The 112,403-nt window shown below is 55.1% G+C and overlaps 5 protein-coding genes across 6 annotated transcripts; 3 read left to right on the top strand and 2 right to left on the bottom strand.

The window, feature by feature from the left end:
* Positions 1–205: 205 nt before the first annotated feature.
* On the top strand, positions 206–13,204 carry UBE2L6 (ubiquitin conjugating enzyme E2 L6). Its single transcript, XM_062196123.1, has 4 exons — positions 206–308; positions 4,472–4,567; positions 10,103–10,289; positions 12,076–13,204. The coding sequence occupies exons 1-4, from the start codon at positions 282–284 to the stop codon at positions 12,225–12,227; spliced, it is 462 nt and encodes a 153-aa protein (XP_062052107.1). The 5' UTR covers positions 206–281; the 3' UTR covers positions 12,228–13,204.
* A 2,077-nt stretch (positions 13,205–15,281) lies between these two features.
* SMTNL1 (smoothelin like 1) lies at positions 15,282–21,993 on the bottom strand. The gene is made up of 7 exons (XM_062197893.1): positions 21,301–21,993; positions 20,962–21,082; positions 20,807–20,849; positions 19,643–19,801; positions 19,366–19,480; positions 19,093–19,244; positions 15,282–15,426 (listed from the first exon to the last, which is right to left on the bottom strand). Exons 1-7 carry the CDS (start codon positions 21,991–21,993, stop codon positions 15,282–15,284), a joined length of 1,428 nt encoding a protein of 475 aa, XP_062053877.1.
* Positions 21,994–34,164: 12,171 nt separating this feature from the next.
* Positions 34,165–37,572, top strand: TIMM10 (translocase of inner mitochondrial membrane 10). Of its 2 annotated transcripts, none has more exons than XM_062196124.1 (3): positions 34,165–34,244; positions 34,731–34,838; positions 37,120–37,572. In XM_062196124.1, the coding sequence occupies exons 2-3, from the start codon at positions 34,768–34,770 to the stop codon at positions 37,319–37,321; spliced, it is 273 nt and encodes a 90-aa protein (XP_062052108.1). In that variant the 5' UTR covers positions 34,165–34,244; positions 34,731–34,767; the 3' UTR covers positions 37,322–37,572. The 2 variants fall into 2 exon arrangements, with proteins under 2 accessions (XP_062052108.1, XP_062052109.1); XM_062196125.1 differs by having other exon boundaries at positions 34,240–34,309.
* Positions 37,573–52,726: 15,154 nt separating this feature from the next.
* On the top strand, positions 52,727–78,868 carry SLC43A1 (solute carrier family 43 member 1). The gene is given in 16 exon segments (XM_062196127.1): positions 52,727–52,909; positions 65,445–65,634; positions 65,721–65,776; positions 65,931–66,007; positions 68,547–68,639; positions 70,404–70,537; positions 71,375–71,553; positions 72,597–72,743; positions 72,824–72,859; positions 73,084–73,222; positions 75,269–75,410; positions 75,583–75,656; positions 77,101–77,120; positions 77,123–77,223; positions 78,170–78,244; positions 78,246–78,868. Coding segments are annotated over 16 exon segments (1,677 nt in total). The 5' UTR covers positions 52,727–52,755; the 3' UTR covers positions 78,306–78,868.
* Positions 78,869–85,020: 6,152 nt separating this feature from the next.
* On the bottom strand, positions 85,021–98,753 carry RTN4RL2 (reticulon 4 receptor like 2). The gene is made up of 3 exons (XM_062197894.1): positions 98,425–98,753; positions 92,664–93,145; positions 85,021–86,297 (listed from the first exon to the last, which is right to left on the bottom strand). Exons 1-3 carry the CDS (start codon positions 98,453–98,455, stop codon positions 85,548–85,550), a joined length of 1,263 nt encoding a protein of 420 aa, XP_062053878.1. The 5' UTR covers positions 98,456–98,753; the 3' UTR covers positions 85,021–85,547.
* Between the last annotated feature and the right edge of the window lie 13,650 nt (positions 98,754–112,403).

Raw genomic sequence — 112,403 nt, forward strand, 5'->3', positions numbered from 1 at the left:
GTGCAGGGGGCTGATAAGAAACGGGGGCGCCCACGGCCCGGCCGCCGGCTGGCCCCAGCCCCGCGCCCCGCAGCCCCCCGCGCCGGCGGCCGGCCCCGCCTCCCGGTCTGCGCGGAGCAGGTGCGAGGCGGGTCCACACCGCACGCCGCGGCGCGGGTGGCGCGCGGCGGGGCGGGGCGGGGCTCCCGGGGGCGGGTCCCGGAGCGGGGCGTGCCGTGCCGTGCCGGGGCTAGGTGCTCGGTGCGGCTGCAGTCAGCCGGTGGCCAGCCCTCGGTCCCGAGATGACGGCCAGCAAGCGAGTGGCGAAGGTAACCGCGGGCGGGAGGCCTGGTTCCTGGGGCGCCCGGAGCGCACCTGTTCGCTGGTGTGCGTCCCAGGCCCGGCTGGCCGGCTCGCTCTCTTCCCCGAGGAGGGGTGGGCCTGCGGCAGGGGCAGAGCCGGAGGGGTGTCGCCAGCTCCGGGAGCTGTGCAGGGGCCTCGCAGACTGGTTTCAGTTTCGTTTCTCCTGCCCGCAGCCCGAGAGAACAGCTGAGCGAGTCTCAGGTGTGGGCGAGGCTCCTTGGCTGGTGCTGGGCGTTGTGTTAGCGGCGGGTGGGGGGGTGGGGGGATGGGGTGGGTTCAGAACAGGCCAGGGTGCATCCTACAGTCTGATACCGGGTACCCCGGATACTGAAGGAGACCTTCGGACTACTTTTTTTTTTTTTTATTTAATGAATATAAATTTCCAAAGTACAGTTTATGGATTACAAAGGCTCCCCCCCCATAACTCCCCCCCAACTGCAACCCTCCGCTTTCCCACTCGCTCTCCCCTTCCATTCACATCAAGATTCAATTTCAATTCTCTTACCCAAGTCATGTCATTAAATCCGCATGTGCACAAGAGAGGAATACTATTTTCATCAGCGTTTAAATGCGGGTGTCTGCTGGGAGTAGAGATTAACGCGTGTTCGATTGACTCTCTTGGTGTGGTCGCTTTCCCTGTTTGTTCCATAGGCCAATGATCCTGGAATCTGAGAGCTTGAGCCTTTACAGGTTATGTGAAGAAGCTTTTCAAACACTCTCGGGACAAATCTTATTTTGTGTTTATGGGAGAATGTGAATCATCTTTGAAGCCACTTAAAACCAACGGCTCCAAGTTGGAGACGGATGAGAAAGGTGTTTCCTGGGACACCATTTGGCATTGCAAATCGGTGATCCTGTTCCTCTAATGGACCCCTTTAGGCTTGTGATATAAACTGTTTTCCTGCTTCTTGGAATATGGTTCGTACGTGTATGCTCGCTTTAGTAACACTGACGAGGTGGGCCAGTTCTTCCCACTGATGCACATGGCCCAATGTGAGCTCATCCAGGAGGCTTGAAAGGCTACTGGTTTAGTCTTGTGAATTTTAGCAGTTCTGTGTCATTACGTAACAGAACCGACAACTGTACAACTTCTTTTAAGATTTATTTATTTGTTTGAGAGGCAGAGTTACAGAGAGAGGGAGAGAGAGGTCATCCACCTGCTGGCTCATTCCCCAAATGGCTGCCTTATCCCAGCAGCCGAAGCCAGAAGCCGAGAGCCAGGAGCTTCATCTGGGCCTCCCATTGTGGGTGGCAGGTGGCCCAAGCCCAAGCACTTGGGCCATTTCTGCTGCTTTTCCAAGTGCATTAGCAGGGAGCTGCATCAGAAGTGGAGCAAGGGCTGGCTCTGTGGCATAGCAGGTTATGCCACCTGTGGTGCCCACATCCCATCTGGCTGCTGGTTGGAGTCTTGACTGCTCCACTTCCGATCCAGCTCCCTGCTAATGCACCTGGGAGAGCAGCGGAAGTTAGCCCAAGTGCTTGGGCTTGGGCCGCATGCCACCCATGTGGGAGACCCAGATAAAGTTCCTGGCTCCTGGCTTCAGTCTGGCCCAATCCTGGCCGTGCCAGCCATTTGGGGAGTGAACCAGCAGATGGAAGACTTCTGTCTCTCTGCCTCTGCCTCTCTCTGTCTGTAACTCTGCCTTTCAAATAAATAAATAAATCTTAAAAAAAAAAAAAAAAAGCTAAGCTGCCAGGACTTGAACCAGCGTCCATATGGGATGCAGGTGTCACAGGCAGCGGCTTAAACCACCAGACCGCAGCTCCAGGCCATGCACGACTTCTTAGGCTGTAGTTTCAGTCTCTGCTAGTTCATATTGCATTATTTTGGACAGTCTTTTGTTAAGCATGGTGCTTGTACTGGTTAAATAAAATGTTAACATGAAAAAAGAAGGGTGGGAGTGGGGCACAAAGTTCTCTGTATATTCTCTGGAAGAAAAAAAAAAATACAGAGGCAAACCTGGAGGGCTTGCTGGAGTTGGTGGCTTGCATGAATTCATTCTACAGATGTTCAGTGCCTACCATGGACTGGACCTGGGCTAGCAGGTGCGGGGCAGAGATGAACAAAAATTCTACCCTTGCTGAGCTTTCGTTTCTACCAGGGACACAATATGAAGTGAGATGTGGGAGGAGGCTGAGGTGGGGGGCAGTTTCCCCCAGGAGGTGGGAAATTCCGGAGTGTTTGGAGACTGGGGGTGCAGCCAGGACTGGAGATACATGAGGGAGGAAAAGCAGTGTTGGTGAGTGGAGCTGGCACCCTTCCAGGCTCTCAGTCTCCCAGAAATGCTCTTGCAGTCTGCGGGGTGGTGTGGGCAGGCGCCGGGCGGGTCAAGGGGGGTACCTGCTACCTTCAGCATCCAAGAAGGAAATGAGCGCCCACTGGGCCACGCACAGTAGGCTCAGCCCACAAGGACTGGCAGCAAAATAGGCAGAGAGCCTTCCAGCCAGACAGGAGAGACAGTATTGATTGCACGGGCACCATGAAGTGTGAAATGGTTTATAACACTTATTTCATCCACTTCTCACAGCACTCTGTGAGGTAAGTAATATATCCCCACTTTACAGATGGGGAAATAGAGCCCAGAGAGGACACCTTGGCTGTCCAGAGTTATTCAGCAGGGAATGATGGGTTGGGATTTGAGCCAAGGCCCGAGGTTCCAACCACAGGCTCTTAATGGCCTCTCTACTTTCATTTTCTGTTCCTGTAAGTCAGTTGATTTCCTAGCAGGACTTACGAAAGAGCTGTGTGTCCTAGCTTGTGTTTCTACATCCTCCAGCTTCGGGAAGGGCTTGGCACAACTCACCCAAAGCCCTGGGTAAAGGCTGAGTGTTCCCACTTAGAGTCAAGTCAGCAGAGTGTCCCTCCCGTCTCTTCTCTGTTCGACTGTGGACTGTCTTCTTCTTCTGTTTGAAAAGGTTTATTTGTTTATTTGAAAGGTGGAGTTACAGAGGCAGAGAGAGAGAGAGAGAGAGAGAGAGAAGAGGAGAGGAGAGGGGAGGGGAGGGGAGGGGAGGGGAGGGGAGAGGAGAGGAGAGCAAAGGGGAAGAGAGGAGAAGTCCTCATCTGCTGGTTCATTCCCCAAATGGCTGCAACAGCTGGAGCTGGGCCAATCCAAAGCCAGGATCCTGGAGCTTCTTCCAGATCTCCCACATGGGTGCAGGGGCCCAAGCACTTGGGCCATCTTCCACATTTTTCCCAAGTGCATTATCGGGGAGCTGGATCGAACACAGAGCAGCCAGGACTTGAACCGGCAGCCATATGGGATGCCAGTATTGCAGACGGTGGCTTAATCCACTGCGCCACAGCGTCAGCCCCTATTCTTTTTTTCCAAAGATAGATTTTTAATTTATTGGAAAGGCAGAGTTAGAGGGAGAAACAGAGAAAGGGAGAGAGGAGAGAGTGACCTTCCATCTGCTGGTTCACTCCCCCAAATGACACAATGGCTGGGCTGGGGCTGGGTCAGGCCAATGCTAGGAACCTGGAACTTTGTCCAGATCTCCCATGTGGGTAGTAGGGGTCCAAGTGCTTGGACCAGCTTCGACTGCTTTCCCAGGCACATTAGCAGGGAGCTGAATGGGAAGTGGAGCAGCCGGGACTCGAACCGGCGCCCATATGGGATGCAGCTTAATCCTCTGTGTCACAGCAATGCCCCCCTCCAAGCAGGGCAGAGAGATCGTTCCATCCACTGGTTCATGCCCCCAAATGCCCACAACAGCCAGGGCTGGCCCAGGCTGAAGCCCGAAGCCAAGGACTCCCTTTGACTCTCCTTTGTGGGTGGCAGGGAACCAAGCACTTGGGCCACCCACCACTGCTGAACCAGGTGCATTAGCAGGAAGCTTGATTGAAGGCAGAGCAGCTGGGACTTGAACTGGCGTTCTGTCTGATCCAGGATGCAGGTGCCCCAGCCGCGGCCTAAACCTGCTGTGCTGCAGGGCCCCTGCCCCTTGCAAACCTACCTTTAACTTCACTTTCCACAAGCCTTTTGGGGCCCCGAGTGCTCAGTCGCTAGGTCTCTGAATTTGCTGGTGTCTGACTGGGATCGCTTGCTGGTGGCAGGTGGTCGACGCGGTGGGAGGGTGCAGAGTGGGGAGCACTGGGCCGACTGTCCCCTTGCTGTGTCCCCTGCAGGAGCTGGAGGATCTTCAGCAGGAGCCTCCCCCGTACCTGAAGAACCTGCTCAGTGATGATGCCAATGTCCTGGAGTGGCACGCGCTCCTCCTGCCCGTGAGTGTCTGCGGGGAGCGTGGTCTTGGACTGGGGATGACTTAGGCCAAGGGCATGGGCAGGAAGAATTAGGGTGAGGCAAAGTCTGCCCCTGCCATAGGATCTTTTTTTTTTTAAGATTTATTTTTTATTTGAAAGGCAGAGCTACAAAGAGGCAGAAGCAGAGGCACAGGCACAGGCAGGGGAGAGAGAGAGAGAGAGAGAGAGAGAGAGAGACAGAGAGAGGTCTTCCATCTGCTGGTTCACTCCCCAAATGGCCGCAATGGCCGGAGCTGCACTGATCCGAAGCTAGGAGCCAGGAGCTTCTTCCAGGTCTCCCTTGAGGGTGCAGGGGCCCAAGGACTTGGGCCATCTTCTACTGCTTTCCCAGGCTGTAGCAGAGAGTTGGATTGGAAGTGGGACTCAAACTGGCGTCCACATGGGATGCCGGCACTGCAGGTGGTGGCTTTATCCGCTACGCCATGGTGCCAGCTGCTGTAGGCTCTTTTGCTGGAGAGTATTTACTGCTGGGGAGGGTTTCTTTCTGGACTGATTGCCTCTGAGGTCCGGGCAGACTGAGGAAGATGTAAAAGACTCCTTCTTCCAACCAGTAGCCACCAATCCCACCACAGAAGCTGTCTCCAAGAGCAGTGACTCCGCCTCCTAGGCTTCCTTGTCCTCAGCTCGTCAGGGGCCTGAGAAGACTCTGCCTCTCTCAACTTCTGGGTTCCCACAGTAGCTAGAATTTGCTCCCCGAATTCCTACATGTGTTTTGTTTTAAGATTGATTTAATGAATTGAAAGGCAATTAAAGGGAGAAAGGGAGAGAGAGAGAGAGAGACGGACAGAGAAAGTCGTCCATACCTCTGGTTTACCCCCCAAATGATCGCAGCTGGGTGGGGGTGGGGCAGGCTGAAGCCAGGAGCCAGGAACTCCAGTTCTCCCACCTGAGTGGCAGAGACCCCATCACTTAGCCATCTTCTGCTATTTTCCCACACCCTTAGCAGGGAACTGGATTGGAAGTGAAGCAGCCGGGACTCGAACCAGCACTCTGATGTGGGATGCCAGCATCACAGGCTGTGGCTTAACCCACTGCACTACAATGCCAGCCTCTAAAGTGTGTGTGTGTGTGTGTTTTAAAGATCTTCTTTCAGAAAATTGTGGTTATGTGTGATAACACAGGTAGTTATCTTCTTGATAAAATCTTCTTTTGAGGCCAGCGCCGTGGCTTAACAGGCTAATCCTCCGCCTTGCGGCGCCGGCACACCGGGTTCTAGTCCCGGTTGGGGCGCCGGATTCTGTCCCGGTTGCCCCTCTTCCAGGCCAGCTCTCTGCTATGGCCAGGGAGTGCAGTGAAGGATGGTCCAAGTGCTTGGGCCCTGCACCCGCATGGGAGACCAGGAGAAGCACCTGGCTCCTAGCTTCGGATCAGCACGATGCACCGCCGCAGTGCGCTGGCCGCAGCGGCCATTGGAGGGTGAACCAACGGCAAAAAGGAAGACTTTTCTCTCTCTCTCTCACTATCCACTCTGCCTGTCCAAAAAAAAAAAAAAAAAAAATCTTTTGAAAGCAGTATTACAAAGAACTCAGCAGAGTAAGACATCTATGTATGATTATCTGATTATTAGTAACTAAAGATTCTTTCTTGAGAATTTTATCTGTACAGCTTTAGTTACTTGGAAATAAAAATTAAGACGTGAGGTTTTTGTTATCAGAGCTCGTTGGCATATCGAGGGAACAATTCATCGCATTACTAGGGTTTGGACTTCTCACTGACAGTGCAGTGGTCTGGGTTATCTCTTTCAAGCACAGAAAGTGGAAGGAGGCTCGAGTAAGGTCAGCCTTGGAACCTCCGTCAGGCCCTTGGGCTGCTGCTGGGCTGAAGCACTTCACTTACATCCATTCACTTGGAGGAGGGCACCTGTTCTAGGCTGTAGGTGCCAGGTGAAGAAGACGCTAGAAGTTCCAAGAACTGATTAGATCTGCAAAGATGCCAGCGTTGTGAAGAGGAGAGGGTGGAGCAGGTCAGGAGGAAGCAGGTGATTGGATAACCTAGGAAGGGCCCCACTGGGCCGAGTGCTGTGAAATCAGACCTCAGTGGTTGGTAAGACCGAGGAAGGTAGGTGTGCCCAGGAGCTGGCCAGAGACCTCCCAGCCCTGCAGAAGTCTTGACTAGGCATGCTGGTCAGGAAGAATTCCAGAGCTAGAGGACCAAAGCTTGGTGCAGAATGGGCAGCTGAGTGGGCCTGAAGGAGCTGGTGTAGCCCTGGTTGGCAGGGAGAAGAGAACCTGGAAAGTGTTCGGGGATAAACGGACATGTTGTCCCTTAAGGCTCCACCTCAATTATGTGTTTGTTGAGGTGGCCCCACTTGTCACATCTTGCTCCTGGAACATGGCAGCCGGTTGAGCCTTTCAGAGCCGTTAGTAGGAGCTAGGGTTCCTCGAGGGTCCTCTGTGTGAAGTGCATGTGACGTGAGGTCAGCCACCCAATGAGGAAGGCTGTCTTCCTCTGACAGGTGGGGATGTGCAGACCCAGGAGGTGAAGGAACCTGTGCACGGGGTCACAGGTCAGAGGCAGGTCTGGAAGGCAGCTGACTCCAGGCTTCTCTCAGCCTGACTGTGAGAAGTGAATGATCTCCAGTTTCCTTTTTAAATAGAAAATGCTTTATTTAACCCAGAACTTGGAAGGCAGTGGGACTTGATCAGCTGATCAGAAGTGCACTGTAAAATCCTCTGGCCCAACTTCTTCATTTTACAAATGAAGAAACGGAGCCCTAGAGAAGATCAGCGGGGCCAGCGCTGTGGCATAGCGGGTAAAGCCACTGCCTGCAGTGCCGGCCTCCCATATGGGTGCCAGTTCGAGTCCCAGCTGCTCTACTTCTAATCCAGCTCCCTGCCACAGCCTGGGAAAGCAGTAGAAGATGGCCCAAGTCCTTGGGCCCCTGCACCCGCGTGGGAAAAGATCAGTCCTACAGCAAACTTCAGTCAGAGCTGGAACAGGTCCCCGTGGCTCCATGACTGCTGTCTCAGCCTCTATTAAGGCCTGGGAAGTCCACCAGGAAGCCCCCGTGGACAGCTGCACAGATCCCACTTCCTCCTGACTCCTTCCTGCTCTGAGGCCTCAGCCCTTGGCCTCGTCCCTCCCTCAGGTCCCAGCTCCTTGCTGTTACTCTCAAGAGCTTAAGGCTGGCGCCGCGGCTCAATAGGCTAATCCTCCGCCTTGCGGCGCCGGCACACCGGGTTCTAGTCCCGGTTGGGGCGCCAGATTCTGTCCCGGTTGTGCCTCTTCCAGGCCAGCTCTCTGCTGTGGCCCGGGAGTGCAGTGGGATGGCCCAAGTGCTTGGGCCCTGCACCCGCATGGGAGACCAGGAGAGGCACCTGGCTCCTGGCTTCGGATCAGCATGGTGTGCTGGCCGCAGCACGTCGGCCGCAGTGGCCATTGGAGGGTGAACCAACGGCAAAAGGAAGACCTTTCTCTCTCTGTCTCTCTCTCACTGTCCACCCTGCCTATAAAAAAAAAAAAATTAAAAAAGAGCTAAGAGCTGAAGAGTTTTCTTTATCTGTCCCATAGTTGTTGCATGTCTTATCTCAACATCACCCCAAACATTGACTCTGTGCTTACTATGTATGTCACTGTGGCAGTCTTTGCTCTGTCTTACCTTTCTTTTCCTAAGATTTATTTATTTATTGGAAAGACAGAGCATCACCGGGGTAGGGAGAGACACAGAGAAATACATTCTGTCTGCTGGTTCACTCCCTCAAATGGCCACAACAGCCAGATCTGGGCCAGGCTCAAGCCAGAAGCGAGGATCTCAGTCCGAGTCTCCTAATTGGTCAGCAGGAACCCAAACACTTGAGCCATCACCTGCCGCCTCCCAGGGTTCCAGATAGCAGGCAGCAGAGCCGGGACTCAGACCTAGGCACTCTGATGTGGGATACGTCCCAAGCGCTTCTTAACCACTGTGCCAATCTCCTTTCTCCATTTTTATTTTATTTTAAGATTTATTTATTTATTTGAAAGTCATAGTTACACAGAGAGAGAGAAAGAGAGAGCGAGCGAGCGCGGTCTTCCATTTGCTGGTTCATTCCCCAATTGGCCGCAAAGGCCAGAGCTGTGCCAGTCTGAAGCCAGGAGCCAGGAGCTTTTTCTGGGTCTCCCATGTGGGTGCAGAGGCCCAAGGACTTGGGCCATCTTCCACTGCTTTCCCTGGCCATAGCAGAGAGCTGGATCGGAAGTGGAGCAGCCGGGATTGAACCAGCGCCCATGCAGGATGCTAGTGCTTCAGGCGAGGGTGTTAACCCACTGCGCCACAGCACCGGCCCCTCCATTTTTATTTTAATCGTGGTAAAATGCACCTGACATAAGTTACTGTCTTAACTAGTTATTTCTGAGCACATGGTTCGGTGGCATTAAGTCCATTTGCCTTGTTGTGCAGCTGTAACCACAGTCCGTCTCTAGAACTTGCTGCCCTTGTGCTGACCTTGCACCTGTTCCACAGTAATTCCCCACCGCTCCCTCCCCCCAGCACCTGCAGCTGCTTTCCTGCTTCGTGTCTCTGTGCAGCTGACTGTTCTGCGTTCCTCACATAAGTAGCATTGTACGGTGGCTTTCGCTTTTTGTCTAGCTCATTTCTCTTGGTGTCACGTTTTCATCCATGTAGCATTGGTCAGAATTCCATTCCTTTTGAAGGCCAAGTAGTATTCCGTTGTACGTACATGCCATTTCCTGTTGATTTGCCCACCAGCGGACATTTGTCGGCTTGCGAATTTGGCTGCTGTGAATGATGTTGCTATGAACATCAATATCTGTTCAGCTCCCTCCTTGGTAGTTCTTTTGGGTATATGCCCAGAAATGACATTACTGGATCATATGATGATGCTACACTATTTACTTATATTTTTATTTTTTTTTTATTTATTTATTTTTTTTTATTTTTTTGACAGGCAGAGTGGACAGTGAGAGACAGAGACAGAGAGAAAGGTCTTCCTTTTGCCGTTGGTTCACCCTCCAATGGCCGCCGCGGTAGCGCGCTGCGGCCGGCGCACCGCGCTGATCCGATGGCAGGAGCCAGGTGTTTATCCTGGTCTCCCATGGGGTGCAGGGCCCAAGGGCTTGGGCCATCCTCCACTGCACTCCCTGGCCACAGCAGAGAGCTGGCCTGGAAGAGGGGCAACCGGGACAGGATCGGTGCCCCGACCGGGACTAGAACCCGGTGTGCCGGCGCCGCTAGGCGGAGGATTAGCCTATTGAGCCGCGGCGCCGGCCCTATTTACTTATATTTTTAGGGACTGCTGTACCGTTTTCCACTGTAGCTGTTCCTAAGCCTCTGAGTTCTTAGGATTTTCAGAATTTTCTCCTATTTCCTCACTCACTCCCATGGAGGCAGTTCTCCTGAACTCGCTAACAGCGGTCAGGAAGAGGCCGTTCCATCTTCTTCCTTAATTCACAGACGGATTTTAAAGCTGAGATAGCCCTCAGAGGCCATCTAGTCAGACATTGGAGACAATGAGGAAGCTGAGGCCTGGGGCTGAAGCTTGACCCCTTCTGTCTGTACAGGACCAGCCTCCCTACCATCTCAAGGCCTTCAATCTGCGCATCAACTTCCCCAAGGAGTATCCACTCAAGCCTCCTGCGGTGACGTTCACCACCAAGATCTACCACCCCAATGTGGATGAAAACGGGCAAGTCTGCCTGCCCATCATCAGCAAAGAGAACTGGAAGCCTTACACCAAGGCCTACCAAGGTGGGGCTGGGCCTTGCCCCCGAGGGCGACACTGATACTGGGTGGAGGATGCTAGTGGACTTATTTTGAGTTAGACAAGCCTAAAAGAGAGCAGATAAAATGTGAGTCTCAGTGGAACCTACCGTTAGAGAGAAGGGGTGCCTCCTGAGATGCTGGATGCACCGACCTGCTCCAGGGCAGGTGTGACAGAGGAACTTGACCTTGGTCATGGGAAAGAGAGGCAGCGTGAATGCAGGGGGCAGGGCTTGGGATTAAGAAGGCCTGCTGCCCCATCTGTGGACTTTGGGCAAGACTCTGTTCCTTTGTGGGACTCAGTGCCCTACGTGATAGTTGACAGTGGAGGGGATTGTCCTAACTGTGACAGTACTCATCCCTTAACTAAGCACTGTCAGTGCCCTGTGCGAAGAGCACGGTGTGTGGGCCTGCCCACATCCCCCATCACCCCCAGGAGGTAGTGCTGTCATCAGCCCCATGTAATGGAGCCAGAGGCACACGAGTGGGGAAGCCGCTGCCTAAGGTCCTGTGGCTTGCAGACGGCAGAGCTTGGCTGACTCTAGAACAGTGTGTCCAGCTGAACGTGGTGCGGCCATGGTAACTTTCCACAGCCCCACTGTCTGGTACCATCATCCCGGGCCTCATGTGGCTGTGCAACCGAGAAACAGAATTCTTCATGATGTTTTTTTGTTGTTGTTTTTGTTTATTTGTTTATTTTAAGAAAGCTGTGGCCCATATAGGGGCAAGATTTTTTTTTAAAGGTTTATTTATTTTTATTTTAAAGTCAGAGTTACACAGAGTGAGGAGAGGCAGAGAGAGAGAGAGAGAGAGAGAGAGAGAGAGGTCTTCCATCCGATGGTTCACTCCCCAGTTGTCCGCAATTGCTGGAGCTGTGCCAGTCTGAAGCCAGGAGCCAGGAACTTCTTCCAGGACTCCTTTGCAGGTGCAGGGGCTCAAAGACTTGGGCCATCTTCTATTGTTTTCCCAGGTCATAGCAGAGAGCTGGATTGGAAGTGGAGCAGCCAGGTCTTGAACTGGTACCCATTTGGGATGCCAGCGCTTTAGGCCAGGGTGTTAACCTGCTGAGCCACAGCTCCTGCCCTGTTCATGTTGTTTAATTTTAGTTAATTTAGAAAACTATATGGAGCTCCACATTGAACAATGGAGCTCCAGAACCCATGGGTTCCCTCTGGGTGCTGTCGTGTGTCTGGTCCAGCTCAGGAATTCTTAACCTGAGAAACAAGACCCTTGGCGTGGTGGTGGTGGGGCTGGGATGTGGGAGAGGTCCTAGGATGAGCTTCAGGGCTCTCTGGTGATGCACTGTTCACTCAGAGCTGTGTTTATGTGTATACACATATGTACCTGGGCTTCCACCTGCACGGGGCTCCCAAAGGCATCTGGAAAAGATTAAGTACCATAGCAATAGGTTTTCTATCTTCAGCCTTAGAACCCTTTTTCCCAAATAAATTTATTTGGAATCCCAGAATAATAACAGAAAACCAGGGTGGGTCTTGTCAAAATGGGGCTGAGACCCCGAAATCTCTCTTATCTCAGTGACCCCAGAATGTACAACTTTTCTGAAGCCATAGGACATAGCTGTTTGTAGAACAGGGATCTTACCAGGCAAAGCTGTGGGCATTGTCCACCAGGAAGGAGAGGCAGTCTACGAGATGGACTGTCCTTGGGAGTCCCCCTGAGCAATGAGTGGGGGGGTCCGGGGAGTGGGCAGCCATTGCCTCCATCCAGGGTTTTTCCCTCTGCCCTGATGTCCTGCTCTGGCCTCTCTCCATAGTCTTGGAGGCCCTCTACAAGCTGGTGAATAGACCGGATCTGGCGGAGCCCGTGCGGGTGGAGCTGGCCGACCTGCTGACCCAGAACCCGGAGCTGTTCCAGAGGAAGGCAGAAGAGTTCACCCTCCAGTTCGGAGTGGACCGGCCCTCCTAATTTGAGTTTCTACCCCGTCTGCGTGGGGTCCTCTGCATGGTGGGCCAATATACCTCACGGACTGGGGCTGGAGCTCCTGGATGAACCATTCCCCACTCAGTTTTTCCTTCTTAGGTTGCTAACCGTGAGTTTGTGTATGTGTGTGTGTGGCAGGAGGGAGGCTGTGGATGTGTGTGTGGTGTGAGGACTCGCTGCCCCCAGGTTCACCTGGCCACAGGTGTGCCCTGCCCACTCCCTGTGCCTTCCCCACAGCCAAGGGGGTTTAGGTTTGCAGAGTGAACAGGTTAAATCTCCAGGGAGAGAGAGACAGGTCACATTCCAGGTCAGCCTGCTGGAAACCAGGATCCCTCCAGGGCCCCAGGAGTATGGATGGGAAGCAGGACTCGTGGAGGGCGTTGTATTTCCTATTTCATGGAGTGGTTGAAACCAGCCAAGCTACTGAGCGCCATGCACTGATTTGGGTGCTAAACCATTCATTTTCCATTTTCCACTGTTGAATCCTAAAACGAGGAGTCTGACCTCCATCCGGGGAGTCTGACTGTGTATTTTGAGACTTCCTGCTATCCCCCCAGGTGGCCAGTTCCTGGGGACGGTGAGGCTGTGTCCAGCACCCGGTCCAGCAGAATCCACCGAGCCCAGTGCCTGCCTGGCCAGTGATGTCACAGATGGGGCAGGCAGTTGGCCTAGTGATCAAGACCTTGGTTGAGATGGCCATGTCCCATACTGGAGCGCCTGGGCTTGAGTCCCAGCTCTGCTCTCGACTCCAGCTTCCTGCTCGTGGGCACTGTGGGAGGCAGTGGGGGAAGGCTCTAGTGATTGGATCTCTGCCACCCTCCTGGGGGACCTGGATTGAGTTCCCAGTTCCTGATTCCCCACCCTTCACCCCCGTCCAGTGTCGGAGATTGAACCAGTGGATGGGGGCGCCCTCTCTCTCTCTAACAAAATTTAAACTTTAAATAGAAATGTTTTCTATGTCACAGGTAAATTCTGGAATTGTGTCTTCAGTGAGGGCTGGGGTGGTTTCATCCAGACCAGAGAGGGGGCTGCTCCGGCTGCTGCCCCACAAACCCATCACCCTGCTTCCCACACACCAGCCCCCAGCAGAGGTTCTTCGGAGCCCAGGGGTCGGGGGGTGGCCGTGTGGCACCGCGATTGAGTCACTGCTGGGCACGTCTGTGTTCAAGTCCCAGCTGTTCTGCTTCTGATCCACTCAGCTTCCTGAATTGCTGGCATTTGGGAAGCGAACCACCGGCTGGAACATCGCCCTCCATCTGTCTCACGGTGTCTTGCTGTCTCTGCCTTTCACATGACACGAAAGTAAATAAGTTTTGTGAAAAGGTTCCCAGGGGTATCCACCGTTTTAGAGATGAGGCAGCCAAGGCACGGAACAGCACTTTGGTGGATCCCTTGGGTCCGTATTGCCAGGTAGGGCGGACTCCACACCTCCTACAGCCATGCCATCCTGGCTGGGGTTTTTGCTGTTTTGTTGTTGTTGTTGTTGTTTGTTTGTTTGTTTTTTGTTTGTTTTTTTATTTTTTTTTTTATTTTTGACAGGCAGAGTGGACAGTGAGAGAGAGACAGAGAGAAAGGTCTTCCTTCTGCCGTTGGTTCACCCTCCAATGGCCGCCGCGGTAGCGCGCTGCGGCCGGCGCACCGCGCCGATCCGATGGCAGGAGCCAGGTGCCTCTCCTGGTCTCCCATGGGGTGCAGGGCCCAAGGACTTGGGCCATCCTCCACTGCACTCCCTGGCCACAGCAGAGAGCTGGCCTGGAAGAGGGGCAACCGGGACAGGATCGGTGCCCCGACCGGGACTAGAACCCGGTGTGCCGGCGCCGCAAGGCGGAGGATTAGCCTAGTGAGCCGCGGCGCCGGCCTGTTTTTTGTTTTGTTTGTCATGAGCTGCTTTCATCAGCACTCACACCGCAAATGGCTGATGAAGCCGGACTGGTTTGGCAGGCTTGGGGTTGCCCAGGGATGCCTCCTCATGGGACCACAGACACAGGCTGAACGTGCAGCTGGAGTTGGAGGGGTTAATTCAGCCCGAAGGAGGAACTTGCTGGTTGCCAAGGTTGAGAGCTCCTGGGAAGCTGCAGGCTTTTCAGAGACAGATGCTGGGTGTCAAGCCGAGGGAGTTGCCAGTTCAGGTTTGGTGAGGTTTCTAGAGACATCTTCTATTGCAGCTCCTGCCCTGGAGTTCCCTCATCTGGGAAGAAGTGTAGAGAGAGGGGAAGAGAATGGGGAAAAGTGCCACCAATGGCTCAAAAGTGGGGGATTTAAAAAATAAATATTTTTATCTGAGAGGCAGAGTTAGAGAGGGAGAGACAGACCTTCTATCTATTGGTTCACTCTCCAAATGACTGAAACTGGCCAGGGCTGTTCCAGATTGAAGCCAGGAGCCCGGAGCTGCTTCGAGATCCCCCACATGGGTGCAGGGGCCCAAGCACTTGGGCTGTCTTCTGCTTTCCCAGGTGCATTAGCAAGGAGCTGGATGGAAGTGGAGCAGCTGAGACTTGAACCGGCGCCCTTATGGGATTCCGGCATTGCAGGTGGTGGCTTAACCTGTTACACCAGCCCCCGAGTTTGTCTTTTAATTTTGGCTTCCACTTGCTGAAGGTCTATGTGGCAGGCACCTGGCAAACTGGTCTGGCAGTTTCATGATCTCATTGAACCCTCACAGCACCACCATGAGGTCACAACTCCCATTATCCCCTTTCAGACCGTACATGGGGACCACGGTCACATAGCTGGTTGGTACTGGTGGGACTTGGGCTACTGTCCTTTCCCAAACACCTGGCACAGTTGTTGAGATCATATCAGGTGCTGCCAGGGTGTAGTGTCCCAGCGTGCAGAGGCTCATGGGTCGGGTAGGGAGCGAGCAACGAGGGGCCAGCCAGGATTTTACAAAAGTATTTTTAATGCAGTTAAGACCCCTGCCAGCTGCCCTTGTCTGGGTCTGAGCCCTGGCTCTGCTGCCCGCGTGGAGCAGAAGCGAGCTCCAGGCCTCAGCCAGTCAGCTGGGCACCCTGCCCGCCTCTGCCCACAGGGCCCGTCGGCTTATTTCTTCTTGGTCTTCACCAGCCCTTTCTGCACGAGGCTGCGGTACAGCTCCTGAATGTAGGTGTAGACGCACTTGGAGTCGGGCACTGCCAGCCGTACCATGTCATCCACCTCCAGCAGCTGGGCACAGTCGGCCAGTTTCCTGGGGGTGGTGAAGAACCACAGGTCAGAGGTGTGGGGTGGAGGCAGCCACGCCATTGCATCGGGTATGGTGGGGCTGGGAGATCAGCTAAGCCAACTGTTGCATCGTACAGACGGGATTACTCCAAAGGCTCAACCCCAGCGGGGTCTGATTCCAAAGCATCCATTCTCACCGTGCAGGGGCCCTCACACCTCACAAGGAGTGGGACCCTCTGGTTTCTGCTCCTACATTAACCCCTTCTTGTGCAAGCACGAGGAGTGTATCTTTCCTCTGGGGCCAGGGAGCCCCAGTGAGGCCAAGCCCCCAGGAAGCATTTAAAGGACAGAAACGGAATCCCAGCCGGAGTGCTGGCTTGCAGCTGCAGCACCTCCAAGGGCCTCGTTCCTTCAGTCTCCGTGTATTTATTAAGAGCCTACTATGGGCCAGGCTCTCTTCTAGGCTCTGGGAACTCAGCAGTGAACAAAACCAGAAGCTTCCCTACTCCCATGGCCCTGCCATTCTCGTGGCAGGAGACAGCCAGCCATCAAACACCTGAAGTAGATAGGACGTAGATGGTGGGGGGCAGCCGAGAGAGACAAGGCAGGAAAGGCAGGCAGGTGTGTACCTACATTAGGATCCAGTATTTTAAAAAAGGCTGCCCAGGAGAAGGTCTCTTAGAGGGAGAATTCATGTGTGCATCCAGGGGAAAGGATTCCAGGCAGAGGACAACAGCATGTGCCAAGGCCCTGTGGCAGGAATGTTGGAGGAGCTCCCCAAAACTCAGCAGCAAGTCCTGTCCTAACTGCCCAGCTTCCCTTTGGGGCTGTGGGATGCTCCTGGCTTTGCTAAGGCTGAACACTGCTGGGGCCTCACTGCCACATGCCAGGCGCTTTATCAGGTTTCCCCTGGCATGAGCTCATGGACTCCTCTTTATCTCCAACCAGCAGGAGAGAAACTGCGGTGGTTTGCCCAAGGTCAAAGTGAGTGCCCCAGCGGGGCCGCAGCCCAGGCCTGCCGATGCCTCTGGCATTCTTGTTCTGCAGCTGGCCTGAGCAGTCCCAGCCTGACAAAGCCAGGGTGCTGGCCACAGAAGCCAGGGCCCCAGCGGGAAATCCTCTGAGACAGCTGGGCTGAAATCCAAGCGGGGCTGGCCTGGGAGCTGGGGGAGGGGTGCAGACGGGAGGATTTCGAAGAACTCCCTGGAACAATGTAGTGATCTGAGCCCTCTGGGTGCAGGCTGGGGAGTTGTCCTCCCTACATGGGAGAGGCAAAACCTTCGTTCCCATGGAGACCAGGGAATGGGGCAAAACTTTAGGGGATAAGGCTTCCAGAGGGCTTAAGTCAACTGCCAATGGTCACCAAGTTAGGAAGGAGTCAGGAGTCAAACCCAAGTCAAACCCAAGTGCCTTCGTGCAGCCTGTCATGCTCCTTGCCTCCTTCCTTCCTGTGGCCCTGCCTGGCTTGGAATCAGAGGCCAGGTAGCCACAGCAGGAGAGTGAGCCATGCCCTGCCGGCCAGGGAAATGCTGTGGGGCTGGGGCAGAGCTGCAAGCCTTTCTCGTGTCTGTTTAGAGCTCTTAGTTCAGATGAGGAGTTTCCCTCTAGAGCCCTGTCCACTACAGCTCCTTTGTGCAAACCCAGGGAGTCAGCGTCCACCGTGCAGAACTGTTGCGAGCATGGCGTGAGATGATCTGAGGAAAGCCCTGGCTCTGAACCACTGGATTCCTGTGGCTGGGCATCCTTGTGACAGGTGATTCTGAGCCCACAGCTCCCCACCCCCGGCCAGGACACCCACCCATCCCTTAGCATGATGACATGACACTGGAGGAGACTTTGTGGACCATCGAGTCGGGTGGCTTTTAAATGGCACCCCTGGTGTCCGAGGGCCCAGTGGACGTGCCCCCGGACCATCTTGGGAAGGAGAGGTTGGGCCTCAAGCTCCTCCAACTAAAAAGCACTCCCTTTCATCTGTTGGGTGAGTTGGACATTCATCTAATGTTTTGTCTGAGGATATCTGCTGAGACAAAACAAAACGATGCAAAGCACAGATCAATATTAATCCTCTCATTTTGCCAATGGGGATGTGCACACCTCCCTAAGGGTTGGTGGCCAGGCCTGGACTAGACAGGAGGACCCAGTGTCCCCGTCGACGCAGTCTTCGCCTAGGGGCTTTAGAAGTGCCCTCAGCTGTCCACTGCAGATCCTCAGAGCAGCTCTGTCTGTATAGACAGGTGGATCTGAAGCCTCCCGTCAGGGTCCTCCCTGATGCTGGAGAGAACAGCTGCTCTGGGCCAAACACCTTGAGGGGAGAGACAGAGGCCGTGGGCCAAGGCTGGCTTCACTGCTTTGGTTGTGGGAGCACCTCCCCCAGGCCGCCATCCTGGCAGCCTCATAGTTGCCGGAGTCTCCTCCCTGTGCCACACACCCCTTGCCAAAATCCATTCTTTCTCCAGCACCCACCGTCCCTGACACTGGGCTGTATGAGCTTCTGCAAGAGCTCCCCCTGCAGGCTTCAAAGTGAATAACAATGACCGCTATCCACCACCATAACCGCAGCTAAGGTTTTGTGAAGTGCTTACAGTGCATCAGATACTGTGAAAGGAACTTTGCTAAATTCCCACAATAACTCTGCAAAAGAGGATGTGTCATACCCATTTTAGGGGTCAAAATACAGAGGCTCAGGAGCCTGGCCAAGATCACACAGCCGACACGCCTCTCCCTGATCCCTTGCCCTGCCCGATTTTCCTCCCTTGTTGCCTTCCAGCATTATTCAATTCATGCATCTCCATAGTTGCAGGTCCCACGCCTGTGGATTTAGCCAATCTTTTAGAATACATGTAGGAAAAAAAGTTGTATCTGTACAGAACACGGGCAGACAGCCTCTCCCCCACCCCCACCATTGTTCCCTGAACAATTCAGTATAGAAACTACTTACATAGCATTTACATTGTATTAGGGATTGTGGGTAATCTAGAGATGAACTGAAGCACGCAGGATGCAAATACGGTGCTGTGCTATGTAAGGGCCGTGGGCATCTGCAGATTCTGGTCTCTTGATGGGGGAGGGGGTGGACAAGGTGGGGCGATTACAATTGCACCTGTGTGTCTCTGTGGTCTGTTGCTCTCTGCAGAACCTAAGTCACAGGCCAGCAGGGACTTTTGTTTCTTTTTTTTTTAATTTTTGACAGGCAGAGTGGACAGTGAGAGAGAGACAGAGAGAAAGGTCTTCCTTTTTGCCGTTGGTTCACCCTCCAGTGGCCACCACGGCCAGCGCACTGCGGCCGGTGCACCATGCTGATCTGAAGGCAGGAGCCAGGTGCTTCTCCTGGTCTCCCATGGGGTGCAGGGCCCAAGGACTTGGGCCATCCTCCACTGCACTCCCTGGCCACAGCAGAGAGCTGGCCTGGAAGAGGGGCAACCGGGACAGAATCCGGCGCCCCGACCGGGACTAGAACCCGGTGTGCTGGCGCCGCAAGGCGGAGGATTAGCCTATTGAGCCACGGCGCCGGCCGGACTTTTGTTTCTTAAATACACACACACACACACATACCCTTCTGCCGTACATCCAGGGCCTGAAACAGAACCTGGCGCTCAGAACAATACCTGTTGGCATTTCTCACGTGGGACCCAGTGAAAATGCAGCCCTGGCCTTTGGAAGCCCCCCCTGCCACCCTGCGGCCAAGGCTTACTCTGCTGTGGAGAAGGCCAGGGTGAAGTTGTGCCGCCGCTTGGTGGGGTCCAGCTCCGCGTAGTCGAAGGCGTCGGGGAAGAACTTGTGGATGAGGGCACAGAAGGCCATGCCACTGCTCCAGCTGGACGAGAAGTTCTGGATGTCCACGTGCTGCGGGCAGAGGAGGCCGCACTGGACCGGGGCCAGAGGGCCTGCACCTTGCCCCTTCCTACCCTCCCACCTCTTGGGGTGTGCCCTGGGGAAGAGACCCGTGGCCCGCCCGTGGCCCCACCTCATAGTTTCTTGTCATGGCCCGGCACCACTCCAACAGCATGTTCTTGACCCCACCAATGGCTGCCCCAGCTGCCTTAGTGTTCCGGAAAAGAGCAGTGGGGCCCGAGGCTGCCCTGTAGGGAGGGGTGGACAGGCCAGCTCAGAGAGGTGGGAGGAGCCCCCAGATGTCAGCCCTCCCGCCCTGGCCTGAGCCCTCTGCACTGACCTCAGGCCTCCCCTGCAGCCCTCCCAGGCACGGTTCCCAGGGACAGCCCAGCTCCTCGCCTCCATCCTACCCGCCAAACTTGTCCACGATGGCTTTGCGGTTCTGTGCGCGGGGGCCCCGGGGCCGGGCAGGGGCTGACACCCTGCGTTCTGGTGCCTTCTCCTTCTTCTTCTCCTCCGAGGGAGGGGGCTCCGTGGGACTCTGGGGCATGTCGCTGGGGGAAGATTCACTGTGTGCAGAGATCCAGAGCGGGGCTAGGACCACTGCTACAGGACACAGGGAGGAAGCTGGGGGTTTGGAGGGGGGTCACTGCAATCTAAGGGGCACATGGGGTTGTGGCACCTGCGGTCAGCACACATTTACTCTGTGCCCAGCACTGGGAGGGGGGTCGAGAAGGAGTAAGCGGGCTCAGTCTAACTACGGGGAGCGTCTGGTCCATTGAGGCTATGGGGCAGAACTGGGACTTGCCTGAGGTCTGATCTGAGTTGGATCCTGGCTTTGCCTCTTATTTGCTGTGTGGTCTTGAGACTGTCTCATCACTTCCCTGTGCCTCATCTCCCTCATCTGAACAATGGGGGCAAGAACGCATAGACAGCTGCTGCTAAGGCCTTCGTATGAAGGTGAAGGCAAGGCAGCCAGCCGTAACTGCCACACGGCTGCGTGACGGCTCAGTGAGTATTCTAGGCTAATGTTCTCCAAGAAATGGACCAGGAGGTGGGGTCAGCTTGATATAAAGGAAGTGTCCGCTTCTAAAACTGTGTAGTGGCTGGCGAGCATGGAGCTGGCATTGTATCCAGCACCTGCCATGCAGTGCCATCTTGCTATATGGTGCTCTACACCTGTGAGGTCACTTAGGCCTCCCAATGAGCCTGTGAGGCCGATTTGCTTCTTAGGCCATTGGAGTAGAGGGTAAGCGACATGGCCAAGGTCACACAGCTGGTGAGTGGCAGAGCCATTGTCCAGACTCGGGCTTTCTGATCATGGGCTCGTGGACAAAGCAGACACCATGGGAACATGCTGAGCTGTGAGACAGGGAGGTCCTGTGAAAAAGCGACTTCAGCTGAGGGGGCAGGGGAACCCTTGACTTCCGGGGCTCTGCCCTGGGGCAGGATGCTGAACGCCAAGAATCCTGGGGTGCGGTGAAATTGGGAGCTGGGGGAGGCCCAGGCCTGGGCCTCAGTAGACTCTGCAGGGAGCGGGAGGTAGGAGTCGGAGCCCCGGAGTTTGACTTTACCTGGCTGAAGGGCTGGTCTCGCCGGATGCTGGACCCACCCCATCTGGAGGAAAGGAACAGGAGGGAGGGAAGCTGGAGTTATCCACGGTGTGCTCCTGGTGCCCTCCCTCAGGGTGGCCCCTGCCGCGTCCTGTGGGCCCTGGGCTCCTACTCACCTGGACTGAGGCCCTCCGTGGGGCTCTCAGGCCACTCCTCGGGAGAGCCGGGAACCACGCCTGCCCCTTCCTCTGGCTCTTTCTCTGTGTCCTGCTGCTGCCCTGCAGCGGGGCTGCCTGGCTCCTGGAAGGAACATAATCCATATCGGCTTGCACCTGCCCATAGCTCTGTGAGGATGCCAGAAAGTTCTGGAAGGCAGCCCGGGGCCACAGCGCTGCCCCCATGATCCCAGTCAGGAGACCCACCCTGTCTTTGACATCAGTGGGAGGAAGACTCGACTTTCCCAACGGGATCAAGCAGGGAGAGTTTATGTCCCAGGGAGCGGGAGACCCTGGGACTTGGCGGTGGGGGAGGGGGAGGCTGCCTCCCTCACTCACCTCCTCCTCCTTAGTGTCATGTTCGGCCTGCTCACACTCAGCCTCAGCCTTGTCTTGGGCAACAGCTGCCTCCTGGGGTTCCGGCGTGGCCTCTGTGTCAGCAGCCCTCTCCTTGGCTTCTGCCTGGGGCTCCTGCACCTTGTCGTTCTCCTGAGCGGCTGCTGCGGCCTCCTTCTCCCCTTCAGCCTCCTGGGACTCAGGCTGGACCTTGTCCTTCACAGATCCCGCCTTGGCTTCTTTCTCCTCAGCCTGCTGCTTCTCGGAGGCCAGGGAGGCCTCCTCCTTGTCCTCAGCCTCCTTGGGTTCGGATCCGATCTCTTCCTTGCTGTCAGTCATCCCCTGAGAAGCTGCCGTGTCCTCTTCCTTCCCTCCGTTCGCCGTCGTAGGTTCAGCCTTGGCCGCTTCTTTCTCTCCAGACTCACTCTGGGATTCCACCTTGACCTCATCTGAACCGCTGGCTTCTCCCTGGAGCTCCGCAGACACGCCATCTTCCTGCTTTCCTGCCGTCTTCGGAGGCCTCTCTCCGGCGGTCTCCCCAGCTGTATGCTCAGTGGCCCCCTCTGCAGAGGCACCACCTCCGGGTGTCCCAGTGCCCTCTGCTGTCGGGGCGACAGGTGGCCCATCCTCAGGGGGCTTCTCATCTTTCTGCTCCATCTCTGGAAAGCAGCGACCAGCAGGTCAGGTGGTGTCCCATCCCGGCTCAAGATGAAGACCCTGCCCTCAGAGAGCTCTGGCCCAGGGCCCCAGAGGTCCAGTCCTGGGTCCCCACTACTCAGACATGGATGGGACCCAAGCATCCACTTCCCCATGGCAAAATGAAGGACAGAGTTCTGCTTCCCAGAAGCTGGGGTGGTTAGTCCGTGTTGATTTGATATTGGCTGGTGTTCACCTGACAATAGGCTATAGATTTGGCTTTTAAAAAAACAGGTTTATTTTATTTATTTGAAAGGCAGAGTGATGGGGGAAGCAGGGGAGATGGACAGAGATAGATCTTCCATCCACTAGTCACTTTCCAAATGCCCAGGCACCTGGAACTCCATCCGGGTCCCCCACATGTTTGGTAGGGGCCCATACACTGGGGCCATCCTGTGCTGCTTATCCAGGCAACTAGACAGGAAGCAGAGTGGCTGGGACTTGAACCAGCGCTCTGTCCGATGTGGGATGCCAGCATGGCAGGTGGCAACCTAACCCACTGTGCCACAGCACCAGCCCCAAACTTTGGCTTTAAAGAACATTGAATCAGTGATTTTTACCTCTTTTTAGCCCATAATGAGGCAGTCACAATTTGAAAGCAGTGTCCTAGAACATCTGTCAGCAATCGTGGCTCACCCTCCTGAGCCTAAAGCAGGCAGGACTATCTGCATAATTTGGATAGCGCCGCTTCGCCTGCATTATATTTATTTTTACAGGTACTTTCTATTTCTGGCAAATGAGATTGAGGTTCCGTCCCCAATAGTGACATCGACTGTCTTTAAAATTACATTTATTGGATTTAGAAATGAGTGAATTTGAAGGCAGGCAATCAGGAAATTAGAATTCAGGTGGCGCAGATGTAGCGAAACCACAGAGGCAGTATAAAGATGCCTGTGACGTGGGAACCCCTGGGCCAACTGTCTGCCAGCCTGTGCTTCTTGGAAAAGGTGAGACTGGGTGAGGAAGAGGCCTCCTTGGTGAAGAATAGAAAGGTACCATCCAGCTGCTGTTGGAGCTGGCTGTGGGCGGGATGACGCCACCTTGACCTTTGGCAGTTTCCTAAGTCCCATATATGCTGCAGGACCTATAAAACCCAGTGGGGGGGGGGGACAGGGCCAGCTCCCTCATTCTCTGCCCTTCTTGGGGCTGGGGGGCCATTTACAAAGCAAACAACCCCCAAATAAGGCTCAGAGCATGACTCAGGCAGTCAGAGAGGTGGACAGTCCTGTCACTGGCTAAAAATACCTCCTGCCTTTGGCAGTACTGTCCGTCTTGGCGATAGTACCCAGGGCACCTGGGTAATTAGGACAGAGGAGGGGAGGCAGGAAGATAGGCAGACGCACTGAGGACTTGCCGCCCCCAGACCAGAGTCCTGGGGTCCCCGGGTTTAGTGCCCGCCCCACCCCGACCGTTTCCTAGCAAGGCAAGCAGTTTAGGATTTGTAAAGATGCTCAGAGTGTCCTGGGCTCCCAGCCCTCCTGCCACAGCTGCTTCAGGGTTCAGCAGCTCCAGCAGAGGGCAGATGCCCCGGGAGATGGGATGCACATCAGCAGGGAGCCAGGGGGGCATGGAGCTGACCTTGACCCCAGCAGCCTGCCGTCACCCACCACGAGACAGGAGCAAGTCCTCCCGCCTCGCTGAGCCTCAGTTTCCCCTCCCCATGACAGGGATCCTCTACAGCAGGTTGTCCAGACTCTGCTCTGCGGAAAACCGGGGTCTCCCATGGCTTCCATCAGAACTCTTCTGGGGTGGGAGGAAGAGGTGTTCGCAAGAGGCCAAGGATGTTCCCCACGCAGCCTACCCTGTACCCTCTGAGAGATTCCACTCTCGCTGCCACTCGGATTCCAGACACAGCTTCTATCTGAGCTTCTATTTGCTTAAACTCTGTTCAGCTTGCTTTCCCCCAAACCTACTGGCCGTGGATATCTTCCCCCCTCTTTCGCTTCTTTTTCTTTCTGTTCCTCCCCCCAGGAGGATCTGCTGCCCCCTTGAGCCACAGAGAAAGAACAAGGCGGAAGAGAGCAGGACCACGATGGCTCGGAATGACCCACACAAGTCCCCCTTCCTGCCTTTGGAGCAATGGTGAAAATCAGACTCTGGGATCTTCAGGGGCTGGGACCCCAGTTCCCCGCCGTGGGACTGGGTGACCTGGATCTCTGGAGGTAAAAATGGGAAGCACTGGGTAGGGATGGAGGAGGCCAAGGAAGCCCAGGCACAGAGTGTCTGCAGGGAGTAGGGAGTGCACAGCCGTTCATCTAGTGTAGCTTGGCTGAGCCCTGCGTCCCAGGAAGGTCCTGACCTGGCCTCGAGGGCACGTATTGGTGAGACAAGGCAGAGAGGACAGAGTGCCAGGAAGATGATAGCAGGCTCTTTTTATACCCCGAGGGTGGCAGACTCCAGCTGAGACATAGCTGAGTTCTCCAATCATCTTCCCCTTTGCACGCCACACACACAGGTGGTGGAAGGAAACAGCAGGTGTTTAGACACACACACACACACACCTCGACCATCCTGCGTGTTCATCACCTTGGTTTGCCATCCTCAAGGTTTGTCACAAATAGAGGAGTAAAGAAGCTGGGACGGCTGAGAAGCCAGGATCACACCCCCGCCCCGGCATTCACAGCTCCACAGCTCTCCCCAGCTCCCACTGCCGTGCGTGCCCTATCTTACCTCCACAGCTCCTCACAACGGCCTCTCTCTCTCAGAAGAGGTGTTACTGGCCTCGTTTTCCAGATTAGGGGGTTGAGGTCTCTTGACTAAAGTCGTGGGACAATTAAATGGCCAAACCACACCTAGAACCTGGGTTTCCAGACTCCCAATCCAGAGCCCACACCAAAAGCACTGCTCCCAGCAGCCCAGTGTCCCTTCAAGGGCCCCAGCCCAGAGTGGGGGACAGCCCACCCGAGGAGAAGGGCAGCCAGGTGGCCGAGGTGTTCCTCTCTCTTCTAATGCACAGTAGGCATTCAACCCCCTGCGTCCCCAGGCAGCTCCCGTATCACCCCTGCTTGTGTCCAGAGCAGCACAGCAGACAGCTCCCCTGTCTCTCTTCCTGTTCCTCTTGGCACACAGGGAGGGGGAAAAATCTGGGTGCCCCAGCTCCACATTCTAAGCCTTGGTGGTTCTGAGAATGTCTCTACCACTGGCTGCCACCCAGGCTGTTTTCTGAGGGGCGGTCCTGAGGCTTCCACCTCTCCCACCTGGGTCAGGGACCTCCACTCTCAATTTGAGTCCACTTCTTTGAGAGTCTGTCTCCCAACTCCAATGGACTGGCAAGACCCCAAGGTCCCCTCATGCGAAGTCCTCATGGGTGGCCACCTGCAGGCCACTCTGTGGGTGATCACAAATGCTCACTCCTGAAGGCTGACTCCCGACTCCTGGTGTCTAAAGATATTCAGAGGTGGGGAAGAGTTAGAGAGGAGCCCAGGGTCCCCCTAACTGTAGGAGCTCAGGGGAGCTCAGGCTCCTGGGCTGGCAGAAGCGGGGTGGCGGGGGCGGGGATATGCTTAGAAAGGGGCCCAGGGCATCTCCTACCTGCGGGGCCTCTGCCTGGGAGCTTGGGAGCTGTCCCTTCCTCAAGAGGAGCCTTCTCACTCGCGGGCTGCCTTTAAGCCCCAGTGGCCTCTAGCCCCCGGCTCTTGTGTCCGCCTCCCCCTCCTTTCCTCTCCCCCTTCCACCCGACCCCACCCCCACTCTAAGAGGCTGGGGCCGCCTGAAGAGCATTGTTTACCGCCCTGTTGGTACAACACTTTCCCCTGGACCGGGAGGCTGGCTCGGGTTTCCCGTGAAGATCTGACAGGTGGCACCTTTCAATCACCGCGAGTCCCTCCCACCCTGACCCTGGCGGCATCTGTCCCTGTGGTCATCTTCCTTCCCGGTGTGCTCTCCTGGCCCTGGGGACCCTGGCAACCAGCTGCAGGGCCCACGTGGAGCCTGGTCCCCGGCTTCTGGCCTCTGTGCCCGTCCTGAGCCCGAGCCTGGCCTCCAGGGTTGCCCGGCCCCTCCCCCTGCCGCACCAGCCTTCACCGGGCTCCTTTTACTCTTCCTCAGACAAAGCAGCTGCTTACCGGGCAGGGGCAGGCGGGCGAGGAGGGGCTGACCGCTGCAGCTGCCCCAGGGGTGTCTCAGGGCTCCCACTGGACTGGGAGACTGGAGAGGGAGGGGGGAGGATGGGGTGAGCTGAGCCATCGCTGGCCTTAAAAGTGCAGGAAACGCAAAGCTCCCGAGCTCTATTTGGACCTGAAATGACGGGCGCGCGAAAACAAATCGTTACCCCCCTCTCTGTGCCCTGCCACCTAAGCAGGGCACCAGTGTTGAGAGTGAGGGAGTGGGCAGGGCGATACCCCTGCTGCGTAGGAAGCTCGGGATGCCCCAGCCTCCTTCCCCAGCAACCCCCTGGCCGCCCCCACTACCACCACACAGCCATGCAGGCTTCCGTCCTGGGTCTGACAGAAACCAGACCCTTTCCAGACTCAGCTCCAAATTCGTCCCCTCAGAGAGGTTTCCAGAGCTTCCAACACCCCCCAGAAACAGCCCGTCCTCTTCCCAGTACTGACTGCCATCTCAAACGACCTTAATCGTGTCCTCCTTTCCCGTCCCTCTCACCGGACTCCAAGCTCCGCAGGGACTTCCTCCACCATGCTCACAGCTGGATGCCCAGGACCTAGCAAACCCCCTGGTTCATAGTAGCTGCTCAGTGAGTCTGGCCGGGATGAACTAATTACTCAATGACGATAAATATGAAATAGGGAATTGGGGGTCTGTGCTTGGCAGCAGCTGAGAGAGATCCTTGTGTGCAAGCAGGTTTGGATATCAGTGGTCAAGTGCACCAATATTGATGCTGCCTCGTCTCGTGTCTCCTTCTCCTGTCGGGAGCATGTTTGCCCAAAAACGGTGAATTCTTTCACATGTATTTCTGGCTTGGTGTCTTTTAAAAGTTTTTTTTTTTGAATTATGTATATTTATTTATATATTTATTTATTTGAGAATCAGAGACAGAGAGAGAATCTTCGATCCACTGGTTCAGTCCCCAAATGCCTGCAATGGCCAGGGTCAGGCCAGGCTGAATTTGGGAGCTAGGAATTCAATTCAAGTTTCCCGTGTTGCTGGCTGGTACCCAACTACTTGAGCCATCACCAGCTGCCTCCTAGGGTGTGTATTAGTAGGAGGCTGGAATGCGAAGCAGAGGTAGGACTGGAACCCCCACATTGTGAGCTGCTATGCAGGCATTCCAAGAGGCAACTTAACTGCTGTTGCAGGCACTGGGCAGTGAACCAGTGGATTTCTTTCTCTTTCTCTCTCTCTCTCCCCCTCCCCCAGAAGTAAATAAGCAAATAAGTAAAAACTAGAAAGTGACACTGCAGTGGAGACCCAAAGAGAGAGGGGAGTGTGTGGCTGCCACGGGGAGAGCACTGTGGGCAGAGGCAGGGCAGCTGAGAGGTGGGAATGTGCTTGGCCCACGTGATGAGTAGAGTGTGGCTGGGGTAGAAGAGTTGGAGATAAAAGGCATGGCAGGTGGGGAGAGATCATTTAGGGCCTTGCAGGTCACTGTGACGACTTTGGCTCTTGCTCTCTGATTGGGAGCCGTTGCGATGTTTCAGGTTTTCTTTTTTTTCTTATTTAATTTTTTTTGACAGGCAGAGTTAGACAGAGAGACAGAGAGAAAGGTCTTCCTTTTTTCCGTTGGTTCACCCCTCAAATGGCTGCTACGATCCGAAGCCGGGAGCCAGTTGCCTCGTCCTGGTCTCCCATGTGGGTGCAGGGCCCAAGCACTTGGGCCATCCTCCACTGCACTCCAGGGCCACAGCAGAGAGCTGGACTGGAAGAGGAGCAACCGGGACAGAATCCGGCACCCCAACTGGGACCAGAACCCGGGGTGCCGGTGCTGCAGGCGGAGGATTAGCAAAGTGAGCCGCGGCACCGGCCTATGTTTCAGGTTTTCAAGGGACATCACTTAACTTCAGTTTTGACAACATCGCTGGCTGCTGCTTTGAGAACAGACTGAGGGGAAGCATGAACAGAAGTGGGGAGACCTGGCAGGGGACTAACACATATGGGATGCTGCCATCGCAGGCAGTGGCTTTACCCACTGTGCCACTACGCCAGCCCCTGAAATTTTTTTATTTTTTAATAAAATTATATAAAGGAGGGGCTGGTACTGTGGCATAGCACCGCTTCCTGCAGTACCAGCATCCCATATGGATGCCAGTTCGAGTCCCGGCTGCTCCACTTCTGATCCAGCTCTCTGCTATGGCCTGGGAAAGCAGAAGATGGCCCAAGTCCTTGGGCCCCTGACCCATGTGGGAGATCCAGAGGGAGCTCCTGGTTCCTGGCTTTGGATCGGCGCAGCTCCGGCCATTGCAGCCATCTGGGGAGTTAGCCAGCAGATGGAAGACCTCTCTCCCTCTCTTTCCCTCTGCCTCTCTGTAAATCTGCCTTTCAAATAAATAAACAAATAATTTTTTTAAAAAGTCTACAAAGGAAAAGAAAAAGAATGATTTGCTTTTATTGAGCATCAATCATGGACTGGGCCCTTTTCTTCTTCTTCTTCGTCTTCTTTTTTTTTTTTTTTTTTTTTTTTTTTTGACAGGCAGAGTGGATAGTGAGAGAGAAATAGAGAGAAAGGTCTTCCTTTTTGCCATTGGTTCACCCTCCAATGGCTGCTGCAGCCGGCACATCGAGCTGATCCGAAGCCAGGAGCCAGGCACTTCTCCTGGTCTTCCATGGACTTGGGCCATCCTCCACTGCATTCCTGGGCCATAGCAGAGAGCTGGCCTGGAAGAGGGGCAACCGGGATAGAATCCGGCGCCCCAACCGGGACTAGAACCCGGTGTGCCAGTGCCTCAAGGCGGAGGATTAGCCTGTTAAGCCGCGGCGCCGGCCGGACCCTTTTCTTACATTATGGTTTTTATTTGTTTTATGTAGTGATTTTGGAAACTTTTTATTTTGAAATAATTATAGGTCTACAGGAAGTCACATATGTAGTACAGAGATATGCTGTATACCCTCCACCCAGCTTCCACTGAAAGTTAAATCTTACCTAACTATATACAATGTCAAAGTCAGGAAATTGGGCAGGGTCATTGGCATAGCAGTTAGGGCACTGCTTATGATGCCCACTTCCCACATCAGAGTGCCTGGGCTGGAGTGCTGGTTGGGTTGCGATTCCAGCTTCCTGCTAATACACACCTGGGGGGCCGGTGCCGTGGCTCGTTAATCCTCCGCTTGCGGCGCTGGCATCCCATATGGGCACCAGGTTCTAGTCCTGGTTGCTCCTTTTCCAGTCCAGCTCTCTGCTGTGGCCCGAGAAGTCAGTGGAGGATGGTCCAAGTGCTTGGGCCCCTGCACCTGCATGGGAGACCAGGAGGAAGTACTTGGCTCCTGGCTTCAGATCGGCCCAGCGTGCCAGCCGTAGCGGCCATTTGGGGGTTGAACCAATGGAAGGAAGACCTTTCTCTCTGTCTCTCTCTCTCACTATCTAACTCTATCTGTCAAATAAATAAATAAAATTTTAAAAAGTACACACCTGGAAGGCAGCAGGTGATGGCTCTAGTGTTTGGGTCCCTGCTTGCCATGTGGGAGACCTGGACTGAGTTCCTGGCTCCTGGCTTCAGCCTGGTGTAGCCCTGCCATTGCAGGCATCTGGGGAGTGAACCAGCAGTGTGGTGAGTGAGCCAGCAGATAGGAGCTCTTTGTCTGAATCAGTATCTCTGCTTTTCTTTTTTTTTTTTAATTTTCTTTTTTCCTTTTTTTTTTTTTTTTTTATTTTTGACAGGCAGAGTGGACAGTGAGAGAGAGACAGAGAGAAAGGTCCTCCTTTTGCCGTTGGTTCACCCTCCAATGGCCGCCGCGGTAGGCGCGCTGCGGCCGGCACACCGCGCTGATCCGATGGCAGGAGCCAGGTGCTTCTCCTGGTCTCCCATGGGGTGCAGGGCCCAAGGACTTGGGCCATCCTCCACTGCACTCCCTGGCCACAGCAGAGAGCTGGCCTGGAAGAGGGGCAACCGGGACAGGATCGGTGCCCTGACCGGGACTAGAACCTGGTGTGCCGGCGCCGCAAGGCGGAGGATTAGCCTAGTGAGCTGCGGCGCCGGCTAGTATCTCTGCTTTTCAAGTTAAAAAAAAAAAAGTCAGGAAATTGACATTGGTAAATATGCGTGTACAGTTCCACCATGTCTTAGCCCACGTGTAGACTGTTGGTTACCACCACAATCAGGATACAGAACCACTCTGGGGGCCGGTGCTGTGGTACAGCGGGTTAACGCCCTGGCCTGAAGTGCTGGCATCCATATGGGCACCGATCTGAGACCTGGCTGCTCCACTTACCATCCAGCTCTCTGCTATGGCCTGGGAAAGCAGTAGAAGATGGCCCAAGTCATTGGGCCCCTGCATCTGTATGGGAGACCCGGAAGAAGCTCCTGGCTCCTAGCTTCGGATCAGCGCAGCTCTGGCTATTGTGGCCAATTGGGGAGTGAACCATTGGATGGAAGACCTCTCTCTCTCTCTCTCTCTCCCTCTCCCTCTCCTCTCTCTATGTAACTCTGACTTTCAAATAAAAAATAAATCTTAAAACAAAACAAAACAGAACAGAACCACTCTGTCACCATGAAGAATTTCCTTGTGCTACCTTTTACAGGTGTATAGCCTTCCCTGCTCCAGCCTAACACTGGACCGCCACTAGTATCACCTTCATCTCTATAATTTTATCATTTTGAGAATCCTATGATTAAGCCGCTGCCTGCAATGCCTGTATTCCATATGGGTACTGGTTTGAGTCCTGGCTGCTGTACTTCTGATGCAGCTCCCTGTTCACGTGCCTGGGAAAGCAGCAGCAGATGATCCAAGCACTTGGGCCTCTGCTACCCATGTGGGAGATGTGGATGGAGTTCCAGGCTCCAGGCTTCTGCCTGGCCCAGTCCCAGCCACAGCCATTAGAGCCATCTGGGTAGTGAATCAGCAGATGGAAGATCTCTCTCTCTCCCTCTCTCTGTGTGTGTGTGTGTGTAACTGTCTCCCAAATAATTTTTTAAGTCAAAAAATAGTGATTAACTTAAGAGAGAGTACTGCCGGCACTGTGGCTCAACAGGCTAATCCTCCGCCTTGCGGCGCCGGCACACCGGGTTCTAGTCCCGGTTGGGGCGCCAGATTCTATCCTGGTTGCCCCTCTTCCAGGCCAGCTCTCTGCTATGGCCCGGGAAGGCAGTGGAGGATGGCCCAAGTCCTTGGGCCCTGCACCCGCATGGGAGACCAGGAGAAGCACCTGGCTCCTGGCTTCGGATCAGCGCAATGCGCCGGCCGCAGCAGCCATTAGATGGTGAACCAACGGCAAAAAGGAAGACCTTTTTCTCTGTCTCTCTCACTGTCCACTCTGCCTGTCAAAAAAAAAAAAAAAAAAAAAAAAGAGAGAGTACTGAGTGGAGAAAAACATGAGACAATTTTTTTTCAAGTGGGGGGAGTATTTTCTATCCTGATCTGAGTGGTGGTTATGTGAATATATAATATATATAATCAAATTCAGTTTTAAGATTTGTGATTTGTGAATTTTACACACTATGTGTGACAGTGTTTGGGAGTATTCTTTCTCTATGCATGATTTGCCCTCTTTTTTTTTTTTTTTTGACAGGCAGAGTGGATAGCGAGAGAGAGACAGAGAAAAAGGTCTTCCTTTTTGCCATTGGTTCACCCTCCAATGGCCGCTGTGGCTGGCGCATCTCGCTGATCCAAAGCCAGGAGCCAGGTGCCTCTCCTGGTCTCCAATGCGGGTGCAGGGCCCAAGGACTTGGGCCATCCTCCACTGCACTCCCGGGCCATAGCAGAGAGCTGGCCTGGAAGAGGGGCAACCGGGATAGAATCCTGCGCCCTGACCAGGACTAGAACCTGGTGTGCCGGCGCCGCAAGGCAGAGGATTAGCCTGTTAAGCCACGGCACTGGCCGATTTGCACTCTTGTGATTGCTCTGGGCAGGGGGTAAGCCCTCACACCCCTTCTACACCAAATAAATTCAAACCTCTCAGACTGGAATGGGATTACCTGGCTGCATATGCTCTGCTATGCCTCGGTCTTAAAAAAAAATCGGGACCCATGGGGCTGGGACTGTGGTATAATGGGTGAAACCGCCACCTGCAGTGCTGGCATCCCATATGGGTGCCGGTTCAAGTCCTGGTTGCTACGCTTTAGATCCAGCTCCCTGCTAATGTGTTTGGAAAAGCAGGAGAGGATGGCCCAAATCCTTGGGCTCCTCAACTCACGTAGGAGACCTGAATGAAGCTCCTGGCTTTGGCCTGGTCTGGCCCTTGCTATTGCAGCCATTTGGGGACTGAACCAGAAGGTAAAAGATTTTTCTTTCTCTGCCTCTTTCTCTGTAACTCTGCTTTCAAATAAATAAGTAAATCGTCTTTTAAAAAAATCAGGACCTAATGTTTACTAATGTTACCTAATGTTTACGAGTCTTTTATTGTCTTGGACAATACCAAAATACACTAGTACAATGATCACATATAAAATAGTCAGTTCACCTTCCCCAACACACTGTGCCCTGTTTGTTATTATTTATTTATTTATTTGAAAGACAGAGTTACAAAGAGAAGGACAGACAGAGGGGTAATTCTCCATCTGTTGGTTTACTCCCCAAATGGCTGCAAGGAAGATAAGAGCTGGGAGTTTCTTCCGGTCTCCCACGTGGGTAGCAGGGGCCCAAAGACTCAGGCCATCTTTGGCTGCTTTCCCAGGCAGGGAGCTGGATGGGAAGCAGAGCAGGTGGGACACAAGAACTGAAACTGTATGTGGTGGCTTAACCTGGTGCACCACAGTGCTGGCCCCATGCATCACTAATTTACATCTTGTAAGTTTAGTTTACCAGGAAATTGTGTGGAAAATCAGAGAATTAAGTGTTACAAGGTGGAGGGCTGGTACTATGGCTACCATAGCAGGTTAAGCCTCTGCCTGCAGTGTTGGCATCCCATACGGGAGCCAGTTGGAGTCCCGGCTCTTCCACTTCCGATCCAGCTCCCTGCTAGTGCACCCGGGAAAGCAGTGGAGGGTGGCCCAATACTTGGGCCCCTGAACCCACGTGGAAGACCTGGAAGAAGTTCCTGGCTCCTGGCTCCCAGCTCCTGCCTGGCCCAGGCCTGGCTGTTGGTACCTTTGGGAAGTGAACCAGTAGATGGAAGATCTTTCTCTCTCCCCTCTTCTACCTCTGCCTTTCAAATCAATCAATCAATCTGGGAAAAAAAGTTACAAGCGTTCTTCAAAGAAATCACGAGAAACTGAATTTAGTTTATTTTGGTGCAAAAATTTTTTGAAACTGAGCCATACAAGGGGTGTCCAAAAAGTTCGTAAGAAATGTGTATTATAGGAAAATTATGCACAGATTTCATTTTTTTTTCAACAGAATAAACTTATATTTTAATTGCATTTTCCACGAACCTTTTTAAGTACCTTGTATGTTTGGGGGGTGGGGGAGGGGGTATGCGGTGCACATCAGGGAGCACAGTAAGTTCTGACAGAGGTCACCGGTTCGCGCTGTCTCCTAGACCACTCGCACTGTTAGCTCCGCGGTAGCCGAAATTGTTCCTATTCGTCTCTTCACGGCTCGGGGCGTCTCGTAGATGTCGACTAAGACGTTCAGCTTTCCACGAGCAAGGACTGAAATTTGCAGCCCCACGGGCGGCTTCACGACCTACACACAACGTCCATGAAGCACTGGTTCTCAAAGTTAAAAGTTCTACCCATGCCTGGGTCCTACTACTAGAAACTCTGACTTAATTGGCATTAGGTGAAGCCCGGGCGTCGGGAGGTTTTTTTTTTTTTTTCTCCCAGGTGGTTTTAATGTGCGACGAAAACTGAGAACCGCCATTTGGGGGCGTTCTTCCTTCCGCACGCAAGATCTGGGCTCAGGCGTCTGACGGGTGAAGTTCACCGACCTCGGTCCTCACGCCCTTCCAACCCCAAATAAACCTCACCGAGACAACCGGAAGGACTAGACCCGGGCTCTCCACGGGCTGCAAGCGCTCTGCACCCCACCCGAGCCTCTATGGTACTTTGACGTCCTCTCTAGCATTTGAAAGGCGCTTTCCTGCCCGGCCGGCCCGTTGCTCCCTCTCTATGGTAGCCGATTTCCCGGCACCCCTTGTTGGGATTTTCTTCCGGGTCGAAGAGGCGGGACTTCACTCCCGGAAGTGGCCCACGTGCTTCCGCTTTAGTTCCCCGGAGCACTAGGTAAGTGTCTAGTATTTGCCCAAAGTTGGGGATGCCGTGTACTTTGTGACTCGCCCCAGGCCGTGGTGAGTGAGCCGGGATCTCTGACTTCTGGGTGACCCTGATGTCGCCATTTCAGAGGTGCAGGCTTTGGGGCGTGTCCTGGGCAGGTCGGTTCCGCGTTTGATCGAGTTCCCAGGGTCTCGGAGGGTCAGGCCCGCGGTTTCTTGTTCTGCCCATCTCTTGATCTTTTCCTGGACCGAGGTGACCTGGAAGGACTGGAACGTCAGGTGTCTGGGGTTCAGTTTCCAGGCCCGCCACTGGCGCCCTGTGTAACCTTGGGGTAGACCGTGTTTCCTTTTAGACCTGTGTCCACATCCATGAGACGGCACGGTCAAACGCACTGCCGTTGTGATGTTCTGTGGTTCCTTCGCGCTCCCCAGGCGCTGGGGTGGGAGGCTGAGTGGGAGGGGTGGGTGCTGACGGTGCTGTCTGTCCCTGGACCAGGAGGCCGGAGCAGAGCCTCTTCACGGGCTGCGCTGAGATGGATCCGCTCAGGGCTCAACAGCTGGCTGCGGAACTGGAGGTGGAGATGATGGCTGACATGTACAACAGGTGAGGTGATCTCTAACAAACGCTTTCCTCGGCGCAGTGCAGCCCAAAGCCCCTGCTCATCCTCCCGACGTGGACCCCTTGGCTGATGCTAATGCTGACCTGTTACCAGAACAGTTGGGCATTTATTTACTTGAAAGGCAGAGAGAGGAATAGGTCTCCCATCTACTCCCCAGGTGCGTGCAGCAGGCCAAAGCCCAGAGCCAGGAACTCAATCCAGGCCGCCCGTGTAGATGGCAGGGACTCAACTCCTTAAGCCAGCACCTGCCGCCTCCCAAGGTGTAAGTTAGCAGGAGGCTGGAATCTAGAGAGACCTGGGACTCCACGCAGGCGTGCCGGTATGGGATGTGGGTGTCTTAACCGCTGTGCCAGACATCTCCCCGCTTCGTTGTTTTTTTTTTTTTTTTTTTTTTTTTTTTAAGTAACGTTGACCTTTTTAAAAATTTTAGTTCTTGAGGCCGGCGCTGTGGCGTAGTGGCTAAAGCTGCCACCTGCAGTGCCGGCATCCCATATGAGCGCCGGTTCTAGTCCCAGCTGCTTCACTTCAATCCAGCTCTCTGCTATGACGTGGGAAAGCAGTGAAAGATGGCCCAAGTCCTTGGGCCCCTGCGCCTGCATGGGAGACACAGAAGATACTCCTGGCTCAGCACAGCTCCGTCTGTTGTGGCCATTTGGGGAGTGAACTAGCGGATGGAAGACTTCGCTCTCTCTGCCTCTCTGTAACTCTTCCTTTCAAATAAATAAATAAATCTTTAAAAAGAAAATTTTAGTCCTTTGAGTGGAAGACAGAGAGCTCCTGTCTATCACTGCCCCAGATGCCCTCCACGGGAGCTGGGCTGGAATGAAGTCAGTACCCAGGAAAAATCTGGGCTTCCCACGTGGGTACCAGGGACCTGCCTCCCTGAGCCATCACCTGCTGCCTCCCAGGTGCAGGTTAGCAGGAGGCTGGAATGGAAGCAGAGCCAGGACTTGACCTAGGGACTGCAGCGTGGGATATGGGGCATTGGTACCCCGAGCAGTGGTGTCTTCACTGCTGCGCCCATTGCCCGTTGCCAGCAGTCGAGCATTTAGGTCAGGGTGGAAACGGTCATGAAGGAGCCCAGCAGGAAGAGAGGCTGCCATCCGGGTTCTGATTAAGTTCCCCTGAGCTTTTGCCTTGTGACATATATAACCAGTTTCTACATTTTCTCAAAAAGTTGTATTTATTTGTAAGGCAAAGTTCCAGAGAGAGAGACTAAAAGAGGGGTCTTCCATCTGCTGCCTCATTCCCCAAATGGGCACAATGGCCAACACTAGGCCTGGGAAGCAGCAGATGATAGCTGAAGTACTCCCACGTGGTTGGCAGACCCAGGTGGAGTTTCTGGCTCCTGGCTTCAGCCTGGCTCAGCACTGGCTGTTGTGGCCATAAATGGAGTGAACCAGCAGATGGAAGCTGTCTTTCTCTGAGTGTCTGTCTGTTTCTTTCTCTTTCTCTGTCACTCCATCTTTTCAAATAAAAAGATGGACAGAATAATAATATCTACCTCATAGATTTTATAAGTGTTAAATATGAAAGCCTTTAGCATCAGGCCCAAAACAGTCAAATGTCTGCTATTTCTACCAGCTTAAACTCTCCTGATTGGTTGATTTCTGTCGGAGGCTAGATTGCAAATGATTTCTATTTGAGATGGAGAGAGAGGGAATTGTCATCTACTGGTCACTCCCCGAATGCTGCAGCCCCAGGCTGGAGCTGGGAGCTCAGTGCAGACCTCCCATGTGGGTGGCTGTCACTGCTGAGCCATCACTGCTGCCCCCTGGGGTCTGTATTGGCAAGAAGTTGGAGTCAGGGGACACAGGCACCCTGACCTGCATCTAAACTTGGGGCACAATATTTGCTCCTAGAATGGTTGTGAAATCAAACTACCTGGGTTCATATTCTAGCTCATTGTAATCCTTAGCAAGTGACTGGGCCTCTCTGGCCTCAATTTCCTCATCTGTAAAATGGGGATAATTGTGCCTGCCTGATAGGAGTATTATAAAAATTGCATAACAGGACCCAGGTAAGGCACCAGTGTGGTGCCGGCACATAGCCACTCCTCAACAAATGATTTCTACTTAATTAGTCGTAGGCGTGGGCTCAGACAAGGTTCCTGCTTACGAGGAGCTTCCGACGGTTGAGGGGCAAGCTGAGGATTTGTGTTGTTTTCATGGGGAAAGTGCAGTCAGTGTAGTGGGGATGGAGTGATGGAGCTTCCTTGGGAGTCACAGGATGCTGCTGATCAGCCCCGCCCCTCCCTCCCTCCAGAATGACCAGCGCCTGCCACCGGAAATGCGTGCCTCCCCACTACAAGGAAGCGGAGCTGTCCAAGGGCGAGTCTGTGTGCCTGGACCGATGTGTCTCCAAGTACCTGGACATCCACGAGCGAATGGGCAAGAAGCTGACGGAGCTGTCCATGCAGGACGAGGAGCTCATGAAGAGGGTACAGCAGAGCTCAGGGCCTGCATAAGGCCCCGGCGGCACACACCCAGGGTGCACCCTGCCCCTGCCCCTGCATCGCAAAAAAGTGCTCCCTCCTGGGTGTCTCTGTGAAGACCACTGGGCCTGTGCCCTCTGGAGAGTGTCCAGGGGCCCGGGGTGTGGCAGAGCTCTCTCCTGGCTGAAGAAGGAGTATCTGTCACACTGGGATGTGACTGTGATCGCGTGTGTATATGTATATGTGTGTGTGTATGTATATATATAAACAAGGTGTCAACACTACTCTGTGTGGAGCCGTGTGCTTGGCATTCAGGAACAAAGTAAAGAGACGCGGCCTTCTGCCAGCAGAGGGAGTCTCGTGTAGTTCTTAATAGGAGTCCAGACTGGTAAGACAGCCTGGGTATGCCCTGGCTCAGCCGCTCGCTGCGTGACCCCCAGACAGACATGTCACTTACCTGTCCTTGGCGCTCTCATCTGCAGCATGGGGATCACCATAGGCCTGTTGGGAAGACTGAGTGAGCTAATGTATGTGAAACAAGGGGTGTGCCACAGTGACTGGGATGTAGGAAGGGCCCTGTACCTTTTCTTTCATGTCTGTTTTCATCTACTTGAAAGGCAGAGCAGTAGAGACAGATCCTCCATCTACTGGTTTATTCCTCAAATGCCTACAACAGCTGGGCTGGGCCAGGCTGAAACCAGGAACCTGGAACTCCATCTGGGCCTCCCATGTGGGTGGCATCTGCCCGAGCACTTGAGCCTCGTATGCTGCCTCCCACGGTGCACCAGTGGGAAGCTGGATGGGAAGCAGAGTAGCTGGGACTTGACCCAGCACTCCTATACAGGATGCAGGTGTCCCAAGCAGCCCAACTCATCACTGCACCATAATCCCCACCCCACCCCTCCTTAAATGTCTGTTTATTGTCATCTATTTGAAAGGTAAAATGGAGAGAGAAGGACAAATACTTGAAAAGGAAGTTGAGAGGCTGGTGTTGTATGCAGTGAGTTAAGCTACCACCTGCAACACCAGAATCCCTATGAGTGCTGGTTGGAGTCCTAGTTGCTCCACTTCCCATCCAGCTCCCTGCTAATGCACCCGGGAAAGCAGTGGGGCTGATTGGGCCCCTGCCACCCACGTGGGAGACCCAGGAGTCCCAGACTCCTGCTTCTTGGTCCTGCCCCAACAGTTGTGGCCATTTGGGGAGTGAGCCAATGGATGGAAGATCTCTGTGTCTCCCTCCCTCTTTTTTTTATCACTTTGCCTTTTAAAGATGTATTTATTTAAGAGGTAGAGTTACAGACAGAGAGGGAGAGACAGGCCTTCCATCCTCTGGTTCACTCCCCAAATGGCCACAGCAGTCAGAGCTGGGCCAAACCAGAGCCAGGAGCTCCTTCCAGGTCTCCACGTGGGTGCAGGCGCCCAAGCGCTTGGGTCATCTTCCACTGCTTTCTCAGGTGCATTAGCAGGGAGCTGTACAGGAAGTAGAACAGCCGGGACTCGAACTGGCACTCATATGGGGTGCTGGCGCTGCAGGTGGAGGCTTACTATGCCACAGCACTGGCCCCTCACTTTGCCTTTTAAATCTTAAAAAAAAAAATTTTTTTTTTGAAAGAGCAGTGGAGGCAAGCAGGCATTTCCACAAATGATTTAGGGGAGAGGATGAAAAGTAGGTGGGATTTAGGGAGCAGATAGCCAGTGTTGTGGTTCTAACCGGCAGTATCAGGATGTATCTCACCAGCTTCGTGATATGTGATCCAGGAGGGGACTAGTGATGACCACTGCCACTCTCTTCCTGAGTCAGACTTTGCTCACTCCATACACCGTCCAAACTGAGCCATTGATTCCAGCCAAAGGTCAGGCTGGAAGTGGGGGCTGGGAGCAGTGGTTGCCTGCTGTAGTCACACAAGTGGAGCAGTGACATAGAGGCCAGGGTGACTGTCCTGTTTGCTGTTGTACTGAGGGGGCCACATCCTGTGGGATCCATGTCCTCAGAGAACTACACAGCTTTCAGAATGTGTGAGGTGGGATTTTGGTTGACCCCAATGCCACTGTGTGATGGCAGTACCTCCAAAGCCGGCCTCTGGGGTGGAGGGGCCCGGGGTATAGCAACGTCATGGGAGGCAGAGTAAAGGAGACATAAAGACAGTTTGGGGCTTACAAGTAAAGTTCAAGTAAGGCTTCGTGAATCTTTCATCTTTTTTTTTTCTTTAAGATTTATTTGAAAGGCAGTTACAGAGAGATCATCTGCTGGTTCACTTCCCAAGTGACTGCAACAGGCAGGGCGGGCCAGGTTGGAGCCTGGAACCTGGAACTCCATCTGGGCCTTCCACATGGGTGGCAAGGGCACAAGGACTTGGGCCATCTTCTGCTGCCTTCCCAGGCACATTAGCAGGGAGCTGGAACACGGAGCAGAGCAGCCGGGACTCGAACGTGTGCTTACGTGGGGTGCAAGCTTGACCTGCTGCACCACAAAACCAGCCCCTGGGCTTGAGTTTCCACTGAGATTCCCTTGATCTTGAGTGGGGCCTGCTCTGTGCTTCAGTTACCCCGTCCATAAAATGGCTGAAGAACCCACATACCTCCTTGGGTAGTTGTGAAAATTAAATGTGTTAATAACTAAAGCACATAGGGAAGTGCATAGCATACACAAGGTGTGTTGGTTCTTTTCATTGTTAAGTTTTGTGTGAGGTGGAAACATTGGGAGGACCCTGGAACACTTCAAGATCGTGGTGCACCACCTTGAACATGGAGACTGCGAAGACTCCTCTCTAGGTACTGAAGTATGAATTTGGGTCAACAGGTGGCGCTGTCTGCCCACTAGTCTGTGCTGCGTCAGCCAATTCCACAAAAGTTTATCCCTGGCATTCAGCTTGATACTGCACCTGCCCTCGGGTTTAGCAGGGGCTATCAGGAACTCTCCGATAACCAGGTCATCTGGAAGGGGTGGTAGCAGAGGGGGAGGAGGTTCCACAGCAGTGCCTGCCACGGCTGTGAAAGTGGAAGTGTGGAGCCCTCAGGCCACTGGAGGAGGTGCAGGTGACGTGAAGCTTGTGGTGGGCAGGTGCGCTCCACGGGTGAGCCGTGCAAAAGGGCTTGGGTTATCTCCTGAGGACATGAGACTTGAAGGATTTACGGTGACAATGACAGAGCTGCACGCTACCACCAGCCAGGTACATAGCGGTAGATGGTGGCAGGTGATAGATTAGGTGGAGCCGTGGCAAGGAGGCAGTGAGGAGAGAGGGGTGATGTGAGCAAGAACAGCTCAGGTTCATTGGATTGCTGCAGTGCGCTAAGCTCTGCTAATAGCCCCAAGCGTATTAGTTCAGTTAATCCTTCCAGCAACTCTGTGAGACAGGTGTGATTGTCTTCTCAGATGCAGAAGCTGAGGCTCTCAAAAGTTAGTGACCTGCCTAAGAGCACAGGGCAACCAAGGGGCAGAGCCGGGATTCCAGGAGGCACGGACCCCAGCGGCACCCTAACCACTGTGCTAGGCTCCAGGGCCACGGCCCTGGTGAGACACGCGTTAGCACGTTCATGCTTCACTCACCACTATTATATATTCCATTAAATATCATTTTATTCCACAGTTGGTTTTACAAGTGTCCTCCACGCTTCCTTGCATGAAATGCATCATCACTCATTGGCCAAGAGCTTCGAGATTTGCCAGGATGAATTAGCTGGGTCCCTGGCCTCAGTGAGCAGGCCAGGTAGGGGTGGGGAGCGGAAGAGGGCAGGAGAAGTGGACACACAAGCAGAGATGAATCAGGCTGTCCTCAGAGGTGTTTGTGCTCGATTTCAGGTTTTCCTTTTTTGTAGTCTATTTATTTGAAAGGCAGAGAGGGAGAGATCTTGCATCCACTGGTTCACTCCCCAAATGGCCACCACAGCTGGGACTAGGCCAAGCCAAAGCCAGGAAAGCCAGGAGCTCTGGATCTCCTACCTGGATAGCAGGGACCCAAGTATTTGGGCCATCAGCTGCTGCCTCCTGGATGCGAATCCGCAGGGAACTAGCTCAGAAGTGAAGTAGCTGGGCCTTGAACCCAGGCACCCCAAGTGGCAGCTTAACCCGCCGTGCCACAACACCTGCCGCTAATTATCGATTGTAAAAATCAGGAAGTGTTTCATAAAAATCTAGGCCGTGGATTCTTTGGGAAATTGAGACGCTCTGTTGGCATCAGCCTCCTTGGCAGCATTTGCTGATGGTGGGCAGAGGTTTGTCACCCGCCAAGCCTCCCACCACTGACGTATTCCCTCCTTGTCATCGTCTCCTTGACCTGCGAGCATTTGGTGTGGGCCTTCTGCCCCAGCTGTTCAGATGAACTGGTCATTGTGTAAGGAAACAGGTCAATGTCCTGGGGTAGGTGGCCTCTAAGCTCACTAGGGGTGGGCGCCACTTCCAAGACTAAGTTACAGAAGACAGCACTGTCCATCTTGCTGGTTCCTCTTCTCACGCCCTCCTGACTTAGCCCTCTTTCTTGGCGCTCTCTCACTCTTCTCTCTGCCTCACCCTGATGAAGCAGTGTCCCATGGTGTGAGCTGACCTACGAACAGGCCGTGCAGTAAGGAACCGAGGGGCAGCCTCCAGCCTCCAGCCAGCAGCCTCCAGCCAGCAGGAAAGCGCATCACCCAGCGTGAAAGTGAGCCTGGAAGCAGATCCAGACGCCTGCAGCCCCCGAAGAGGACCCAGCTGAGCTGGGCCCGGCCTCCTGACCCAGAGGAACTGAGATAATAAATATTGTGTTAAGACACTATGTGGGGCCGGCGCCGCGGCTCAATAGGCTAATCCTCCGCCTTGCGGCGGCACCCCGGATTCTAGTCCCAGTCGGGGCGCCGGATTCTGTCCTGGTTGCCCCTCTTCCAGGCCAGCTCTCTGCTGTGGCCTGGGAGTGCAGTGGAGGATGGCCCAAGTGCTTGGGCCCTGCACCCCATGGGAGACCAGGAGAAGCACCTGGCTCCTGCCTTCGGATCAGCGCGGTGCGCCAGCCGCGGCGGCCATTGGAGGGTGAACCAATGGCAAAGGAAGACCTTTCTCTCTCTTTCTCTCTCTCTCTCACTGTCCACTCTGCCTGTCAAAAAAAAAAAAAAAAAGACACTATGTGTTGGGGGCCATCACTGTGGTGCAGCAGGTTAATGCCCTGGCCTGGGGTGCCAGCATCCCATATGGGTGCCAGTTCAAGACCCAGCTGCTCCACTTCCCATCCAGCTCTCCGCTATGGCCTGGGAAAGCAGTAGAAGATGGCCCAAGTCCTTGGGCCCCTGCTCCCGCGTGGAAGACCTGGAAGAAGCTCCTGGCTCCTTGCTTCGGATCAGCGTAGCTCCAGCCATTGCAGCCAACTGGGGAGTGAACCAGCAGATAGATGACGTCTCTCTCTCTCTCTGTGTAACTCTGACTTTCAAATAAATAAATCTTTAAAAAAAAAAAAGACTATGTGTTGGGGGTAATTTGTTACCTAATGTGTACAACTATGGCAGTCATCTGGGACTGCGTGATCATTCTTTTACCTACACCTATCATGTGCCAGGCACGGTTCTAGGCAACCGGGATCCATCAGTGAACAAAAGAATCACCCTTGCTTTCTTGGAACTTATTTTCTTGGGGCCATGGTTTTGCACGGTAGAAGTCTGTGTCGGCAACACTAAGGGAAAGCCACATCCATAAGTATCTGCGGCTTCTTTTTTTTTTTTTAATATGTATATTTTAAAGATTTAGTTTTATTTATTTGAAAGGTAGGGTTATGGTGGGGCAGGGGGAGACAGAGATCTTCCATCCACCAATTCACTCCTCAAATGGCCACATCAGCCAGTTGGGCCAGGCTGAAGTCAGGAGCCTGGAACTCCATCCGGGTCTCCCACATGGGTGGCAGGAAAACAAGCACTTCCATCTTCTGCTGCTCTCCGGAGTGCATCAGCAGGGAGCTGGATCAGAAGTGGAGCGGCTGTAACTTGAACCAGCGCTCCTAGGGGATGCTGGCATTGCTGGCAATGGCCCAACCAGCTACACTACAACACCAGCCCTCCTGTGGAAGGAAACATTTATTTATTTAAAAGGCAGAGTTACAGAGAGGGAGAGGCAGAGGCAGAGGCAGAGAGAGAGAAGTCTTCTTCTTTTTTTTTTTTTTGACAGGCAGAGTGGACAGTGAGAGAGTGAGAGAGACAGAGAGAAAGGTCTTCCTTTACTGTTGGTTCACCCTCCAATGGCCGCCGCAGCCAGCGCGCTGCGGCCGGCGCACTGCACTAATCCAAAGCCAGGAGCCAGGTGCTTCTCCTGGTCTCAAATGCAGGTGCAGGGCCCAAGCACTTGGGCCATCCTCCACTGCACTCCTGGGCCACAGCAGAGAGCTGGCCTGGAAGAGGGGCAACCAGGACAGAATCCGGTGCCCCAACCGGGACTAGAACCTGCAGGCGGAGGATTAGCCTCGTGAGCTGCGGCGCCGGCAGAGAGAGAGAAATTTTATACACTGGTTCACTCCCCAAATGGCTGCAACCGATCTGGTTGGAGCTGGGCCGATCCAAAGTTAGGAGCCAGGAGCTTCTGGGTCTTCCACGTGGGTCCAAGGGCCCGAGGACTTAGGCCATCCTGCGTTCCCAAGCCATTAACAGGGAGATGGATTGGAACTGGAGCAGCCAGGATTGAAGCAGTGTCTATGAGATGCTGGCACCACAGGCGAAGGCTTAGCCCACCACACCACAGCCGGCCCCGGGACACATGCTTAACCTCTCCCAGGTCTTGGACTTTGAAAATCTGACAAGCGCCCTGGGCTATCTCTGCAACGACATGGAATTTCTGCATGCAGTTCTAGATCTTCCTCAGAGCAGTTGTGGGCCGGCCCAAGGGGAGTCCTGTGGCAAGCTTTGTTTTAGGTGATGGGGCAAAGGGGAACAGGATAGAAAACCTAGCGGGAACGACAGGTGAAACCAGATGCTTTCACCATTGCGGTAAATGTTACAAAGGATGTTCAAAGGACCATGGGGCCGCGCGAAGGAATGTTGCCTCCCCAGTCGGGATGCTCGGGGAAGGCTGCGTTCCAGAAAGTGGTAGAGGAGATTCAGCGGAGGAGTAGGAATCTGCCAGGCACTTGGTGGGGTGGGTGATGGGCTCCGGGTTGGGTGTGGGAGGACAGTGGTGAAGAAGGTAGGCAGAGAGTCCAGGGGAGGGAAGATGGGTTTATCAGAGGCAGCATCGGATGCAGGGCTATCTGGAGTCGGGTACGTTATTAAAGGCAGCGACTAGCAAGGCAAGATCGGAAGGATTAATTAGCTAGGCCAGGCCAGGGAATGTTCCAGGCCCAAGAAGAACTTGCGGTGGGAGAGCCCGGAGTACTGCGGGGTGCGAAGAGGGCACCATGGTGAATGCATGGAAGGCAGCGAAGCCAGAAGGAAGCAGGTGGTGGGGGGCTGTGCTGCAGCCTGTGCGTGTCCCCAAGGGTGACAGGACCCCCTTTCAAGGGAAGTGGCCTGGTGACTGCATCATGGTGGTGTCATGGACAGGGGTACAACTGGGACAGCCCAGGGGCTCAGGCTGGAGCTGGTGCTGAGCTGGGCTTGGGGGCAGCAGTGGCCAGGAAGAGCCAGCTGTGAAGATTTCCGAAAGCTGGCCGGCTGGATGGTGAGTGAGGCGGAGTCCGGCTTTGCAGCTTAGGCGACCGGGCGGAAGCCGACTCAGACAACAGCGGAGCAAAGGAGGGAGGGAGGGAGGGAGAAGGTCAGTTTTGGTCACTTGAGGTGATTGGGCCCTCTGGGTGGTCTTCAAAGAGCCGGAGGAATCGTCCGGCCCTGCCTGTGCCACGGCTGCAGCCTGGCGCCCCAGCGCCCCTCATTCTTTGTGTGTCAGCCACATTGGCTCTTGTCTGCTCCCGCAGGGCCCGAGGCATTGTCCTACAGCGGAATCTTTCATGTGCTCTGTCTTCCTCTTGGGTGTTGATAAACCCTGCCGATTCAGATCTCAGAGCCAGCATCCTCCCTCAGGATTCCTGCCTGATCCTGGGTCTGCACCAGGCCCCTGCGCAGTTACATGCTCTCCTAGCACACACACTTCTCCTCCGCGGTGCTTCCTGGAGACGAAATTGCACTCAACACATCGGTATTTGACTCATTGATGTCTCTCTCCCACCAACTTGGGTTCTGTGGATAGGGGGTCTGCATATTACTCACCAATGAATCCCTACTGCCTGGCACACGCGACGGTTGTTTATTATCACTATTAGATGTTTTATTTATTTATTTGAAAGAGCAATTGAGAGAGAGAGAGACAGAGAGAGAGAGAGAGATTTTCCATCTGTTGGTTCATTCCCTAAATGGCCACAATGGCCAGGGCTGGGTCAGACTGAAGCCAGGAGGCAGAATAGAAACTCCATTGGGGTTTCCTGCATGGGTGGCAGGGACCCAACCACTTGGGGCATCTTCTACTGCTTTCCCAGGAAGCTGGGGGCCAGGCACTGTGGTGTAGTGAGCTAAGCCTCTGCCTGCGGTGCCGGCATCCCATATGGGTGCTGATTTGTGGCCCAGCTGCTCCTCTTCCGATCCTCTTGTCAGATTTTCAGACAAGTCCATCTCCCTACTAATGGCCTGAGAAAGCAGTAGAAGATGGCCCAAGTCCTTGGGCCCCTGCACCCACATGGGAGACCTGAAAAAAGCTCCTGGCTTTGGATGGGCCCAGCTCTAGCCGTTGAGGCCACTTGGGGAGTGAGCCAGTGGATGGAAGACTCTCTCTGTCTCTGTCTCTCCTCTCTTTCTGTAACTCTACCTCTCAAATAGATAATAAATAAATCTTTAACAGGTGGTGGTTGGGGGGCTGGATCAGAAGTGGAGCAGCCGGGACTGGAACTGCTCCTCTGACACAGGCATGCTGTGACCCAAGCAGCAGCTTCACCAGCTACACCATGACAATGGCCCTGAGAGGTTTTTTTTTTTTTAAAGATATAATTCACATATTATCAAATCCACTCTCTTAAAGGGTACAGTTGAGTCCATTCACAAAGTTGTGCAATCATCACCAGCATCTACTTACATAACCCCTGCACTCCCCAAGAGGAAATCCCATACCCCTTAGCCGTCAGCCCTTATTTCCTGCCTCCCTTCCCCCCGTGCTCCGGGAGCCGCTGATCCACTTTCTCTCTGGGCACTTTATACAACACAAGCCTTCTGTGTCTGGCTTCTTTCACTTAGCATGTTTTCAAGAGTCACCGGTGTTGCAGTACGCACCAGTAGTATTTGTGCCCAAATAAGATTACATTGTCTGGGCGTAGCATATTTTGTTTCTCCATTAATCAGCTGATGGGCAATTCTGTTGGTTGCTCCTTTTGGCTCTGAGGGACAACGCAGCTGTGCACAAGCACGTACAATGGTGTGGACAGGTGTTCTCAGTTCTCTTGGGTATACACTGAGGAGCAGAATTACCCAGCTACAATAGTAACTCAGTGCTTTTTTACTGTTAGAGGAACTGCCAAATTGTTTTCCAATGGCTGCAACATTTTATGTACCCTCTTCATGCAAGTATTCAGAATAAATATTCGTTAAACTGAAATAATGATTTCTTACTCAATGAATTCAATCAGATACGATTGTTTCAGTCCTCAACAGAGGAAAAGACTGAAGCTTAGGAGATTAAGCGACTTGGGCAAAATCACACAAGTGATTAGTTACAGAGCCAGGATTTGTACCCAGCCTGAACCAATGCTCTTGTCCACTAAGCCGTGAAGTAGACTCTGCTCAGGCGCTCACAGGAGATCCAACGTGATAAGGCTGTTAACTAGGGGTAATGGCAGGAGGACAGCCCCTAGGAAGAGATTATTTCTGAAGGCAGGGGAAGAAGGAGATTGACAAATCTTGTGTGGTATTTTTTTTTTTTTTTTTTTTTTTTTTTTTTTAGATTCACATATTTGAAAGGTAGAGCAGGGGAGAGAGAATGAGAGAGATCTTTCTTCTGTTGGTTCACTTCCCTAAAGGAAGCGACAGCCAGACCTGGGCCAGACCAAAGCCAAGAGCCAGGAGCACCATCTGGGTCTCCCACGGGGTGGCAGGGGCCCGAGCATTTGGGCCGTCTTCCACTGCATTAGCAGGACACTGGATTAGAAGTGGAACAGCCAGGATTCCAACTGGCACTCCCATGTGGATGTGGGCATTGCAAATAGCGTCCCAATCCACTGCACACATCACACCAGCTCCTGATGAATCTTACTGATTCTCACATGAAAGTGTGTTTTAGCCTGGCTCCTGGCTTTGGATCGGCACAGTTCTGGCTGTAGGGGCCAATGGAAGGAAGACCTTTTCTCTGTCTCTCTCTCTCACTGTCTACAACTCTACTTGTCAAATAAATAAAAGAAAAAAAAAAAGAAAGTGTGTTTTAGGTCTTTCATCTTACTTTCTCTACTTTTAAAAAGCTGGTCACCATTTGGTTTATATTTAATTTTTTGAAAGGCACAGAGATTGATGGAGAGGGAGACAGAGAGGATGAGAGGGATCTCCCGTCTGCTAGCTCATCCACCAGATGCCACAACAGTCAGGGCTGGGCCAGGCTGAATCCAAGAGAACTCAGTTCTGGTCTCACACATGGGTAGCAGAGACCCAGCTGCTTCAGGCATCACCTGCTGCCTCTCAGGGAGCTGAAATGAAGAGCAGAGCTGGGACTTGAACTCTAATATTCTGATATAGGATGAGGGTGACCCAAGGGGCTTCTGAGCCACTGCACCAAACATCCCACCCATTATTTTGTATGTGAACTACTACATGGCCTTCTTCTTTTCTTTTTAAAGATTTATTTATTTATTTGAAAGTCAGAGTTACACAGAGAGAGAAGGAGATCCAGAGAGAGAGAGAGAGGGGTCTTCCATTGCTGGTTCACTCCCCAGTTGGCCATAATGGCCGGAGTTATGCTGATTTGAAGCCAGGAGCCAGGAGCTTCTTCCTGGTCTCCCTCACGGGTGCAGGGGCCCAAGGGCTTGGGCCATCTTCTACTGCTTTCCCAGGCCACAGCAGAAAGCTAGATCAGAAGTAGAGCAGCTGGGACACGAACTGGCGCCCATATAGGATGCCACCACTGCAGGCAGAGGCTTAACCTGCTACGCCACAGCACCAGCCCCCTGCGTGGCCTTCTAACTACTTTAAATTTTCTCTTCTTTCCCACATATTCTCCACTCATTAAACACAAACCCAGCCATATCAATCCCAGTAGAAACAAAGCCAGGGGTAGGTATCTCACCTAGGCGTTGTGATGCCCAAGTCCCATATGAGTATTTGGGTTCAGCTCCCAGCTCTGGCTCCTGACTCCAGCTTCCTGCTAATGTGGACCCCGGGAAGCAGCAGTGATGGCTCAAGCAACTGGGTTCCTGCCCTTCACGTGACAAACCTGTACTGAGTTCTGGGACCCCAGTGTCCAGCAGCTTAGCTGTTCTGGGCATTTGAGGACTGAACAAGCAGATGGGAGACCTTTATCTCTGTTTCAGAGAGAGAGAGAGAGAGAGAGAGAGAACACTGCGCTGTGGTGCAGCGGGTTAACGCCCTGGCCTGAAGCGCTGGCATCCCATATGGGCACCAGTTCAAGACCCGGCTACTCCACTTCCAATCCAGCTCTCTGCTATGGCCTGGGAAAGCAGTCGAAGATGGCCCAAGCCCTTGGGCCCCTGCACCCGCGTGGAAGACCCGGAAGAAGCTCCTGGCTCCTGATCGACGCAGCTCCGGCCGTTGTGGCCAATTGGGGAGTGAACCATCGGATGGAAGACCTCTCTCTCTCTCTCTGCCTCTCCTCTCTCTGTGTAACTCTTTCAAATAAATAAATAAATCTTTAAAAAAAAATCCCCTGAGTTAGGGGATTTGCCAACAATTAAAGAGAGAGAGAGAGAGAGAGAGAGAGAGAGAGAGAATCTTCCATCTGCTGGTTCATTCCCAGATGGCCATAACAGCCAGGACTGGGCTAGGCCAAAGCCAGGAGCCCAGAGCTTCTTCCAGGTCTCCCATGTGGGTGGCAGAGGCCCAAACACTTGGGCCATCTTCTGCTGCTTTTTCCCAGGCCATTAGCAGAGAGCTGGATCAGAAGTGGAGCAGCAAGAACTCGAACTGGTGCCCATATGGGATGCCAGCCTTGAAGGTGGCAGCTTGACCTGCTATGCCACAATGCTGTCCTCTCTGAAGGGATTTCTACTTCATCTTGTATGTGTGTGTGGTGCAGGGATAGAGCCAAGGAAGGAAACCCACAGTTCTAGATTAGTGTGGAGGCCTCAAAGGTCAGCACAGTGTTTGTTGGGACAATGTGGGCCAGGTCCGTAATCCAGCCTAGGAGATCAGAGACAGCACCCGGAGAGAGGTAGAATTTGAGCAACCTTGTGATGGATGAGTACACTAGAAACGAAGAAGGGGAGCTGTTATTCCCACCGAAGGAACCGCAGGTGCAAAGGCAAGGGTGGAGGCAAAGCAGCTGGCTTGCTTTCACTGCACCTGTGCTTGCTGAGTGCCTTTGGGCATCATGCGCTGGGGATGCAGCCGCCCAGGGCTTGCCTGGCTTCCTAGAGCTTGACAGTTGGAAAGGGACAATGTTGCAAACAGGGAAGTGCAGGTTGAGATGAAGGGAGGGCAAGTGCCCCAGCCAGGGAGGCCCATGCAATGCGGAGTGTCAGGGAGAGAGCCCATGTTCACCTTAGCGTTGTCATAGAGCGCACTGATAGCGTTTTATCACGTTCCCAAGGGGATCCAGGGCGCTTCCGAGTTAGAACTTTTATTCTAGGGCCCCTCACCTTGAGCTAAGGAGTTTGACCTTGATCTGAACGTCCTGGGAGCCACCACTGAAGTGAAACCACCAAAGCCTGACGTGAGCTTTGGCGGAGGGAACGCCTTGTGCCTTTTTCCACGGCTAAGCTTCTGCTCTCGCTATGCCCCTGGCCTGGAGGAATGGAAGGGAGAGATCTTAAAGCCAGACAGCCCCGACTCTCCATCCTGCCTCCAACCACCAGGCTCCAAGTCTCCAGGTCCCTCCCTCTGTTCCAGCTGGGAGGTTAAAATGAGACCATGATGTCTTTGAAGATTTAACAACAATTTTTCTGGCGGGGAGGGAGTGCCCAGCATATAGTAGCAGCTCAGCAAATGTCAGTTTCTCCCTTGGCCTGGTGGCTTAGCTGCTCAGAAGTCTCCCCCTTGCCAAAGGCTTTCTTGGAGCCTTCTGCACAGCGGTGCCTGTTCCCAAGGAGCATTGTGGGGATCACCTAACACATGGTATGAAATTCGCATCTGGGGCCGGTGCTGTGGCATAGCCGGTAAAGCCACTGCCTGCAGTGCTGGCATCCCATATGGGCACTGGCTCGAGTCTCGGCTGCTCCACTTCCGATCCAGCTCTCTGCTATGGCTTGGGGAAGCAGTAGAAGATGGCCCTAGTCCTTGGGCCCCTGCACCCGCGTGGCAGATCCGGAAGAAGCTCCTGGCTTTGGATCGGCGCATCTCCTGCCGTTGATCACCAGGTCTTTGGAAATAGTAACAACAGCTGACATTTACTATGTGCACACAACACAATTCCTAACTCCTCTGGCAAGTGGGTCAATTCTAATTCACAGGAGCTCAGAGCAGTCAAGTAAGTTGTCCAAGGCAAGCCAGGGTGGTCAGTTTCAGAGTGGAGACTCAGACCTGAATCGGAGTAACCGCAAGACGTCCGTGCCATTCTGCCTCTCTCGGAAAACACGACTCCCCACAGCACGGTTCAAAACCCCACCCAAGCCCGACCCGCGTCGCGCTCGGTCTGCTCCAGCCGAGTCCTTTGTTTGGACGAAAGACGCAGAGGGCGCTGCCTGACGCTCGTATGGGGTACCCAGGGTGGAAAAGTAGGCGCTGGGGGCGGCGAGGACCTGGGGGCTGGCGGCAGAGTCACGTGAGCGTGAAAGTCGACCTCGGGGGAGGGGAAGAGAAGGGAGCCCCCGCCCCCGCCTCTGGGCGCAGCTCGGGACGCGAGTAAATACCGCGATCCGCTCGGCAGATCGCTCCGTCCATGCCCGGCTTCGCGGACCCGTGGCGCCCGGCGGGTTCCCGGCTCCCGCCTTCTTCCGAGAGCGCGGGCGAGGCGAGACCAGCAGGCTGTCTGGCTGGAGTTCCGAGGCCGCTGGGACCCGGTACGCAGAGAAGACCCCAACGCGGGTGCACTTCAGGGCTGGGCCAGCGGGACCCCGGATCCTGAGCTTGCGGCCGCGCGGCAAAGGCGCTGCGCTGCGCCAGACGTCTGCGGGTGTAGGAGGCGCGTTTGCCCCGATTGGAGGTGAGCGGCGGGTGCGGTGGGGGACCGCGCGTCCGCGGAGAGCCATCTGGGCCAGCTGCCACCCACCCTCGCAGGCTTCCCAGGAAATGTCTGTTGCCGGAGCCTCTGGGTGCTGTAGCACATCCTGCGCGCTCTCCAAGCGCGCCCCTCCGACCCTTCCTCTGGGCCCCCCTCCTTTGCTGCGCTTCCTCGGTTTCCAGCCACACTTGTCAGAGTTCTAACGGACCTCCGGGAGCGCCCGAGGCCAAAACCCCATTTCACAGATGAGGACCAAGGCTCCCGGAAAGAAGTGACTCGGGCCAGTCTGCCCCGGCTCTGGTTCTTTCTGCCCGGGTCTCACCTCCCGTCCCCACGCCGCCCGCGTGCCGTCTCCTCCCGCGGTGGCTGCAGCGGCCGCGGCGGGGGGAGCGCGCCTCCTTTCCTCCCTCTGGTAAACACACCCCGCCCGCCAGCCAGCCGATCGCTGCCACGGCCCGTATAAAGTCAGCCGTCGCCGGACTTCCTGCTGGAGCCCGAGTCCCCTCCTCGGGCTAGGAGGCGCGCGGCGTGGTGCCTGGCGCCCCGCTGAGCGAGCCCAGGGCGCAAGAGGACCCGCCCGCCTGCCCTGGGTCTGCCTCCACGTGGCAGCTGTTGGCTTGGCTGGAGAGGCTGTAGGGACCCGACTCGCCTGGTGTGCAAAGTGGGACGGCTCGCTCTCACCCGGCCCCGGAGGGTGTGGACTTGGAGGGGTAACAGGAAGGAGAGGGTCTTAGGGTAGCCTCAGGCTTCCTCTTCCTCCTCTTCCTTGCTTCCAGGGGGTCCTTCCTGGCGCAAGAGGCCGGCCGGACATGGGCCAGTGGTGGCTTCAGAGCGCGCTCTGCCCCCTTGCTGACCTGTGGGGACTTGGAGAAGCGCGGGTTTCGCTCCCGGCACCCCGCCCTCCAGGAGCCGGGCTCAGCCGTGGCCTGGGTGGGAGAGGCCGGCAGCGCGCCAGGAAGCTGCTGCGCGCAGACAAGACCTTCCTTGTCTTTGATAGTGGCCGGGCGGGAGCCCAGCGCCGCGTGCGCCCCTGGCACTGCCAGTGCGCGCAGAGCCAGCCCGCCGGCGCTGGCTGGCCAGGGCTCTCTGGGGCCTCCATGAAGGCCCCCGCGCGGCTTGGCGCGAGGGGGTCTCAGGAGCCACCATGATGCAGGACCCCTCCCAGGGGCCGCTGGGGGACCCTTCGCTCAGCCTTCTGTTTCTATGCAGACTCTCGGCCAGCATGGCCCCCACGCTGGAGCAGGCGTACCGCAGGCGCTGGTGGATGGCCTGCACCGCGGTCCTGGAGAACCTCTTCTTCTCCGCGGTGCTGCTGGGCTGGGGCTCCCTGCTGATCATTCTCAAGAACGAGGGCTTCTATTCTAGCCTGTGCCAAGGTATGCCCGAGAAGGGGGCAGGTGGGTTGGAGAACAGGTGGGAGGTGGAAGGGACAGGTGGCCGGGAAGCAGGGTTGCTGGAAGCACTGGGCAGCCTCTCTTCCTGACTTCTTCGGAATTCATGGGGGGAAGAGGGGGCATCCTCCCCACTCCACCTCCTTTGTCTAATCCAGTGGTCACCGAATGCCAGGTATCCTACTGGGCATTCCGGTGCAGGGACCAGTCAGGCTCCCGGGGTCCAGAGCGGTCCAGAGCGGTCCAGAGCGGGATGTAGCTGAGTTGGCTATTGTTAGGTTAAATAAGACAGAGCAGAGCTGCCAGCGGTGGGAAGTGTGTGTGAAAGGCCTGCCCGCTCCTTTGTGAGTCCTGAGGTTTCCAAGTCACCTATTTGCTCAAAGTTAAGAAGCCGACTTCCTCTAGGTCTGGCAGTGTGCAGGCCTTTGTTTCTCACTTCAGCCACCTTCGCCTTGTGGTGGGAGTGGCCCAGAAAGGAGTGCAATTCCTGACACTCCTGGGGAGCCACAGCTCAGCCACGGGCTATATGCAGCTGCCCCTGGGCAGGGACGAGCCCAGCTGCGGGCATCCGGGGGCTGGATGGGTATCTATCTCCCTTTTCCTGGAAGTTGAGTGCTGTGCTGACAGCTGGGCCCCAAGAGCTGGAGGGTGTGGAGTTCGGCTCTCCTCTTCCCCCTCTTCCTCCTCTTCCTCTCCCCTACCTCCCCCTCCTCCCTCCCCCCCCCCCCCGACCCCCAATCTCCCTGTTATGGAGCAAGCTTGGAAGGAACTCCCGTTTGGATCTGAGTCCCAGTTATCCCCGCTTCTCTCAGCTCAGTGACATCAATGCGTTCCTTAAACGTGGTGCTGCAGTGTGCTGCTCTGTAGAATGGGGCTAACAACAGTGTGTGTCCCATGGGCATCCCAAGGGTCTCTCCACAACTCCCCTGCCCCACAGCACCTGCTGTGGCTGTGGGAAAGAACCGGATTCCTTGGGGGTGGAGGTGGGGAGGTCTTGATCTTTCTGGGTGCACTGAGCAGTGGCCACTCCCACCTGGGGTGCTGCCCCACCCCTGCCAGGCTTATCTGTAAGGAAGCAGCAGGTGGTGTGGAGGGATGGCAACTTGCCCATGCCTCCTGGGGTCCAATTAGAGGGTAATGGGGGCCCTGAGGAGGTAGAGTTGGCAGCTGGCCTAGGACTGCAGGGTGGGTGTGGAGGAGGAGGCTGGAGATGAGAGGAAATGAGAGAAGAAGGGGAGGACTGTTAGGGTCAGGTCCCCTCCTGAGCTACTGGGGATGGCCTGCCCTTTGCTGCCCAGTGGCCCTGATGCCTGGCCCTGCCCACCCAGTAGCTGCTTCTTGCCTTTTCCACCTGTTGGTGAAAAATTGTCTCTCATTTATTTGAAAGGCAGAGAGAAAGAGAGATCTTTCATCTGCCGGTTCACTCCCCAAATGCCCTTAACAGCCAGGGCTGGGCCAGGCTGAAGCTAGGAGCCCAGAACTCCATTCAGGTCTCCCACGTGGGTGGCAGGGGCCCAAGGACTTGAGCCATCATCTGCTGCCTCCCAGGGTGCACAGTGGCAGAAGCAGAGGTGGGACTCAATCCCATGCACTCTGATATGGAATGCAGGTGCACCAAGCCGCTACTTAGCCTGTTGTACCACAACACTTGCTCCCAGGAGCACTAGGTCATGTCTCTCTCCTTCTCAGAAATATAAATAAAAATAAATATTTAGAACATTTCCATCAGCCTCAAAACTCCTGCTCCCCTTCTGAGAGTCTATACCTCCACTTGTGCTTTTTTAAAATATGAGAAATGGCTATATCAAGATACAACCCTGACACCTTACAAGTCACTCATTTGAAGCATGTAGTGGTTTTTAGCATATTCAGAGTTGTGCAACCATCATTGCAATCAATTTTAGAACATTTTCTTTATCCCCCAAAGCAACCACACATTGCATTAGCAGCTTCTACAGCCCTGATGTCTTCCTCCATCCTCATCTACTTTCTGTCATAGGGCTTTGCCCATGATGAAAGTTAAAAATTAGATTTACCTGTTCTTAACACTTCGTATAGAGTTTTATGTGCCTTCTTTTATGACTGTCTTCTGTTACTTAGCGAAGTGCTTTCATGGTTCACCTGTGTAGCATGTGTCAACACTTTAAAAATTCTTTTGTAAAGATTTATTTTATTTTATTTTATATTTATTTGAAAGGCAGAGTTACAGAGAGCAGAAGAGACACACACACACACAGAGAGAGAGAGAGAGAGAGAGAGAGAGAGAGAGAGAGAGGTCTTCCATCTGCTGGTTCACTCCCCAAATGCCCACAATGGCCAGGGCTGGGCAGGCCAAAGCCAGGAGCCGGGAGCTTGTTCTGGGTCTACCAAGCTGGTGCAGGAGCCCAAGCACTTGGTCCATCTTCTGCTTTCCCAGGTGCATCAGCTGGGAACTGGATCAGAAGAAGCCAGGTCTTGCCGGCGCCATTGCTTAACAGGCTAATCCTCCGCCTTGCGGCGCCAATACACCAGGTTCTAGTCCCGGTTGGGGCGCCAGATTCTATCCCGGTTGCCCCTCTTCCAGGCCAGCTCTCTGCTATGGCCCAGGAGTGCAGTAGAGGATGGCCCAAGTGCTTGGGCCCTGCACCCGCATGGGAGACCTGGAGGAAGCACCTGGCTCCTGGCTTCGGATCAGCGAGATGTGCCTGCCGGCCACGGCGGCCATTGGAGGGTGAACCAGCGGCAAAAAGGAAGACCTTTCTCTCTGTCTCTCTCTAACTATCCACTCTGCCTGTCAAAAAATAAATAAATAAAACTTAAAAAAAAAAAAAAAGAAGCCAGGTCTTAAATAGGCGTCCATATGGGATGCCGGCATCACAGGTGGAGGGTTAACCTGCTACACTACAACATTGCCCCCCCGCTTTAAATTTTTAACGATTTGTTTATTTGAGGGGCTGGCCTTGTGGTAGAGCTGTTAAAGCCACTGCTAAAGCTGCCACTGCTTTCAATGCTAACATCCCATATGGGTACCAGTTGGTGTCCCGGCTGCTCCACTTCCAATGCAGCTCCCTGTTAATGAACCTGGAAAAGCGGCAGAAGATGGCTCAAGTGCTTGGACCTCTGCCACTCATGTGGGAGAGCTGGCGCTGGCTTCTTTTGTCCATTTTTAAATTACATTGTCTTTTATTATTGAGTTGTAAGGGTTCTTTCTGTTCTAGATACAAATCCCTTATCAGATGCCTGCTGTGCAAGGTTTTTCTCCCACTGTGAGTTGTCTTTTTACTTCTTCATGCTGTTCTTTGCTGCACAACAATTGACAAAGCCCAATTTATCTTTTTTTTTTTTTTTGCTTTTGTCATGGCATTTGGTATCATATTTACATCATTGCTTAAACTAAGGTCACAAATATTTGCACTTTATTATCCCTGATCCATTTTGAGCTACTTTGTGCATATGGTGTGAGGTGTCCACTTGGAGTTTTGAGTTACCCAGAAGTGGGCGTGTATGGATCTGGCCATTTGGGATCACTAAAGTAGCCAAAGTAGACACCTTCTCAGAGTGTAACCATGCACTTTTTTCTTTTATTTTCTTTAAAAAATATTTTATTTATTTTAAAGGCAAAGTGACAGAGAAAGAAGTCTTCCCTCTGCTGGTCTTTCCATTTGCAAAGGCTGGGGTTGGGTCAGGCTGAAACCAGGAGCTACGTCTTCCATGTGGGTGGCAGGGTCCAAGTCCTTGGGCCATCTTCTGCTGCTTTCCCAGGCTCATCAGCAGGGAGCTGGATTGGAAGCAGAGCAGCTGGGACTTGAACCAGCACCGATTTAGGATGCTGGCATCACAGGTAGCTTAACTCACTGCGCTACAATGCCGGCCCCAGTCATGCACTCCTAGGAGAGAGGGTATAGCACGCCTCTTTCACCTTTTTTCCATTCAGGGTCTCCAGCCGAGCTTCTGAGACTGTCCAGTTGACTGTGGATATGGCTCCCAGTCCGTCACAGTCAGCCCACCTGATCAAGAGCGCCTGTGTTTTGCTTCTTGGAGCTTCATTCATGGTGGTGTTGTACCTAAGCGAGGGTAAACAAAGGCGCACCACACATTGATAAAATTTCATGGTCCTTTATTGCTGGCGGTGGAGAGTGGGCTCATGCCCTAAAGAACTCTCGACCCTGAGGTCCAAAGCAACAGGGTTTATAAAGGCAAAAACCACAAAATCAGGAGGGGAATACATGGTTGCTAGGATCAGGGGGAATACATGGTTACTGGGATCAAGCTGACCTAAAACCTATGCGAAACTAGTATCAATTATAATCTTGACAATACCAGTTACAATCTTAACAATTTTAATTATAATCTTGACATTAATCCAGGTATTGGTTTTAATCATATGTAGGACATAGACAAATTACATTTTTATCATTAACCCAGGTGCAGCCTATCCACTTCCAAGCTTGAGCGATCATGCTAGGGGGTCTCTATGCTCTGCCAGGTGTGATGTAGTGGACTGCTATTGTGCAAGTGTTTTAGATCACAGTTTCAGACCAGAGTCTCACAGTGTGTGTGTGGGGGGGCACCTTCCCAGAATGGAGTGTCAGGTTCTCCAAAATGGAGTCCCTACTGTCACGGTGTTACGACAGTGGGTCTCAGCGTCCTTCTACAGTGTTCCAAGAACAGGGGCTCTGAGCAAGGATCTGAGTCCTTGTCCCGGTGGACAGAGGCAGGCAGCATGGCTTCCAGCTCTGCTAAGGGCTGGCTGGCTGCAGTCGGGTACTTTGCTTTCTTAAAATTTCTGTGGTCCCTTATGTAAATGGCTCGTCATCCCGGCCTCATAGGGCTGTTGTGAAAATGGGATGAGAGCAAGCCCGGTCTCAGACTGCACACGGAGTGGGCTTCTTTCTATGTTCAGGACCCTGCTTTGCTGATGTTGCTGTGTGACCTTAGGTAAGTCACGTACCCCTTCTGGGCTCCCTGTTCCTAAGTCTGTGAAACACAGTGGCCCATTAGCCTTCCTGCCGTAGAGCAATGATGTCAGGATCAAATGATGTCATTTTACCAATATTTAAAGAGCTCAACCAATGTGGAGCTCATTGTTGAGTTAATTGTGTCAGTTTTTTTTTTTTTAAGATTTATTTATTTATTTGAGAGGTAGAGTTACAGACAGAGAGAGGAAGAGACAGAGAGAAAAGTGGTCCATCCGCTGGTCCATTCCCCAAATGGCTGCAATGGCTGGAGCTGAGCTGATCCAAAGCACAGAGCCAGGAGCTTCTTTCAAGTCTTCCACGTGGGTGCAGGGGCCCAAGCACTTGGGTTATATTCCATTGCTTTCCCAGGCCATAGCAGAGAGCTGGATGGAAAGAGGAGCAGCCGGGACTGGAACCAGTGCCCATATGGGAAGCCGGCACTGCAGGCGTAAGCTTAGTCTACTATGCCAGAGCGCTGGTCCCAAGTGTCAGCTTTTTAGGATTTCTTTGCCTCACCTCTGTCTTCTCAATGCTTTCTGTTATCTTTCTTGCCATGTGCTGGTACTCTGGGGTGGATGTCTGACCCCTCTATTGGGGTGGTACAGCTAAAGGGGGCTCTGTTACTCAGAATTTATACGGGGGCTGTTCAATTCGTCACACGCTACTGCTTATCCAGGATATGTGCAAAAAAATAAAACAACCCTGAATTTCCTAAGTCCTGAATTTCCTAAGTGTATACTGTTTGCCAGTTAGGTCTTTTGTCCCCACTACTAATCTGTCATATAATTATTGTTAACTCCACCTTACAGAAGAGACACTTGAAGCTCAGAGATGCTAAGTACTTGCCCAGTGTCAGTTTAAAAAATTAGGAGCTCAGGGCCGGTGCCGTGGCGTAGCGAGTAAAGCCGCTGCCTGCAGTGCCGGCATCCCATATGGGCGCTGGCTTGGGTCCCGGCTGCTCCACCTCCCTGCTAATGTGCCTGGGAAAGCAGCAGGAGATGGCCCAAGCGCTTGGGCCCCTGCACCCACGTCGAGACATGGAAGACACTCCTGGCTTCCGGTCGGCCCAGCTCTGGCCGTTGCAGCCATTTGGGCAGTGAAACTGCGGATGGAAGACCTCTCCCTCTCTGTCTCTCTGCCTCTCTGTAACTCTGCCTTTCAAATAAGTAAATAAATCTTTTTTAAAAAATTCAGAGCTGAGGAGCAGACACCTGATGCAGCAGTTGAGATGCTGTTTGGGATGCCCACAATCCCATAACACAGTGCTTGGTGTGAATCCTGGCTCCTTAGCTTCGCATGTGGCTTCTTGGTAATGTGCATCCAGAAGGCTCTGGGTGATGGCTCTAGAACTTGGGTCTCTACCACCCATGGGGGAGACCTGGATTGAGTTCCTGGCTCTCAGCTTCAGCCTGACCCAGCTCTAGTAGTGCGGGTGTTTGAGAAGCAGAGGGAGCAAGGTCTCTCTCTGTCTTGCTGCCTTTCAAGTAAAATGAAAATGTTGAAAAGCCAGCTGCTGGCTTGGGGAAAAAAAGAGCTGAGTGAGCACTGAACTGGGTGTGAACAACCCTCCTGGAAGAAGCTTTCTGCTGGGCCTCCTGGGGTCGGTGTGTCTTCTCCTCGCCTCCCCAGCTTGGGGTTCTTGGAGGGAAGTCCGGTCATAGGCAAGATACAGCCAGAGCTTGATCCTCAGGTGTTCTCAGGAGTGTTGACTGCAAGAAAGGGACGCCTGGGGGTTAGGAAGGAAGCACTGACCAGGGGTGCGAGGCAGATGGGATGCTTTTCTGAGTGCTGTGTGTGTGCGGTGGTCCTCAAAGCAGCTTTTCTGGTGATTTGAGACTGCTGTGCCCATTTCACAGGTAGGATAACAGAGCCCACTTTCAGCAAGTGGGCATCCTAGTGGACCAGGGATTTGAGGGAGTGAATGCTTAGCCATGATCCCATTTTTCATTATTTCCAAGATCATTTGCTGTTGACTCTCATGGTTTTACCATTTCTGTGTGCCATAGATGCTATTATTTGATACTATTATTATTATAATTATTATTCCTTCCTTGCATCATTAAATTTTTTTTTTTAACTTGAAAGGCTGAGAGACAGAGCAAGACATACAGAGACATCTCCCATCAGCAATTCACTTCCTAAATGCTCACAACAGCTTGGCCTGGGTTAGGCTAGGCTGAAGCCAGGAGCCCGGAAGTCAACCTAGGTGGGTGGCAGGGACCCAACTGCCTGGGCCGTCACTGCTGCCTCCCAGGGTCTGCATTAGCAGAAAAGTGGAATCAGAAGCAGAGCTGGACCCCAGGTACTCCTATAGGAGGTGGGTGTCTTTTTTTTTTTTAAGATTTACTCATTTATTTGAAAGTCAGAGTTACACAGAGAGAGGAAGAGACAGACAGAGAGAGAGAAAGAGCTTCCATCCACTGGTTCACTCCCCAGATGGCCATAATGGCCAAAGCCAGGAACCAGGAGCTTCCTCCAGATCTCACACTCTGGAGCCCACATGCTGGTGTTGCAGGCGGTGGCTTTACCTGCTGTGCCATGATGCCAGTCCCAGGATGTGGGTGCCTTAAGCAGCATCTAACTGCTGCACCAAATGCTCACTCACTGAATACTTTGTCTCTGTCCCATCTCTCTCTCTCTCTCTCTTTTTTTAAAGATTTATTTATTTATTTATTTGAAAAGCAGTGTTACAGAGGTAGAGAGATATTCTATCTGCTGGTTCACTCCCCAGATGGCTGCAATGGCCAGAGCTGAGCAGGCCTGAAGCCAGGAGCTTCTTCCGGATCTCCTGCATGGGTGCAGGGGCCCAAGGACTTGGGCCATCTTCTACTGTTTTCCCAGGCCATAGCAGAGAGCTGGATCGGAAGTGGAGCAGCCGGGACTCGAACTGGCGCCCACATGGGATGCCAGTATTGCAGGTGGCAGCTTTACCCCCCTGTGCCACAGAGTTGCCCCTCTCCCCATCCCATCTTCTGCCTCACTTTACTTGTCTATCACAGTGGGGAGGTGGATGCTAAAGACCTATTGTAATTAGCAGGTGCAAAGAGGTCTTGACCTCTGGACGGGCTCCTCTCCGGGGTTGTAAATATCACTTTCTCTAATCACTGAGCTTGCAGGAGCTAGCCCAATTTAATCAGACCTGTGAGAATGATCGATGAACCAAGGTATTCACTGACCCTGAGTCACGAACAGTGAGTGCCCTGGGCTGAATTCTTCATTAGTGCAAGGGCTCCTGGCCTGTGCAGAACAGAGAGGCCACGTGGTGCGAATTAAAAGGACTGGCTTCGGAGATTCCATTGAGTTTGAACCTGAGCCCTCTGGTCAGCAGCTGGGCAGCTGAGTTGCTTGGCTTCTTGGAGCCTGAGCATCTGTGAGATGGAGGCCAGTATCCTTACTTTTGAGGGCTATTGTAGGATAAGATCAGTTTCTATATGGAAAGTCCTGAAACAAAGTAGGTGTGCATTAACTGCAAGCAGGTGTGATTGTTTTTGAGGGAAACTGTCAGTTGAAAGACTTAGGGGCAGGGTGGTGTCTAATTCAGGGGCTGCCAGTTCCAGTGCTAATTGGGGCCAGGCAGGTGATGATAATTGGGTACCGCAGGGCAGGTGTTAAGAGAGCAGATGTCTGGGAGGTGAGCACTTCTGTGAAGCAAGCCCTGGTGAATCGGAAGCCGCCACTCGGCTGCGGTGGTGACCAGGTTTTCTTTTCTGTTTTTTTTTTTTTTTTTAAATAAAGATTTTAAGAGAGAGACAGAGAGAAAGCTTCCATCCGATGGTTCACTCCCTAAATGGCCAAAACAGCCAGGGCTGGGTCAGGTCGAAGCCAGGAACCTCTTTCAGGTTTCCCACGTGGGTGCAGGGGCCCAAGCACTTGGGCCATCTTCTACTGCTTTGCCAGGAGCATTAGCAAGGAGCTGAATCAGAAGTGGTGCAGCCAGGTCTTGAACTGGTGACCATATGGGATTCTGGCACTGAAGACGGAGGCTTAACCTTCTGTGCCACAGCCCTGACCCTGAGGGCCAGGTTTTCTAATCTTTTCAATATAAGCCAGAAATCTAGATGTTTAGAGATAATTCCTGGTTTTAAACTGGCACTCAATTTTTCTTTATTTTAAAATATTTTTATTTACTTGAAAGGCAGAATTATAGAGAGAGAGTGAGCGAGCTGGTTCACAATGGCTGGGGCTGACCCATGCTAGAGTTAGGAGCCAGGAACTTCATTTGGGTCTCCCATTTGAGTGGCAGGGACCCAGGCCCTCGGACCACCCTCTGCTGCTTTCCCAGGCACTTTAGCAGGGAGCTGGATTGGAGCAGCTGGAACTGGAACCGGCTCTGCCACAAGGGATGCCAATGTTCCAAGTGGCAACTTAACCTATAGCACCACAAAGCCAGCCCCTGAACTGCCACTCAATTTCAATGCGCTAAAAGGTTTAGCCCTGGCAGCCTCGCAGAACATGGGTGGGGGCCAGTGCTGGCCTGAGTTATCTTTACCTTTCTTCTTGCTTTACTCACTGTCCCAAGACAGAGCTCATTGGCAGAATGTAACTACATGTCCAGCAAGTAGGTGTAGAGAGGATTAGCTGGTGCAGACAGTGAGCTTCAAGACCCCTGAATTACAGGGCTGGCCTCAACCCCATGTGTGGTCTAACCCCCGCCTCACTGCTTCCTGCAGGTGCCCAAGCACTTGCCCCAGTCTTCTTGGCAACTGCCACAGATGGGGAACTCCCCATCGCCCAAGGCGGTTCCTTCTCTGGGTGGCCAGCACGCCTATCTGCCAGTCCTTTATGTTCTTTCTTATGTTCACACACAGATCACTTCACCTTCTGCCAGTTGCACACACTTCAGATATCTGAAGTCAAGGTCACTGTCACTGTTGAGGGCCCATGCGTCTGCCTCGCCCCCCAGCATCCGGGCACTATGACATGGGCGTCTCTCTTTGCAGCACCTGCCACTCTACGCTGTATTTCGCCTCCATTGGGTTCTCTGTTATCTAACCACAGCTGCGCGTGAGAGTTGAGGGCTTCCCCCCTGTTTCACTGCGGGAACCTCAGCACCCGAGGGCCATCATTTCTCCTTGTCAGCTGTCCCAAGGGCATGTTCCCTGGGTTGGGCACCATGCAGAGCTTCGGTCCTTGTCTCCAAAGGAACCTGTGTGTTAGGCATTCTATTCTTATATTGTAGGATGGGATCAGATTCTGTATGGAGAGTCCTGGCACAAAGTAGGCGTGCATTAACTGCAAGCAAGTGGGATTGTTTATGAGGGAAACTGACAGTTGAAAGATGACTTAGGGGCAGGGACAGTGTCTTAATTCAGGAGGCTGCCAATTCCAGTGCTAATTGGGACCAGGCAGGTGAGGGTAATTGGGCAACACCTGTTTCTTCATCTGGGTTATGGGGATACTTTATTGGCTGACTCATGGGCCTCTTTTGAGTTGATGCAGTGACTGTTTATAAAAGGCCCTGGGCCCAGGGTGGTGGTGCAGTGGGTTGGGCTGCCGCTTGTGATACTAGCATCTTTTCCTTTTTTTATTTTAAAAATTTATTTATTTGAATATTTGAAAGAGTTACAGAGAGAGATAGAGAGCTTCCATCTGCTAGTTCATGCCCCCAAATGGCTGCAACAGCCGGAGTCAAAGTCAGGAGCCAGGAGCTTCTTTTGGGTTTCCTACGTGGGTGCACGGGTCCAAGCACTTGGGCCATCTTCCACTGTTTTCCCAGGCTATTAGCAGAGAGCTCGATCAGAAGAGGAGCAGCCGGAACTTGAACCAGCGCCCATATGGGATGCCGGCATCACAGGCAGTTTTCCCTGCTGTGCTGCAGCACCGGCTCTAATACCAGCATCTCTTATAGGAGTGATGGTTCAAGTCCTGGCTGTTTAGCTTCTGATTCAACTCTCTGCTAATGTGCCTGGGAAAGCAGCAGAGGCTGGTGTGAGTTATTGAACTCCTGCCATCCAAGTGGGAGACCTGGATGGAGTTTCAGGCTCCTGGCTTCAGTCTGAGCCAGCTCCAGCCATTGCAGCCACTTGGGGAGTCCCCCAGGGGATGGAAGATCTCTCTGTGTGTCTCTTTCTGTCTCTCTCTCTCTCTCTCTCTCTCTCTCTCTCTGTCTTTCCTTCTCTGTTAGTCTGCCTCTCAAATAAATGAAATATTTTTTAAAAATTTATTTGAAAGGCAGAGTTACACATAGGTGTAACTTTATGCTGCTTTCCTAGGCACATTAGCAGGATTGGAAGTGGAGAAGCTGGGACTCATGAGATGTAAGCATTGGTGATGGCTTAATTCTCTATGCCACAGCACTGGCCCTAATAAAATAAATCTTATAAAAAAAGGGGACCGGGGCCGGTGCTGTGGCTCACTTTGCTAATCCTCCGCCTGCAGCGCCGGCACACCAGGTTCTAGTCCTGGTCGGGGCTCCGGATTCTGTCCCGGTTGCCCCTCTTCCAGGCCAGCTCTCTGCTATGGCCCAGGAAGGCAGTGGAGGATGGCCCAAGTGCTTGGGCCCTGCACCCCATGGGAGACCAGGAGAAGCACCTGACTCCTGGCTTCGGATCAGCCCGATGCGCCGGCCGGCGGCCATTGGAGGGTGAACCAACAGTAAAGGAAGACCTTTCTCTCTGTCTCTCTCTCTCACTGTCCACTCTGCCTGTCAAAAAAAAAAGGGGGGGGGGCGGGCATTGCAGCATAGCTGGTAAAGCTGCCACCTGCAATGCCAGCATCCCATGTGGGTGCTGATTTGAGTCCCAGCTGCTCCACTTCCGATCCAGCTCTCTGCTATGACCTGGGAAAGCAGTAGAAGATGGCCCAAGTCCTTGGGCCCCTGCACCCACGTGGGAGATCTGGATGAAGTTCCTGGCTCCTGGCTTCAGATTGGAGCAGCTCCAGCCAATGCATCCATCTAGGGAGTGAACCACTGGTTGGAATAGTTCTCTCTCTCTTCTTCTTCCTCTGCCTCTCTTTATCTCTGACTTTCAAATAAATTAATCTTAAAAAAAAAAGAAAAAGAAAAGAAAAAATGCCTGGAACAAAGCTGAGTGCTCAATAAATATTATTTTTTTAGGGTGTCATTTATTGGGAAAGCTTCCTTTAAGTGAATTCTTGTTAAATCTGTTAGGGCACCACTGATCGGCTTTGCTGTTAGATCTGGGGGTGCCTCCTGTTGGGGGGTCCACAGCCCCCAAGCTTGGACATTGGGTGATTATTGCAATGCGGTAAATACTTTGATGGCTGTGCTCTTACCTGAGCTGGTTGATGTCTCGGGCTGTGTTTGTGTCGTATATGTATGTTTGGGGTATGTATGTATTTGGTGTGTATATGTGGGACGTGTTTGTGTGTGTGGCCTTTATGTATGTGCGGTGTGTGTGTGGTATATATGTATGTAGGGGGTGTGTGATGTGTGTCTTTCCCAAGGTCAGATACTGAATTGCTGCCATTTATGGAGTCCTACCCCTAGACCACCCCCAGAACCACCTGATTGGCAGTAATGAGGAAATGGGGCTTGAACACAGCACCGCTGCCTGGGGCTGCTGTCTCCTGTGCCAGCTGTCCCCGCTGTCGTGTGCTGAGCCCTACCCCCTCCTCCGCAGCTGCAAACGCCAGCACCACCACCAACAGCAGCCAGGGTCAGCAGCCCAGCCGGTGGCCCAGCTGCGACCGGCAGGATGAAATGCTCAACCTGGGCTTTACCATCGGCTCCTTTGCACTCAGCGCCACCACCTTGCCCCTGGGGATCCTCATGGACCGCTTTGGTCCCCGGCCCCTGCGGCTGCTTGGCAGGTGAGGCGGCTGCACCGTGGGAGCTGAGGGGCAGGGGTAGGGAGGTCTGGAGAGGTGACCCCTCACTGTTTCCTGTGTCCACACAGTGCCTGCTTTGCTGCATCCTGCACCCTCATGGCCCTGGCCTCACGGGACCCTGAAGGTGAGCTGTCTGGCCTTTGTGCCCTCACAAGGAAAGAACGGGTGGGATGGAGGGGGCTGCTTTGCCCGAGACGCTGCCCTTGGCCCCCCACACCCTCCCCCCGCCCTGCCACAGCTCCCCAGTCGCCCTCATCCAGCCCTCTCCTTCTTCCCAGTTCTGTCTCCGCTCATATTCCTGGCGCTGTCCCTGAATGGCTTTGGTGGCATCTGCTTGACGTTCACTTCTCTCACTGTGAGTATGACAGGCCTGGCCCAACAGCGGGGACACCTGGGAGAGGGGGACGGTTGGAAGTGAGGATGAGCCTGGGGGTAGTGCTTGTGTATGGAGGTCAAGGGCAGGTATGGGAAACTGCTCAGGTGTGTGTGTGCGTGTGCGTGTGCACGCGGGGCTACCGCACCAATCCCATGAGTGTCGGCTGAGCCCTGTTCTAGGCACTGCAGCTATAGCACAAACAGGTCTGACCATGTCCTCCTGTCCTCACCTTGCTGGATCTTACCTTTTGGGGGCCAGGGGGAGGAGAAAACCTGATAAGTCAGTAAGCTGATACACTGTCAGTGGTAGCAAGTGCTGGGAGAAGATAAAACCGGGCAATGTGACAGTGGCAGGGAGGCAGCCGCTGGAGGAGGCAGTGTGTGCTGTGTCTGCCGTGTTGTGGGAGAGCATTCCCGAGGGACACGGTCCAGGTTGAAAGGGTGACTGGGTGAACATGTGAGTGTGAGGTTGAACCCTGTGACACAGCCCACGCTGGCCCAGCCTGGCCTACAAGGTCAGGCTTGACCCCTTTTGTGTGTGTGTGTGTGTGTGTGTTTCTCTGAGTGCCCACTAGGAAGGTGAGACAGAATGGAAGGGTTAAAGGCTGGGGAGTGGGTGCGGGCGGGGCAGGTTCCTGCCTGGGCCAGCTTTGGGTTGTTTATCTCCAGTGAGGTCTGCCTGAAGGCCAAACTGGGTGTTTTTGGCTGAATTTCATCTCACCCCAGGAGCCGCCTTGCCTTTTAATTCCAGCCGGGAACATTTCACAACTCTCTCTCGAAGGAAGCGATCCCTTCCTCCCCGCCCCTTCTACACGCTGTGCAACCTGGCCCAGAGCCTTGAATCCCTTCTCGGGGGCCTGACCTCGGACCCTACCCTGGTCACCCTGCCCTGGCCAGCCCAGAAGGGCTCTGACGTTTCTGCCCCTTAATCACCCTGACTGTAATCTCCAGCCAATGGCAGGGCCTGACATCGGCCCCGCCCCCGCTGGGCTCACCCCGCCCCCCAGGGCACTTGCTCTGCTGCTCCCGGCCCAGGACGTCCAGTGCTGAGGCTGTGTTCCTAGCCAGTCTGGGTCTGGCCCGGGGTTAGCTGGGCCAGCCTCACCCTGCCGATGGTGCTGGGCACAGGTGATGCCCACAGACCCCTGGTGGAGTTGTTCTGGCCTGGCACCTTCTTTGGCATTTTTGGCAGGGGGCCACACAGATACAAGGTGCCAGGGTAAACTGCCCCAGTGGGGGACAACTAGGCCCCCTCTTATTTTTTTTGCGGAGCCTTGTGGGGAGACAGGAAGGGAGGACGACTCAGTTCCCAAGTTTTCCTTCCCAGAGTGTTTGCGGTCCTCCTTCTGAGCCTTGGTTTGCTGGTGCTCTGTGGAGCAGGGTTAGGCTTGGCTTAGCGTTTAAGTTTCCTCCTAGTTATGGGATCATCTGGTGATGTGCGGAGGATGGTGAGGACAGGGGGTACCCACAAGGGGCTTCGGGACTTAGCTTCACTGCTCAGTCCAGTGAACGGAACATCAATCAATAAATTCTTTTTTTGAGAGATTTTTAATTTATTTTGAAAGGCAGAGTTAGAGAGAGACAGAGAGAGAGAGAGAGATCAAGAGAGAGAGATCTCTTCTATTCATTGGTTCATTCCCTAAATGGCAGCAATGGCCAGTGCTGGGTCAGGCCAAAGCCAGGAGCCGGGAGCTTCTTCCAGGTCTCCTATGTGGGTAGCAGGGGCCCAAACACTTGGGCCATCTTCTGCTTTTCCCAGGCCATTAGCAGGAATCTGGATGGGAAATGGAGCAGCCAGAACATAAACCAGTGTCCATATGGGATGCCGATGTCATCAGTGGCAGCTTAACCTGCTATGCCACAGCACCAGCTCCAATCAATTCTTTACTAGGGAGAGCTCTAAGTCTGCTCTGCCCCCTCCCTTCAACCCACCCTCCCTTTCCCGATCCTTCCCCTGACTTGGCACTGGCTCAGTAGAAACTGGGCTGGGACATTTGGGGCCCCTGACAGGGCTAAGGTGCACCTGTTGGGAGTCATAGCCTTGGAGTAGGGCTGGGGTGGCCAGAACAGGAGGGGAGTCATTTACCTGCTTCGAACTTGAGTGCCCTTCATTCTTTCTCTGGGCTTCGACGTTCTCAGCTGTAAAGGGGCAGCATTGGGTCAGTGTTATTCAGAGGTGGCACACGGCTAAAGAGACTACATACACAACGCACTCACTTGGGAAGCCCTGCGTGTAAATGAAATGAACAGAATTTCTCCAGGGCACTTCTGGGAAGCCTTTTGTGTGTCAAGTGCATTGGGAGTGTGTAAGAGGGGGTGAGAGGATGGCTTCCCACGTGGATTTCACTTTGAGACTTTCCGGTTGTAGCTCCTGGAGCTGTGGTCTCCTGGAAGTGACTTTGGGAAGTACCAGGCTGGGTGCCTCCCAGCGTGCTCAGATGGGGTTGGAAAAGGTGAGCCCTTGGTGGATACCAGGGTGGGGGGGTCCCCTGCTCATGGCCTCTGCTTTCCTCCCACAGCTGCCCAACATGTTTGGGAACCTGCGCTCCACTTTCATGGCCCTCATGATTGGCTCCTACGCCTCTTCTGCCATCACATTCCCCGGAGTCAAGGTAGGGGCTGCTTAGGGGGCCTGGGAGGTCACCTGGGTGGTCTTTTTGCCCCTGTACAAGAACTGGGTGGGGCTGGGGGAGTGGTGGTGGCCCAGTTCCTGCCTCCAAGGTGAAAAGCACTGACGTGTCATTGGAGGAGTCCCAGCCCAGGGCTGCACCACGGGTCTGACTTCTCCACTCTCTTCCTTTCCTTCGCTGGTGTCTGGGTACCAGCCGTCCTCTCTCCAGGCCGAGGCAGGCTTTCTCAGCTGGTCTCCTGCCTCTCATCTTTTCTCGCCCTGGAATCTGCATCCCAGGACTTCCACAATGCTCTTAGGATGGGACCTGGCTCATCCCTGCTCCCCACATCTCCCCTTTCGTACTCCAGCATCACAGGGCAAAACCTGGCCAGGTCAGCCTGCTGGACCTGAGAGCCAGGAGCCCTGAGATGTTTTCGTCTTTGGTCGAAGGATCTGAAAGCCTCCTTTCTACTGGGCTGTGATGCACTCTCTCCTCCAGCCCCACCCTGGGCAGTTCATCGGCTCCTTTAGGGGGCACCGTTTCTCGGCCCCAGCGAAGGAGATGGGAGACGTGCATGGGTGGGTGGCTGCCAGTTCTGGTGGGCAGTTCCCCCCATGTCTTCAACCCAGGGGGTCCAGTCTGAGGAGCCCCATCTGGCGTGTGGCCCTTTGAAGCTCTGTCCTGCCCCTAGAGAGGAAAAGGCCCCCGAGGCTCAAGGCTGAGGAGGAGGAGCCCAGCATTTCCTAGGCAGTGGCTGGAGCTCTGAGCAGGGACCGGAGGGCAGGGCCCACGTCAGGCGTCCCAGACAGAGGGTGTGTGAGAAGACGGGAGCCACGTCGTCTGTGCTTCTCCCGTAGTGGGGGTGGACAAATGCTGGGGATCAGTTCAGAGCCTGTTGGTCTTGGGTTGGGAGGCCCTAGGCGGAGCACTGGAAGGCCCCCTGCACCAGGTGTTGCACCTGGGGACACCTGGGACAGGTGAGATAAGGCCCTTCAGACTGGGTTTACCTTTCCCCCAGGGAGTGTGCCAGGAAGGGGCAGGATAAACACATTCGGGGTGGCACACCTGGGTCATTCATTTTCCTTTACGTGTAACATGAATTGACCCTTTTTTGGCGAAGATCAGCATGAACGTTTATGGAGTCAAGGGCAGGGTGTGTGTGCCTTTTAAAGCTACTGATGCGGCCGGCGCTTCGGCTCAATAGGATAATCCTCTGCCTGTGGCACCAGCACACCGGGTTCTAGTCCCAGTCGGGGTGCCGGATTCTGTCCTGGCTGCTCCTCTTCCAGTCCAGCTCTCTGCCGTGGTCCGGGAGTGCAGTGGAGGATGGCCCAAGTGCTTGGGCCCTGCACCCACATTGGAGACCAGGGGAAGCACCTGGCTCCTGGCTTCTGATCAGCGCGGTGCGCTGGCCGCAGCGGCCATTGAGGGGTGGACCAATGGAAAAGGAAGACCTTTCTCTCTGTCTCTCTCACTGTCCACTCTGCCTGTCAAAAAAAAAAAAAAAAGCTACTGATGGAGATTTCAAAGGCATTTTAAGTGAAAGATCGGCTGCTTCAGCTCCAGCAGGGACTATGTCACACTTCTCTAGAGGGGCGTGGGGGGAAGAGGAAGACAGTGGTGGATCTTCTGGTCATTTCTTCCTCCTCTGTGATTTGGATCCAAGGAGTGGGTAGAAGGGACCTTCTTGAAGGTCCGGGTTCTGCCTCTGTGGGGCCTGGGGCCTGGTGGCTTCCCCCATGGGCCTGCCGCCTCCTCCCACAGTTGATCTATGATGCTGGCGTGTGCTTTGTGGTCATCATGTTCACCTGGTCTGGCCTGGCCTGCCTCATCTTTCTGAATTGTGCCCTCAATTGGCCCATCGAAGCCTTTCCCAACCCTGAGGAAGCCAATTACACGTGAGTGGCAGGGGCTGGGGTCGGATGAGATGGGAGGGGGCTCACCTGCTCTAAAGAGGGGCCAGGAGGTCAGGGCCGTGGTGATGAGATGGACAGACCTGGGTTTGAACCTCAGTGTGGCAGACGGCCTCAGCTCTGTGAGCTCGTTCTCATAGCCTGATCCTGCTTACACTCAAGTGCTCTTCAGTACCAGCTGGCACACACACAGAACAGGTGGTCAAAACGTGGTGATTCGTCCTGTCAGTATCCTCCCTGGGTTTGCAGCAGGAGGACATGAGAGTAAGAGGTACCTCAAGGCCAGAGGCCGCGTGGCCCCAAAGGAATCCAACATCTTACCTTGTCTGGGCAAGCCGAACGCCAACTTTCCCCAAGCCCGTCAGTCCAGTGGGGGCAGGTGGAGATGCTCCCCAGGTGAGCACACAGGCTGGCAGCCGCTTAACTGACTCAATTATTGAGTGCCTACTGTATGCCAGGCACTATGTATTTAGCTGCTATACCATTCTCAAACAGCTGTAAGATGTAGATCCTTTCATTAACTTTGGTTATAACAAAGGTGCAGGAAACAAAGCAACTTTTCAAAGATTGTAACATTGAAAAGGGGATGCCAGTCTATGGCTGGGGTCAGGTTGATTCCAAGCAGCCCCAGAGAAAAATGACTCATTCGCCTCTCGCTGACTGGGCACCTGCGCCAGGCTGGCCCCTGGGCTGGGCTCTGAACCCTGCCTTAGAGAGCTTGCTCCTGGTGCAGCCAAGGCCAGGCCTGTCACTGAGAGGCAGGGTGTTGGGCTTGGGCTCCCCCTGGCTGCTTCCCACACACTCTGGCCTGGCTGCCATCAGGAAGAAGATCATGTTTAGTGGGCTGGCCCTGGACCACAAGGTGACTGGCGACCGCTTCTACACCCACGTGACCATCGTGGGCCAGCGGCTGAGCCAGAAGGCTCCCAGCCTGGAGGAGGGGGCTGACGTTTTCGTCTCATCCCAGGATGTTCGCAGCACCTCGGACAGCCTCCCTGAGAGTGAGTGTGTAGTTGTGCCGGCCTGGGGGCGCTTGGGAGGGTGGGTGCTCGTGCTGGGTGAGGACTGCTGAGTGTCCATTCTTTCTCCTCTTCAGTCCTCACAGCATCCCTAGATGTAGATGGGCCGTAGTCCCCTTCTGCTGATGAGCAGTCAAAGCTAGGAGAACTCTGGGGGGTTTAGGGGTATCTGTGTGGTCCCAGGGTAGGGGTGCTGGGGGTGGGTGCTCCCAGAATCTTGGACTGTGGGGGCAGCTGGTATCCTTAGAGTCACCTGCAACCTCCAAGCCCATTGCATCAGATGCAGCCAGGCCAGGGAGCCTCCAGGCAGGGGCCCTCCAACGCTTGGCTGGCCAGTGCCCCCTGCTAGCCACAGGAGGAACTACACCCGCCTTCCAGAGGTACCTGTACTTACCTAGGACCCCTGGACTGCCAGTTCCATGATTAGGGGCAAGAGCAGGGGCCTAGGAGTCAGGAGATGGCATTTTGAGGCTCGCTCCCCATTTACAGGCTGTGTGGCTTGGGTAAATCTCGTATCTCTGTTCTCGCTTTCCTCGTTTTCTAAGCTAACACTGATAATTCCTGCCTGGCAGGGGAGTTGTGAGGGTTGGGTGAGCCTGGGACATTGGAGCACAATTATAAGGATGGCTGTGTCCTGCCGGTCCCCCTGGGACCTGAGCCAGAGTCAGACTGACCTGCTGCGCCCAGCCCCAGGAGTGGGGCAAGTCATGTAGCTGTCCGAGCTGTGGTTACCATTGTGGCGGCTTCTGTGGGGCTGCTCTGTGACCGTGTGTAGCTGGCAGGAAGTGCCCCAGAGGCAGTGCTACCACAGAAGCACCAGGTGTCCCTTCAGGGGCCTCCGAGAACTGTTCTGCAGCCGTTACAGCGCTGGGCAAGAGCTGGGAGCAAAGTGACACTGAACTTCCCATCTCTGAAGAAGCACAGTTGCTGTCCCAGCCCCCAGTGGGACTGCTGAGCTGGTACTGCGTAGGGGAAGTGGAAGGTGCAGGTGCAGGGCTCAGGGGCTCCCCCTGCTGTCTCTCCAGAGTCTGTCCCCTTCCGTAAGAGCCTCTTCTCCCCCATATTCCTGTGGAGCCTCCTCACCATGGGCATGACGCAGCTGCGGGTCATCTTCTACATGGCCGCCATGAATAAGATGCTGGAGTATCTCATAACCGGCGGCTCGGAGCATGGTGAGCCTGCTTTGCAACTGTGGGCACAGGAGGGTGACCTTGGCTGAGCTCCCCTCACCCTCTCTCCCTCCCACCCACAGAGACCAGTGAGCTGAGACAACAGGCAGCAGAGACAGGTAGGGGGAGGAGAGCCAGAGCCTGGCCACACCCACCCTGCCGTTGCCCAGGGTACAGGGGGTGGGACTTCTGGGTCTGGACTGCTCTGGTCACCCTGGGCACTTGGGGACTCTGAGACTCCAGGATCAGAGGAAGGCTGCCTTGGCGGTCTCTGCCTCCCACTGGGCTGCTGCTCCCGCCCTGTGTCAGCTCCTGAGCCCACTGCCCTCCCTGTCCCGCCCAGTTGGGTTCTACTCCTCCGTCTTTGGGGCCATGCAGCTGTTGTGCCTCCTCACCTGCCCCCTCATCGGCTACATCATGGACTGGCGGATCAAGGACTGCGTGGACGCCCCGACTGAGGGCGCTGCCCTCGGAGACACCAGGTGACCCGCGCAGTGATGGTGACAGCGGGCGGTCAGACGGTGCCTTTTGTTACCCGTGCTTTCCCATCCACCATCTTCCTTCACTCTGCTGAGGGCCCTGAGAGAACGGGGTGCCTCTCCATTTCACAGAGGAGGAAGCTGAGGCTAAGGAGGGGCAGGGCTTGCTAAGAGCAGCTACCCCTGAGCGTGACTGTGCCTAGTGCACCTTGCGTATCTTTATTTAGGCCTCCAGCAGCTCTCTGGTCGAGGTACATTGTCCTCATTCTGCAGCTGAGGGAGCTGAGACACAGGGCTCCATAGTTAAGTCATTTCCCCAAGGTCACACGGTGTTGAGTAGCAGGCTCCAGAACCCGTGCTCCGAAGGGGATGCGAAGCCTTCTGCAAGCTGGGAGACAGAGTTGCTGTAAAAAATATTAGATATCACAATTTTTTTTAGCACCAATTGCACCCCCCCCGGCCTCTTTATTATGTTTTTTTAAAGGGTTATTTATTTGAAAGGCAGAGTGACAGCAGAAAAGACAGAGATCATCTATCCATGCTGGCTCACACCCCAAATGACTGTGACAGCCCGGGCTGGGCCAGGTCTCGCATGTGGGAGGCGGGCCCAAGGACTTGGGCCATCTTCTGCTGCTTTCCCGGGAGCCTTAGCCAGGGGAGCTGGATCAGAAATGGAGCAGCCAGGACTTAAACTGCTGCTCTGATACGCGATGCTGGCACTGCAAGTGGCAGCCTTTAACCTGCTGTGCCACAATGCTGCCCCTTTCAACATTTTTTTTTTATTTTTAAGGATTTATTTATTTATTTGAAAGGCAGGGTGAGAGAGGGAGAGATCAAAACTTGGCATCTTTAAACAAAAAACCTTATCTCCCACACTTTCTGAGAGGTGGGGATCTGACAGTGGCACAGCTGGGAGGTCTCTCTTAAAGCTGCAGCCACCTGAAGTGAGCACAGGGCTGGAGAGCTGCATCAGGGCTGTCGCGTGACCCTTGGCAGGAGGCGCAGGTCCTCACGCAGGCGGACTGGCTGCGTGCGCCTGGCGGCTGGCTTCCCCTGGAGCAAGAGATCGCAGAGAGAGAGACCAGAACAAGCTGCAGTGTCTTGGGCGGTGCAGTATTGGAAACGGCAGACATCACTTCTGCTGTACTCTGTGGGTCACCCAGAGCTGTGCAGTGTCGGGGTGAATCCCAGGAGCCAGGGATCCTCTGGTTTCTGCTCTTTTTTATGTTAATCCAAATTACTTAGTCCCTGTTTGTCCTGAGAGGAGAGAAGGCATCTAAGGGACACTCCCGTCCCTGGCAACAGTGCCCATCCCTGGTCCCTGGCCTTCTTTGCCCTCTGCTCCTGATAGCCAGGGTCCACGGGCAGGGCCCTCTGTCCAGGGCAGACAGGCAGCCAGCTTATTTCTCTCCTGGACTGGCTTCAGAGCCCTTGATTGACATGTCAGGAAGAGGAGCTTGCTGGGCACTCAGGGACCAAGCTGCAGTCCTCAGAAACCACATCTCCCTTCGTCCAGGCTGATGGACAGAGACACTTTCCTGGGGGCTCATTTCTCATCCTTTTTTTATTGATTGATTTGAGTGGCAGAATTATAGAGAGGGAGAGACAGATCTTAATCCGCTGGTTCATTCCTTGAATGGCCACAATGGCCTGGGGCTAGCCAGGCTGAAGCCAGGTGCCTGGAGCTCCCTCCGGGTCTCCCACGTGGGTGCAGGGGCCCAAGCCCTCGGGTTGTTTCTCATCCTTGATTCTCAAGCTTCTATGCACATGAGAAATCACAGGATATTTGTGACCATGCAGATTCCCAGGCCCCGGCCCTGGCATTCTGAGGTCTGGGGTCAGGCCTGTGACTTTGCCTGTCGAGAAAGCCCCCTGGATGGCGCGTTTTGCCATCACACTTCGCCTTAGAGAAATGATTTTGCTGCCTTTTCCTGCTTCCCCGCAGTGGAGGCATACAGAAGGGGGAGGGGCCGGGCTGAGAACCAGGGAGCTGCTGGGGCGGTCAAGGCAATGGCTGTGACTGCCCGTCCCCGCTCCCTCCTGCCCCAGGGATGGGATCGCCATCAAGTCCCCCAGGCCACGCTACCGCAAGATCCAGAAGCTCACCAATGCCATCAACGCCTTCACCCTGACCAACTGCCTGCTCGTGGGTTTCGGCATCACCTGCCTCATTGGCAACCTCCATCTCCAGGTGCCACTTGGGCTGCGGGGTCGTCCAGGAAGTACTCCCAGCGGACATGGTTGGCATGGAGGGGAATAGGGATGCGCAGGCCACTGAGGCCCCGGGTCCCTCTGCACCCTGCCCGCCCTTGCTGCTGCCTCGATGTGCTTTCTCACCCCCCTCCCCTTCTCTCTGGTTCCAGTTTGTGACCTTTGTCCTGCACACCATGGTCCGGGGTTTCTACCACTCTGCCTGTGGAAGTCTCTACGCTGCAGTGTGAGTCCTGGGGCCCAGACGTCCCTCCGTGGACGGACCCTCTGCCCCGGCCTCCCAGGAGCGTTTCACTGCTCGGGCTTAGGGGTGTCTGGGAAGCCATCTGGGCCACCGCCTTCTCTGACCCCAAGGGTGGTGGGCAACTCCCTTCCTCAGAGGTAGCCCCAGCCCCTGCAGGATGCCTCCCGTCGCTCAGAAGTAGCCCCTAGCGGAGGCTGAAGTCTTCGGGTTGGTGCCACTCTGGTCTTCTGTGGCCCCAGCGTGTCCTCCCTCCCTCTTGGTGCCTGTACTGCTGACACCTGCTGCCCAGGGTCCCGTCTGCCTGCGACCTTCCTTAGTGTTAAGAAGCCCGTAGTTCCCCTCATCTCCATGTTTCCTTCGCCAGGCCCTGCGGAGGGCATCACAGGAGTGATGACAGTCCTCGTCATCATCGGGACCTCCTGCCTGGCAGGTGCAGCCACCTCTGTTGGCCTCATTGGCTCCAGCCCAACCTTGCAGTTGTCTTTGTCCTTTGCTTCCTCACAGTTCAGTCCACTGGGGACCCTGTCCCAAACGGCTCCTTGCTCATTACCTCCGCTTCTGCCACCCCAGCCCAAGCCGGTCTCCCCAGGTCAGCTTTCCCCACAGGGCCTGGAGTCACCTTGCAGGATGGCCGTGTCTTCACATCCCCCCCCATGGCCTCCCATCTCAGCTCCCTGAAGGTCAAAGCCAAAGGCTTTATTTCAGCTTAAAAGACCCTACAGCATCTGACCCCAGGACTTCTGTGCCTTCTTCCGTCCCCTCGTCCCCCTGGTTTACTCTGTGTCAGCCACAGTGGCACCCTGGAAACCCCACATGTGTTCCCTCCGTGGATCCTTTGCACTTATTGGTCCCCCTTTCTAGAACATTCTTTGTCCAGAGAGCTGCAAGGTTCCGTCTCACCTGTTCGCCTTTCTCAGTTCTTTGTTCCTCTTCTCAGGCCTTCCTTCCTTTGCAACCCCCTTAGTACCCCTGCCAGCTTCACTGCTTCATGTTCCCCTTGGCTCAGGCCCTTGTCTTTGACATTGTGCATATGTGTCCGGCTTATTACCTGCCGCCGGCCCCTGCAGACCGCCACACATCCCCAGGGACAGCCGTCTTTGTCCGTTTGGTTCATTGCTCTACCTCCAGCACCTAGAACAGTGCTGGCACACAGCAGGAGCTCGGTAACGATTTGTGGAAAGACTGAAGGGAGGTTAGTGCTGTCCCGGCGAGTAGCAGAGGCACAGGGGCTTGGAGCGGAGGAGCCTCTGGCTGTTTCACAGACAGCTGTGTCAGAGCCCAGCTGGGTGGCCCTGGGATCAGGGCACGTGTGCGCAAGGCCAGGGTCCAGAGCACACGTGGAGACCCAGAGCACCTCCAGTGGTGCTGGAGGAGGGGTGGGAAGAGGCACTCTGTCCTGACACTTGGCCCTCGCTCTGGGGGACAGGTTCCCGTCCAACCACTTCGGACGCTCACGGGCCTGCAGTCCCTCGTCAGTGCCGTGTTCGCCCTGCTGCAGCAGCTGCTCTTAATGGCCATGGTGGGACCCCTGAAAGGAGACTCCTTCTGGGTGAGAGCTGGGGTTGGCATGGGGGGAGGGGGTGCAGGCAGAGAGGCAGGGCTTGGGCGGGGGAGGCTTGTTTATCCATTGGATATCAATCTTCCATCTGCTGGTTCACTCCCCAAATACTGGCAACACCCAGGGGCTGTGCCAGGCCGAAGCCAGGAGCCCGAAAATCCATCGAGGTCTCCCATGTGGGTGGCTGGGGCCCAAGCACTTGAGCCATCATCTGCTGCTGTCCAGGATGTGCGTCAGCACACACTCATTCCTGCCCGAAGCGGCATGGGCCCATTAGAAAGGCTTCTCTCCTCACTGAGTGGACTCTGCCTCTCTGGAACCAATCCTGTGTGTGCCCTGTGTGGGGTGGGGTCAGGGGCAGCACCCTCCCGCCGCAGCTGGATGAAATACCCACAACCATTTGCTGCTCCCGCACTGTGTGCCTTTGCCCACTGAGTCTTCACCACAGTGGCCCTGCGGAAGTGCTCAGTCACACCACGAGTCACGCAGAGGCGGGTGTGACCCGAGCCCCCCTCCCCACCCAGAGGGCCACTGTCCTGAGCCTTCCCAGGCTCCCCTCCCCTGGTGCAACCCTGGGTCCTTAGCTGTGCACGTGAGAGCCGTCTCTTGCCTCCCTGTGCAGGGGTCCCCTCGGCCCTCTGCCAGCTCAGACTCCTCCAGTGCCTTCTCCCTGACTACCCAGGGCGTGCTGTAGATGTGAGCGCTGACCGGGCTCTGCCACTTAGCAGGCCCCCAGCATCTCACCTCAGCTCTTTGCAAGGCTCTGGACGTTAAATGAGATGGTGATTGCATGAATAGTGCCTGCAATATTTATCATTCCTGTGCAAAATAATTGCTTTCTCCTCCTTGGAGGCTAAGGGGGGGAGGGGTCCCTGAGGGTGATGAGGGCCAACAGGCACCTCACCTCCTTGACTTTGTCTCTGTCTCTGCCCTACAGGTGAACCTGGGCCTCCTGCTGTTCTCACTCCTGGGATTCCTGCTGCCTTCCTACCTCTTCTACTACCGAGGCCGCCCTCCAAAGGGAGTACGCCACCCACTGGGCAGGCCCGCAGAAGGTGCTGGGCGGCCCCTGACGTGACTGCATAGACTCTGAGGCCAAGGGACCTGGATGGACAGGCAGCTGAGGCCTGAGCAACCAAAGGGAATGCCCCTGGTGGCTTTTCTACCTGTAACGGACATGCAGAGCCAGGGGTATGGATTTATAAATACCAAGAGAAGTTCTATTTTTGTAGGGACTTGCAAAAAAAAATGCCCTTAAAAATATCCCCAAAGCAACGCTCCACTGAAGACAGCCCCTGTGCTGGAGAGACCTGCTTCTGCGGATGGAGGAGGCCAGGCCGTGTGGCTGCCTTTTTCTGGTGCCTCCTAGGAACCTGGGGGCTGGTGAAGAGGCTGCTCGCTCCTAAGGTCCTAGGTGTGGTGTGTGCGTGCGTGCGTGCGTGCATGTGTGTGTGTGTGTGTGAGAGAGAGAGAGACACCACCTACCCCTCTGGACGACAGAGGCCCTGAGGTGGCTGCCGACGGTCCTGGATGAGGTGTTGGGAGGGCAGCAGGCCCATTCCAGGGGCTGGAGGGCGGGTTCCTCCCCTCGCTGCTGCTTGCAGGTCTTAGAGGAAATAAAGAGAGAAGTGATAGACTGGCTGCTGTGTACTTGTGCCTTGGGGGTGGGGACAGAGGGGAGGGTTCTCTTCCCACTCCCCACCCCCTTCTCTCACCCAGACTCAGCTGGGCATTAAATAGGACGTGTGGAGTGCCAGCCAGTCCGCCTCTGGCTGGCTGTCTGGCTCACCTTCCTGTTTTCTCTAAGATTTATTTATTTATTTTTTTATTTGAGAGGCAGAGTTAGATAGGAGGAGAGGCAAAGAGAGAGAGAGAGAGAATCTTCCATCCACTGTTCACTCCCCAAATGGCCCAACAGCTGGGGATGGGTCAGGAGCCTCTGGGTCTCCCACCACAGTGCAGGGGCCCAAGCACTTGGGCCACCTTCTGCTGCTTTCCCAGGCCATTAGCAGGGAACTGGATGGGAAGTAGAGCTGGGACACAAGCTGGGACACAAACCGGTGCCCATGTGGGATTAAGGTGCCCATGTGGAGGCTTAACCTATGCCACAGCGCCCGCCCCTCACCTTCCTGTTTCAGCCGTGCCCTGCCCTTAGTACCTCCTGTCCCCCACTTCCAGGATCTGAGGGTATATCCAGGAAGTTGGCCTCTTCACAGAAGGAGGCCAACAGGATGCCTTAGAAGGAAGACTAGGGAATGACTCAAGTTTTGCCACCAAAGCCCCTGGGGCCTGCTGAAAGTTAACCCTTTTTTGTAGTCCTCTATTTTATCTGAAAACTTCCTGCACATTTTGCTTCGTATTTTCCTGTATTTGTCTTTTTAAATGTGGCTTTAGGATGATCTACATCAAGGGAAGACACCGTTTTTGAGAACAAACCACCTTCGCAATGTCCCTTACAACCGACCCAGCCCTACCCCTGCCTGCTTGTACTCCTGGGTTAGGGTGACTGTAAGAGCAACTACCTTTTGTTAAGGATCTGGCGGCCCCAGCAGGCATTCGTCCCAGCGGTGGCCCATGGTAAGTTCTCCGGAGAAGCTTATCAAACAGCCCCACCCACCCATTTTCCCGATGAGAAAACACTTGCCAGGGGGCACTGGAGGATTGGCAATGTCGCAGCTCAGCCCTGGCTGCTCTGAGCCAATTCCTTAAAATTGGGCGGCACCCACCAGCGGGTTCGGCCGGCTCCCACAGGGCCTGCCGGGGCCTCACTGCGCTCTCTGTCCGGGGCCCTTCTTCCCCCGGGGGGGGGGGGGGAGCCGCCACAGTCCCCCAGATTCGGGCGAGGGCGAGCGGACCCAGAGCGCCGTGAGAGCCGGTACTCGGCGTGCCCAGCAGGCGGCGCTGCGTGGCTGCGGTTTGGGACAGGGTGGGAGGGGGCGGCGAGCCAGGCGCGGAGACCCTATCCCTACCCAGCCCCGGGCTCGGACTCCAGACCCCATCTTCTAGGGTGGCTCTGCCCGCTCCTTTGAGACTTCCCCACACAGACCAGACCCCCGCCCCGCATCCTGGCAATCGTTACTCCCAGCCCCGCGACCCCCGCGACGCAAGGAGGGGTCCCCGCAGTTGGCTCTGCCCCCCAGGCTCGGGGCAAGGTGGGAGGTGGAGGGGGGCTTTCCGGCTTCCTAGGAGGGGGTGGCTGCTCACCCCTACCCCGCCCCACCCCCCGGCTCCTCGGGGAGTTTGGGGAGGGGGCTGGGCAGGGGCGGAAGCGAGCTGGAGCCGTGTTTGTCGCGGCGCTGCCGAGCGGAACAGATGGCCGGGGAGGGGAGAGGGTGCGCGGCGGGAGGAGGAGGGGTGCGGGGGCCGGAGAACGGGGAGCGAGGAATCTCGACGCCCCGAGTCTCCCAGGAGAAGCCCCCCTCCCCGTGTCTTCCCGGAAAGAGCGAGGGGGAGGGTGGCAAGCGCCTGCCTCTTTCCCGGAGAGCCCTGGCCCCTAACCCCGGCACCCCCGTCGCGGGGCAGGCCGGCGGGGTCAGACCCGCAGGGAGCGGCCCGGGTTGCAAGGGTTAATGGGCCAAGGGTCAGAGACAGGAGGGGAAACGTGGTCATCGCTGCTGACGGACAAGCTGGGACCTGAGGCGGGGTGGGAGGCGGGATGAGACGGTGGCGCCCGGCCGGGGCTGCGTTGGGGTGGCCGGGGGTGCTGTGCGGCCAGGGCCCGGCACTGGACGGCGGGCAAGGTCACTGGTGCCGGGTGATAGACAGTTTCCTTTCCGCCCCTCCCCCCTAGAACCCGGTGTGGGGCTGTTCAGCGTCTCCACGTCCCGGCCCCAGAGGTTCTGCATGTCGGATGGCCTCAAAGAGGAGGGTGGGCACACCCTGTAGGCGTCTCTTTTTCCTGCTGCTCACCAGCCTCACCTGTCTTCCCGCCCCGTCTCTGGCGTGAGGACCCCTTCTTTTCCCTCTAACACCTGCTATCCCTCCGCACCCCCCCTCAGCATCACGCTGACCCCCAGGAGTATTGCCTGGAACCCCCACTGTGTGTGGAGGGGAAGCATTGTCCCATCTGCCCTGCCTGGACCACGCCACCTCCACCACCTCCTAGGAGGAGACAGCTCTGGATCATAACCCGCCTCCACTTGTTACAAATGCAGAGTCCAGGGCTCCCCTGGCGATTTGATTCAGCAGGTGGGGGAGGGGCTCAGGAATCCGCTCCCTGCTTAAATCAGATGCAAAAGGTCCTTATTTTTAGAAGGATTGTGCCAGGGATTGGTGGGCTGGGAAGACTGGCCGAGCCTTCTGCCAGAGCCTTCACCCGCACACCATCCTGAATGCCCCGCCCCCTGCCCACCTGCCTAGGGTGGGCCTCTGCTTCCGGTGTGACGGTGCCAGGCAGGTCTCCAGAAAGGTGCAAGAGGAAGGAGAGGTAGATGAAAAGGGATGAGTCCACACCTGGCCTCCTCTTGTCTCTGAGCAGGGGCTTCCCTCCCCGGCCCCCTTCAGTCCCTTGTAGCTTCACTCCCTACGCCCTGTTGTACTCCACCAACCCTGCTTCTCTCTGAAGTCCCTGGGAAGGCCAAAGGACCCTGAGATGGGCCTGGGGCGGGGGGGGGGGGGGCGATGGCAGAGCCAACCGAAGTCCCCATCTGCAAAAGAAAGAGCCAGAGACACGCGGGAGGAGGATTTGGTGGAAAAGACTTGGGGGAAGATGACAATGACAGTCACGTAGGTCGTCTTCCCATAGGCTCTTGCCCTTTTCCATGCAGACTCAGTCAAGACAGGCAGCACTGGCCCCAACAAAGAAGCAAACAAACCCCCCAAACTTCTTGTGTTCAGAGAGGTTAAGCAGCTCACCCAAGATCACACAGCCAGGAGGTGAGAAACTAATTAGGTCATTCACCCTTCTACCTCCCCCTCCACACACAACACCCCAAATATTTTTTCCAGAGGTGACTGGATAGCCGGCCCAGGCCTGCCTTCCCTGTCCCAGTGGGGTGGGAAGGACATCCTGTGTGGAAATGAGAGAAGACACTTGGGTTTCGTTTCGGAACATCTGACAGGTCTGGCTGCAAGCATTAACAATTCATGCAGAAACCTGACCCGGCTGGACCTCAGGCCTGCCACCTGGCCTGTCCCTGGCCTCCTGGCCTCTCAAGAGTCTGGTGGGCCAATTTCCCTTGCACAGGGTCCTGGGAGCCCCGTATGTGTTTCACAGGCGAGGCACTCGCTCACAGATTAGGGATCTGAAGTAGGGAGCCAGCGGCTGGAAGCTCTGCCTCCCCCGGTGCTGGGTGTAAGAACCTTAGAGGCTTAAGGGCTTATAAACCTTGTCATCTGGCGTCCTTCTCGCGGGCCTCTCCCCCGCGGCTTAGATGCTCGCCCTCAGTTTAGAACAGGCTGAAGCTTGGCTGTGCTTCCCAAGGTGGCCAGTGGAGGGCAGCTGTCTGCTTGGAGGGAGCCCAAGCTGGAGGCTCTGTGGCTTTGAAGGGCAAAGATCCCGCGGCTGGTGGGAGAGGAGCAGCCCTGGACTTGCAGCCGGCCCTGGCTTCAGTGATCTGCGGAGAGGTTTAGTGAGGAAGCCCAGGGCACATTCCAAGTAGGGCGTGGATGTCAGGCGTGTGACGACTGAGGGTCAGGATGACACGGCCGTTAGAAAAGCCTACTAGCACTGGACCCTGAAGGATCGCTGACGCTTTGCTGAGGGGTGTTCCCTTTAACCCGCAGGCAGTAGGGAGCCAGTGCAGGTTCTGGAGTGACAAGATGACATAATGCAGGAGTTGGTCTCATGAATCTGATCTCCGTGGGCAGGCTGGGTGGGAGGGGGGGAGAGACTGAGTGTAGGGAAACCAGTGAGGAGGTTATTGCTATTTTCTTTTATATTCTAGGCATGAGGTAATGAGTAGCTAGAGCAAGGGAGGTGGTGGGGGGGAATAGGAAGGGAGGGATGGATAGGGGCCAGGAGGGGGACTGACTGGGTAACTGAACAGATCCGGGAGCTTAGACAAGGAGAGGCGAGAGGCGTTAGCTACAACTAGGCTGGGTGTCTGGCCCAGGGAAAGAAGGTAGAATGGGGGTACACTCCCAGCTTGAGGGAGGGGAATGAATTTTGCTTCTTCCCGGGGCTGGGGGAAACTGGGAGATGTCCCTTCCCCCTCTCTGTCCGGAGCACTGGTGGGTTTGGATGCTCTCTGCTCTTTCAGGGTGTGTGGCTCAAGGCTGGGAATCTGGGTTGTTTGCAGAGGCTGGGGGGTGCAGGGCGGGATGAAATCCCTGGGGGTGGGCTCTGCCCTGGTCCTGGTGGAGCTGGTGTGCGTGCACGCCGGTGCTTGGGGATACATCTGGGACAGTGGGTGGTTGGCGTGCCTGCACGTGCTGTTGCGTAGCTCTGCTTTGTGTGTGTGAGCGTGAGCGCGTGGGCGTGCAGGAGATGGGCGTCTGTGGGTCTGTCTGGGCTGCTGGGGGTGGGGCTGCTGGACCGCGGTATTGCTTTAGGCTTCTTCCTGAGGCTCACACCCTCCTCCCCGCGCTCACTGTTCGGAAATAGCATCTGGACCGAGGGCCCATGAATATTTCACAATGATAATTCTGTGACCTGGACAGCCTGCCTCTCATTTACCAGCATCTCCCCTCCCCCTGCCCAGGCTGTGGCAGGCAGGCCAGCCCTCCTCCCTCGGAGCTCTTGCTTAGCTGGCCCCCCAGTCCTAGTCCTTAGCCTCCTCCCAGGTCACAGGCCCCTGGAAGACCTGACATGGAGCTCCCTGGGTTCCTGACCTGCTGATCTCACCACCCCCCACCCCCAGCCAAAGTCCACCTGCTTCCAGCCTTAGAGGCTTCCCCAGCCGGACTCACCAACTCAGCCTCCCTCTTCCTCAACCCCTAGCACCTGGGGTCTCCTCTGTCCGGTTCCCACCTCCCTCCCAAGCTAGAGATTTAACCCTAAATGCAAGCCACCCTGTCCAACTGCTGTCTGCTTAGACTCGCTCTCCCTTCCTACCTGGGCTCTTCCCTGTGCCCCCAGACTCTCCACACACCAGAATGAATGATGAAGTCTGTTTACACCATCATGCACCCCAAATCAGGATTCCTGTCTCTCTGATCCCCTGGGGACCTCTCTTCCAGCTTGACAGGATAACTGCCTATCTTGACCTACTCCATCCCTGATGCCTACACCCCACAAGAGCCAAGGCAGAGTTGGATGTGCACAGAGCTGCTATGTACAGCTGTGCACGTTGTACACTGCACAAGAACACTCAGCCAACCAGGCAAATGTGAGCCGAGATCCAGCCACAGCTTCTGCTCCATCACTAAGGTATTTGCTGTGGCACAGGCTGCGTCTCCCTGAAGAGGAGGTGCCCTTTTCAGATCTGCCCAAGGCTATGTCTGGGCTAACTGGGACTGCAAATGCTACATTACCACTCCTTGCAGGGGGGAGGTGGGAGCTACCCCTCTTTCCCGAAGGAACAGGGCCCTGGTGGAGCCGAGCGCCAGGCTGCCTGCCTTCCCCCCTGCTTGGTTCCTCAGGCCCCAGGCAGCTCTGGGTTGGCGGCTGCTGCTTCCTTTGGCCATTCTGTCAGAGGTCACCCGCCATAGTCTCAGGGCCACACCACTTTTGCTCTTCAGCTTGTGTCCTGCTGGGGAAAGCATGTACCAGCTCCAGGTTCCCTCCTGGAACTCTCCTGGCCCTGAAATATACAGTTCTAAGCCCTCATCCCACTCTGGAGGCGCTGCGCCAACAAATCTTACAGGAGTTAAAATAATAGAATTTTTAATAAATTTTTTTTTCCCAAACAACTTTTTTTTTTTTCTAAATCTTCACCACGCAGGGGCCGTGGTGGAGAGGAAAGTTCTCTCCCGGAGCCCTAAAAAGTGTCCAGGGTAGACTTAGGAGAAAAGAGTTCCTCCAGTGTCAGGAGGTGGAGGGGACCGGGATGAGCAGGGTTCCAGGGTCGCCCTGGCGCCAAGTGACGCATTCGTCCCCCAGGGGGAGCGCCCGAAGGCTCTGCTGGTGGGAGATGCACTGTAGATAAAAAAGCCCCTTCGGAGGGAGTCCACTGTGGGCCCCGGGACAGCGGCTGCCCGGGGTGCCCCCAGCCCAGCCTGGGGATGGGGGAAGAAGAGTTAATGGCTTGAATTGGGTTCAGCACGGCTGAGCCACCGTTCCTGTCCTCTGGGAGCAGCCTTGAGTCCGAACAGCCCAGGAGGCAAGGAGAGAGGCGGCCAGGTCCCGGGGTGGGGAGCCGAGCTGGGGGTGGGGGTGGAGAGGAAGGCGGTGGGGCCGGGCCCGGCCAGTGGCCTGAGAGTCTCAGCCGCCGCAGTCAGAGGTGATGAGGCACCAGAAGCGCGAGGCCAAGCAGAGGCGCGGGCAGCGCGGCCGACAGCGCCCGGCCGCGGGAGTCCGGAGGCGCCTGGCACGCGGCGCCGGGGCACGTCTGCTCGCCGCGCCGGTCCTCGCCCCCGTAGCCGCCCCAGTAGTCGTCCTCGGTGGGCGCGTCCCCGCCCTGGCGGCCCCGCGAGTCTTCGGCGGGCAGGTCTCGGTAGAGGGTGGAGGGGTCGGCGGGCGGCGCGCCGGCCTCCGCCACGCCGTACAGGTGGTTGGAGGAGCTGTTGCCCCGCGCGCGGCTGCCGGGCCGCGTGGGCGCGGCGGGCGGGCAGGCCTGGAAGTCGGCCTCGCGCAGCGCGCGCAGGTCTCGGCCCTGGCGCTCCGGGGGCGTGGCGCACGTCACGTCGGAGCTGGACACGCGCGCGCGCTGGAACCAGGCCCAGAGCGGCCGCGCGCGGCAGTCGCACGCCCAGGGGTTGGCGTTGAGCCGCAGGAACTCCAGCGCCGGCAGGTCGGCGAGCGCCTCGCCGGGCAGCGAGGCCAGGCTGTTGTTGAACAGGTAGAGGATGGTGAGGCGGCTGAGGCCGCGGAAGGCCGCGCGGTGCACGCCCTGCAGCCGGTTCCCGTGCAGCAGCAGCCGGTCCAGGCTGCCCAGGCCGCGGAACACGTGCTCCGTGAGCAGACGCAGGCGGTTCCCGTGCAGGAAGAGGTGGCTCAGGTTGGCCAGGTCGGCGAACAGGTCATCCTGGGTGGGGCGGGAACAGAAGGAGAGAGAGGCCTGAGGCGCGGTGGGGACTTCTCTCTGGGAAGGGAGGAGAGCGCTAGGCAGAGTAGAGAGAGTGAGAGGCATGGGTTCGAGTCCTGACCCGTTTGCTGCGGCTCAGGTCCCGGGTTCTTAAGTTTTAGGGTGTTTGAGACTCCCTTGCGGGTCCCGAGTGCTGCCCCAGCGTTTCCGATGGAGCAGATCTGGGGACGCGCTGAGTGCGCAGCTGCACTGCACAAGCGCCCAGGTGATGGTGATGCTGATGCGGCCGCAGGACTCCCGCCTCGGGTCGGGCTAAGCATGCAGACTGGGGAGCCAGACTCTCTGACTGTAGATCCTAGGTCTCTCATTAACCCGCTCTGCTGCCCTGGGTGAGTCCATAAATGTCTCTGTGACCCGATTTTGTCATCTGTAACATGTGGCCATCAAACGAAGCAACGCCTATGAACACGCCGAGGGCAAGGTTTGCACTTGGTGGGCAGTGCGGGGCTTGGCCATTGGGAAGCTGGCCATGTCAGGCATCTGATCCTCACCCACCACCAGGAGAGGAGTGTCCCTACCTCGTGTTTGCTCTGAGGAGTAAAGAAGACAGCCCACAAAGATCGCGTGGGTGAAGTGCTGGGCCCAGGGCCTGGCACACAGGGCTCTGATCCAGGGAGGAGACCCGCAGACTCAGGAGCTAAGAGCCCTGGTAACTTGCCATCTTCCTAGGTTATTTAACCTTGTCGGGTGGGAGATTCCTCAGTCTGTTTACCGGGGAGAACAAGCCCTCAGCCGGCTGAAGGAGGGTTATGTGATACCATGCTGTTGTGGGCATAGCACCTGGCAGGTGCACAGTCAGTCAACAGGAAATGGTAGTTGTGTGTCAGCAGGGGCTCTGTTTGGTCCCATCCTCTTGCCCCTGGAAGAGGAGCTCCCTGGGGACCACAGGCCGGGTTATTCAGAGGGCCAGGCATGGGCTCCACCACGCACAGGCAGCAGGGAAGTGACTGCCGCCTGCCTACTACCCCCTGTAGGAGGGGCCGCTCCACCTGCCAGCATTGCAAGGACCTGGGAACTAACAGGACTGGGCATGACTCACAGGGGTCTGCATTTCACAGCGGCTGTCACCTGGGAGCTGACGCTTCAGAATCCAGCAGCCCAGCCCACTTTTTACAGAGGCGTACCCTGAGGCCCAGAGAGATGAAGTCAGAGAGGGGAGCAGGACCCTGGTCCCGTGACCCTGCAGCACCGAGGTCCTCCCGTCTTCTGCAAGCCATCTCTGTGGTCAGCAGGTCCCTCAGAGACGTGAGCATCCTCTGTGCTCAGGCCTGCGCCCCCGGTAACCCATTCCCTGCCCGTGGCTCTCTCCCACCTCTCTCTGCCTGGGGAGACAAGATGATCCCCTCGCCTGCACCACCCAGGAGCTGGTCCGAGGCCTCAGGTGGGGGGAGGGCGTTGACTCCCAGCCTCCACCCACAGCCTCCACCTTCCTGTGCTCCTGCTTTTTCTCGCCCCCTCCCATCTGGCTTCCGCCCTCTCCGCTACAGGAACTGCGCCTGCCAAGAGCCCTCCTCTTGGCCACATTGAGATCCGTCCCCTCCACCTTCTCCGCTGCCTCTGACACCACCAGCATTCTCCACCCCCTGCTGCCACCACCCCAATCCCCTCCTCCCCCTCAGGCCTCCATCGGGCTCCCTGCACCCCCATCCCCCACCCCCAGGGAGTGGGCTCTGGATTCCTTGCACTGGGACACCTACTTAGGGTTTCTCTTTTTCACAGAGGGTCAGCAAGAGTAGAACACGCCCAGAGATGTATGGTCAGAGGGTCAGTATGGGGGAGGAGGTAGTAGCAGCCTGGGGGGCTGGCACTTTGGGGACCCCAAGAAATCAGGAAGGGAAGACCTGAGCTCCTCGGGGAAGTCAGGTGCCTCTGACCCAAAGCCCGACTCTTCGGGCTGCAGAGTTCCTTGCTTCCTCCCCTTCATTTCTCCGCAGAAAAGTCCTGCCGCTCGGCTCCCTGAGCTTCAGTCGTGGGGTCCATCTCTCCCTCCCGCCATCCAAGCTGTTGCCAGATCCCGTTGCCACTTCCTGGGCTGCAGCTCTGAAACCCGGCCCTTCCTCTTTCCACCCTTAAAGCCGTTCTCTGGTTCTCTGTGCATTAATAAGCTCTTGACTTTCACAGCCCTGGCCCTCCCCCACCACCCTCCCCTCGCGCCCCCTCCCTCCGGGCTAAAAGCTCTGCTAAAGTCATCCTCTTCCATTTCAAAAACCACATCTCTCTCGCCTCCCCCCGCTGGCCGGTTCACAGCTCTCTGCATCCACTTGGAATCTTAACACAGCATCCCTGCCCCACCCCCTTCCCCAGACAGCATTCCTATTCTTAACCTTGCTTCCCTCCAACCTCCCAGCTCAGCACCAATCAAATCGGCTGCTGGGCTGTGTGACCTTGGACAGCTCCAGGCACCTCTCTGGGCCTTGTTTTTTTTTTTTTTCCCCCATCTGTGAAACAAGGGACCTGGGATGGTTGATCTTTGCGAATCCATCCTCATCTGATATTTATGAGCTGGTGAGTCCCAGAATGTACCTCATTCATTCAGCAAAGCGGTACTGTGTGCTATGTGCCAGGCCCTCCCCTCCCCCAACGCACCAGCTTATGGTGGGCATCGTCGTCATCACCCACGTCAGCAGCATCAAGCCAGTGACTTACTGAGCTCTCACCGGGTGCCAAGCCCTGTGCTACGCAGAGCCTATGTAGTAACTTAATCACAACAACCCTGTGAGGTGGATGCTATTCTTATCTCCTTCCCAGAGATTAGGAGAGGGAGGCTCGGAGAAGGGAAGTGAGTTGTCTGGGGCCCAGCAGCTAATATGTAGCGCAGTGTGGATATGAGCACCAGCAACGGTGCTGGGCACGGCTGTACCCAGAGTCAGGCCAGTTCTAGGCTGTGTCCCTTTGCAAGCCTGTGACCTTGGACTGCTGCCTTAGCTCTGCGAGCCCTCAGTCGGAGTCCACACGCTTCCTATCCGATGACGCTCACTGTTCACTGGCTATTAACTCTGAGTGCTTTTCAAGTAGTGTCTCCTTTAACTCACAGCACCCCAGGCTTCGGCTTCTGTCTTCATTTTACACACGGGTCCACTGAGGCCCAGAGTGGTGGGAGAACTTGCCCAAAGCCGCAGAGCAAGCTGGAGGGAGTCAAACTTAGGTCTGCCTGAGCACAACGACTGCTCTTGGAGACCATGCGGGCACTGTTATGATTACAAGAGAGAACAGCTGTCTCCATTGCCAGGCTACACTGCAGCAGGAAACATGTTCCAGGAGAGTGGGGACCCTGTTCTGGCTCATCTCTGAGCCCCCGGCACCCAGAACACTGCCTGGCACGCAGCAGGTGCTCAGTAAAGAACCTGTGGGTGACTGGACTCAGCCCGCACAGTGCCTGGTATTCTGCAGACAGGCCCAGCCCATGAGAACCTCCACCCTGCCCACCACTCCCGTTTCCACTCTGCACATCCTAACAGCTGCGCTTCCTCACGGAGCTTCCTCCAAAGCTCCCCTCCCGGGGCGCACCTGGCTCCACCTTGGGTCGCACCTGCACCCGGTGGAGTCACTGCCGCCCATGTGTTTCTGCCCCTGCCTCTGGCATCTCCCAGCCTAGTTCTTCCAGGCTGTTCACAGCCAGAGGCTGTCTTCTCCACCTCCTTTATAAAGGGCCGGTGTGAAGATGCTTCCTTCTCTCGATGCCTGGTGTCATTCATGCCAAACACATCCCATTTCGGAAGACCCCAGTGTGTGCCCGAAGTCCCCTCTGTCCAGGCCTTGCCTGACCCCAGGCCCTGACTGCCGTCCTTGCTCTAAGCGTTGACTGTCGTAATGCCATGATTTACTTGGCACTGGACTCTGTTTACAGACACTAACTCATCTACTTGTTATCACCACACTTTGTGACATTTTTATGTTTCTCCATTGACGAGAGGGAAACTGAGATCCAGAGAAGGGGAGGCAATTTGCCTAACATTTAATAAAGTCAATTTCAGGTCCTCTGACTCCAGATCAGATCCTGATATCACGGAGAAGTAATTACTGGGACCTCGAAGTCCCGGCGGTCGTGAGGATACAGGTTGAGCTTGTCTGATCGGGAAATCTGAAACTGAAATGCACCCAAATCCGAAACTTCCGTGATGCCCCAAGTGCAAACATTCCACACTTTGCTTCATGCACAAAATCATTAAACTTATTGTATAAAAGTACCTGCAGGCTCTGTGCATAAGTTCTACATGAAACAGAAATGAATTTCATATTTAGACTTGGGTCCCATCCCCAAGATATCTCATTATATATAAATGCAAATATCCCCAAATCCCCAAAATCGGAAACACTTCTGGTCCCAAGCATTTCGAATAAGAGATATTTAACGTGTCTTGGGAGTGTGGCCTTGTAAATGCCTCCAATTGCAATGCTTACAAAATTTCTAGATCAGAACCAATAAGTGCTATCCTGATGCCAACATATAGTCACAGGCAAGTGGATTGAGGGACCTTAAGTGATCTGTCCGAAGAGCAGCCCGGATTTGAACCCAGGTCTGACAGACCCCAGAGAATGTGCTTTCAAAAATGAGCCCACTCTAGTGTCCTTAGGGACGGCCCCCTGTGGTGCAGTCAGATAGCTCGTCCTGGCCATGTGGCTTCCGGAAGGTCCTCCCGCTCCATGTCCCTACAGCCAGGCCAGGCCGCTGTGAGGGCCAGTGCAGTCAGAGGACCATGGCTGAAGAGATCTGTGTTTAGAGAGGCCATTCTCCCTCTACAAAGTCCTGGGGGCCGCCAGCCTGAGCTTCCCCACTGTTAACTAGGAGGTAAAAGCAATCTCCCCACAGGGCTGCAGAAAGGAGAGGAAGTGGTTGAATGCGTTTGGGAAGCATGAGATGCTGGCCATGTGTAGGAGGAGCGCAAGGAGGGTGTGTTCTGAGACCCACCCACGGCCTCAGTCTAACCCTTGAAGTTGACCCAGATCTCCAGGATTGGGTTCAAGTTGGACCGCTTTACTGAGACCAATGTTAAATAAGGCTTGTTTCTTTTTTTAAAACGGTATTTTAACAAGCAAGCATTTATATAGCACTTACCGTATGCCAAAAGCACTATTCTGAGTGCTTTACAAATTATTCATGCGTTTATTGCTTATAAAATCCCCAGGAGACAGATGAGCTTGCTACTCCCGTTTTACAGATGGGAAAACTGAGGCCCAAGGAAATTTTTTTTTTTCTTAAAGTCACGTGCTTGTAAATGGTGGAGCTGACACCTGTAAAAGACTTGGCACAGCGCCCGACCTGGTGGCAGAGGCTGCTATTATTACTACCATTATTTATGCCATGATATTTTCCCAATACACCATGCATTTTACTTTCCCTCGGCATTCGAAGGCAGGGGTTCTGTCTGTATTGTTCACCACTCCCTGCATGTTGATTTAAATCATTACTGCTGTTGTTATCACCGGCATCCTCAACGCTGAGTGGCTGGTGACAGCATCTCGCAGAGTGAGGTGGAGAGGGCAGAATGGCTACCCTCATCCCGTCCAGCCCGGTCGGTAGCCATGGGGAGGGAGATTTTCCCCCTCCCAGGGTGGTTTGGAGGTTATGTTATTGCTTCCTGGGGAAACGGAATGGGAGGATTAGACTGTCAAACAGTCAGCATAACAACAACAATAAACAATCCTTAGGTCAATAATAATAACAATAAATAACAATGACTGTTTCTCCTTCCGCTCCCAGAGCACCGTTTCCCAGCTGCAACAGAGCTTTGCGCTTTTCCTCCTCCTGCCCTGGCCCTTGACACGACAGACTGGGGGAAAGGCAATCTAGAGAGGACAGGGTTCCCCTTGTTCTGTTACCTCGAGTTGGAGAGAGGCGGAACTTCCCACGGACAGCAGGTGCTGGGGCCCTGCTCTCTGGCTGCACTTGCTGTGATGTGGGATGGGGGATGGGAGGGGTAGCCACTGGGCTGGGGAAAGGCAGAGTCCCCTGAGGGCAAACGTGGGGGAAGGGGAGATCACAGAAAGACACTCGCAGGCATCGAGACAGACATGGGGGTGTGTGCAGAGTGGGGGTGTGAAGGGAGACAGACAGAGAGGCAGAGAGAGACGGATGGGGGAGGCAAGTTAGTGTGAGAGGCAGAGAAGGACAGGGAGGGATAGACAGAGGCAGAGGGAGGTAGGGGCTGGGGCAGAGAAGAACCCAAAAGGATGGACAGACAGACAGAGGCAAGGTATAGAAAAGAGTATGGCGGAAGTGAGAGGCACAGACTCTCAGAAAAGGGTTGGAGAGAGACGAAGGGTGGCCTGGGGCGGGTGGGGTAGGGGGCCGGGGGCCAGGCTCACCTGGAGGTGGAGCAGGCTGTTCTCCTGGAGGTAGAGGTACTGCAGGCTGACCAGGCCGCGGAAGATGTTGCCTGGTAGGCTGCTGAGCTGACAGCGGTACAGGTGCAGCGACTGCAGCCGCTCCAGGCCCTGGAAGGTATCAGGCTCCAGGGAGCGCAGGTGCCGGTTGTCACCGAGGTCCAGCTCCTCCAGGGCCTGCAGGTGGCGGAAGGTGCCGGGGTAGATGGTGGAGAGGTTGTTGGAGAACAGCCACAGGGTGAGCAGGTTGGGCCCGAAGGTGCCAGGCCGCAGCGTGCGGATGAGGTTGTTCTGCAAGAAGAGTCGCTGTGTGCTGGGCGGCAGGGACAGCGGCACCGAGGAGAAGTTGTTGGCCTGGCAGCTCACGGTGGGCGGGGACAAGTAGCAGGTGCAGAGCATGGGGCAGCTGGGGGCTGCTGGAGGCAGGGCCAGGAGCATCAGCAGGAGGCAGGCTGAGGCGGGACCTGTAGGGAGAGCCAGGTGAAGGGCAGGGCTGAGAGTCAGGGCTCTGGCCACCCACCTGCCCACCCACCTGCTACAGATCCCGAGCCCTGGTGTTCCCAGGGTTCTGGGTGCAACCCCAAAGCTGCAAGATGCCTGACCACATCCACTTGGGAGGCTCCTGGTATACTAAATGAAAAAAAAAATGCTAAGAGGACACTGAAGAAAGCACTGTGGTACAGTTACGGTTATCTGAGGAATGTCTCTTTATTCCTGTCCGTTTTCACTGTTGCATCTTTGACCTTGCTTGGAGATGAATGTCCAAAGATTGTCGGGGTTCCCCCCCGCTCGGGAGTGGCAGGCGGGAAGGACAGTGCTTCCCTGTGTGGGCAGCGCCTCCTTCTTCTATCCACAGACGCCAGCAGCACCCTGCCCCCGGTTGTGACAACTGAAATGTCTCCAGACACTGCCAAATGTCCTCTGGGGACAAAACCACTCCACTTGAGCATGACTGAGCAAATGTGAGACCCTTCAGGGGACTGAAGGCGTATGGAGGCCCAGGGGTCCAGCCTGGCCGGGCCCACATGTGACCGATGCCCTCCTGCCCCACCTTCCAGCAGTTTTCACCTTGGAAGAACCAGAGCCTCTCCACGCTGTTGCCAAGAGGCCCGAGGGATGTGGGGTCCGTGTGGGTCTTGGTGTGGGGCCACCAGCTAGATGCAACAGAATCAGCTGGGGTCTGCAAAGAATGCAGCCTCCTGAGGCCCTGGGCATCTGCATTTTTGCATCTCAGACATAAATTGTTTTGTTGTTCATCAAAGTGATTTTTGAAGGTTGAGTGCTTATGAGAGAGATGGACAAGCAGCTCCAAGAAGGCCCAAGGGCCTGGGAATTCATGGGCCCAGAGCAGGTGCCTGTATTTCTGCGCTATAGCAAGAGCTGCAGGGTCCTGCATCCATCCCTCCCCCTGCCTTCCTGCCCTCTCTGTGGCTGATAAAGTCCTGGGCTGGGACCAGCTTGTCCACTGCCCTCTGCCATGGTTTTCTTCCGGCAGCTTTGCCTGGGGCAGAGGGGCACTTGTGTATACCAAAGCCAGGCATGGTTCCCTGGCACATAGCACCTGAGCACCCGGCTGGGCCAGCATGGAAGGCTGCGAGGAGGGAGACCTGGTTTTCAGGCCCCAGCGCCTGGCATCTGGGGGCTCCCAGTGGTTCAGAGAGCCCGGGAGAGACTGCAGGGTGGGTGACATCTCCGAGACTGTGACTCGCCCACGCCGAGGCGGCGTTTGTGTGTGTGTGTGTCTCACACTCCTGAGGTTGCTGCGTGCGCGTGAGCGCGCATACGTGGGTGTGATTTTGGGTGAACAGTGTGAGCCAGGTGCTCACTACAGTGAAGTGTGGCCGAGCCAGGTGTGCACGCCCAGCACCAATGGCTCTGCGTGTGGCATTGGGTATACAGATGCCGTGGTGTGCCTCCGTCCCCGGGGAGGGGGAGCACGCAGGCACCAGTGGGGGAGTCTCTTGCCTGCGCGTGCGTGCCTGTGTGTGTCTCTATTTGCTTTTGGGCACCAGGTCCCCAGTGCCAGCCGGGCCCCGCCGTGAGTGTCCCCGGCCCCTCCCGGCTGTGCAGTGTGTGCCGGCCATCCTCCGCGTGTGTGTGGATACCGGGCCCCGTGCGTGTGTAGGCCGAGTGTGATGTAATACTTAGTGACACAGCGGCGGCTGTTCCATTCGCTCACACCACCTCCGCCTTTCTCGGCCCTTCTCACCCCTCCTCCGTGTGGCGTTTCACGATTACTTTCTCCGCCCGAGCTTTTCAGAGCCACGTGGGGTGGAAGCGCACGTCTCTCACCCCTCATCTGAACCAGGCAGGGGTGGGGTGTGGGAGCGCAGGCAGGGACCCTGGGTGGGTGTCCTGAGCGCTGAGGTTTGCTGCTTAGCACTGAAGATTTCACAGCTGGACAGGCCTCCCAGGTTCATGTGGGCCAAGCATCTATTCTACTGAGGGGACAACTGGGGCTCAGAGAAAGCAAGCAATTTGCCAAAGGTCACACAGCAACGTGGTGACAGGGCAAGGACCAGATGAGTCTCCCGATGCCCACGCAGGGCACAGCCCTTCCTATTAGTCACCCTGTGAGCTCTGCTTCCCCAAAGACTGACACCAAAGGAAGCCAAATCCTTCAGTGATTCCCCTTAATCCCACCCCTTATCCACCAGCTCACCAAAGCGTGAGCCCTGATGGCCGCCAGCCCCCAGAGGATTACCGCGGTCTCCCTCCAGCCTCCAGGGCCGACTGCCACCCCGGGAGAGACAGAGGGGAGCACACGTGTGCTGCCAGAGGCAGCGGCTGCTCTCCTGGCACCAGGCTCCCTTCCAGCCTCGAGGTCCAGCTGGGCAGGGGCTGGCAAGGGCCCACTCCTGGCTCCCCACTGGCCCTATCGGACTCTGCCCTGCTGTGTCCCCCTCCCCCCTCCCCCCATGGTATTCCCTGCGGGAGAGGGCTCTCTGAGGAAGGACCCTGAGCTGGGGGACCCTCATGACAGCTGCTACGTAACAGTGACTCTGTTGCCATTTCTGGCCCTCACTGCCGCCCTGCAAGGCAGCTGTAACCCAAGGAGCCTCATCCATAATTCAGGCTGCGGCTCTCATGGAGGCGAAGAGGAGGAGGAGGAGGAGGAGGAGGAGGAGGAGGGGAAGGGAGGTTGGCTCTGGGTTTCTGGGGGCCCCTAGGCTGGGCTGCAGCAAAAGCCCCCAGGGGCAGAGGCAGTGGGGCTGGGGAGAGGCCCCCTCTATCCCACCCTCCCTCCCTGCCCAGCGTGTGCCTTTTTCCTCCTGCCACACGGTCTCCTCCCCACCCCCTGCTTCTCACGCCACCTCATCACCACCACTCCTTTCCACCAGGCCGTGCCTCCTCTCTCCCCAGTGACCATAGCTCCACTTCCGGCCCCCACTTGGAGCCTTCCCGGCTGGCATGCAGGGCTGGGGAGAGGAGGCAGGGGTTCTGAGCCACGTCCACCTCCAGTGTCTCTCTCCACTGCCTTCCAGGCACAGGAAGCCCTTCAAAGCCTGCCCATCCTCTGCTCCTTCTACCTTCTCAGGTCAGCAGGTCCAGGCTAGAGGTGCAAGGGAGTGTGGTACAGAGGAGGCAGGAAGCCATCTGCCATGAAGCACCTACTGTGCGCCAGACCCTGTGCTGCACACATTATCCACTCCATCCATAGAACACACAACCCTGCTGTGAGATCAGTCTAAAGACCCCCACCTCGCCAATGAAGGGAGGCTCAGAAATGGGCACTTAGCTGTGTAGCGAGTGGCAACCTGGATTGAAGGGAAAGGTGTCAAGCTCCCATCACAAGGGACTCTGGTCTTTCTTTGGGAGCCCTTCACATCATCCCCAGAAGCCAGCCCTAATATACAAGGTATAGGGAAGACAGAAGCTGCACCTAGGGCAGCCACAACGCTGGGTCGGCCGGGCTGTGCAAGATCAGGCGAGAGAGGGACCCAGGTGCGCTCTGCAACTTTCCTCTCTTGGGCTCTAAGTTGTGGTTGCCTTAGGATGATGGCACATTTGAGAGTCCAGAAGAGATGGCCAGTGTCCAGAAGAGATGGCCAGAACTGACCAAGGGGAGGGAACAGAGAGAGGCCAGAACACGGTATCGATCCCGGAAGGCTGAGGTGTCCAGAGTCAAAAGTATTCATTCACCGAGGGACCACGGTCAAGGACTCTGGGCCATCAAAGCGTGCAGTACCAAGCCTCCTAAAAAGAGTTCTCACCTCGGGGCCACCCTTTAGGCCAGAGGCTCCTGCAGCAGAGGAGCACAGAGGCCAGGGTGCTGATGCACCTGCACGAGGTCCCAGGAAAGCCTGCTGCCCGGCAGGAGAGCTGAGGGCCCTAGCTGTGGATGGAGGGGCACTGTCCCAGAGGAGAAGCTGCACACCCAACAGGCTGCTTCAGGGAAGGTCTGGGGCCTGGGGGGTGGAGGGGGCGGGGGCAGATGCTGAGGGCGAAAGGGCTGAGGAGGTGGGCGCCCGCAATGCCGGTGCCGCAGGGGCCTGGGAGGCACCCACGCCGTGGGTAAGGGAGGTTTAGAGCTGTTGCAAACAGCTTCTCACTCTGCCAGAATGTAACACCCCAAAATAAGCAGCCGCTGTGGCGGTGGCAGCGGCGGCACCCGACGGCGGCGGCCCCGAGATATAAATGGCAGCTCGCCCCACTGGAGGTCCTCGCCCAGTCTCCTCCACAGCCACACGCAAAGGCCCTGAGCCGACCCACCAGCCACTCCGGCAGACAAGGGATGTGACAGGCAGGCGCTTTGGGAATGGAGGGCTTCCCACGTGGAAGTGGGGACCAGAAGCCTCTTTGTTTCATCCCGGCAGCCCCCCTCCCCGCCCTGTCCCTTGCTCCCACCTTCCCCAGCCCCTCTCCCCTAGAGCCCCCGGGCTGCAGCCCTGGCTCATCCCGCAGACCCTCCCGCTCTGTTCTGACAGGAGTCTCCGGCCATCACCCCCATCCTCATCCTCGGCTTCTGACCACGCTTCTCATTCTCATTCTCTCTCCATTTCCCCACTCGCCGGCTGTGGTCCCCGGCCCGTCCCATCCCTCCCCTCATCTGTTCTTCCCTCTCCTCCCCCCCTTCCTTGTTCTACATTGGGGTCCCGCGTTCCTGTGGGCTTTTCCCATCCAACCTCTCCCCTCCTCCTCCTCTTCCTCCTCGGTCCCCTCCTCCCCACCCCACTTTTTCCACCCCTGACCTCCCCTTTCGATCTACCTCCCTCTGGTCTGTCTCCTACCCCACCCTCGCCGGTCACTCAGTCCGTGGCACCATCATCCTCTTCGTAGCGCCCTCCGTCTGCCCTACCAGGGAAGGGTACTACATTTTCCTCTGTGCCCCCCGGCCAGCCCCCCACCCACATCGCTTGTCCTCCCAGGTGACCGGAAAGTGCTGAGGCACCGGGCAGGAGTTGCTGAGTCGGCGCTTCCCCAGCCGGCCCGAGTCCTCAGCGTCCCCCGGAGCAGGTGGAGCCGGGACAGCGGAACCTGAGCCTCCCTCCCCCCTCCAGGCCTGGTCCGCCTGCCCCTAGCGTCGCTCCGCGGTCACGAGCTCCCCACACACGCCCGCAGGCTCCCAGCCGGGTGCCCTCCTCCAACGGGCAGCTCTGGAGGCGGGGGCGCGGCCGGGGCGCGAAGCTTTTCGCCTTCCCTGGCTTCCCCACCCCCTCGCAACTGCCCCGCCCTTGCGCCTCAGAAGAGGGGGCGCCCTGCTCCCCTCCCCAAGATGCGCCTCACCGGCCGGGGTCCCTACCTTGCAGCAGGCGCCCGAGCCCGGGCAGCATCTTGTCTCGACGCTCGGGGAGGGGCGGCGTGGGGAGGGCGCTCCCACTCGCTCCCTGATCCCGCCGGACGGCGGGGACTCCGGGGGGGCTCCGGCAGGGCCTGGGAGTCCCTGGGCTGCGTGGCCCGGCCACGGGGCTCTACCCTGCGCCCCCCGGGCTGCGGGCCTCGGGAGGAGCCATGGGCCCCGACGGGACGGGGCGGGGCGCTACGGGATGAGAAGGGCTGGGGCTGGCTGGCGACGCCCAGTGCCTGCGCCCCCCGAGCCGCGCGGTCTGCAGGAGCGGGTCGGTCAGTCGGCCCGTGCGCCCCGGCTGTTCGCCGAGGGAGAGGGAGAGTGGGACGGCGAGGAAGCGCTTCCCAGCCACCCCCCTCCTCCCCGCACTCGCTGGCTCCGCCTTCGCTTCCTGGCTTTCCGACTTAACCCTTTGCTGGCCACTAGGAGGCGGGAGCGGCCCTCCAGCCCCCTCCAGCCTGGCTCCCCCTCCTCGCGGGCAGGGGACAAAGCGGGTACTGTGCTGGATCCCAAGGCAGCGCCGCACTTCTAGAGAAATCCCTTCTGGAAGGAGGCGTGGTAGTGTCAGGGGACTCCGTGGGCTTGTCCGGGTCCCGCCTCCCAACTTGCCTGGAGGAGATGGGCTTCTGGGTCATCCCCCGCCTCCGCCCTCCGTTTCGCCCCTCAACGCCCCTCATCGCCCCTCACCGCCCCTCATCGCCCCTACCGCGCGTCCCTCGCGCTGTGCCCGCCCGCCGGAGAGCTCCAAGATCCCACGTTCCCTTCCTTTCCCAGACCCTAATTCCAGAGTGTGCGACTGTAAGAATAGTACATGCAGGAGTTTGTGTGTGCGAGCCGGAGCCGCGTGTGGGCGTGCACGCGCGCACAAGGGTGCTGGTGCAGGTGCGGCGGCGAGCGCTGGCTGGCAACCTTTGATTCGGGTCCAGGGAAGCGGGGTGCGCGCGAGCGTGCGCCCCAGCGGGCCGCCGAGTGTCCGCCAGCGTGAGTGTCTGCGCTGGTGCGAGCTTTTGCGCGCCCGAGCTTGGGGCTGGGCGGCAAGGGTATACTCGGCGTGTGCGGGGGGTGTGCGTATGGTCTTTGATGCATTTACGAGCCGGCGCCAAGTCGTGGGTGCGGATGCCCATGTGTGTGGCATAGGTGATGTGTCCTCCTAGAGAGGAAGCGAGAGGGAGAGGACCCTCAAATGCGGAAGACACTGACGGCTTTGTCCGAACCCCCTTTTAAATAAAGGGGAGCTGGGGTCTCCCTGGGGCCCCTCGAACCCCGCTTGGACTCCTTCCGGGGGGATCTCGGCTCACCCGTGCCCTCAGTGCCGCCATACAGAGGCCACGACGCCGTTGACTGCGCTCTGGACAGTGGCCGGGGGTGCCGGGCATCCGTCCCTCAGGAGGGGACCAGCCCGGCCCGGGAGAAGCGCGTGCTCTCGGGGGTGGGGCTGGGGGTGGGAGCCGCTGTGCCGACGGTGGCCCAGCGGTGGCGGGCGGCAGGGACTGCCGGTGGCGAGGCTATCTGGGTGCAACCTGCCCGGCCGGCGGAAGCGCCCAGCCCCGGGCGTCTCTTGGTCCACGCGCGGCCGCGTCGCTCTCCTATTCGTGCCGCGGTCCAGCGCAGCGCCTGGCATACAGTCGGCGCTTCATAAATGCCGGTCTCTTCCTCACATTCATTCTCGGCTCCTTGCATCATCTCCCATTCGTCCCTCTATCTCATTCGCTCTTTCTCATTTTCTCCCCCCACCGTTACTCATATTTTATGGTCTCTGCTCCGCCGCCCTCCCCTACCCCATCCCTTTCTCTCCGGGTCCTTCTGCCCCTCTATGCACCTGTCCTTTTCTGCCACTGATGTCCGTTTCTCTGTCTCTCCATCTCTTCCCTCCTCTTCCCGTGCCTCCCTGCCCTCTGTCTCTCCGTCCCGGTGTGTTCGGGATCTCTGTTCCCTTGTCTGCACCTCCCTTTCTCCTTCGCGCCCTATTTCATTCACAGGCTTCGATCCCCTTGCACCTCACCGCTCGGGCGCCCCCTGCCGGTGCCATCTTCTGCCCTCCCCGGGGCTCCCAGCCTTTCAGCCCCTAATTAATGTCCTCTCCCGCCCCTCCAGAGTAGAAACACAAAGAGGTGTGTCTGGGGCTCCCGCTCCCCTCCCCTATCCAAAACTCAAGAAGAGGCTGGTGCGCTCCCCGCTCCGTACTCCCCTCACCAGGGACCGACACACCCCGCGAGGGCCCGCTCCTGGGGGGAGGGCCTGGAGGGGGCGGCGGGGAGGGAGTGTTGGGGGTAGCAGGGTGGGATTTGGCTTCTTTCCCCGGAATGAGCCGCGGCACAATCTGTCGCTGGGTTTGTTTGCCGAGCTGCCTCCGGAGCGCAGTGGGGCTGGCTCCCGGGGAGCGAAATATCACAAGATGCGGGAGACAGACGCTGAGGGGCGGGTGGGCGGCCGGGCTGACTCAGGTGTGCCGTCATCGGCTCCCCGGGCCCGCGTTCTTCTGACAGGGGTGGGAGGGGACCCCGGGCCCCCAACACAGGCGGGAGGGGATCCCCCATCCGGGGATGAGCTGCGGGGAAGGGGGTGCCCCTTCCAGTAAGTTTTTGGCTCCAGGCCTGTCATTCAGCTCATCCAAAGTGTTTCCCCAGACAACCACAAGCCCACCGAGCCTATCCTCCTATACAGGTGTAGCCATGGTTTCCTGCGGTGCTCTGCTGACTCGCCACTCCCCCCACCCCTACAAGACTGCGGACTCTTTGAGGGCAAGGCTGCAGCGCCATACATTTGCTCAACGATCGCTTTCTGGGGTGCATGGCTGGTCTCAGGTTACAGGAAATGCCACAGTGCCCTTGATCTCCCCTGCAGAGCACTCCCAGCCCTTGTTCCTCCTCCAAGCATATCTGCAGCCCCCACCCCTCTCACCTCCAGACAGGTAGGGAATTGGACACGCCTCTCCCTTGGCTCTGAATATCAAGGTGTTCCCAGATGACCCTAAGCAACGGATGCCCGCTGCCTCGTGCCTCAGTTTCCTCATTTGCACAGTGAGAATTTGCCATGCCATTCGCTCTGAAGGCTGCATTAAATCTCCGGCCACCCGAGGGGAAGTGAAGGACCTCTGTTGTCCTTATTTTGGGTGGGGGTTGGTTGGCTATCCCAGTAGTAGACAGCACGTCTGAACACGAGCTAGGCTTCCGCAGTTAAATGCTGGGAGGCAGCGCACTGAGTGGAATCCAGGGCTGTGCCCTACAGCTTGCAGGGCCATCTCTAACAGGGGCTTGGCTGGGCTTTGGGGTGCTTGATCCTCCGGCCTGGGCGGCAGAGCTGGCCCTCCCTCTGGTGGCTGTAGGTGGATCTGCAGCCTCACATGAAGTCAAAGATCTTTGGACAGTGGAAGATGGATGGGTGGATTTTCCCCTGGCAAGGGGGATCCATTGTCTGGAGAATAGTGTGCTTTGAAAAGGAGGTTTCATAGAAGAGGCAGGACATGGTAATGGCCTAAACCAGATGGATCTCAACGTCCCGTGTGAGTTTCTGGTTATTAACAGTACTGCTACTCTCCGTGTGCCCCCAGGCCCCCTTTCCCTCTTGGGGACCCCATCTAGTGAGCCCACAGAACCTCCTGGCTCGTTCCTCCATCTATTTGGCACCTGCCCCATGTAGCGCACTTGGCAGTTAGCATGTAAGGCAGGATGGCTCAGTGGTCGGAAGCACAGACTCTGCCCCACAGCTCACTTGCTAGGTAGATGGGTGACCTTGGGCAAGTTGCTTCATTTTCCTGAGCTCTTCTTTTTGTGGCCCAGAATACAAGAGGGAAGCCATACTGGTTCTGAGATCATGCATTGTTTGAGGATTAAATGAAATAAAGCATGAAAGGACCTAACAGAGCTCCTGACCCTGTGCCTGATAAATACTGATCATAGTATTGCTTTTGCTTTTAGCTGAAAAACAAGCTGGAGAAATAGACGTTGCAGTCTAAACTCCACAGCACCCTACTCTGGGCCACCCGTGGGCCACTGTGGGCCACCAGGCCTGCCCCTGAGGCCTGTCACTCAGAATCCTTTCCATGGTGAGCCCCATGCCCTGTTCTGCCCAGACTGAGGGGGCACCAGGCTTTTCTCCAGGTCCTTGTGAAAATAAAATACTTGAGTCAGTTTGGTTTAAGGAGCAAGGCTATTGGAATGTGTTTTTCTCTTTCCCTCACTGCTTCCTAGGGTCTCTGCCCAATCATTTTATTTTATTTATTTGAAAGTCAGAGTTACAGAGAGGAAGAGACAGAGAGAGGGAGATATTCCATCTGCTGGTTCACTCCCCAAATGGTTGTAACGGCTAGGGCTGGGCCAGGCAGAAGCCAGGAACTTCTTCTGGGTCTCCCATGTGGGTGTAGGGGCCCAAACACCTGGGCCATCTTTCACTGCTTTCCCAGGTGCATTAGCAGGCAGCTGGATCAGAAGTGGAGCAGCCAGGACTCAAATAATCTGTGGCTTTACCTGCTGTTCCACAATGCCAGCTCCTCTGTCCATTTACAGTACTTCTAATAAGTGACATTTGTGAAGTATTTCTTTCATGCTATGGAATCAGACCCATTGGGTTGATTCAGAGTAACTCAATGGTCTCTGAATATCCTCTTTTTCCCAAGGGGGAGACAAGTTCAGAGAGGTAGTAGTGCTCTTAGACTGGGCACGAGGGGTCTTGCCCTGAGCACCAATGCTTTTGCAGACTCTACTTGCCCTTCTCCAACTGACGTCCCTTCATGGAGTGGGAAGCCCGAGGGTTTGTGCCCTCCTAGAGGCTGCACCCGCCTTTTAGACCACACTTTGGATGTTGGGCACCCTGGTCTCTCCTGCTTAAATAGCACCAGTCTACATCCAAGGCCTGTGGGGCCTCTTCTGTAACAGTGTAGGTGCCCCTAGGCAGAGGGCGGCCAGGACAAGCTGCTTGGAGACAGTGTCCTTGTAGGTCTGTGGCTGGGACATTCACATGCATGTATAGGTAGGTCTCTTGTTCTTTGAGGGAGAGCTCTGATTGGGAAGAGAAGGGACTGTATACTTCTGTGCAGAACTCCGAGGAGCAAGAGCGTTTTGCTTTCAACCTAGTTTTCTTTCTTTTTTTTTTTTAATTTATTCTATTTATTTGAAAGACAGAGAGAGGTAGAAACAGAGAGAGGTCTTCCATCTGCTAGTTCACTCCCCAGATGGCCGCAATAGCTGGAGCTGCACCGATCTGAAGCCAGGAGCCAGAAGCTTCTTCTGAGTCTCCAGCATGGGTTCAGGGGCCCAAGGCCTTGGACCATCTTCTACTGCTATCCCAGGCCATAGCAGAGAGCTGGATTGGAAGAGGAGCAGCTGGGACTAGAACCTACCTCAGGGATGCCAGCACTTCAGGCCAGGGCATTAACCTGCTATGCCACAGCGCTGGGCTCAACCTAGCTTTCCATTGTCAGTTTCCTTTGAAGAATGCAAGAGCAATGCTGGAGCGACCAGAAGCCAGGAGTACCTTGTGGGCAGGACTTGCCCAGCTTGCACTGGATGTGTGAGAAGAAAGCTGCCAGCCGATGGTGCCAGTGCCTCTACGTGCACTTCAGCCCTGGTTTGGCAAGTGTTAGGGGCGGCTGTGCTGAGAGGTCACGTTGCTTCATCAGAGAGTGACATGGCTAAGAAGCTGCAGAGCCAGGCTCTGAATCCAAATCTCTGTGAATCATTCCTTCTCTCATGGAGCTACTGGACCACAAGTCAGGATTTGGGCTCCCTGGAGGCCAAGCGGTCAGAAATCTGGGACCCATTGTATCTGCTTGGAGCTCCCTTCCTGGGTGCCGAGCCCCTTCCTTTCTCACTGACTGTGAACGTGCTGAGTGCAGAGTCCATGTTTTCTTTGACTTTGTTTGTTTCATGCCCCTGGCACAGCCCTGGATCCGAGTGGGCGCTCAGCAAATGTTGCCAGCCTATCAGCCACATGGTTTCTTGGGGGAGACACTAACCAAATAATCATGGATCATGTTGATGTGTGTGAGAGAGGGTGAGGAAGAGGTGGGGAAGCACTGGGAAGCCTTGGATGGGGTGGCTGTTGGATGAGTTGCCTTAGACTCTTTTGATCTGGAAACCTATGGCATGAGGCGGAAGATGGGCAGATCCCCCTTCTCAGTTGCACCAACTCCCCACCCCTCCCCACCCACTGGAAGACCCCAGATGAGGATGATCCCTTGTGGTGTCCTCTCACTATGTGTCCTTCTTTGGGCCACACTTCTCTCATTTATGTTCTGTAAGCTGAAGCCACCAGATTTGCAAGGAAAAGTGAGTGCAGTAAAGGAGGAACAGTATAGGAGGCAGAGCAAAGACAAGAGCCACAGGCCCCAGCAGGGCAGCCACAGAGCTGCTGGTACAAGGCCTGGAGCCACAGCCCAGCTCAGGTTCCTGCTACAGGATTCATTCAGCACAGTAGTCCAATGACAGATGTCTCTGCCTCTCAGCCCGTTTTCCTCAATGAATCTCAAAATTAATCTTCCCTGGGTGCAGCTTTGATCCTGCATCACACTGCTCCAAGGCCTCCAGAGCCAAATCTGGCTGGCAAACGGCTCGTTCCTGTGGACTCTGAAGTGTTCATTCAAGTGGATGACGTGTTCAAGACTTCCACAGATGAGCAGGGGAAGGACCCGGGCCACGACGTCACCTGAGAGGCTAAGCACTCGGGAAATTGTTCAATCTGTTCTTGATCAGGGAGCTGGGACGAAGGCAGTATCAGGACAGAATTTCATACTGATTCCATTAGCAGGATTTTACCAACACCATGCCCAGCACTGGCTGGGGTTGAATGAAGTCTGTGCTCTCATATCCTGGAAGCAGCTTGCAAAATTCTGGAAACCAATCTTGTAAAATGTCATAGAAGTCTTGAAAATACTAGTACCTTTTGACTACTAATCTCATTTCTGAGAACTGATCTTAAGAACATAGCTCAGTAGATGGAAAAAGCTCCAGGCACACCACTGTTCCTGTTCCCTCCCATTTCTGTAGAGGTTGAGGTGGGTCAAGGGAGCCAATGGTTAATCTATTCAGTGCAATACCATGCAGCCACAAAAATGATCCTTAGAAAGAGTATGCAGCAACATGGACACCATTTATAGCCTCTTGCTTAATGAGAAAAGGCAGGATACAAGATTCGCGTGAACACTGGTTGTGACCATGCAAAGTAAGTGTTCATGTTAACAAAGTCCAGAGGAGAATATGCCAGAAATGAAAATCATTAGAAACTGGGTTGAAATTAGAATGATGGATGGGTTTTCTTTTTGTTTAAGAACGTCCTTTGTTAATGTTGAAGTGTTATTTTCACAACACAGGGATTTCTATAAAAATAAGAGCTCTCCATTCATTCCAGGATAAAGTCAAATCTCTTTAGCTTATGTGTACTATAATACTACAGTGATCACAGTTATTGGATGTTCGCTCCGTCCCAGGCAGTGGAGTGGGCAGGTTTTGTGACTTCGCTGAATCTTCATAAGCATTCTGTGAGATTAAAAACTATCAGTATCCTCATTTTACAGATTAGGATCTGGGGTTGGCACGGTTAGTTCACCTGCCCGACTTTACAGAGTAATTCACAGAGCTGGGTTTGTTGTTGGACAGACCTGGTGTTGAATTCCAGGATGGACTTCTTTGTGCCAGTGTGTAAGAAACTTCAGTCATTAATGTATTACCATCATGGTTTGGGGGATAACTGGCTCACACGTCTTGTACTATGGTGTACTTAATTTTTAAATTTCAATCAACTGACTTTTAAAACATTTAAATGCCTGCTTTCACATTATCTTAAGCAAGCATATCCTTGGAATCATCTGTTAAATATGTCAATTATATTTTGTAACACACAACAAATTAAAACACTAATAGTATTCAAAATTGCATAAATGTAAGATCGTCTTGGGGAAAATTGAACTATCTTGTGTCATGGTCTGCCCAACCTTTCCTCCCAGTCTCACTTTTCCCATAATCCCTGCTCTCTAAGCTACAGCCATTACCCTTGTCTGGCCCCTCTCCCTGGGCCTTCCCAGCCCCTCCCAGGTGGGAGTCTTTCAACCCATGCTATTCTCTGCCTTCAGGCTCGGCACTTTTGGCACTTTCCTGGCTCTTGCCTGAGCCAAATCCAGATCAAAGCCATCAATGGGCAAAGAGGACACTCAGATTCACAAGCCTGTTTGCTACGATAATTAATTCCTATTTATTAAGCTCCTACCATGTGCCACGGTGTTGGCCTGGGAGCTTTATATCCAATATCTTTATTTATTTGAAAGAATTACACACAGAGAGAAGGAGAGGCAGAGAGAGTGAGAGTGAGAGTGAGAGTGAGAGAGAGAGAGAGAGAGAGAGAGAGGTCTTCCATTCCGCTGGTGCACTCCCCAAATGACCACAACAGCCAGAGCTGAGCTGATTCGAAGCCAGGAGCCAGGAGCTTCCTCCAGGTCTCCCATGTGAATGCAGGGGCCCAAAGAGTTGGGCCATCCTCTACTGCTCTCCCAAGCCACAGCAGAGAGCTGGATCGGAAGAGGAGCAGCCAGGACTCAAACTGGCACCCACAAGGGATGCCAGCGCTGCAGGCTGTGGCTTTAAACCACGGCACCAGCCCAGTCTTCTGGCTCTTTATAATGACGCTTGAAGAGGATGTGACTTTTTATTTCTATTCTGTATTTTAGGGAATCGAGGCTCACAGTGGGTGAAGGGGTGGAGGCGTTTGCTTACGTCACATAGTGAGTAAATAACATACAGGATCCAAGTCTGGGACCTTTGGACCTCCAAACCCTTGGTTTTGTCACTCTGCTCCTGAGAGTTATATGACAAGCCAACAGCTCCCGCCCCAGAACCCTCCAAAGTGGGCCTATGAATTTCTTGCCTCTCCAGAGTATGAGAGGAAAAAAAAGGGACTCTCCTTTATTATGGGTGGGGGTATCAATTGGCATGACCACTTTGGAAGATTATTTGACAAATAGCTGTTAACTTTTAAATGCACATACTCTTTGACCCAGAAATTTACTTTTTTAAAATTTATTTATTAGACAGGTAGAGTTATATACAGTGAGAGAGAGACAGAGAGAAAGGTCTTCCCTCCGTTGGTTCACTCCCCAAATGGCTGCTATGGCTGGCGCTGTGCCGATCCGAAGCCAGGAGCCAGGTGCTTCTTCCCAGTCTCCCATGCGGGTGCAGGGGCCCAAGTACTTGGGCCATCCTCCACTGCCTTCTCGGGCCACAGCAGAGAGCTGGACAGGAAGAGGAGTAGCCAGGACTAGAACCAGCGCCCACGTGGGATGCCGGCGCTGCAGGTGGAGGACTAACCAAGTGAGCCACAGTGCTGGCCCCCAGAAATTTACTTTTTAGAAAATTACCCTGCACTTACTCTTGAACTGTTCACAAAGGCTTCTATAGCTGGATAAACAGGCAGCCTTGTGTGTAGAGTATGTGATGCAGTAGACCCAACTTAAAGATCATCAGGAGGGGGTTGGTGAGATCAGTTTTCATACAGACATTTACAGTCACCAAGAAGAATGGCGAAGGTCTGTATGTTCCCATCTGGCACAGCGTCAAAGACAGCAAATTAACAAATAAGGCGTAGAACAGTGCGGTAGAGTGCTACCTTTTGTGTCCGAAGCCTGTAGGATTAAGTGTGGAGATAATCGTTACACAGGCAGATCCTGAAGCGCAGTTAGGCTGTCCCTGCGAGGGCATAGTGGGACTAGGTGGCAGCAGGTGCCTAGCATTTTGTGTCAGGAAAGCTCTAGTTGAGGGAGGGAGGAATGGGGACCAGTTTTGCAGTGGGGTTTGCTCAGCCAGCAGCTTGTACTTGAGCCTCAGGCTAATTTGAAAGGTTAGGGAATGTGAAAAGTAGAGATGGTGCAGAATCTACCCCTCCCTCCCCCCAGTACTCCCACCCACCCTCATGCCCACACCAACCTCCCTAGGCACTGCCCCTGATGGATGGGGACTTATTTTTTTTACTGTGTAACCTTTTGTACTGTTTTAAAAACTAGGTGCATGTATTAGCTCTTTAATAATTTAAAATTTAAAATTAAAAACAGAGTAATTTCTTGCCTGGGGCAAGGCCCACCTAAGAAATGGGGACTGACCAGGCTGCAGGAGTAGCATCAGTGAACCGAGCGAGAGGAGCTGGGGTGTCAAGGCCTAAACCCCTCTTCCACTCATACTCTGGACTCAGCGACCCTCTTGTTTTATCTGTTTTCAGTAGAAGATTTAACCTTTCCTTTCTCAGACTAGTAGTTGGAGATGGCTTCAGAGGTGGTTTTAGGCCAAGATGTACTTGAGTAGCTTTGTTGCCTTCTCCAGGAACTAACTAACTAACTAACTAATTCCTTCCTTCCTTCCAGATTTATTTATTTATTGGAAAGGCGAGTTACAAAGTAGGGCAGGGAGAGAGGTCTTCCATCTGCTGGTTCACTCCCCAAATGGCCACAACGGCCAGAGCTGGGCCTATATGAAACCAGGAGCCAGAAGCTTCTTCTGGGTCTCCTACATGGTTGCAGGGGCCCAAGGACTTGGGTCATCTTCTGCTGCTTTCCCAGGCACAATAGCAGGGAGGTGGATTGGAAGTGGAGCAGCCAGGACTTGAACTGGTGCCCATCTGGGATGCTGGCATCGCAGGTGGCAGCTTTACCTGCTATGCCACAATGCCGGCCCCTGCTTCCTTATTTCTAAGACGAAGTTAATGCATACTTTATGCCATGATTGTGAGAAGCAGGGAGCTGCTACTGGGTGACACATGGGAATAAGACAGAGCAAGAGGGACACCCCTGTATGACCTTGGCACAACAGCTGACTTGTAAAGATTAAACCTATCTGATCTGCTTGTGGAAGGAGTAGCCATGTTCCTCTTCAGTCAGAAGATTTTGGGGTGCAAGTTACAGAAAATCCAATCCTAACTGGCTTCAGTAATAAGAAGTTATAGTCCTGTCTCATGTAGCCCCAAGTCCAGAGGTAGAGGATGCCCATGTTGGTTCATTCACTGACTTGGTGATGTCCTCAAGGAGCCAGGTTCTTTCTGTGTCTGCTCCTTTGTCCACAGTGTCACTTTTCACTTAAGCCAGATCCTTCCCGTTGTGATTGGAGGGCAGCTCCAGGGACAGCCCAGGCTACCGCCTCCTTGTTCAAGGTGGGAGGACAATGCAGCCTTCCCCAGTCATGGACTAAAAGACTTTCCCAAATGTCTGGGGCTTCTTAGGCCAAAACCCGCTGAAGACCAATAGTTGTCACCAGGAAGGTAATAGCCCCTGACTGACCTATGCCAGCGTTCCTGAGCCAGGCCCTGGCAAAAGGTGTGATATCACCAAGGTTGTCGTGGACGCATCAGGCAGCCCTGCAGATGAGGTCAAACCCTAAGCACATCTTTGCACAACTGTGGTCAATGAGAGATGGCTGGGGCTTTGGACACAGTGTTGACCAACGGCCTCCAAGGTCCAAGTAACAGCATCTTGGCTGGATACGAAACAGAGTAACAAAGACCATTCCTCCATTCATTCATCCACTCATTCATCTGCTTAACAATTTATGAAATGACTGCTGGGGGCCAAGCCCAGGGCCAGGGCTGGAGTTTTAGTAGTGGCCAGACAGATCTCCTCACCGTCTTCAAGGAGTTGGTCTTACTTCCCCTTTCGGTGAGGGACCCCTACCTCTCTACTTGCTCTGCAACCCACACCCCAACCTGGCATTCTATTTTCCCACATCCTGCTCAGCTCTTTTTTTTCCCCAGAGCACTTATAACCTTTTAACATAGGATGTAACTTATTGGGTTTATTGTTTATTGTGTGTCTTCCCCCACTAGAATATAAGTCCCATCAGAACAGAACCCTGTGTCACTCTATTTACTGTTGTGTCTGCAGCCCCTGGAGCAGTCCCTGGCACTCAGAGTCACAGAAGAGGCGATTGTTGAATAAATGACTGGAGATCCCTTCTCTCTCTCTCTCTCTCTCTCTCTCTCTGTGTGTGTGTGTGTGTGAGATAGAGGGAAAATGCAGAAATTAAGTAATCCCAAAGACAAATATGTAATTAGAAATAAGGGTAAACCCAAAAGGATGAATTTCATTGTTGAAAATGATAAAAGCACATGGGCCATGGACCTCATCTGTCCTGGGACTGAGGGACAAGGTCTTTCAGGAAGTGGCCTTGGAGCCTCGCTCTGGGGGATGAGCGAGCATTGCCTAGGGCTGAGGCTGTGCAGCACACGGCAGGGGCTTCCTGCAGAGCTGGAAGTGGAGTCTCCCGCAGAACAGCCAGGAGCAGAAAGGCCTGGGAGAGCACTGGAAGCTGCCCTAAGTTCTAGATCACAAAGTTCCAGCCAGGGTTGCTGGGAGCTCGAGATGCTGGGGCCCAGCCTGACCTGGATCCTCCTCAGCTCTCAGGAATCTCAGAGAATGGCAGGTGCACATGCAGATGAGGTGCGCTACCCTGGACGTATCCGGAATCCTCTGTCGGCCCTGCCCATTGGCGTGACCGTGCACAGATGCAGCCAGATGCAGAGTAAGGGGCCACACTGTTCCTTTTCTGGATCAACTTGCCATCCTGGCTCCTGGGGGTGTCATTTGTCAGTGTTCCTCCCATCCCACCATTTGCCTTATACCTCTTTGTTGGGTGGCCTTTGCAGCTTAATACAACTTAAACCTGTCTCTGTTAGAGGGGAAGGAAACTCTGTTGAAAACTACTTTGCAGTGCACAAGTTGGAGGCAGATATGGCTACAACACCCCCCACCAAACCTCCGTGTACGGGGGTCTGACCCTCCTACTCCAGCTGGAGGGAGCCTAGAAATCGAGGGGCAGCTGTGGGGCGCCGTCTTTCCTCTCCCAGTCCAGGTGCTGCTGGGGCTGTCCTGGCTGCCTGATTTTGGTAGATGGAAGAGAGGTTCTGTTGCTTACTTGGCACCTGATGGCACAGTAAGATAGTGCAGAAAGCACACTTACCCTGTGGCTGCTCTTCCAGGAGCCTTGGTCTCTATCTGCAATATGGTCTGGGCACCACTCCCCTCCCCTGCCCTGTCACCTGCTCTGGGGCTGGCCAGAGCCTAATCACTTAATTTGTCCATGGTGTCATTTCCCCTCAGCCCAGATACTTATCAGGTTGATAAGCAGCTGATAGTGTTTCTCGTGTTACTCCTGGGAGGTATCTGGTTCACTCCGGGGACTCCAAAACCAAACCCAAAGGAAAGACAGATGCTGCCTGCTTTCCTTCAGGCTGAGAGAGAAGGTGTCCATGAAGGCGCATGGAAGAGCTTTGCGTTGCAGATTGCAGAGAACGGTGCAACTATGAGTGATTCTCTTGTCTCTCCTTTCCTCCCGGTACAAAGCAGCATCTCACAACCCATGCTCAGCTATGAAGGATGAGAAAGAACAGAGGCTGGGGAAGGGTGTAGGGAGGACGCAGCGGGGTCTTGAGCTCACCCCGGGGCCATCTCCTGTACGGGTTCCTCTGTGCTGTAAATAGGAGGCAAGGGAATGAGGCCTGGATTGTGGAAACTCGGCCATTTGTGTCCAAGGTGGGGGCCTTCCCCTGGGGAGCGAGAGCTTCCAATCCCTACAAGATTCTGCCTCTCCAAGATGGAGGCAGAAGTGCTGGGTTTCGGCTGAGTTCTCTTCCCAGTAGGAGAGGGCGGGTGAGTGGTGTTTGGGATGTGGAGAAAGTGTTATGAAAACAGAGAAGCTCTCATTCCTGGCAGTTCCCAAAGGAATGGTCCGTGAACGTGGGAAACCATTAAGCGACTTGGCATTGAGAAACCCGGAGCAGTGCAGCTGCAGACTGTAAAGGCATGGATTACGCCCTCCTAGGGCGGGAGTTTTGTCTGATTGAGTCACCTATTGTGGGTGCTGCCGTTTTCAATAGGAATTTGCTATTTCAGATCCCAGAAAAGTGGGATTGAAACTGGCCATTCTCCATCTTGAAAAAGTTGGGTTTGTTTTGGGGCAGGGGGTGGTTGA

This window comes from Lepus europaeus, chromosome 7 (genome assembly GCF_033115175.1).
Source record: "Lepus europaeus isolate LE1 chromosome 7, mLepTim1.pri, whole genome shotgun sequence".
In the NCBI taxonomy this organism is placed as follows: domain Eukaryota; kingdom Metazoa; phylum Chordata; class Mammalia; order Lagomorpha; family Leporidae; genus Lepus; species Lepus europaeus.

Coding starts and splice junctions, on each gene's coding strand:
- TIMM10 (XM_062196124.1), top strand. CDS start 34,768: ATGGATCCGCTCAGGGCTCAACAGCTGGCTGCGGAACTGGAGGTGGAG. Junction 34,839..37,119: donor ATGGCTGACATGTACAACAG/GTGAGGTGATCT, acceptor CCCTCCCTCCAG/AATGACCAGCGCCTGCCACC.
- UBE2L6 (XM_062196123.1), top strand. CDS start 282: ATGACGGCCAGCAAGCGAGTGGCGAAG. Junction 4,568..10,102: donor GGCACGCGCTCCTCCTGCCC/GTGAGTGTCTGC, acceptor CTGTCTGTACAG/GACCAGCCTCCCTACCATCT. Junction 10,290..12,075: donor TTACACCAAGGCCTACCAAG/GTGGGGCTGGGC, acceptor CTCTCTCCATAG/TCTTGGAGGCCCTCTACAAG.
- SMTNL1 (XM_062197893.1), bottom strand. CDS start 21,993: ATGGAGCAGAAAGATGAGAAGCCCCCTGAGGATGGGCCACCTGTCGCC. Junction 21,083..21,300: donor TCCCCCTCCCCCACCGCCAA/GTCCCAGGGTCT, acceptor TCCTTCCAGGAG/CCAGGCAGCCCCGCTGCAGG. Junction 15,427..19,092: donor CTGGCCTTCTCCACAGCAGA/GTAAGCCTTGGC, acceptor CACCACCCCCAG/GAAACTGGCCGACTGTGCCC.
- RTN4RL2 (XM_062197894.1), bottom strand. CDS start 98,455: ATGCTGCCCGGGCTCGGGCGCCTGCTGCAAG. Junction 93,146..98,424: donor GCTCGGGCGCCTGCTGCAAG/GTAGGGACCCCG, acceptor CTCTCCCTACAG/GTCCCGCCTCAGCCTGCCTC. Junction 86,298..92,663: donor ACAGCCTGCTCCACCTCCAG/GTGAGCCTGGCC, acceptor CGCCCCACCCAG/GATGACCTGTTCGCCGACCT.